At 39.5% G+C, this 133,004-nt stretch overlaps 6 protein-coding genes across 15 annotated transcripts; 4 read left to right on the plus strand and 2 right to left on the minus strand.

Moving 5' to 3' along the window:
• Nucleotides 1-13,038: 13,038 nt before the first annotated feature.
• Nucleotides 13,039-40,741, plus strand: LOC101166380 (L-rhamnose-binding lectin SML-like). Of its 6 annotated transcripts, XM_023956410.2 has the most exons (13): nt 13,039-13,072; nt 13,156-13,257; nt 13,353-13,384; nt 14,246-14,335; nt 14,578-14,610; nt 14,700-14,762; nt 16,877-17,012; nt 19,726-19,835; nt 19,925-19,969; nt 20,057-20,189; nt 20,653-20,756; nt 37,412-37,504; nt 37,754-37,786. In XM_023956410.2, the coding sequence occupies exons 4-12, from the start codon at nt 14,305-14,307 to the stop codon at nt 37,417-37,419; spliced, it is 663 nt and encodes a 220-aa protein (XP_023812178.1). In that variant the 5' UTR covers nt 13,039-13,072; nt 13,156-13,257; nt 13,353-13,384; nt 14,246-14,304; the 3' UTR covers nt 37,420-37,504; nt 37,754-37,786. The 6 variants fall into 6 exon arrangements, with proteins under 6 accessions (XP_023812178.1, XP_023812179.1, XP_078806050.1 ...); XM_023956411.2 differs by lacking the exons at nt 37,412-37,504; nt 37,754-37,786 and adding an exon at nt 22,110-22,450; XM_078949924.1 differs by lacking the exons at nt 37,412-37,504; nt 37,754-37,786 and having other exon boundaries at nt 20,653-22,450.
• A 3,530-nt stretch (nt 40,742-44,271) lies between these two features.
• Nucleotides 44,272-59,373, plus strand: LOC101165884 (rhamnose-binding lectin-like). The gene is made up of 17 exons (XM_078949990.1): nt 44,272-44,356; nt 44,465-44,500; nt 44,584-44,646; nt 44,813-44,948; nt 46,184-46,293; nt 46,376-46,420; nt 46,503-46,635; nt 47,404-47,507; nt 48,493-48,509; nt 56,557-56,620; nt 56,756-56,788; nt 56,861-56,923; nt 57,878-58,013; nt 58,161-58,270; nt 58,356-58,400; nt 58,480-58,609; nt 59,262-59,373. The coding sequence occupies exons 1-17, from the start codon at nt 44,326-44,328 to the stop codon at nt 59,371-59,373; spliced, it is 1,368 nt and encodes a 455-aa protein (XP_078806116.1). The 5' UTR covers nt 44,272-44,325.
• A 7,809-nt stretch (nt 59,374-67,182) lies between these two features.
• Nucleotides 67,183-72,988, minus strand: lrrc47 (leucine rich repeat containing 47). Its single transcript, XM_004070315.5, has 7 exons — nt 72,355-72,988; nt 69,994-70,455; nt 69,806-69,922; nt 69,609-69,724; nt 68,357-68,459; nt 68,093-68,182; nt 67,183-67,790 (listed from the first exon to the last, which is right to left on the minus strand). The coding sequence occupies exons 1-7, from the start codon at nt 72,922-72,924 to the stop codon at nt 67,569-67,571; spliced, it is 1,680 nt and encodes a 559-aa protein (XP_004070363.3). The 5' UTR covers nt 72,925-72,988; the 3' UTR covers nt 67,183-67,568.
• Nucleotides 72,989-73,936: 948 nt separating this feature from the next.
• Nucleotides 73,937-82,645, minus strand: LOC101157129 (solute carrier family 35 member H1). 4 transcript variants are annotated; one of them, XM_020704467.3, is made up of 11 exons: nt 82,439-82,620; nt 81,639-81,688; nt 81,488-81,519; nt 81,252-81,402; nt 80,527-80,590; nt 80,349-80,421; nt 78,002-78,170; nt 77,822-77,905; nt 77,458-77,633; nt 75,839-75,968; nt 73,937-74,838 (listed from the first exon to the last, which is right to left on the minus strand). In XM_020704467.3, exons 3-11 carry the CDS (start codon nt 81,491-81,493, stop codon nt 74,708-74,710), a joined length of 984 nt encoding a protein of 327 aa, XP_020560126.1. In that variant the 5' UTR covers nt 81,494-81,519; nt 81,639-81,688; nt 82,439-82,620; the 3' UTR covers nt 73,937-74,707. The 4 variants fall into 4 exon arrangements, with proteins under 4 accessions (XP_020560126.1, XP_004070362.1, XP_020560125.1 ...); XM_004070314.5 differs by having other exon boundaries at nt 81,488-81,688; nt 82,439-82,645; XM_020704466.3 differs by having other exon boundaries at nt 81,488-81,688; nt 82,557-82,608.
• A 1,326-nt stretch (nt 82,646-83,971) lies between these two features.
• LOC101156891 (transcription initiation factor TFIID subunit 13) lies at nt 83,972-85,067 on the plus strand. Its single transcript, XM_011476816.4, has 2 exons — nt 83,972-84,125; nt 84,201-85,067. Exon 2 carries the CDS (start codon nt 84,232-84,234, stop codon nt 84,604-84,606), a length of 375 nt encoding a protein of 124 aa, XP_011475118.1. The 5' UTR covers nt 83,972-84,125; nt 84,201-84,231; the 3' UTR covers nt 84,607-85,067.
• A 16,397-nt stretch (nt 85,068-101,464) lies between these two features.
• Nucleotides 101,465-125,073, plus strand: wu:fa11c10 (protein FAM110A). 2 transcript variants are annotated; one of them, XM_023956409.2, is made up of 3 exons: nt 101,465-101,622; nt 122,394-122,711; nt 122,926-125,073. In XM_023956409.2, the coding sequence occupies exon 3, from the start codon at nt 122,935-122,937 to the stop codon at nt 124,309-124,311; it is 1,377 nt and encodes a 458-aa protein (XP_023812177.1). In that variant the 5' UTR covers nt 101,465-101,622; nt 122,394-122,711; nt 122,926-122,934; the 3' UTR covers nt 124,312-125,073. The 2 variants fall into 2 exon arrangements, with proteins under 2 accessions (XP_023812177.1, XP_023812176.1); XM_023956408.2 differs by lacking the exon at nt 101,465-101,622 and adding an exon at nt 115,001-115,177.
• The last annotated feature ends 7,931 nt before the right edge of the window (nt 125,074-133,004 follow it).

The raw sequence follows: 133,004 nt of genomic DNA on the forward strand, positions 1-133,004 counted from the left end.
TAGTAATTCTTGTAATAGTTTAGCATGTGTAACAGGTTTACCCGCACAGTTTACCTTCCCCCTTTTATGCCAGTACTGGGCAAAAATGTGTACCGTTGCAAGGCATTCAGTGTGTCATGGCTACAGAACACTTGTCGACCCAGACGCTGGAACCCGGAAGAAACACAGAGGAGGACGAGCGTGGCAGGTAAGAGGTTTTAATAGAGAACAGACAGAAAGCCGTGGGCAGGATCTAGGGTTCCCAGAGAGTGAAGATCGAACTCGAGTGGCGTCACTGTTGGATCTTTCTGCAGACAGTCGGAAGGAGTTGACGTCGGAGGGGGTCCGAGAGATGGCAGAAGACGGCAGAGGCTCGAGGTGGGACCAGCGGGAGCGAACGGAGGGAAGGTTCCAGACAGAAGTTGACGCAGGCGACCACTTGTGACAAAGGATTCCTGGAGATGAGCAGAGACAGAAATTAGCCAAGGGCTTAACGAGACAGAACACCATGAACGAGACGAGAGGACCAACTATGCACCATCAGGGGCAACGGACTGGCGAAGACTGGTGATCCAGAGGCTCCTTATGAAGGCAGAAGAGGTGATGAAGTAAGTGGCAGCAGCTGGGATGGAGAAGCAGCCAAGTGGAGGGGAGAGGGGGAGGAGTCTGACAGCGGCACCATATCACAGTGGCTGTCAATATAAATAATGATGTAAACAATAACATCTTTATGTTCATCAGCTTACAGCATCTTTCAGTGTCACTAATTCAGCAGCCTGTGCTGAAAAATGAGAGAGAAGTGCTTGCGCTTTAATTGCTGTATTTTATTTTGTGTAACTACAGCATATTCAGTGAGAGTTCTTTCTCATTTCATCTTTATGTGATGAAACATCTCCAAAAAGCACTTTTGCTCTTTATAAGGCTTGATCTTTTAAGTTTCTTCTGCTTTTAGCCATTTGTTCTGCTAGTTCCTGGCTGTCGTGTTGAACACCATCGTCAGGAAGTGGCAAAAGAGTAGCAGGATTTAATGTTGTACATCGTTTGATTTTTAAATGTGGCTGTGACAGTGTTGCCATACATGAGGGGTGTAGCGCACAACAAAGCTGAAATGTCATGTGGCACTTTAAGTGTTAAAAGATGAAATAACACTATAGCTGCACTAGCCTCTACAGCTATTGATGCTGCAATGACGGCTCTCACATTGTGAGGTAATGCACATGCTACATTATCTAACTTTGACAAAAGATAAGCCACTTTTTGCATTTTGGCTCCATGATGCTGAACTAAAACTGAGGTCATGAAATGACCTTTGCAGTCCTCTAAGTTGTACAAACACCATGCTATACTCTGGCAGTGCCAAAGCCATGCTTGCTTGTGAAAATTATGTAATTTTTACAAAAAGCGGTGTCTGCTTCTTCCATCTATTGTTAGGGAGAACTCTTTCTCTTTCTAAAGAGGTGCAGTTATTTTAACATAATTTGGCACCCAACTACGACAATAATTTGTCAATCTGGGAAATGACATCATTTGCCTTTTTGCTATGGGTTTTGGGGACTGCTGAATCGCTGTTTTTCTGTCCTCAAGAATAGTGCATCCTCCAGCACTAAGACTGTGTCCTATATATTTTGACCTGCTTTTTACATAGCTGCAGCTTGCTTTTACTCACTTTGTGGTCCTCTGCAGCTAAGTGTTTAAGGAAGGCTAATGAGTTTTATTTTGGTGTCCCTTTCATCTGGAACAAGAGCCAAATTTCATTTTAATATTCCATCACGTCCCAGCAGATTTATTGGGCAGTCTGAGTATTGCAACACTGACAACTGGCAACTGTGGCCTTCATGATCCACAATCCATACAGGTTCTGTTTCTGCCACATGAATTCTCTCTCCATCTGCTGAACACACTGTTACTGATTTTGGTTTTACTGTACAACTGGAAATATGTTCTCTCAACGTGGTTCTACAAGCTCCTGTATTCCACAAAAAAGTTATTTCCTTTCCATTTACCAGTAATGTAATCATTGGTCTAACAACTCTGAGGCTAAGCAAATCCTGATAGTTCAACACTAATTCAGTAGAATCACAAGCTTACTTACACCACTGGTCGGTCATGCCTGGTTGCTCCTCCCATAATAGCCATCAGGTTTCAGGACAGTCCCTGGCCATGTGACCTTTGCCCTTGCCTTTTTCCTGCTCACAATTAAAACATTTCTCCTGTCCTGTGGAATGCTGTAACTGTGGGTATTTAACCCCCCTTTGTTTTTCTTTGGTTACTTTCTCAGTGTGGAGGGCATAATTTATATAGCCTTCCAAAGTTCCTGTAGGTAATGTAATATTTCTACACACTTTCCAATCACATCTCTTTGTCATCTACAACATGACTGGCTACCATCACAATCCTCTTTTTTGTGAAAACTCAACTGCTTTTCCTTTTCTAGTCTTTTAATTCTTAATTCACTTTTCCCTATTTAAACAACACAAGTCACACTCTAAACCACAACAGGTTTGTTTAAACACAGACAATCAAGACGCAGACAAAACCTTTTAACAGTTTTCTCAAAACCAAAACAAAAAAAAAACATAACACAACAAATTTGGCACCTTACACATAAACAAAATAAGCCATTTCATTGAAATGAATCTTTTATAACTAGTATTAACATTCATGTTTCCCTGTTTTCCTCCTATTCACATTACCTTCTTTGCTTTGTCCTTTTCCCATGTTCAGTTATTTCTGATAACAATTTTTAAATACTCTTGATTATGATTCAATCAAACAACACCGCCAGTCATTCGCTTCTCATTCACACATTCACAGCGGTGCACTTCATTCACACCAATCTGCCAGTCGCACAACACTTGCGCTTGTCTGAAGATAAAAATAAAAATAAAATGAAGGTCTTTTAGTAATTAATTTAACCAGTCAGGAAACGTATCTGACATTTTGCCAATCACTTTTACCAGTCAGGAAACACCTCTGACAACTGCATATTAATCCTTAGGTTGCGAAGTATAATTCTGCCAGGAAACACATCTGACAGTCAGGACTCCCATCTGACAATCTTCCAATCCAATCAGAAAAATACCACAGTACCTGATAGAGTCTAGAATTCTCAGGGTTCATTCTAATAAACTGTCCAAGCCAATAAATACAGGTTTTAATGGACCCCGCCGTCCAGGCCAATAAATTTAGGACACACGTTTCTACTCACAGTTCAGCAGGACCTTAACTGCTCAATCTGCGCACCACAACGTCACAACGTCCTTCCTCCCAATTTAAGGAATATCGTCAACCGTTGAGCCCCAGGGGACCGGAGAAAAACCAGCCCAGAAATGGGATCTGACTGTGGCCACAGTTTTTGCAATCCCTGGAGTTTCACCGATCCACAGGGACGTCTCAGGTATCTTGATATCCGGCTCTCGAAGGACCAATTAAATGTTAGATCCAAACCTTATCCAACATTTCTCAATTATATGTATGCCGAAAGAAAGGACGCAGACTCGAGGAATTCCTTTCACGTGGAGAGCAAAGTAAAGCTTGTACTCAGACAACACATTAGTTTGCTCTGAGTTTTGCAAAGCTCTGCTCCCACCTTTATTAGAATCTGGGTGTTTCCTAACATAAATAAATGTGACATTTATGTCTAAAGGGTAAGGGATAAAAAACATACACACACACATATGGTTTACAGAAGTTAGGAAACCAATCTGAACATTTTTTGACTTCGTCAGGAAGTTAATCAAAACATCCCTTGTGATCGTTTGTTCACCGCTGTAGATTAGGCCAATTTTTTGCACATTTAAGGTGAACAGCTGCTGCCGGGTCAATACAAAATAATTTACTGCATTCCCAGGATCACGTTCCTCGCAGAAAAGCAATGAACACATTTTATTATATATGATAACACAACAGTATAGAAGTTCTGAGTAAATATGGGAAAATGTATGTACAAATTTATTCTAACAGTACTCCAAACTGCTGTTCGGCCAATAAGCCAAAACCACAGTTAGAGACCTGACCCCCACCCGGAGGCGGAGGGAAATGACCCTCTCGTCCACCGGGGTGAACTCCAACACTTGGCGGCTGAGATGGGGGCTCATGAGTTAGCCCCACCAGCCTGCCGCCTCTCACCTTGAGCAACTCCAGAGTGGTAGAGAGTCCAACCCCTCTCTAAGGACTGAGATTCAGAGCCCAGACTTTGTGTGGAGGTGAGCCCGACTATATCTAGACGGTATCTCTTAACCTCTCGCACCAGCTCAGGCTCCTACCTTCCCAGAGAGGTGACGTTCCATGTCCCAAAAGGCAAGTTCCATGACCGGGGTTTGGGTCGCCGAGGCATCTGCCCTCGACTGCCACCCAAACCACAATGCACATGCCCCTTCAAAATAAACTGCCCCTAGAAATTTCCCAGAAGTCTCTCGAAAAACCATTGTGCATCAGTGCTAGTCTACTAGTCTGGTAAATATAGACCACAATTACTTTGTGTTTTAACAGATTTTGTGAAGACCTGTATTTTAATGGATTTGTTTTAATAAAAAATCCAACCTTTCATCATCAAAAACCAGTGGATTCATAAATATTCATTGTAAAATGTTTGTATTTATCAAGTTTTTACTTTGCGAAATCAGCGACGCCATATTTTTGCTATTTAAAAAATCAAAACGTAGTGAGGATGGTGTTTCTAAAATCCCGGGGCACTACATTTTCACGCACTATATTGTTTTTTAGTCATTTGGAAGTAGGGAGGGAATTCCGACAGCCTGAGAAACTTGAACAGTTGGAGATGTTCAGGGGGAGATCTGGTATGGGGCTTGATGCAAGAGAGACAATGGTCTGATTTGAAGATCCAGTTCCAGGAGAGGAGAAAAAAATCCAATAGAAGGAATCTATGGGCTGGTCCCCAGTCTCATTCCAGATGGCCTTAAATTTGATGCAGAGGTTTAGAAAGGTTGTGACTGTTTAGTGGAAGAAACTAAAAAGACAAGGACTTCAGTGAAACACAGGTTTGTTTGTTGTTCATAAAGTTTTATTCAAGCTTTGTCTTTTACCTGATGCCATGAACAGGCAAATAGCTTCAAGCACTGAAAATAAAAACAAGGATCATCAACCAACTTTAGTTGCTTTGTGTGTTTTAGCCTGGTAGAGAAAGAAATAAAGACCGTAAATGTACAATTATTTTAGGTTTTGAATTGCAGGTTGTTGTTGTGTAAAGATTCCAGATGTAGTTGATACTTGAAAAAAACCCAGATCTTGACAATGATACACTGTTTTACCTAAAACAAGGAAAGCGATAATGAAAAATCTAAAAGAAACAGGAACTGTCAAAACCTGAACTTGTTCCTCGTGCTTTTCATGCACTCCAACAGGAATCTTTAACAAGTCTTAATGCATTGGTTTTAAACTTCGCTGAAAATCTCACTGTGCCAGCAACCTGACTAATGTGCAGAAAACAAAACTTTTTCTAGAAAGGTCTGCCTTTTTCTACAAATTGTATTTAGTAAGCTGAATGAAACAAAGAAAACTGGGAGAAGAACACATTACTTTATTATTAATGTCAGAGTTGTTTATATCCAGGTAGGTCCATTGAGAAGAATTTCTCATTTTCATTGATGAACTGAGTTTGCAGCAACAATGCGGTGTATTTCATACTGATCAGTTTATGAATGTTTGCAGACAAAAGTGTTTCTTTTCAAAATAAACTGCCCCTAGAAATTTCCCAGAAGTCTCTGCTAAAAAACCATTGTGCATCAGTGCTCACTAGTCTGGTGAATATAGACCACAATTACTTTGTGTTTTAACAGATTTTGTGAAGACCTGAATTTTAATGGATTTGTTTTAATAAAAAAATCCAACCTTTCATCATCAAAAACCAGTGGATTCATAAATATTCATTGTCAAATGTTTGTATTTATCAAGTTTTTACTTTGCGAAATCAGTGACACCATATTCGCTGTTTAAAAAAACAAAACGTAGTGAGGATGGTGTTTTTAAAATCCAGGAACTACATTTTCACGCACTATATTGTTTTTTAGTCATTTGGAAGTAGGGAGGGAATTCCGACAGCCTGAGAAACTTGAACAGTCGGAGATGTTCAGGGGAAGATCTGGTATGGGGCTTGATGCAAGAGAGACAATGGTCTGATTTGAAGATCCAGTTCCAGGAGAGGAGAAAAGAAATCCAATAGAAGGAATCTATGGGCTGGTCCCCAGTCTCATTCCAGATGGCCTTAAATTTGATGCAGAGGTTTAGAAAGGTTGTGACTGTTTAGTGGAAGAAACTAAAAAGACAAGGACTTCAGTGAATCACAGGTTTGTTTGTTGTTCATAAAGATTTTGTGAAGAATATTTAGAAACTGCCCTTAACTTTTATTACACTAATGGTTTAAACTTAATTCACTGAGCATGTATTATCATCTCAAAATTATATTGCATCCTAAGACAGCACAAACAAGCTATTGTCCTCACAGTTTCTCCTCATCCTCCCTTTTTACTTTTTGTGTGTTCTGGTATTTGTGCTCTGGCAAATGTCTGTGGGAACATCAGAGAGATCTGACACTTGAAGCTTTATGACCTTCAAGTATCCAGCCTGCAACAGCCTGTGGGCGTGATTTTCACACAAGGTCCATCGGAAGATCTTCTGAATATGCAAATGTAGGGTTTTTATACCAAAGCCCATCCCTGAGCTCGTTGGTTCGGACTTTGAATGTACCATGTTCATCAGTCTGTCCCCTTCGTGTTTGGACGAAGTAAAACCTCCACAAAAGCTAAGTATCTGTCTCTGAGTCGTTATTCATTTAATTCTGTGTGCTGGAAACTGAAAAGGGATCGAACCAACGTAATACTATATTTAATACAGTCCTTTCTAGAAAATCCAGTTTCCTCACAGATTTATTCAAGCTTTGTCTTTTACCTGATGCCATGAACAGGCAAATGGCTTCAAGCACGGAAAATAAAAACAAGGATCATCAACCAACTTTAGTTGCTTTGTGTGTTTTAGCCTGGTAGAGAAAGACTTAAAGACCGTAAATGTACAATTATATTAGGTTTTGAATTGCACGTTGTTGTTGTGTAAAGATTCCAGATGAAGTTGATACTTGAAAAAACCCCAGATCTTAACAATGATACACTGTTTTACCTAAAACAAGGAAAGCGATAATGAAAAATCTAAAAGAAACAGGAACTGTCAAAACCTGAACTTGTTCCTCGTGCTTTTCATGCACCCCAACAGGAATCTTTAACAAGTCTTAATGCATTGGTTTTAAACTTCGCTGAAAATCTCACTGTGCCAGCAACCTGACTAATGTGCAGAAAACAAAACTTTTTCTAGAAAGGTCTGCCTTTTTCTACAAATTGTATTTAGTAAGCTGAATGAAACAAAGAAAACTGGGAGAAGAACACATTACTTTATTATTAATGTCAGAGTTGTTTATATCCAGGTAGGTCCATTGAGAAGAATTTCTCATTTTCATTGATGAACTGAGTTTGCAGCAACAATGCAGTGTATTTCATACTGATCAGTTTATGAATGTTTGCAGACAAAAGTGTTTCTTTTCAAAATAAACTGCCCTAGAAATTTCCCAGAAGTCTCTGCTAAAAAACCATTGTGCATCAGTGCTCACTAGTCTGGTGAATATAGACCACAATTACTTTGTGTTTTAACAGATTTTGTGAAGACCTGTATTTTAATGGATTTGTTTTAATAAAAAATCCAACCTTTCATCATCAAAAACCAGTGGATTCATAAATATTCATTGTAAAATGTTTGTATTTATCAAGTTTTTACTTTGCGAAATCAGTGACACCATATTCGCTGTTTAAAAAAACAAAACGTAGTGAGGATGGTGTTTTTAAAATCCAGGGCACTACATTTTCACGCACTATATTGTTTTTTAGTCATTTGGAAGTAGGGAGGGAATTCCGACAGCCTGAGAAACTTGAACAGTTGGAGATGTTCAGGGGGAGATCTGGTATGGGGCTTGATGCAAGAGAGACAATGGTCTGATTTGAAGATCCAGTTCCAGGAGAGGAGAAAAAAATCCAATAGAATGAATCTATGGGCTGGTCCCCAGTCTCATTCCAGATGGCCTTAAATTTGATGCAGAGGTTTAGAAAGGTTGTGACTGTTTAGTGGAAGAAACTAAGAAGACAAGGACTTCAGTGAAACACAGGTTTGTTTGTTGTTCATAAAGTTTTATTCAAGCTTTGTCTTTTACCTGATGCCATGAACAGGCAAATAGCTTCAAGCACTGAAAATAAAAACAAGGATCATCAACCAACTTTAGTTGCTTTGTGTGTTTTAGCCTGGTAGAGAAAGAAATCTTCTTCTTCCTCTTTTGGCTTCTCCCATCAGGGCTCACCACAGCGATCAAGTTGCACGGTAAACTTGGCAATGGTTACGCTGGATGCCCTTCCTGATGCAACCTTCTCAAGCTGGGCTTGGAACTGGGACCGAGGTAGAGAAGGGAACAGGGAGCAGCCTGGAGTTGAACCCTGGTTTCACGGATGGAAGGTGCCGCAAACCAGCACGAGCTAAACCAGCTCCCCTGGTAGAGAAAGAAATAAAGACCATAAATGTACAATTATTTTAGGTTTTGAATTGCAGGTTGTTGTTGTGTAAAGATTCCAGATGAAGTTGATACTTGAAAAAAACCCAGATCTTAACAATGATACACTGTTTTACCTAAAACAAGGAAAGCGATAATGAAAAATCTAAAAGAAACAGGAACTGTCAAAACCTGAACTTGTTCCTCTTGCTTTTCATGCACCCCAACAGGAATCTTTAACAAGTCTTAATGCATTGGTTTTAAACTTCGCTGAAAATCTCACTGTGCCAGCAACCTGACAAATGTGCAGAAAACGAAACTTTTTCTAGAAAGGTCTGCCTTTTTCTACAAATTGTATTTAGTAAGCTGAATGAAACAAAGAAAACTGGGAGAAGAACACATTACTTTATTATTAATGTCAGAGTTGTTTATATCCAGGTAGGTCCATTGAGAAGAATTTCTCATTTTCATTGATGAACTGAGTTTGCAGCAACAATGCAGTGTATTTCATACTGATCAGTTTATGAATGTTTGCAGACAAAAGTGTTTCTTTTCAAAATAAACTGCCCCTAGAAATTTCCCAGAAGTCTCTGCGAAAAACCATTGTGCATCAGTGCTCACTAGTCTGGTGAATATAGACCACAATTACTTTGTGTTTTAACAGATTTTGTGAAGACCTGAATTTTAATGGATTTGTTTTAATAAAAAAATCCAACCTTTCATCATCAAAAACCAGTGGATTCATAAATATTCATTGTAAAATGTTTGTATTTATCAAGTTTTTACTTTGCGAAATCAGTGACACCATATTCGCTGTTTAAAAAAACAAAACGTAGTGAGGATGGTGTTTTTAAAATCCAGGGCACTACATTTTCACGCACTATATTGTTTTTTAGTCATTTGGAAGTAGGGAGGGAATTCCGACAGCCTGAGAAACTTGAACAGTTGGAGATGTTCAGGGGAAGATCTGGTATGGGGCTTGATGCAAGAGAGACAATGGTCTGATTTGAAGATCCAGTTCCAGGAGAGGAGAAAAGAAATCCAATAGAAGGAATCTATGGGCTGGTCCCCAGTCTCATTCCAGATGGCCTTAAATTTGATGCAGAGGTTTAGAAAGGTTGTGACTGTTTAGTGGAAGAAACTAAAAAGACAAGGACTTCAGTGAAGCACAGGTTTGTTTGTTGTTCATAAAGATTTGTTCAAGCTTTGTCTTTTACCTGATGCCATGAACAGGCAAATAGCTTCAAGCACTGAAAATAAAAACAAGGATCATCAACCAACTTTAGTTGCTTTGTGTGTTTTAGCCTGGTAGAGAAAGAAATCTTCTTCTTCTGGCTTCTCCCATCAGGGCTCACCACAGCGATCAAGTCGCATGGTAAACTTGGCAATGTTTTATGCTGGATGCCCTTCCTGACGCAACCTTCTCAAGCTGGGCTTGGAACTGGGACCGAGGTAGAGAGGGGAACAGGGAGCAGCCCGGAGTCGAGCCCTGGTTTCACGGACGGAAGGTGCCGCAAACCAGCACGAGCTAAACCAGCTCCCCTGGTAGAGAAAGAAATAAAGACCATAAATGTACAATTATATTAGGTTTTGAATTGCAGGTTGTTGTTGTGTAAAGATTCCAGATGAAGTTGATACTTGAAAAAAAACCAGATCTTGACAATGATACACTGTTTTACCTAAAACAAGGAAAGCGATAATGAAAAATCTAAAAGAAACAGGAACTGTCAAAACCTGAACTTGTTCCTCGTGCTTTTCATGCACTCCAACAGGAATCTTTAACAAGTCTTAATGCATTGGTTTTAAACTTCGCTGAAAATCTCACTGTGCCAGCAACCTGACTAATGTGCAGAAAACGAAACTTTTTCTAGAAAGGTCTGCCTTTTTCTACAAATTGTATTTAGTAAGCTGAATGAAACAAAGAAAAATGGGAGAAGAACACATTACTTTATTTTTAATGTCAGAGTTGTTTATATCCAGGTAGGTCCATTGAGAAGAATTTCTCATTTTCATTGATGAACTGAGTTTGCAGCAACAATGCGGTGTATTTCATACTGATCAGTTTATGAATGTTTGCAGACAAAAGTGTTTCTTTTCAAAATAAACTGCCCCTAGAAATTTCCCAGAAGTCTCTGCGAAAAAACATTGTGCATCAGTGCTCACTAGTCTGGTGAATATAGACCACAATTACTTTGTGTTTTAACAGATTTTGTGAAGACCTGAATTTTAATGGATTTGTTTTAATAAAAAAATCCAACCTTTCATCATCAAAAACCAGTGGATTCATAAATATTCATTGTAAAATGTTTGTATTTATCAAGTTTTTACTTTGCGAAATCAGTGACGCCATATTCGCTGTTTAAAAAAACAAAACGTAGTGAGGATGGTGTTTTTAAAATCCAGGAACTACATTTTCACGCACTATATTGTTTCTTAGTCATTTGGAAGTAGGGAGGGAATTCCGACAGCCTGAGTAACTTGAACAGTCGGAGATGTTCAGGGGAAGATCTGGTATGGGGCTTGATGCAAGAGAGACAATGGTCTGATTTGAAGATCCAGTTCCAGGAGAGGAGAAAAGAAATCCAATAGAAGGAATCTATGGGCTGGTCCCCAGTCTCATTCCAGATGGCCTTAAATTTGATGCAGAGGTTTAGAAAGGTTGTGACTGTTTAGTGGAAGAAACTAAAAAGACAAGGACTTCAGTGAAGCACAGGTTTGTTTGTTGTTCATAAAGATTTGTTCAAGCTTTGTCTTTTACCTGATGCCATGAACAGGCAAATAGCTTCAAGCACTGAAAATAAAAACAAGGATCATCAACCAACTTTAGTTGCTTTGTGTGTTTTAGCCTGGTAGAGAAAGAAATCTTCTTCTTCCGGCTTCTCCCATCAGGGCTCACCACAGTGATCAAGTCGCATGGTAAACTTGGCAATGTTTTATGCTGGATGCCCTTCCTGACGCAACCTTCTCAAGCTGGGCTTGGAACTGGGACCGAGGTAGAGAAGGGAACAGGGAGCAGCCCGGAGTCGAGCCCTGGTTTCACGGACGGAAGGTGCCGCAAACCAGCACGAGCTAAACCAGCTCCCCTGGTAGAGAAAGAAATAAAGACCATAAATGTACAATTATATTAGGTTTTGAATTGCAGGTTGTTGTTGTGTAAAGATTCCAGATGAAGTTGATACTTGAAAAAAAACCAGATCTTGACAATGATACACTGTTTTACCTAAAACAAGGAAAGCGATAATGAAAAATCTAAAAGAAACAGGAACTGTCAAAACCTGAACTTGTTCCTCGTGCTTTTCATGCACTCCAACAGGAATCTTTAACAAGTCTTAATGCATTGGTTTTAAACTTCGCTGAAAATCTCACTGTGCCAGCAACCTGACTAATGTGCAGAAAACGAAACTTTTTCTAGAAAGGTCTGCCTTTTTCTACAAATTGTATTTAGTAAGCTGAATGAAACAAAGAAAAATGGGAGAAGAACACATTACTTTATTTTTAATGTCAGAGTTGTTTATATCCAGGTAGGTCCATTGAGAAGAATTTCTCATTTTCATTGATGAACTGAGTTTGCAGCAACAATGCAGTGTATTTCATACTGATCAGTTTATGAATGTTTGCAGACAAAAGTGTTTCTTTTCAAAATAAACTGCCCTAGAAATTTCCCAGAAGTCTCTGCTAAAAAAACCACTGTGCATCAGTGCTCACTAGTCTGGTGAATATAGACCACAATTACTTTGTGTTTTAACAGATTTTGTGAAGACCTGTATTTTAATGGATTTGTTTTAATAAAAAAATCCAACCTTTCTGTCACGGGGCCCCCGGCTGACTCCTCCTCATCAACTACACCTGATGACTCCAGCTGCACCTCCTCATCCTCGTCTGGCCGCATGTTCTTAAGGAGACCACGGACCTGCAATCAACGCTAGTTTGTTGTATTCCACGGTGCATCTCCTGGCCTTGTACTATTCTCGTTCATGTTTGCCACGTTCTCGACTAACCTAGCCTGTCTTTACCTCGTCTCAGGATTACATCTCCGTTTGGACCCCTTCTGGTGGCTGCTTACCTCTCGCTGGTCACCTCCCGACGCTCCTCTGGCTTTCCTCCTTGAATACAACGGTTGTCGCCCCAAACCCTCCAACCACCTCTGATCTGTTTTTTTTTCACGTATCAACTACATCTAGAATCTTTACACAGCAGTATAAATACAGAAACACTCCTGGCATCAGCATCATCGGTCTGGATCTTCAGAAGCCATGCTGCTTTCAGACTCAGCACAACAATGTTTAAGTCTAGGAATGAGTTTTGAGTGGAACTCCAATATTGTTTGTCTTCAGTGCTCCATCTTAAGTTCAGTTTTATTTGAATTTGATGTTTAAATTCACAAAGACTAATATTTTAGGTCAAATCTGAAATATTGAACATTTTACAATGTTCAATTATTTCTTCACAAAAGGATAAACTAAATTGCAACAAGAAGTCATTTATGATTTTGTTTGTTGAATTATTCTTGTCTTTCTTTAGTGTTTGCAGCAGTTTGCCTGTTCGTGGTATCAGGTAAATCTCAAGGGACAAAGGTTGAATGAAACTTTATGAAACTTAAACAAACTTTTGCTCCGCTAAAAAAATTTTCATTTCAGGGGTTTCCACAGAAACAGTCACAACCTGTGTTGACGGCAACATTCCCCATCATCTGGAATCTTTACACAACAACAACGTGCAATTCAAAACCTAATATAATTGTACATTTTACAGTCTTTAAGTCGTTCTTTACCAGACTTTAACATACAAAGAAACTAAAGTTGGTTGATGATCCTTGTTTTTTTTTTTTTTCCAGGCTTGAATCTATTTGCCTGTTCATGGCATCAGGTAAAAGACAAAGCTTGAATAAAACTTTATGACTAAGAAACAATATAGTGCGTGAAAATGTAGTTCCTGGATTTTAAAAACACCATCCTCACTACGTTTTGTTTTTTTAAACAGCGAATATGGTGTCACTGATTTCGCAAAGTAAAAAGCTGATAAATGCAAACATTTTACAATGAATATTTATGAATCCACTGGTTTTTGATGATGAAAGGTTGGATTTTTTATTAAAACAAATCAATTAAAATACAGGTTTTCACAAAATCTGTTCAAACATAAAGTAATTGTGGTCTATATTTACCAGTCTAGTGAGCACTGATGCACAATGGTTTTTCACAAAGACTTCTTGAAAATTTCAGGGGCAGTTTATTTTGAAAAGAAACACTTTAGTCTGCAAGCATTCATAAACTGATAATTAACAGCATCGCATCCAGCAATTGCATCCATAAAAACTCAGTCCATCTTTGAAAATGAGAAATTCTTCTCTATTGACCTACCTGGATATCAACAACTCTGACATTACTAATAAAGTAATGTGTTCTCCCAGTTTTCTTTGTTTCATTCAATATACCAAATACAATTTGTAGAAAAAGGCAGACCTTTCTATAAAAAATTGTTTTCTGCACATTAGTCAGGTTGCTGGCACAGTGAGATTTTCAAGGAAGTTTAAAACCAATGCATTAAGACTTGTTAAAGATTCCTGTTGGGGTGCATGAAAAGCAAGAGGAACAAGTTCAGGTTTTGACAGTTCCTGTTTCTTTTAGATTTTTCATTATCGCTTTCCTTGTTTTAGGTAAAACAGTGTATCATTGTTAAGATCTGGGGGTTTTTCAAGTATCAATTTCATCTGGAATGTCTACACAGCAGTATAAATACAGAAACACTCCTGGCATCAGCATCATCGGTCTGGATCTTCAGAAGCCATGCTGCTCTTCAGACTCAGCACAACAATGTGTAAGTCTAGGAATGAGTTTTGAGTGGAACTCCTATATTGTTTGTCTTCAGAGCTCAGTCTTAAGTTCAGTTTTAGTTGAATTTGATGTTTAAATGCACAAAGACTAATATTTTAGGTCAAATCTGAAATATTGTACATTTTACAATGTTCAATTATTTCTTTACAAAAGGATAAACTAAATTGCAACAAGAAGTCATTTATGATTTTGTTTGATTGTTGAATTATTCTTGTCTTGCTTTAGTGCTTGCAGCAGTTTGCCTGTTCGTGGTATCAGGTAAATCTCATGGGACAAAGGTTGAATGAAACTTTATGAAACGCAAACAAACTTTTAAACTTTTAAACTTAAAATCCTTTTCATTTCAGGGGTTTCCACAGACACAGTCACAACCTGTGTTGACAGCAACATTCCCCATCGTCTAGAATGTGGTAAGACGGACATGCTCCTGAAACTTTATACACAATAGGACATTAACTGGAGAAAGCTGCATGTAGATCTCAAATAATGTTTTTTACTCACGTCCAATTTTGAAAAGTGTATTTACAGTGGGGAGCCGGTTTAGCTCGTGCTGGTTTGCGGTGCCTTCCATTCGTGAAACCCAGGTTCAACTCCTGGCTGCTCCCTGTTCCCCTCTCTACTTATATGCCGGTCCCAAGCCCTGTTGCTTTGAGAGGGTTGCGTCAGGAAGGGCATCCGGGGTAAAACATTGCCAAGTTTACCATGCGACTTGTTCGCTGTGGCGACCCCGGATGGGAAAAGCCGAAAGAGAAACAAACATTTACAGTGGGGTAAAAAGTATTTAATCAAGTTCTCCCATTTCAAAATATAAGAGGCCTGGACTTTTCATCAAAGGTATTTAATGGTAGAAAATAAGTATTTGGTCAAAAACAAAAGTTCAACTCAATACTTTGTTGTATACATTTAACTCTTCACAAGATTTTTACAAACCTTTGCTGGTATTTTGGCCCATTCCTCCATGCAAAACTCCTCTAGAGCAATTATGTCACTGGGCAACACAGACTTTCAACTCTCTCTAAAGATTTATGGGATTGAGATCTGAAGACAGGCTATGCCACTTCAGCACTTTGAAATCCTTCTTATGAAGCCACTCCTTCGTTAACCGGGCATCGTTGTCAGGCTGCAAGACCCAGCCGCATTTCATCTTCAATGCCCTTGCTGATGGAAGGAGTTTTTCACTCAGTATCTGACCATACATTTCCTTTACATGGAGTAGGCGTCCTGGTCCTTTTGCTGAAAAACAGCCCCAAAGCATGATGTTTCCACTCCCATGCTTTACAGAAGGTAAGGTCTTTAGATGCATCTTAGCATTCTTTCTCATCCAAACATGACCAAAAGACTTCTTACCCAAAGGTACTATTTTGGTTTTATCTAACCATAGGAAGTCTCAATCCTCTTCTGGATCTTCCACTCTAGCAAACTTTAGACAGGCCTGCACACATACTAGCTTTAGCAGGGGGGCACGTCTTGTACTGCAGGATTTGAGTCCCTGACGGCATAGTGTGTTACTGATGGTAGCCTTTGTTACTTTGGTCCCAGCTCTCTACAGGTCATTCCCTAGGTCCCCCCATGTGGTTCTGGGGTTTTTGCTCACCATTATTGTGATCATTTTGACCCCATAGGGTGAAATCTTGCAGGGAATCCCAGATAGAGTAAGATTATCAGTGGCCTTGTTTGTCTTCCATTTCCTAATAATTGCTCCCTCTGTTGATTTCTTCACACCAAGCTGCTTTCCTTTTGCAAATTCAGTCTTCTCAGCCTGTTGCAGGTCAACAATTTTGGTTCTGGTGTCCTTAGACAGCTCTTTGGTCTTGGCCACAGTGGAGTTTGGAGTGTGACTGTTTGAGGTTGTGGTCTGGTGCATTTTATTTAGATAACAAGTTCAAACAGGTGCCTTAATACAGGTGACAAGTGGAGGACAAATGCTCCTCTTACAGATATAGTCAAAGATCTGTAAGAGACAGAAATATTGCTTGTTTGTAGATGACCATATACTATAGTATTTTCTACCATAATTTGCAAATAAATTGTGCCAATAAAAATCAGATAAATGTAATTTTTAGGATTTTTTTTATTTTTATTTTGATGAGGTATACCTAGAATAAAAAAACATGGGCTTCTCTCACCTATTTACATGGGAGAACTTGCTCAATTAGTGGCTGACTAAATTTTTTAATCTATTAATTTGTTTGAACTAAATTTGTAGTACACTGTACACATTGTAATATTTGAAATACATATTGGATTTACCAAATGGTAATTTACCAACAACAAAACACATTTCGTACCATATTATGTGCACAAATTATAAAAAGTAATTATGTCTAGCAAACTAATATTGTGGATACATAAATTCACAAATACATAATTTATGTAACATTACAGACACACTAACATTGTTGATGTACTTTATTCAAACTTTATGAAACAATAGAGGACACAATTATCTAATCCTTTGCAGATAACAAATTAGATGTACAAAAACAGCCTTAATTTAATTTTTTGTGGTTCTTCTGTGAAACAGAGAATGGAGTGATCAGGGTGCAGTCTGCCCTGTATGGACGTAAAAACAACAAAACCTGCAGTGAAGGCAGGCCTCCAAGGGAATTCAGCAACACAGGATGCTCTCAAAATGGAACTGGGGATTTTGTCAAAAACAGGTAGGAAGAAAGAGTTTGCTAATTGAGTCAGTGAAAAGACTCTGTCTCGAATGTGAGACGTACAAAGATTACTCAAGAAGAATCTCTGTTTCCATACGTTAGAAGACTGAAACCTTGATTTTCACACTCGTCCTACTTGTACAGACACTAAAATGGACGTAATGTTTTGTTTTGTATTATTAAATAAAAAATCAACTGAAAGGACTAAAGTAACTGCAGTTTGTTAATCAAGATTTTCAAATATGACAAATCTAGAATAAAAGACCGCAAAATTATTGCCACTACATATTTATTTTCAAAATAATATTTATCTCCATTGTGAAATGTTTACTAGAAAGTTAAAAGGACACAAAATAGCCACAAATTACTGCCACAATTTTATTTACCAACTCGGATCTGTCGTGTTCTTTTCTTTTTTACGTGCATTAAGGCCTGTTCACACCGGGACGAATTTCGCCGGCGATTTACGCCGACGTTTAACGCCTCGTGACTAAACAAAGGGCACCAATGAGAGTGTGCACACCGACGCGAAAAAACGCCACGCGACAAAGCGTCAAAAAAAAAAAACGCCTCGGGTTCGTTTTTTTTTTTCGACGCGTCGCGTCGAAATCTATTCGACCAATGAGAATGGCGCTTTTGCACACGTGTCTGGAGCTTCTGAAGTTACAGTAAAACACAACTTGGGGGCGCTCAAACACAAAACTGCTCAGCAAGGCAGTTTTGTGTTTGAGCGCCCCCAAGTTGTGTTTTACATACCAGCGAAGAAGATAGACGCCAAGTAGCGTCAACACTGCCGCAAAGAAATAATGACGGACATTCTTAAATATCCCCTTACCAAGTACCAGTTGGAGCTACTGGTGCTTGAAATATTCATGTTTTCTTTGTATTATTCTGACAAGCGCGTAAATACTTGCTATCTTCTTCTGAGTGAAAAGCGACTTTAAGAAGCGTAAAGTTGCGCAGCGCCACCTTGTGTACAGGAGTATTTCTGTTTACATTAAGCGCCATCTAATGTCAGGGGATGAAATTGCATGTTCGCTCGGCTCACCGTCAGCGAAAATCGCCTGGGTGTGAACACAAAAAACGTGGCGAAAAACGCTGGCGAATAACGCCTGGCGAATATTCGTCCCGGTGTGTACGGGCCCTTAAACACAATAGATCTGCATTACTAATTTCCCAACAACTTATCATTCGCACATTAAAAAACTAAAAGATATCATGTTCCCACAGATTAAAATTTTGTTCCCACAAGATAATATTCCGTTCCCTATAAATACTTTTTCGTTGTCTCGAAATAATTAAAGACAAGTCCTCCTGAATATTATTATTCGACCCTAAACCATAATATCAGCTGGCTGTCTGTCTACCGGCCAGCCAGCTGCCCGAATGCCGGCATTACAAGCAAAAGAGCTCCGCGGCGGAGCTATGTCCGGTGAATCGTATGGAGAAGCAGCCTAGGTATAATAAATCTTTTGATATTATTCTTATATTCATTGATGCAATAATAAATTGATCATTCTTGTTCTTTTTCCTTTTTTGAACAAATGCGGGTCACAGAGACACGGAAGTTACCGCTGAAAGCTGCTTTTGCGAACGAACGGAGAAAAAATATCCGTGTATGAATGACTTATGATGTGAATAATTATTCATTTTCCTCGACTCAGTTATTCCAGTTGCTCAAATTAATTATTTCGAGAGAATGAAATAGTATTGCAAGGGAACGGAATATTATCTTGGGGGAACAAGATATTAATCTGTGGGAACGAGATATAGTTTAGATTTTTAACGTCAGGACACTTGCTCCATATTTTACAGACCAAACACAAACATTTTACAGGTTTTGTTGGGTTACATTTGTATTTATGACAGTTTAGGGTGAATAGTCTGAACTCCACATAAATTGTATTTATTTATTCAATTAATTCTTACTTACTTATATTAGGGAAATGTACTTTAACTATAGTTAATACATATTTCAGAAATAGTACAATAGCTAAACATCAGTTTTTTTTAAATATTTGCTGTCAGCTGCGCGGTGGTGCAGCGGTTAGCACTCTTGCGTCAAAACATGAAGCCCATGGTTTAAGTCCCAGCTGAAACAGAACATCAATGCAGAACCTTCCTGTGTGGAGTTTGCATGTTCTCCCCGTGCATGCGTGGGTTTTTTCCGGGGACTGCGGTTTCTTCCCATCGTCCATAGAATAATTGGTCACTTTAAATTGCCCCTAGGGTGCAATTTCTAGTGTGCATGGGTGTGGGATAGACTGGCGACCTGTACATGGTGTTTCCAGCCTTCGTCCACAAGTGACTTGGATAAGCTCCAGCAGCCCTGAACGAGAAGAAACAGCTTTGAAAGAAAGAAATGTGCAGACATTGGGCACATTGAGCTATACGCAGACGTGACCACAAAACTCAAACATTTACAGTACATAAAAAAAATAACAAGCACTCCAAAAACTCCCTGATACTGCCCTCATAGGTCATTCTAAAATAGTCTAGTTTGTTAAATTACCTACCTTAAAACTTTTTCAAATTCTATTTTGTATGTCTTTCTGTGTGCTGCTACAATGCTGTAGCTTGCCGTAGTCTTTGACTCTTTGTGTTGATCAAAAAAAAGACAAAATGAAAGGAAGACAGAGAAATCTCTTTCCAACTGTTCCAACCGTTTTGTAATTACATTTTTATTGGGTTATTTTGTTTTGTTTTTTCTCAGGTGCAACGGAAAGAAGGTGTGTGAGATCAGCACAAACGATGTGATCTCTCCTGATCCCTGCTATGGAACTTACAAATATCTACAGACTAACTTCACCTGTGTGCCTGCAAGTATGTTTGCAAAATATAGAAATTAAGAGGCTCATGAACTTAAGTAAAGTTTACATAAAAAGATGATGACTTTCCTATTTTCTTAATAGTTCACCTCATTGCATGCTACCAGTCTTATGCAAATCTGAATTGCGGTAAGAAAACATCTACTTTGTAATCACAATGGATGTTTATTTGTATGTAGCTTCTTTTATATTAATCACATTATTTTTTTCTTTCAGATAAAGGACGGGTCATATCTGTCCTTGGTGCCTACTTTGGACGTGATAACAAGGCTGTCTGCTATGCCAGCCGACCTCCCTCCCAGGTTGAAAATGTCTACTGCTCCAACTCCACCCAGATAGTCGCCCAAAGGTGAGGGTAAGGTGGGGGTTTTGCATAAAAACCTCTACTTAACCTTATTCTTTTATTTTTGTCGTCACATAGAAAAACGTATTAAGGGTGTAAAGAATAAAAAAATAAACAGAAACACAACACAACAGTCTATTGAGCATTAACAATACAGAAGAATAATGATTTCAAATGTAAGAACAGTAAATACATATTAAAGACTAAAATAATATATTGTGGAAATCAAATTGTGAAATCAAATATGATCATAAATAAATAAAAATGAATAAACTGAACTCATTCAGCACCAAACCTCAGAAATTAATTTTTAATTATCGATTTTAAGGTAGTTTTTAAATCATGGTAAATGAATGGCAATATTTTTTCTCTAGTTTTTAAAGGCCAGACACCACACTCTGATAAAATGCTGTACAAAAGTGTAAAAAGGACCACATCTGTCTCACTTTTACCCCTTTTAAATCCACAGTTGTAATGGGAGAAACAGCTGCACCATCAAAGCAAGCGGCTCTGTGTTTGGAGATCCCTGTTTTGGAACATTTAAGTACCTGGAGTTGTCTTATGTTTGTAAATGTAAGTAACACCATAAACGTATCAATTCATTTGAACAAATCCTTAATTTTTTGTGATTCACAGAAGTTTTTGCTGCAACAAAAAAAGAAGTACTTCTTGTGGGGGTAAAAAGTATTTAGTAAGACAACAAATGTCTGGACTAATGAAGGTGGCATACGGGGTTGAGTAAGAGCCCCCGGTGTAGCACATTAGTGCGCCTCCTTAAAGCTTCATAGCAGACTGCTACCGATGACCAAATCAGACAACAAGATTTTCTGGATTGTTTTTTTTTCATTTGATCTCCTTCTAATATACCAGGGGTCGGGAACCTTTTTGGCCAAGAGAGCCATAAACGCCACATATTTTTAAATGTATTTTCGAAAGAGCCATACAATAATGTAGTGTCCCTTTCCCACATCGAGACAAGGAGACTTAACCTCTTTTAGGGTTCTTTATTCTGGTTTCTGTAGACCGCAACAAACGCCGTACAATTAATTCAGCAACTCCTGAATCTCTCCCGCCGAGACGAGAGCGCTTCTCCCAACTTTATATTCGCTCACTGCCGCGTCAGCCCTCCCATTTCCCTTATTCGGCCCATAGCTGAATCCCATTGGTCCAAACTCCCTAACAACAGGCTGAGCGACAGAACTGAGAGCCAATCAGATCTCTGCTTGATCGATGCGTTCAATGAACTCCAGAACTTTTAACGCGGCCCAATAGCCACCGAGTCCAACTCAGACCGCAACAGTATGTTTAAAACTAAATATACAAGTGAATGTGTGCATTTGATGTAATTTCAACATTTTTAAAGTACAATAAGTTTGTGGATTCTTTTTAATAACATTGTTATGCTGTTGCTAATAAATGATGAGCATTTCTCGTGGTGGTTTTGCTGATGGTCTAGTCTGGTTGATACGTGGTCAGAGACGGGAGCGCGCAGTTTTAGGCACGGCAATTCACAGGTTTCCGGCTGGTACAAACTCTGTGAAATAATAGATAATAGTAAACTGATAGTTTTCTCTCCAAGCACCGCTACTACTGCACGCCTCTGGCATCGCATCGCCCCCGAGCAGGACTGGTCTACTGAAAAAAAAAAAAAGTATAATTAAGGATTTGTGTGCGAGCCACATGTGACCATCAAAAGAGCCATATATGGCTCGCGAGCCATAGGTTCCCGACCCCTGTGATATACCAATGATACCAATTATAAGCCTCTCATCTTGGTATTGTGGGAGATCTTTCACAATTGGGGGCTGACATGTTTTTCCTACACCATAAAAATGATTTCTGTGACTTTTACTCTTCAAAAATTCCTTAGTACTTATATTATTGTCATGCAATGATAATGTTTTTTTTTTCTTTTTGTTTTCACAGAACCTTTAATTCGGTGATGTTGGTCCTATTCTATCTTATTTACAACCTTTGATTTAGTGGAACATTTCTTTCTTTTTACTAGACAAGTGAAATATCTAGTTATAAAACGAAGTATAAAACACCCCCACACACACACACACACACACACACACACACACACACACACACACACACACAAAGAAATATTTTTTCTTTTAAGAATACTGTCTTTTCTGTAAAATGTAAAAATTCTTTCACAACTGGACTTTACTTTATCAGCAACACCAACCAAAAGTGTAGTATATGTGATTGATTGTTGCATTTTTCATTACAAAATTAAATGCTTTTACTCTTAAAAACAATGTTCTTCAGTTCTATTATTTGGTGGTGGTGGTAGTGGTGCGGGGGCTTAAACACAGGATCCTAATTCACTAATTGTACAATTTAGTTTTTAAAAGCATCTCAAAAAGTCCTCAGCAGCTTTACTGCTAGTAAAAGAAAAGTCAACAAGAAAAATTGACAATTAAACCACTCAGGCCAGAGATTTGGGAGCCCGTGTAATGTCTTAACTTCTCCAGCTATCAGAGGGACGATAAACATGGCTAAAAACAAAACTAGAGGAACAACTAAACCCTCAGCTTAGCGTCCAGACCTACAGATTTTAGCCTTCCCTGACAAGTTCCCTGCAGAGAATCATGGGGAAGCACACATGGAGGGTGATGGTTCACCCAACATTTCCAGGGGTCAGCACACTCAACCAAATCAGGAATCTGAATCTTGTCTCCTCCCATAACTGCAGCCACTTACTAATAGGCTTTATTAAAAAGAAAAGTTGTGGTGTCCCACAAGGATCAATTCTGGGCCCGCTGCTATTCAATATTTACATAAATGATATATTCAATGTTTCAAAGCTTATGAAACTCATTATTTGCTGATGACACAAATATATTCTATTCTACAGACAATTAAAGGGAACTTATCAAGGTGGTGAACACAGAGTTAAACAAAATAAAACTATGGATGGATTACAACAAATTATCTTTGAACCCAGATAAAACAGTGATGTTTTTGGAAACTACAACGCAAATAAAGAGCTCTCAATTGAGATAAATTTCTTAATCGAACGTGTTACAGAAATAAAATTCTTAGGGGTTTTTATCGATGAAAAACTAAGTTGGAAGCCACACATCAGACACATATAAAAAACTAAAGTCTCAAAGTATTTCAATCGTAAATAAATCTAAACATATAATAGGATACAACAGATATTTATTGTACTGTTCTTTAATATTACCATATTTCACCTACTGTATAGAAATTTGGGGGAATAATTACAAGAGCTCACTACATCCTCTCTTTCTACTTCAAAAACGAGCCGTCAGGGTTGTACATAAAGCCGGATATCTTGATCATACAAACAATCTATTTTATCAATCAAGACTTTTAAAACTGTATGACCTTGTGGTTTTTTACACTGCGCAACTTTTATACAGAGCCAGTTGGAAATCGTTACCATTCAATATCCAAAAACAATTCTTAGAAAATGAAGGAGGCTACAGACTGAGGGGATGTAGTAACTTCAAGATCAAACTGATAAGAACCACAAAGAAAAGTTTGTGTGTCGGTGTGTGGCACTAAACTTTGAAACGGTTTAAGTAATGAGCTTAAGAAATGTTCAAATATTCAAGAAAATGTATAAAGAAACTCTTATTTCAGGATATGAAGATAAGAGGATTTAAGGATCAACAGGTGTTTGAATAATTCCAAATACATGTGTGAACTTGATAGTGATGAAATAATCAAAGCTCTTTTAATTGCAACCACTGAGTGTTGCATTGTAATGTGCAATAATGATTACTGAAATGTTTAATTACAATCGATAAGCTGTTGATTTTATTTACTTGATCTGCAATGTGTAGCAATAATTTCTGGTTTAATGTTATCATGTGTTCTAATGATAATCAATCATTATTACATATCGGTACCGTTACTGTTTACTGAAATCATGAATGAATGTTTTCTGAATATCATCAATCATTACTAGGCACTGGATTTTGTTACTTGAAGAGAATCTATCTGATCAGAACTGGATTTAAAACTCTGTAAAACTATCAAATGAATGAACTCCGTAGAGGTGGGATTATATAAGCTTGCTTATTCCCACTCCTTTTCAAGCAATAAATCAAACTCTACTTATACTTCAGTTAATGATCACTGTATTTTATTAAGCAAATGTAATTTAAGTGACCTTTTTGTTTTGTTTTCTGTCTTTTTAATCTATGCATTTCATCATTTCTGTAATGAGTTTGATAAATATGTGTAAATTCTTTATTGCTTTGACAATGCTTGAAATAAATCAATAAATCAAAAAAAAATCAAAATTATTTTAAAGCTAAAAGCTGAACATATGCTAATTATTTAAAAATGATTCTCACTAACCTCAAACTCCTACTGTCTGATATTGAACGGTTAAAAATAATTATTTTGCTACTTTTGAAACTGTGATCTTTAAAATTGAAAGAAATATTTAAAATGTGTAAACATTTAATTAAATCCAATGTCTTTCTTGATCAATTAGAGATTTAACTTTTTGGTCATTTCTTGTGGTTCACTATTTCAGAAACAATATTATTATTATTCTAATTAATAATATAAGCAATTTTGATTGCTTATATTTTTTCTATATATCGGTCTTGTTTTTTTTTTTCCAAATAAGACCAATACTTGAACACATCAGTTTACTGAGATGTTTAAGCACTGAGACGTACGAGGCTTAATGTGATTCAGATTCATTGGAATAATTGTTTTTCTTAAAGCACACATAAACGCAATGCCACTTATAAAGTTATCACATATTTTATACAAGTGGCTTTTGATTGTCAAAAAAACAGCATTTCATTAGAACCTTTAAGTAGAAACGGTAGTTGGATCTGCCAAAAAGAGAGAAAATACTTTTTTTTTTTTGTAGATGCAGATGTTGATAACATTGCCATAGATTATGAATGAATATTGATGTGTGCAGCTTAGAAAAATTGAGTTCAGGAAAACAAAAAAATAAAAACTAAATGTAGGGAGAAATTTTAGTATACTAATAAATTCAAGTTATTTGTTAAAATCAATTACCTTCGAGTACAAATTACAAATTACAAAGTACAAATTAGCCAGCTCCAGATACTTGTAAGTGCTATAACAGGGGTCTCCAAACACTGCATTGCTTGCTGAGATGCTGCAGCTCTCTAATTCATTACAGCTGTCGATGTAACGGGACAAAAGTCAGACAGATGTTGTCTAAATTTATTTTCTTCACATAGCTTTTTTTGCCTAACAAATCTGGCTTTAGATAGTCAAAAACAGCCACTCCTTAATGAACTAAAAAGAAAAGAATGAACATTTGGTGTCAGCAAAACTGCTCTTAATAAATCCCTTTAACTGGTCAGGTCTCTATGAAGTACATAAACAGGATCACAGGTAGACACCCAACCAGGTGAAGCTGCTTTTAGCAACTATTTTGATCACATGAAACCAGTTTCTTAACCCTTGTGCTATCCTAGGCACTTTAACATTGGGAGTTGGGTCACCTAGACCCACTAGACAGTGCGCTGAACCTTTTTTCTTCAACGATTTGTGATTTTCACTGGTGTCCATGGATTACATGAAATCTTTCTACCTTTATCCACCCTTGTCCTGTTAGGGATAACACGTCAATGTAAGGGTGGGGTCATCGGATAGCACAAGGGTTAATGAGCCCGAACTCTATTCATGCTTCAGTCCAAACTTAACTTTTCTCTTCTATCTGTGCTTTTGTACTGCACAGGGCCACTTACATGTTCTGGTTACTTTATGGCCGTGTCACACAGCCACTGCGTACTTTTTGCGCATATTACATAGAAAATTGGTCATACGTGAATACACGTGGAAAAGAGAGAAAAGTTGTAGTCTGGACGTGAAAACATCACACATGTATCACGAACGAACCACATTAAAAGCAAAATCAACATAAAAGCCAAAAGTCAATCATGATTGGTGCATCAGTTACATAATTTTAATTTGATATGTGCACTGTACACAAAACAATATACTTCAGTGGTACATACATGAAAAGTTTATTAGACTTACATGAACATGCATGGACTGGTCGGGGAAAGCCACAAATGTGAGATTTATGTAATAATTGTGTATAAACTACTTAAAATAGTGGTGAACCGTGTAATGCTCAACCAACAAAAAGACAGCTCAAAACCGGAGACCGATGAATGGAGGAAAAATCATTTGTGAATCCAGCACGTTTTGCGCAAGATTGAAGTTTCACACGAGGAAAATGTGCTAAATCTACGTATGGCTGTGTGACCTTTAATGTGGCCTTTAATGTTTTCTTGTGGCTATTTTTTATTTTACTGGTTTTTTTTAATTTTGTCAAAGCTTTTTGCCTCCTTCAAATATATTTAAGTAAAGGAAATGTGCTCTCCAAAACAGTCTACCTGAAGTTGTCTGAAATGCTACGACCATTTGTTACTTAATTTGTGGAAAAACATTCATCTTTTCTTTAGTCTAGTCTAAGTTTCATGACACAATTGTTGATATAAATCTGTTAAACAAGCAAATCAGTCTAAACATTTAAAAATAAGACAGCACACATATTCAGTTCTCACCTTTGAGCGACTAAGTTGGTTGGATTTGAGCAATGTATGTTTTCAACCACAGACGGCAGTTGACCTTCAGAGCAGATGGTCTGATCACGGCGTCCGTAGTTAGCACCATAGACATAAATAACGCACCCTGGACCTAAAACAGAAACACTTTTTTTTAATTAAAAAGTCATGTCAGAGCTCATATGGACACTGCAGAGACGGATATTTATTCTTACTGCAGATCAATTGGGCTTAGTTGTTTTTACATGTAATGAGGTGAACTGTCAAAAAATGTTAACCAATCTTTTATTAGATTACACTGAGAATGCTGTGCAGCTTAGTCTGATTTTTCAAACATGAGACTTACCTGCTTGCAAACAGGTAAAGGTAGTCTGTAAGTATTTGTAGGTTCCCTGGCAAGGATCAGTAATCAGAGTTCTTAGTTGTAATAAGAAATCTGATGTGTAAAGAGTGAAGAAGAAAGAAGAGAAAACAGTTTCTTGTAGAGCACTAGCACTGCTGATGACACACGTGTTCCCAACTTAACAAACTGAGGTCTGTCACTATTCTAAGTAGTCTTTGATCCAGGATAATGAGATGAAGAATAACAGCCATGGTGGTCATCTTTTTCTGAAGCAGATGGGGTTGAATTGTGTTAAAGAGTAACAGCCCCACAGCACACCTCCCTTTGTCAACATGGGAGATTGCCTAGTGGAGAAGGTATAACAGACGATCTTCACTCCCACCATCCTGCTATATAACTGGAGAGGGTCCATCAAACTTTGCACCAGTGACTGAACAAGCTGCTGGACCAGGTACTCCAAGGTTTGTCATTGGCATCACTTGCCTGACTCTTTTTTTGGAGCAGGGTGTTTTCCAGAGTGACAAATGTTGTAGACCTGTTGCTCCACGCTGATGGGTGGGGTTTGGGAGGGTTTAACCATGTTGGAAACAATGGCAGGGCTCCAGACTAACTTTTTTCACTAGGAGCACTGTGGCCCCCAACTGAAAATTCAGGGGTGCATACCGTAAATCAACATGCAAACCAAATCTACTAATTTCCACTGTATTACTGATAAATACTTTAATAATAGATGCAGAAATTACAATGTGCTGTTTCAAATTCAGTGTCACATTTTATTCTGCACTTTTGAAGATGCAACAAGGTAAACTGACAGAGGAAGGTAAACTGTAAAAGAACGGGTGATGTTCACTGGAGATCAGAACAATCGACATGGATACCTGAGATCAGAGAAAGGCTCCAAAAACTGATGGAAATTTATGTTGGTGACACCAAATAAGTGCAGCCAAGACGCACAATAAGCATGTTTGAGATCACCCAGGTGAACTCAACGCTGCGCAGATCACCTGGTGTGAGACGTATATTTTTGTTTTTGCTCCAACATCACCTGTCAATCATCACAAAAATATCAGGAGAAAGGGGCGGGAGCAAGGCACCAACCTACCGAACGCTGCTGGAAATTTAGCACTGCTCTGACTGAAAGCTAATATACACGCATTGTGGTCCATATATTTTTCGCAGTGACTTTTCGGAAATATCTAGGGTACTTGATTTTGCAATTGCAAGTTCGGATAACACAACAAAATGGTCAACGCACTATTTGTTATGAGTACTGAGTAGTGAATACGACTTCATACCACTTCTTCAGTTTCTCAAATCCCCATTCATGTGATAATCTGAAAAGTGAGCCCCAATTCACAATTTTCTTCTACAAGATCCACTGCATAAATTGTAAATGGTGCATACTTATATAGCGCTTTTCTACCTTCCTTGAAGGCCCAAAGGGCTTTACAGTCACAGTCCCATTCACCCAGTCACACACACATTCGCACACTAGTGGCGGCTACCCTGCCGAACACTGGTGCCAACCTTCCACCAGAAGCAAGGTGGGGTTCAGAGCCTTGCCCAAGGACACTTCGACACATGGGCAAGCGGGAATCGAACCTGTAATCTTCATAAACAATTGTCCGCTACCATGTAGTTTAAGTTCCTCTGATGACAGAGATGTAACATTAAAGCTTTTTGATCCCATGGAATGAAACACTTGTCTGCAAACATTTATAACCTGATCATTATGAAATATACTGTATTGTTGCTGCAAAAGGTCATCATTGTAAATGAGAAATTATTCTCAATTGACCTAGCTGGATAAATAAAGGTTCCATAACTCAGACATTACTAATAAATTTATGTTTTCATCTCCCAGTTTTCTTTGTTTTACTCAGTTTACTAAATACAATGTGTAGATGAATGCAAACCTCTCTATAAAAAGTTTTGTTTTTCTGCACATTAGTCAGATTGCTGGTGTATTGAGATTTTCAAGGAAGTTCAAAACCAATGCAATAAGACTGTCATGGTGCCTCTTGGCAGTCTTCTCCTCCCCCCTCCCTTCTCTGCTCTACCTTCCAGATTGGACCCAGCTGTTGGCACTCATCTCATCACCTGCCTGCTCTTTTTAAGAAGATCCATCTCCAGCATTTGTCTCCAGTTTGTTGCCCCTCTATGGTGCATTATCTGGTCTCTAGTTTTGCCTGTTGCTCTCGCTTCTCATGCTTTACGTTAACTGCAACTTTCCACCTCGTCTACTAGTGATGGGACGATGATACCTCAAGGAGTGTATTGACACACTAAACAAACTGTCGGCACTGTATTGATACTGTGTTGGTCACCCAATAGTGACCCCTGCAGTAGTTATAAAATCATTGCAGGTAAAGAAATTCCTTGTTCATGTAAATGCTAAAACATAGTTGTTATGTAAAATATAGCAAATTAGAGTAAAAATCAGAGTTACAATTTTTTAACTTATGTGCACATCTGTCAACTTAACTGTTAAATCATATGAAATAAAAGACAAAAAAGTGATTAGTTCATGAATTTTTATTGAGAAACAAAAGTTTTTGGAGTGTCTTTACTCCAAGGCGATTTCTCCTCTTACACACCAGCTCCCCAGCCTTGGAAAATACTCTTTCACATGGTACAGGCGAGGATGGTGAGCAGAGTTTTTAAGTGCAAGTTGATGAAGATGTGGGTATATTTCCTGGTTCCATTTCCAATATTGCAAAGAATCTTGGTTTCTAGGTGTGTTTGTTTCTGCCAGGTAGCGTTGGACTTCAATAATGAAGTCAGATGTTGCGTTCCTCGTATTCTGGGTCTCTGCAACCTCCATATCTAAAGTTTTCCAGGGATTGTGCCCTAAAAAAATAGTTAATCATTACTTTATTATCACATGATATATCACATCACAAAGTTCCAAAGAAATGTATTTTCATACCTGAACTGGGTTCTGACCCATGTGAAGAGCTAGGTTCTTCTTCTCTTGGGTCAGGCTCTTGGCTCCTCATTTCTTCTGCACATTCTGACTGCAGTCTCTTCGCCGCTTCACTTGCCTTTTGCTGACTAGCAAATCCATTCTTTTTAAATCTGGGATCTAACAGAGTTGCCAGAGTCATCACACTGAGAGATTCCATGCCGCAAATAGTGTCAGTTAGCCGCTTCCTCAGGTTTTCAGCCAGTTGCTGAGCAGCTGTTTTTGTCACTGTTGTGGCCTGACGTTGAAGCTCAATGTGGAGCATTCTCATCATGGAAATGACCGTCGACCCAGAGACCCTTTATTCCCTCAGACAGTTGTCTTGTAGCTTGGTCAAAAGGAGCAAGAACCCTGAGAATCTCTTCAAAGATGCAAGAAGGAACGCTACCGCAGGTCCTTCATCCCAGCTGCCATCAGGCTGTTCAACACCAGCCTAAGTAAATAGTTTTATAGTTTTTCATTTTTATTCCACTGTACCAAAACTGTATATACAGATGACTTCTATATTCCTGCACATCTCTTTCCCTGTTTATTTTTCAGAACACTCTTATTTTCGTATATATTCTTTCAAAATGTGTATTTGTCATTACTGTCTGTACATACTTGTGCCAAACTCCATGCTACTGTGACAAGGAAATTTCCCATTCGTGGGATTAATAAATAAATCTAATCTAATCTAATGATCTGACATTCTTCTGGAGTCAGTGGAGTGATGTCAGGTTTTAATGAGGCCAGTGACACCCAGACTGCCTCCTTCTGCTCAGTCATTCTTTCAAACATTTGGTAGGTACTGTTCCATCATTATGGCACCTCGTTTTTATTCATTTATGGCCCGGTGTTCCCAGCTGTTGCTGTATTTGAGTGAGCTTCTCTTTAGCAGTCTCGCTCGATCAAAAGTATGTCACAATGTGTCGTGTTTTGTTGCGTATTTCAGTTATTGTTGGGATTTGATTACATGATTTTCTCACAATTAAATTCAGAGAATGGACTATACAATTGGTATGCCGTATTTGCAGCATTCGAGCACATGCAGTCATGTTTGCTGCTGCATCAGTGACAAGACACCTGACCTTTTATGCTATTCCCCACTCCTCCATGAGGCTCCTTTTAACCGTGGCAATGTTTTCTGCAGTGTGTTTCTGAGGAAAATGCTGCACTGCCAAGAATGATGAATGGAGTTCATGACTTTCTTTGTCCACATAGTGGCCAGTAACAGCTAGATATGCCTCCATATTCATAGACGTCCACATATCAGCTGTTAAAGTAACAGCAACGGCACTCTGGAGGTCCTTTTTGGTTTTTTCTCCTTTTCCTCCTCATATCTCTGGCTGAAAATAACCATACAAATACTGTTACACCAATAAAATATAGTTATATAGTTAGTACAAACATATAATAAAAATTCTTAAACATACCTTCCTGCTTGGTAGAGCATACAGGGGTACAATAAGCTTAAGGAGCTCCCTGAATCCCTCATTTTCAACAAAGCTGAGTGGCTGACAGTCTTTGATGATCATATTGACCACTGCCTCATCCACTGCTTGCTTGTTAGGAACTGCAAGCCAAAAGGAACTATTTTGTCAAAAGCTTAATAAAAGGACTGTAATTTTTACAAACAATATCAAATAGACATTAGACGACATGGTGGTGTAGTGGTTAGCACTGTTGCCTCACAGCAAGAGGGTTGAAGGTTTGATACCAGGCCTGGAGCCTTTCTGTTTGCATGCATGTTTTTTTTAGTACAATTTTTAGTGAGAATTTCAACATACCTGGGGTACTCTCACGAGTATCTGCCAATTCTTCATTGCCATGCTGAGCTCTATAATGCCTCAGCATTGATGAAATGCTCTTATTGATATAAGATAGCTCTGTGAAGCAGAGCTGACACTTCACCTACAATAACATAAAACGTTAATTTATCTGAAAACAATTCAAACCTCTTACAAGAACATTGCATTCACTTGTTAAAAAAATAGACACCCTATCTCATGATTACGAGATCAGGATCTCATAATTACATGATCACATGAATAAAGCAACTGTAAGGCTCTTTAACCGACTATCATATGTATCAGAGGTCATCAACTTGATAAACTGATAAAGTGAGTGCAATGCGCCACCGTAAAAAATAGTATATAAAGGAGAAAAAGATTTACCTTGTTTAGTGTCACGAGATCAGAATTATTCCTCACCGGGGAACACCTCCTAGGACGATCCATGATTAAGCAAATCTCCATCCAAAAAAACCACGACAGTTTGTTTCCTGATAAACACACTTTGGCGCGGCACATCCAAACGATACAGTTCCTGTAACGGTCACGTGATTCTTTCTTAAAGCAATACACGCACCCATACGAGGTTTCCCTCTTGAGCTCTCGGCACAGTGCTGATGCACCAGTGTCACTCGTCCCAACACTATCGTCTACAGCAGGGGTGGGCAATTCCAGGCCTCGAGGGCCGGTGTGTCTGCATGATTTCCAGATAGTCTTGCCCTACTCATGGCTGATTACCTGGTTCAGGTGTGTCCAGCCAATAATCTTGCCCTACTCATGGCTGATTACCTGCTTCAGGTGTGTCCAGCCAATTAGAACATGCCAGAGCAGGGTATGCTGGAAAACATGCAGGAATGCGGCCCTCAGTGCCCACGTCTGGTCTACAGGATAAAGTACCACGAGTGTCAACCTGGGTCCGATCTCCTCACGAGCAGACTGATCCTTATCTGTTTTGGGTAAGAGTGTATGAAGGTAAAAATGCTCTAAAAAGAACGCATTTGTAGATTTGTTTTGAGAACTTATAATATAAAATGTGAATACTTGTGAATACTTATAATATAATATGTGATCTTCACATACGAAACTGTGAAGATCTTTCTAACTTTACCAAGTCCTCTAAGTGCTGCACTCTGATTGGATGACTCCGCCTTCTCCAACCCTCCCTCCCCCCCCAGTCCCATTATCGGACACAGATCAGTTTAGACACTAGTTGATCGCAAGGAATGTGTCAGAATTCAGAGTGTAGTTGTAGCGTACCTGTGATTTGCGCCAGCAGATTCGAGCACACGCAGAAGCACATTTGAGCAGTTGTAATCACAGATTTGAAGTTGTAACTCTAAAGGAACACATTCAGATGGAAATTTGTCAGTTCATAGCAGAAGATTTTTACACACAGATGCAAATAACATAAAATGAGTTACATGCACATGTGACAAAGTAGCATCACAGGTTGCAGGACTGCACCTGAACACCAGCCTAAATTGTCTGTTTTGTCTCTTTTTCTCCCAGCCCAGTAGCAGTTTAGTTACACCGAACACATGCACACACCCAGACAGACAAATTGCTCACATTTCATATTGGGTTTAACTCCAAGGGCCCACACTTGGTTTTAAACAGAATCTTACTCATCATGTAAATTTCCCTCCACAAACAGCCGAACCAGAGCATTGTACACATCAGCATACATATCCACAGGAAACAGGAAGTGACTTCACATGTCAGATTCTTTTTTGCTTTGTTCCCCTTTCTGTCTAATTGATTTTGTTTCAAACCTATTTATGTATTTCGATCGTTACTATGTTTTTTCCTGCTAAATATCTGTAATTTTGGAGTCGTGTTTAAGAATCCTACAGGAACTTGTTTTAAGGAAGTGTTTAGTTAATTGGCCTGTGGGAGGGGCTAAGCCTTCATAATGGGTGAACTTTTCCCAATTGAGAGAGAAGTCTTGGTTGGAGTGGTGGCAACAGGCTCTCCCAGAAACTTTATTCTTTCTTTGATTATTGTTTTGGGATCAATAAAATCCTATTTTGAAATGTGGAGTCTGCTGGCTTGGTCATCTTATTTTATAGTGATTTATCCCTTGTGCTATCTTAGATGACCCCACCCTTACATTGACTTGTTCTCCCTACCATAACAAAGGTGGATAAAGGTGGAAAGATTTCATGTAATCCATGGACACCAGTGAGGTTCACCAATCAATGAAGAAAAAAGGTTCAGAGCACTGTCTAGTGGGTCTAGATGACCCAACTCCCAATGGTAAAGCACATAGACATTTGTTTTGTTTTTTTCTTGATTCAATGTAAGGGAGGTTTCACTTAATTCATGATTGTCCAAACCTTTTGGAAAGAGGGCCAGATTTGTCTCAGGACAAATGTTCTTTCATCATGCAGTTTTAAATGAATTCCACTTCTGTAAAAGGTTGGCAGTGCTTTGCAATCAGCTATCTTGTAGCTCGCTTTTGTGGCGCTCTCATTTTTTTGTTTTCCTTACTGTAAAACAAAAACAACCCGTAAAACAGTTTCCAGTTACTTCAATTTTTTTGCACCGTTCCGTCCAGTTTGCCAAAGTTAGCATGTCTCCTCTGGTAATGATTCTTGATATTAAACTGCCAAAAAGCTACCAATATGATTTTCTCGGTAAGAAGGGTTTAATATTCCAAATACAGAGATAAAAAAAATAAAAACAAAGCATTTAAATTAAGGGTGAACCAAGGCCAAATTAATAAACAGAACTAATTCAAATGTCAAATGCTCTATTTGACCTCCACAAACAAAGAGAAAAAAGGACAGAGTCTGACATGTCTCCCTGAAGCTAAAAATATTAGTCATAAAGAACAAAAAGGCAGTTCAAATCCCCTCTGTGGCAGTGAAGATGCCATGTATTTAAAATCTCATCCTCCAATCCTAAAAAGCTGCCACTCTTTCTTACTCCGATCCTGAGCTGCCACAAGTCTTTGTTCCTCTGTTCTAGAGAACCTAAAACAAAACAAAAAGAACCCAAAAAACACAAAAAAGACCTCTCATTCCATTCACAACCCTCAATACACAAGAAACAAAGAAAAACCATACCGGTACACAAATGCGACAACGCTTTATGACTTATTCTCATGTCAATTAAAGTAGTGCTTAGATAAAGTATAAAAAAATATTACATCTGAGCCTGGGGGTGTCTGTGTCCCTGGGGTGCCTCTGAGCAATTTTATTATTTCTTTTCAAAATAAAATAAATCTATCAATTTCAGAAAATACAATTTGGATTGAAACACAGTTGGTTTATTTCACTTTAACATTAAAAACTACCAAGTGAATCACAGCAGACAACACATACGTGATGCAGCAAAAACCTATCAGTCAATCATTCCAGTCCGATGTGTGGAAACACATTGAATTCAGCAAAGACGTACAGAATGTTCTAATTATGTTACCTTTGAATCATTTTGATGAGGAAAAACAACAGTGGGTAGAACTTCATGAAACAAAATGTGAATGGATTTAACAGTAATTCTTGTTTACTTCTGTTTTTGCACACATATTTAATTTACACTTAATTATTTTGTAAGAAATCCATGGAATCTGGAAAACTTTACCTGCACTGTTAAGTAGCAAGTTTTTTTTCTCTGAGTCACATTGGTTGAAGTTTTGGATAAAGATGTCTATGATCGATTTTAGGTCAGTGAATCGGGTCGTTCAAAATGAACTAAAATTGACAATGAATTGTGTTGTAGTCCACAAATTATGATGTGAATCGAAGAGTGAAAAAAAATATTTTTCCCCCAATAAAGTGTAGAAATTCTGCCAGAGCTGGGCTTTACTTTGATCAACAAGGTCAACCAAGATTGTTGTATTATTGATTTTTGATTTATTTTGAAAAAATGAAGGTCTTCCTGAAACACATGGTTCTTTGGTAATAGGAATTGTCGTGTTGGTAAACAGAGAATCTGAACATCACTAAGTAAATGAAATAATAATAATAAAAATCAAAACAACTGCAATTTAACTGTTAATAGTTTAAAATTGTGGATGTTTAATATTCCTTTATTTAAACCTGTCATGATGAGATTTTGTTTTTCTCTCTACATTAGCATCAATTTTGATGTCCTGGAACTGCAGTTTCAAAATTGTATATTTTCTTACTTCTTACCATCACTTTCCTGGTTAGCAGGGAGGCAAATTGTGGTCTAAATGCATGTTGTACCCCTCAGGATGCAACAAATTTTGTGATGCTTCACATCACAAAACATAAATTTGCATCCTCTAATCCAGTGTTTTTCAACCAGTGTGCGCACACTTGCCATGGGAGATGGTCAAGTGTGCCGTGGGAAATTGCCCTCATTAACTGATCTAAAAACATTTCCCATCTCCAGGATTTCAGCTCTGTGTTCATCCAAACAGGCCCTGATAAAACACTGAGGAGTTAGGAATATAAAAGATCGTAAAATACTTTTTCTTTGTGTTTATTTTATTTTATTAAAGACATTTTGATAAGAATGACGTTACCACGATTCAGCTGCAGCTTCGGCTGTATTTTGGAAAAGTCCCGTCCTTTTAACTGTCTCCACCAATCATTCTTGGGGGGCTTGATCACATGTCATCAATCTGACCAATCAGAAGTGGTTAAAGTCTTCACTTCCTTGTTCTTAATTCTGCTGATAAAGTCGCTCAGTTCTAACAAAAATACCACCTAAAGCTCGTCTTTAGCGGTGTAGCTTTCCACAGAGTCCGGTATCAGACCGTGGAACAAGTGAACAAAACAATGAAGCTCTGAAAAGCGATATCCGGCTGTTTCATGCACTACATCTCCCATGATGCATTGGGTTGTGAGAGTGACAGCGCACAAGGAGATCTGTTGTTAAACGTCTGGAAACCAACGAACACACTTCAAACTGTTTTTAAATCTTCTAACTTAACTTTTATTGCATCTTTTAGAAAAAAACAGCTGCAGCTTCCAGCTTTTCTGACACAATTATCTCAAAAATGCACGTGAGATTGTGGAGGGGCTGTAGATCAATACAGACTATGAGTTTCTCCTTTTTTTTTTTTTTTGGATGCTGGTGTGCCACAGGATTTTTTTTTAAGGTTAAAGTTGCGTGGCTCAGAAAAGGTTGAAAAACACTGCTCTAATCAGAACCTCCTTTTGCTCCCTAAAACATTTTTTGTGACCTCTTTTTAAAAGCTGCAGTCCTGAAAAACCCTAAATCTGTCCCCGAATGTGTAACTCTACCTCACAAAGCAGTTCCACACACTTTGAATCGAACTGGCTTTTTTTCTTCTTTCTTTTGGTGTTTCATGCATAATGTAATTGTTAAATCTTCACCCACTGAATATCAACATAAACAAATCATTTTCTGTAATGTTGCATCTTTTCATTCTTTGTGGTGCACTAAACTGCTGAGACACACAGAAGATTAAAAAAAAGAACAGCTTTACTCATCCGATTTACAACCTGAGCAACTTTGGAAGAAGTGGACAGTACAAACCTTCCCAGAAGAACAGATGATCTCAGAAAAGATTTGTCAACAGAGCAGATTTCAATAAAAAAAAAACATGTCATCATAAAATGACATTTCTTTTTGTCTTCTCTGTCTTCATAACCCAGCTATATAATGAATAGAAGAGCTTCTCTGATTTCAGCATCATCCGTCAGGATCTTCAGAAACCATGCAGCACTTCAGACACAGCACCGCAATGTGTGAGTGGATCAAAGATTTATGACTATAACAAATGTATGGATTCATGTAGGCTCTTCACCTGCCACAGTTTCAGGTGAATTTAATCAGAAATGCTCTTAAGCTCATTTATTTTAGTAATAACATGTGACATGTTTGTAGTGTTTACAAAAATTAAGTTTTAGCAAATACTTTACATTTTTAAAAATACTATTTTTTTAGTTACTTTTGTTGGCTAAGAAAACTAAGAGAACCTGTTTCTATTTTCTCAGTGTTTGCAGCTCTCTGCTTGTTTATGGCATCAGGTAAATATCAGATGCTGGTTGAATGAAACTTTACATCCAACAAGCAAACTTCTTTTTCACTTTTACTATTTGTCAATTTTCAGCTGTTTCTGCAGAAACAGTAACAACCTGTGAGAACGACAGTGTCCAGGTCCTTCAATGTGGTGAGACTGATATGACTGGCAATAATTTATTTGATCTAATTTTAACTGTGATAGGTGAAATTAAACTTTCCTTAACAGATTTGCTTTGTGCTGCTCTTGTCGCTCTAATTTGCTAAAAGTAAGTAAAACATTTGCTGGAAACCTGATTCTGATGATTATCCTCTTGTTTCTCTTTTGTGAAACAGCAAACGGAGTGATCAACATACAGTCAGCCCTCTATGGGCGTGCAGACATGCAGACCTGCAATGAAAGCAGACCTGCATCGCAGCTCAATGACACAATGTGCTCTCTACGTGGGGTTGAAGATTTCATTAGAAGCAGGTACAACTTCTTGTAAAAATCTTTTATTTTCCAAGCCTCAGACTTGTTGGTAAACAGCAGGTAACTCGATTGTTGGTATAATATGGTACATGCTCCATGAACTTTCATGCTTTTACTATCCTCTCAGCTGTGACTTGAAGACCAGCTGTGAGATCAACATGAACGATATTCGCACTTCTGATCCCTGCCCGGGAACCTACAAATACTTACAGACTACCTTTACCTGTTTGCAAGCAGGTAAGTCTCATGTTTGAAAAAATCAGACTGAGCTGCACAGCATCCTGGGGGAAATCTAATAAAGGATTGGTTGTTAAATTTTTTTGACAGTTCACCTCATTACATGTGAAAACGACGAAGCCCAATTGATCTGCAGTAAGAATAAATAACCGTCTCTGCAAAGTCCATATGAGCTCCGTCATGACTTTTTATTCAAAAAAGTGTTTCTGTTTTAGGTCCAGGGTGCGTTATTTATGTCTATGGTGCTAACTACGGACGCCGTGATCAGACCATCTGCTCTGAAGGTCAACTGCCGTCTGTGGTTGAAAACAGACATTGCTCAAATCCAACCAACTTAGTCGCTCAAAGGTAAGAACTGGATAGGTGTGCTATGTTGATTTGAAATGTTAAGGACTGATTTGTTTGTCAAACAGGTTTAAACAGACAAATTTTTATTGAAACTCAGACTACAGCAAAAAAAAAAGATGAATAATAAACAGAAATTAAGTAATAAAGGGTTGTAGCATTTCAAATGAGTTCAGGTAGACTGATTTTGCAGAGCACCTTTTCTATACTTAAATACATTTGAAGGATGCAAAAGGCTTAAAACAAACCAGTAAAAAAAAGCCACAAGAAGACATTAATGGCCACATTAAAGGTCACACAGCCACTATGTACATTTTGCACACTTTCCTGTGTCATCTTTACTGATATATGCATGATGTACCTACTTCATGAGAGTTTCGTGGAGATGCGCAGATGTCCGCCGATGGGGTTTTAGTTGAATTCGGTTTTGAGTCGTTCAAAATTTTTGTTGGTTGAGCGTTGCACAGTTTATGAGCATTCTATGTAGTTTATACATAATTATTAAGTAAATCTCACATTTGTGGTTTTCCACGACCAGTCTACGCATGTTCATGTATGTCTAACGAACCTTTCATGCATGTACCACTGATGTATAATGTTTTTATCGCGTGTATGGTGAAATATCACATTAAGATTATGTGACTGATGCACCAGTCACTACTGAATTTTGGTATTTATATCGATTTTGCGTGGTTTATTCATACTTTTTCCGTGATTTTAACATTGTTCATCCCTGATACATCTGTGATATTTTCACGTACAGACTACAACAATAAAGAGAAAAGTTAACATCTGTCTGACTTTTGTGCCTTTACATCCACAGCTGTAATGAATTGGAGAGCTGCACCATCCCAGCAACCAATGCAATTTTTGGAGACCCATGTTATGGTACTTACAAGTATCTGGAGCTGGCTTATATTTGTACTTGTAAGTAACTGATTTTACCAAAACAACTCAAATTTATTAGTATACTAAAATTTGTCCCTACATCTAGTTTTTCATTTTGTTTTCCCAACCTCTTTTTTTCTAAGCTGCACATATCAAATGTCATTCACTTCATTCAAAATTTCATTCAGTTTTACCCCTCGTTATCTATGGCAATGTTATTGACATGTATCTGCAAAAAAACTAAAAAGTCTTTTCTCACTTTTTTTGGCAGATCCATCTACCGCTGCTTCTTAAAGATTCTAATGAAATGCTGCCATTTTGACAATCAAAAGCCACTCATAAAAGATTTGATCAAAACTGTAGGAAAGTGGCATTGCTTTATGTGTGCTTTAAGAAAAATAACTATTTCAATGAATCTGAATCACATTAAGCCTCGTACATCTCAGTAAACTGATGTGTTCAAGTATTGGTCTTATTTGGAAAAAACAAGACCGATATATAAAAAGAATATAAAGCAATCAATAATTTCCTTTTAAATCCTTTTAAAAAACATTTGTTTCACTTTTTTTAAATAATGAACAACTATAAATTGCAAAAACGTTAAATCTCTAATTGATCAAGAAATACAATAGATTTATTTAAATGTTCACATATTTAACATTTCTTTCAGTTTTAAGGATTACAGATTTTTTTTAATCTGCTAATATCAGACAATGTGAGTTTGAAGATAATGAGAATCATTTTAAATCATTAGCATTTGTTCAGCTTTTACCTTCAAGGGTGAAAGGATTGTTTGTGCCACTCTGCCTTCCTTATTGAGTGTTGTAGTTGGATCTGATCTTCTGTCTCCTGCCCCTTTGTCTGACTCTATTTGCCTGCCGCCTGCCCCGACTCTCACCTGGATCCTGACCACCCCGTCTCTCCTCTACTGATTTCATGCCTGTTATTGACCTCTGCCCTACCTGAACCTAATTTAACTTTGTGGACTTTTAACTGAGCTAATAAACCTGCTGCATTTTGATCCAGTTGTCTGCCTGTTCTTGAGAGTTAGTTTGAGGAAATAAGAATTGGAACAATCCTAAAAAAACTCAATTAAACAAGCCAAATCACAAATTCCCTTAAAAAATGTGTTGCTCAAAAACACAACAATGAAGCTTGGAGCTTTATTTAAGGTACAACTTGGAAACTCAGGAGAAAGTTACTGAAATAAAATTTTGAACGGAATACCCTGATGTAAACAACAAACAAACCTAAAGGCTATGTTTCTTCAAAGATTCTTCAAAGTAGCCACCTTTTGATTTGATCACTGCTTTGTACACTTTTGGCATTCTCTTGATGAGCTTCAAGAGGTGTGTCCAAACCTTTGGTCTGTACTGTATATATACCGGTATCTACAGTATATATTTTCCTATTTCCTTTAAATTTACTTGTCATATTCAAATAATATAAAGGGGGAAGAAAAACAAGTTTTCTTCAATCTGTTCCCGTTCATTTCTCTTTGTAAAACAATTTGTGCAAAATGTTTTGTTTTTGTTGTTGAAATGAGGAGAAATAAAGAAATTGAAAGCTGAAAACACATAACCAGTACATCCTGTCCATTACTGCGTCTGTTGTTGTCAGAAACTGTCCTTTCTGGAAATGTAGGATTTAGATAGCCAGAGCTGGACTTGACCCACTAATCAGGCTGTCCCGACTCCGGACAGATCGCCAGTCTGTCACAGGACAAATAATTACTCACACACACACACCTATAGGGACAATTTAGAGTAACCTATGAAGCAGGTTTATGGACTGTGAGAGGAAGCCGGAATGCCCGGAGTAAACCACTTTATCTATTATTTACATGTAAAACAATCCTAAACCCTTTGCTTCTCATGGCCTGTTCTCTACTGCCACCCTGAGGGGAAAACAGGATTCCAAATCTCTGCAAAGTTATACATCCTTGGATTTGGCATAAAAAAGCAGCTTTTAGCTGAGAGGGTCATGACATATTTGCAGGTCTGCAAGCAAGCTGCACATTTGTCTTTTTTACTGAGAACAAATATTTATATGTGTCAGATAAATGCATCTAGACGGTAAAGAAAAACACAATCAGAAACAACAGACCACAACAAGAATCAAGTTTCTCATGCACAGGGGAGAAGAAGCCAGTGTCACAGAAGACAACCACCACGCTTCCCTTCTCAAAGGTCTGCCTCTCCCAGTACGCCTTTTATTAAGAACACAAGTAGGAGGATACAATTTCAAGACAAAGAGAAAAGTTCATTAGGGGGTGTCGTATAATGACCCCTTTTGGTGGATTTTAACTTCAAACAGTATTCCTTGTCAACTCAGGACAGTGTGTCGTAAATCCCCCTCATCCTTGCCGGGGATGAGAAGCCGATGAACACACACACAAAGCTGTCTAAAAAGGTAAAAAGGTCAATCTGAGTTAACATTTAAACACACATTTAAACAAATACATTTAAACAATGATAATAATAAAACTATTTCCTTCACAATATGTCTTTTTGATAGAGGAAATTAGATGACATCTCCATTTGCATCCACAAGGAAGGATCACTGATAGAACTTTGATCAACTTTGAAATACTAAGTTGTCTTTAGTTTAAAAAAAACACATTTGAATTCAGAAAACTGTGTAAGCTTTATGGGCAGAGATTTATCAGTAAATGAATAATGACTTATTGCTGGGCAAAAGAAATCCGGGTCAAACGATACGTAACTTTGATAGAAAGGCATCGATATGAGATTGTTTTGTCCAGAAACGACTCGTGTTAACTGTTATCACAGTAAAAATGACATCTCTTCCTTTGGAGTCACTTACATTGTAATTCTGTCAGATTTAACTTTTTGAAACCTGAACCCAGTGCATTTCAGGAAGAAGAGACAGTTCTGAACCTAATCTGTTGTCTGGTATGGGTCATCTCTACAATCTTATGTCCCAGATATACAAAGCAGAGGAGGGAGATAGGAAATAAAGAAGGTTAAAGACAAACAGATTAATTCCTGAATTCTTTTCTTCTGACCAGAAAAAGCTGCTTAAAATTTTATATTTTTTAGAGCGGTTTTGACTATTTACAAGACATCTAAGCCTGCAGGAATAGCCATTCCCTAGTGCCAATATAGATGAATATAACTCAGAAAACATGCATACTTGTGTTTTTTATTTTATTTTATTTTTATTGTGCTTCTTGGGAAATAATCTAACAAAGTATGTCTGGTTGTTATTTCTATGTGGTGCTGCACTGGCTCCCTGTGCACTTCAGCCTCGCCTGCCAGAGTGCCTCAGCCCACAGGGACTTTTCATGTTTTAAAGAAAGACCTACGTTTTTATCTGACTTTTAGTTGAAATTTAGGATCATATTGATTTGATATTTACTTTATTTTATGTATTCATACTGTTTTTACTTGTTTGATTTGATCTTTTTATTAATATTTTTCCATTACTCTTAATGATTTATGTCCATCTATTAAGAATTAATTATCTGGTCATGTATTAAATTCCTTTTACATTTTGTTTTAACTCAGGTCCCCAAAATGTTGTTTCCCCACCTCAATGTCAAGTCTGATTTGTACATTCTGTATTATGCTGCATTATGTTGTGCGCAGTCAAAGTTGTAGAATGATCAGTGATCCTTCATTCCTTCATTCATCTTCCAATTCGTTTTGTCTCTTTCGGGGTCACGGGGCTGCCGGAGCCTATCCCGGTCACTTGCGCGTGAAGGCAGGGGACGTCCTGGACAAGTGGCCAGTCTGTCGCTGGGCCACAATCACACACCCAGTGAACCTGTTGAGCCAAAATCTTCATGGGAATTTTTATCTACTGCATCCATCCAACGACAGATTGTAAAGCAAACATGTAACCCTTGTGCTTTCCTAGGCACTTTACCATTGGAGTTGGGTCATCTGGACCCACTAGACAGTGCGCTGAACCTTTTTTCTTCAATGATTTGTGATCTTCACTGTTGTCCATGGATTACATAAAATCTTTCCACCTTTATCCACCTTTGTCATGGTAGGGAGAACATTTCAATGTAAGGGTGGGGTCATAGGATAGTGCAAGGGTTAAAAAATATGATAGGGACAAGTAGGAGGGAAGTTGGTGAGACACAGGTGTGTCAAACAGAATTTTCATTTTTTACCCCCCAAATCCTGCACAATGAGCAAGTAGCCTGATGGTTCTGTTTGCGATTTTGTGGGGTCCTTGCTCAAACGGTGCTGAAACACATGACCAAGAATTTCTTGTAGCCCTATTTTACCCCATTTCACATTGACTGGAAAGTTTTAAAGGACGGGAAGTCAGTAAACTGACTCAAATAAAAAGCTCTAAAATGGAGTGGACAAAGTGGTCAAAAGTAAATGTTGAAAAAAACAACAAAAGAAAGCTAAAAAAAGCAAATGTAAAATTTGAACACAAGCAGAAAATGACCTTTACTTTTCTAATCTGTTAAACTAGGCTATCAGTTTCAACTAGATATTTTCTTTTGTTTCCTCGAAAGTTCCATTTATCAAAGATGTTTTTTTTTTTTTAAATCTTGACCCAGCAGTATAAATACTAGAGCTTCTCTGGCTTCAGCATCATCGGTCTGGATCTTCAGAAACCATGCTGCACCCCAGACTCAACACCCCAGTGTGTAAGTGGATGAAGGATTTTTGACTTGAACATGTGAACAGATGCATACCGGTGGTGGTTTGCTGGAATGTAATATTGTGGCTAAAAGAAACTGTTTTGTATTTTTTAGTGTTTTCAGCAGTCTGCTGCTTGTTCATGGCATCAGGTGGGTATTAGAAAAGCTTTAGCTATAAACTCTATGAACAACTAACTCACCTTTGCTTACCTGATATATTTGTGTCTTTTCAGGTGTTTTCACAGAAACTGCGGTCACCTGTGAAAATGGCAGTGTCCACCAATTGGGATGCAGAAGTGAGACAAAATTTTCTGTTATGAACTCCACATTTTTTGTAAAGCGTCTCAAAAAGCGGATTTAACTGAGACATAAAAAACAGTACTGTGTGTCTTTGGCTACTAACATTCGCTAAGCGTAGATTCACAGCGGATTTCTTCTTGTTCTGACATTTCTGTGGAACAGATAATGAAGTGATCAGCGTGCAGTCAGCGCTGTATGGGCGTGCAGACTCGGTCACCTGCAGTGAAGGCAGACCTGCTAATCAGCTCAGCAACACCATGTGCTCCCAAAACGGCATTCTGGATTTGGTCAGAAGAAGGTACAATTTCTTATATAAAAATGCAGTTTTTTCTTTAATCAAGCTTGTAAATAACCCTAACAATGAATGGATCAAGCCTTACTTTTGTAACTTTCTTTAACTTTTGGAACTGAGAACTTTCTCTAATAGCACAAATGTGTTGGTTGACATTTTTTGATCAGTTCAAATTTACTGCAAAAAAAAATCCTTTCTGCAGTTTTTAAGGTCTTAATTCACTAAAATTTTGAAACATTTCGTGAATTTTCTACCTAAGATGGAGCAGAAGATTTATATCAAAACAAGAAATACTGATATCGTCCATACAATACGATGACTCTACTTGATGAAGGTAAATCTTCATCTTCATCAGTGTGAGTTAGAACAAAATGTGGTGCTTTTGTTGCTGCAGAAACAAAATACAATTTTTTTCGGCTGCTCCAGATTTCTCTGCACCGCAATTCAAACAATTACAAAGCAATAATAAGATAAAAACATTAAGACCTGGTTTCCCAATAATTGGGGCAACAACCTCTAACGGATGACGGCTTTTAACTCATACACATTTCCTATGTGAAAGCTGAAACCAACATTTATATATTTTACTTTCCAAAATAAACATTTATTGAGCCAAAAACTGTTGAAAAAAAACATTTGATTTTAATTCATTTATTGTATTTGCTCATATAGTGTAGATCCACCTTTAGAGCTGCTAACTCGCCGTGAAGCAGTCTGTTCCATCAGTATCTTACTCCCATACTTTTGGTTTGTGGAAGGTTTTAACAAACCTCAAAACATCTGGCACAAATATTTGTTTTTGTAAACTTTGGCATGTAGCTTCATCCAAGGATCCAAGGACTCGACATGAGCCCAGACCATTACTCTTCCTCTGCTGTTTGAATCATGTATGAGACTTCTACAAAAGAAGCAAAGTTTGGTTGCAGCAAACACACGCACAGAAAAACAGTAAATCAATTCAAAATGGAGATGATTTATCATCTTAAGATGGCGTCTTCCAAAATATGACACTTCATTTTTGTGCTAGATGTTAAACTTGTTAATCATTACAATACTTTGAGATAGGTTTCAGTCCAGAAAAATTTAGCTGCTGGCTTCATTGCATCATATTTATATATTGTGTATGTCGATCTAAAAATACAGACTTTAGCTTTTCTACTGATTTGAGTCAATTTTTTGTACTGTTAAATGTTCTATATAATGTTTGCATAATATAATGGTGTTTATTGTTATCTCCACAGCTGTGAGCTGAGGCAAAGATGCCGTATCGACATGAGAGATGTCCGCACCTCTGATCCCTGCGTGGGGACCTACAAATATCTACAGACCAACTTCATCTGTTTACCTGCAAGTAAGTTGCGTGTTTTAAAGAAGTCAACTTTACTAGAGATCCAATGAAAATTTTTGATCTGACATTTATACTGTTTTGACAGTTCAAGAGGTCACATGCGAGGGCTCCACTGCTCAATTGCGCTGTGGTAAGCATACACGATCAACACCAGAAAAATCCTAGTTGTGACTTTTTATTCAAGCTAATGCCACCATCTTGGCTCTTGTCAGGTAGAGGACGAGTTATATTTGTCTATGGTGCCTACTATGGACGCCGTGATAGGAGAACCTGCTCTGACGGGCGCCCCCAATCCCAGGTTGAAAACGTGAACTGCATAAACCCCGCCCAGGAAGTTCCTCAAAGGTGAGAGATGTGTGGAAGACGTCAAAGGTTAAATGTATTTGTATCGTGCACAAGGACCAATTCTAATATAAACCAATAATAAAAGAAGCTAAAGAGAAATGCATCTCTCAGCTGGCCTGGGATTGCTCAGAGTCCTTCCAGAGGAGCTGGAGGATGGGAGAGAGGGGAGTCTGGAGGGACTTGCTTAGAGAGCAGCCCTCGCAACCAGGTTGCGAGGAAAAAAAACGGATGGATGGATGGATGGATGGATGGATGGATTATTAATAAGGTTAATAAGAACGTTACACACATGGGATGGCCAGCACTGGAAACCTGTAGATTTACTCGTTAGTTTATGTTATTCACAAAAGTATTTTGCCCCCATACATGTGTGAACACATCAAACCAAGAGTGACTGGACAGTACTATTTAGTTTGTCAATTGCTTTCATTGACTGGACCAAGTGTTCACACAGAACCTGGTAACCCTTCAGTATCTTGCCTCCACACACCTGGGAAAATATACCAAAAGATCAGACGTTAAAAATTCTGATCCAAATAGACGAGTTTAACGTTTGTTGAAAGGCTCAGAAATGAGATCTGTAACTGGAAAATGTTTTTTAAATGTTCATGAAATTGTACAGTTGTTTTTCTAATTCTTTGTATTGATCTGTCATGCTGTCTGGAACAGGACTCCCTAGAAAAGCGATAATCTCATTGGAACGTTTCCTGAATAACTGAAAGTTAAAAACAACAACTAAGTATTAAGCAATAACATTTAATTTAACAGATGTAACGGGAGACACTTCTGTTCCATTGAGGCAAGCAACTCAGTGTTTGGGGACCCCTGCTATGGCACATACAAGTATCTGGAGGTTGCCTATGTTTGTATATGTAAGTTTTTCCATGTTTCTATTAAGTCAAATTTGAAATATCAGAACGTTTATAACTTTTAATTCTTTGCTGTTTTTAAAGCGTCATCAACAATTTCTCTCATTCTTTTATCATTAAATCTGTGTAACGTTTGCTCCTTAGAAACCTTAATTCCACTGAGTGCACACATGACTGCGATGTGGAGGTAAAAAAGAAAAATATTTTCAAATTAAAAGCTTCCATTCATAGAATGATAACAACTTTTATTCTCTTTTGCAGATTCTGTTGATGCTCCAGAAAAAACATGTGCAGAAACCAATTGTATTTCCTTCAAACAAAATGCATTTGAATTAAAATAAAGCTTTAAAAAAAGGAAATTGTTGAAATAATTCAGAACTGTCTTTGTCACAAAATATTTCATTCATTCATTCATTCATCTTCTTAACTGTTTATTCCCTTTCGGGGTCACGGGGTTGCCGGAGCCACTTGGGCGTAGGCAAGGGATACCCTGGACTGGTCGCCAGTCTGTCGCAGGGTGGAATATCCTCAATCACACATCCATTCACTCTCACACTCACACCTAGGGACAATTTAGAGTCACCAATTAACCTATGAAGCAGGTTTTTTTTTTTGGACGATGGGAGGAAGCCAGAGATCCCGGAGAAAACCCACGCATGCACGGGGAGAACATGCAAACTCCACACAGAAAGGTCCCCCATTGATGTTGTGTTTTTCATGTCCCCCAGCCGGGACTTGAACCGGGGGCCTTCTTGCTGTGAGGCAAGAGTGCTAACCACTGCGCCACCGTGCAGCCAAGTAACTGTAAGGGTAACAAGTAACCAAGCTACTTTGGTCTCCACCTTTTAGGCTGCTTGAAAAACAGAAATAATTTTCATTAAGCTTGTCATGTTTATAAATATATTTACTACAATCTTTTTTGCTAGTATCAAAGCTGATCCTTAGCTCAGTCTCACCTCCACTGTGATCTCCTCTGTCACACTAACAGCACACCTGATCGTTTTCGTAACCCTTGTGCTATCCTAGGCACTTTAACATTGGGAGTTGGGTCATCTAGACCCACCAGACAGTGCGCTGAACCTTTGAACCTTTTTTCTTTAATGATTTGTGAACCTCACTGGTGTCCATGGATTACATGAAATCTTTCCACCTTTATCCACCTTTGTCATGGTAGGGAGAACATGTCAATGTAAGGGTGGGATCATCTAAGATAGCACAAGGGTTTTAAGCTGCGTTTACACCGAACATGATTCGTGCGTCAGGAGTGGCCAGTTTCATTGTTAAGCCAATGGCAAAGTCAGGAATTAAGGTCCTGATCTGAGCGACTGGCACGGCATTACATTGTGAGTGAGACATACACAGACCCAGCTGCATGTAATGATCAGGCCAAAATCATTGTAAACATGATGCAACAACAAAAGAATATTCTTTGCATTTAAATCGATTTGAAAAATAACATTTTCCTTAAGATTAGTTTATCTAAAACTATCCAACGTTAAACACTCTATTTTCCATCTATGAGGCAGACATACAGTTTTCATAAAAGCTGCCGACATCTGTAAGTATGCTGAGAATGTGTCTGCAGCAACTGTTTACAATAAAGAGACGGTCATTAGTTCCTGGTCTAGTCCTAATCCTTCTTTTTCCTAAAAATGACCGACTTTTTCAAAAGTTCCAGTCTGATCATCTTTTGATCCATTCTAAAAACATTCCTAGTGGTATTTTAATTATGATAACATCGTTTTTAGGCTAAATCAAAAACCTGTGTTGTTGTTGTTGAGTGACAGTACGTGTTCAGTGGATTGTTCCAGATACATTTTAGTCTGCTGAGGAGTGTGTTTTGTCAAGATGATTAGGAGTTCTTTCAGCAACCGCTTCCACTGCTGAGTTCCACCGAGAGATACATGAGGTCCTTTTTACTTAGTGCAATTAGACTGGAAATTGAGACCATGGCAAAGAAGACACTGTATACCACGTGTGGGAAGGTTCGACATTAATCTATTTGTCTGCAAGTGGATGCATCAGAATGGAGCGGAGCAGGGAGTTTGTTTGAAGTATGTACACAACAACTATAAGCTTTTTTCATCTGCTCAAGATTCACCACAATTTAAATGAAGAAATACTAAAGGGCAGTTTTAATCTTAATTTTCTATATAAAGGTCCTCCATCATGAGAAAAATACTATTAAACATGCTAAAAACACCAAAAACAACATCCTTATTGGAGTGGATTTTTTAAATAGTTAAACCGACTCTATCATTTATAGCACATTCTCTTCTGTCAAATATCTGACATGATTTAACTGCTCTTGTGTGTTTACACACAATTCCCTGGGAATGAGTATTTTGAAAGCTTGTAACCCTTGTGCTATCTTAGATGACCCCCCCCCCCCCCCCCTGCATTGACGTGTTCTCCCTACCATGACAAAGATGGATAAAGGTAGAAAGATTTCATGTAATCCATGGACACCAGTGGAGATCACAAATCATTGAAGAAAAAAGGTTCAGCGCACTGTCTAGTGGGTCTAGATGACCCACCATCCAATGTTAAAGTGCCTAGGATAGCACAAGGGTTAAATGCTCTAATTTGATTTATACATGTAATGCAGCCACGAGAGGGCTAAAGTGTCTCATTGGGCCAGTCTCAGGAAAGCCTCTGACGTAAAATCTTTGCCAAACTAAATTTGCAAATCAGACCTGAAGCTGTTTCTCTTTGCTGTTGCAACCAAAAGGAAAAGAAAATTTGATTTATGTGTCTTTTAATTTCAAATAAAAATTTTAATTGAAACTATTGTGTCAGTTTTTCTGCAAATCCTGTGGGAAGTGATTTATACAACTGAGACTTTTACTAGCATGACACAAGTGAATCCTATAGAGTCCTGTTGCTTTCAGAATAATTTTGAACAAAAAGCACTGTGTCCTCCTGTCAGTACTTATTACAATGATAGTGAAAACTGATGTTCACTCATTTGGTTCAGATTTATCCCGTTAGCATTCATTTGTTGTTTTTTTTCTAAATCTGAAGTTGGCAAATATCAGTAAAATGGAAACAGTTCTGAACATTCTCTGGTGAGGTGCATGGTGGTAAGTGTTTTATCTGATGTCCATGGTACATGAAACAGATGAAAGAGATAGAAGCCTTTATTTTTAGTTAAGATAAGATCCCATGACCTAAAAATGCCTGTCCTCAAGCAGTTCAGAAGAGCAATTTCTGTCACATGCCGATTAAAGCCTCCTGGACCACAAACCTTCACACTTTCCCTTACTTCTTGGAAACCAAAAAATATTGTAAAAATATCATTTGTTGTTGAAACTAAAAATAACAGCATAGTAACTTATAAAGGTTTTTTCCCAGAAAATGAACCTTCTGACTGTGTTAAAAAATCTTATGTCCCATTAATTACAATATTTTCTGCTTTATCTGCTCTGCCTGTCCTTTTAAATAATTACATTTTGAAAAAAATGAAGAATTTTGCATCAATGTATGGAACAAAGGATTTGCCAACATTTTTGTGGGCCACAGTTTTGCTAATCCCACCTTTACACTCTTTACAAATGTGAGGTAAAAGGATTTTTAACACAGCAAATCAATAAATAATCTTCAAACAATTAAGGTCATTAACCCTAAACAATTTTTTTGTTCTGTCTGGTGTTCAGGGGTCACATTTTTAGCAAAGCTTCTCCAGATGATGTGAAATCTTCCTTCAGCATTAGCCTGAATTTTTGAATTTATTTGTCCTGACTCACAGAAGGTGTGTCTATTTCTGTTTAGCTTGATGTTTTTTATCACCTTCATTTAAAAGGCCTTGTTTGCAAATCTTCACTCCTTACCCGACTTTGTGAAAAGCAAAAGATGTTCAGTGCGTGTTCTTCCAGATATCTTAATCTGCTGCGCAGAAGAGTGTCAAGATGATTAGAGGAGTTCTGTCAGCACACTGAGTTCCACCGAGAGATACAGGAAGTCATTCTTCGTGATACAAGAGTCGAAATTTGAGACAATGGCAAAGACGACACTTAATGCAACGTGTCTGACAGTTCAACATTTTCAGTCGCTGAAAATAGACTGATGTTTTGGCCTGGGCTGTACTCTGAAAGGTCCCTACACAAGTCACCTATTGAAAAACATGTAGCAGATCTCCAATGGTGCCAAAGCTACAAACAGATACAAAGCGACAAAGCACACTTCAGGCCAACTTAGTCAGAAAAGTGTGATTTTTGTGGGGGTCCTTTAACTCTCTCATTAAGCAATTACTTTTGTAAGATTTGTGTTGCAGGCCAGGGATGTTTTCTTTCTTCCCCATTGTTTGGTTTTGGTATTCAATTCAATTCAATTTTATTTGTATAGCCCAGAATCACAACAACAGTCGTCTCGATTGGCTCGAAGAAAAACATGAACTCAAAAGGATCATGAATACAAAGCTTTCAATAGGAAAATACTAAAATGAACTAACAAACTGACTAAGCTATACTGGCATCCCTGCCCTTAGACCCCCCTTCGCGGTAAGGAAAAACTCCTAAAAAACCGGATTCCGGAAAAAAAACGAAGAAACCTCAGGGGTGCGCACATGAAGGAGGGATCCTCCGCCAAGACGGACAGGCGATTTACTAGAACTCTTAGAGAAGAATTAACTTATCTAAATCTACAACTACATATATAAAAGTCCAGCAGACGAGCTTCATCCAGCCATGGTTGGGGGGACAGTCAGGGGCGCGAGTCGAGCCTGAGACAGGAACCACAGCCAGGTGTAGGAGCAGGAGCAGAGATGAGGTACTCGGTCAGGTACAGTGCAGAGATGAGCCAGAGGCAGGAACCACAGCCAGGTGTAGGAGCGGGAGCAAAGGCGAGGTAAACGGTCAGGAACAGGAGCACGGATGAGCCAACTGGAGTCTGGAAGCACTCCCACTCCCCAGGAGGGGAGAGGGAAAGAGTGACAATACATGAATCGCACTGCACCAAACAGAGGCATGGAGAACTAAATGATAAATGATGATCAAAAATAGAGGAGAGGAATGGTAGAAGTAGATGAGAAAAGAGGACAGAACCCCAGTGTGCCATAGTTACCCCAGCTTCAACTTCTTGCAGCCTTTTAAAAGAAAAAGTTATTGATATTAAGTTTAATTTAAACACATTAACATTAAGTTAAATAATCTCTGAATACTAAGTAGTCTGACAATAAGCCTATCCAAAGAGGATGTCAGGCTCGACGCGTGGATGCAAAAGCAGGAACACAGAGGTACGTTGAATCAAGGTTTCTCTATCTTTCCTTTAATCTCGAAGTACAAAGAATGCAAAACGATCCCGTGACAGACACTGGGTGGAGGAACTTAAATACACAGCAATGATGAACAACAGGTGTGCGAACAGGTGCAATTCATAAACAGAAGTAAAGGTGGAGGCAACACAAACGGGAGAAACCGGAAGTAACCAAAATAAAGGCCCAAAGAACCTGGAAACCCCACAACCAATCTAGAAAGCGAAACAAACTAACCCACCCTGGCCCCTGAACCTCACAGAGGAATGTTTTCAGTCTAACTTTGAATGTACAAACTGAATCGGCCTCTCTTACATGAGCTGGGAGCTTATTCCATAAAACAGGGGCTTGGTGGTTAAACGCTCTACCTCCAACTGAACTTTTACTAATTCTAGGTACCACAAGCAGTCCTGCATTTGGCGAGCGAAGTGTTCTTATCGGATGGTAAGGGACTATGAGGTCCTTAATATAGGACGGGGTCATGCCATGTAAGGCCTTATAGGTTAACAGGAGGAACTTGAACTTGATTCTAGAATCAACTTGGAGCCAGTGAAGTGAAACTAACACAGGAGTGATGTGATCTATTCTGCTAGTTCCTGCTAACAATCTAGCTGCTAGCTTCTGAACAAGCTGGAGACTTCTTAAGGAACTCTTGGGACACGCTGCTAACAAAGAGTTACAGTAATCCAGTCTAGATGTAACAAACGCATGGATGAGTTTTTCAGCATCACTCTTAGAAAGTATATTTCTGATCTTAGCAATATTCCGCAGGTGAAAAAAGGCAGTTCTACACGCCTGAGATATGTGAGCCTTAAATGATAAGTCCTGGTCAAATAAAACCCCAAGGTTTCTAACTGTGGAATTAGGGGCTATACTTATGCCATCCAGGGAGACTATCTGAGCAGACAGAGCATCTCTGAGGTTTTTAGGACCTAGTATAATGACCTCAGTTTTTTCTGGGTTCAAGAGGAGGTAATTAATTGTCATCCAGGTCTTGATGTCACTGATGCAGGCGTTCAGTTTCTCTATCTGGTCATTCTGGTCAGGCTTCATGGATAAATACAACTGCGTATCGTCGGCATAACAATGAAAATTAATGCTGTGTTTCCTGATTATGTTTCCTAGGGGTAGCATATAAAGCGTAAACAGGATGGGTCCTAAGACTGAGCCCTGTGGGACTCCATAGTTAACTTGAGTGCACTGAGAGGAATGTCCATTTACATTAACGAACTGATACCTATCGGACAGATAGGATTTAAACCACTGCAGAGCAGATCCTCTGATCCCTATGTCCTGCTCTAATCTGTGGAGTAAAATACTGTGGTCGATAGTGTCAACGGCTGCACTGAGGTCTGACAGGACCAGAATAGAAAGTAGTCCCTTTTCTGAGGCCAATAACAAGTCATTAGAGACTCTAACTAGTGCAGTTTCCGTACTGTGATGAGGTCTGAACCCCGACTGAAAGTCTTCAAAGTGGCTGTTGTCCTGTAGGTGGCAGTAAAGCTGCTTAACTACAACTTGTTCTAGGATTTTAGAAATAAAGGGGAGGTTTGACATTGGTCTATAGTTGGCCAAGATGCTAGGATCCAAACTGGGCTTTTTCAGAAGAGGTTTAACAACTGCATATTTAAAAGACTGTGGCACGTAACCCGTTTCCAGAGAGGTATTTATCATTGTTAATATGAATCATTAATTAGGGGAAAAGTTTCTTTAAAAAGTCTAGTGGGAATTGGGTCTAACAGACACGTTTAGGATTTGGAGGACGTAATAATTGATGTTATTTCCACTTGATCCACAGCAGTGAAGCAGTCTAATGTTACAGAGGTTTCTATGTATGCCTCCACTTCTACCGCTTCAGCCTGCTCTGGGCTGATAGTAGGAATAACTTAATTTAACTTATGTCTAATATTTGAGATTTTACTATCGAAAAATGTAAGAAAATCATCAGAGCTGAGAGAAACAGGAACATGTGGTTCTACTGAGCTCTGACTGCGAGTTCATTTGGCAATAGTGCTAAAAAGAAATCTTGGATTATTTCCATTCTCTGATATTAAGATTGAATAGTAATGGCTTCTAGCTCTACGCAGAGCTTTTTTTTATAATTTAATAGGCTATGTTTCCAGATATCCAGAGACTGCTCTGAACCGGAGCGGCGCCATTCCCTTTCCAACTTACGGTTTTCTTGTTTAAGAGAACGTGTTTCAGCGTTAAACCACGGTGCTACTCGGTTTTGTCTAACGAACTTAGGTTTCAGGGGGGCAACAACATCAAGTGTTCTCCTGAGGGCTTGTAAGGCATCATTAACAAACTGGTCATTTATACTAGGACTGATGCTATGGGAGCTGGTCTCAGAGTATTTTCTCAGAATATTAATAAGTACTGGCTGAACTGTGTGTTTAAACTCAGACACAGAACGGTCAGTTAAGGTTCTTCTAGGCTGTTTCTTACTCACTGGGGCAGTGAGTAAGAAATTAGTATTATTACGTATTACGTATCCTGAGCGAAGGAAACATGCACACGGTTAATAATTTTATTTTTGCAGCTCTAAACTTAACAGCTTTGTTAACCCTTGTGCTATCCTAGGCACTTTAACCATGGACATTGGGTCATCTAGACCCACTAGACAGTGCACTGAACCTTTTTTCTTCAATGATTTGTGATCTTCACTGGTGTCCATGGATTACATGAAATCTTTCCACCTTTATCCACCTTTGTCATGGTAGGAATAAGTAGTTAATGTAAGGGTGGGGTCATCTAAGATAGCACAAGGGTAATGAGAAAGAATTGTTTACTCTCTGTTGGTTATATGGATGTTCCCCTTTTTGTTTTTTTACTGTTCTAAAAAGCCATTTGCATGTTAAACTAGTTTGTTTTAAGTTGGTTGTTGACCTTTAAGTTTAAATGTAAGAGTTTTGTTTAGTAGACTATTGTTTAGTAGGCTGGTTTACATGTCAGTTTTGCTTTGATTTAATTTTTCTTTTCCTGTTTTTCCTCTGCAATGGGGTGTAATTTATTTTAATGTACAGTTTGCCCTTCATTGTAAAACAAAACATAACATTTCAACATAAAAACCTGAGTTAAAGGGCTGCTTAAAGATTTTAAGTCAAGATAACAAACTTGATGTGTTAACATAACCTACTGTTGTATTAAATTAAAATATTTTGTTCAACCAAAGTACTGGTGTTTTATTCTGATATAGAATTGTAAGTCAATTAAACTTATTTTGGTTTTGCTATATATATAACTTAAATAATTTTTCTCAACTCATTTAAAAACCTAAATAGTGTTAAGCTAGAGTTTTCAATCAAATGAAGTTGCAAATATCATCTAAAACAACTCACATATTTATTTGACAAGACCTGACGAAGATTGTAAAAGAATTAAAAATTATAATTATAACAATTGTAGTGCTATTTAAAAAATATCAGTATAATGGTTGAACACCAAGATTCCTCCCTTTTCTGATACATCCTTTTTAGGGCTGCCTGAGGCTAACCTGGCCAATATTGGATGAAGATAGGGTCCACCCTGGACAGGTAACAAGTTTTTTACAGGGACACTTGTGAGAAATGCACCCAAAAAACTGAGAAAAACTGTAAACATTCATTAAATAAAATGGACATGACAAACATTTCTCAAAAAGCAAATTAGTCACAGAGCATATGCAGAAAAACGACCACGTGTAGGCAATTCTGCTAAAGCTATCAGTTTTAACAAGATGTTTCTCTCTGTATCTGTGAAAGTTCACATCATCAAAAAGATTTGGGTTTTTTTATGTCGACCCAGCAGTATAAATACTAGAGCTTCTCTGGCTTCAACATGTCTGGATCTACAGAAACCATGCTGAACTTTAGCACCACAATATGTAAGTGGATGAATTATTTATGACTTGGAAATGTCAACAGATTCACACCCGCGGATTTTGTCTGAATGTAATATTGTTTGTCTCCTTTTTAGCTAAAACAAACTGACAGATAACTGTTCTTTTTGTAACTTTCAGTGCTGGCAGCCGTCTGCTTGTTCATGGCATCAGGTGAGATGACGCTTGAACTAAACTCTACAACCAACACACCTTTGCTTACCTGATATATGTGTCACTTTTCAGGTGTTTCTGCAAAAACTAAGGTCACCTGTGAAAATGAAAATATCCAAACAATAGAATGTAACGGTAAGTATGCACTTAGAAAAGTTTAACAGTTTTCATAAAAGCAGTCGTGCGATTTTTGTTTAGTTTTTTGCAATTTTTAGTTAATCATGACCTTTAATTAATTAATCTAATTAATTGATTTTTACCCAATAATTGATGAGAAAACCCTTATTTTGAGGTATTTTCATTTAAATTTGTAACATTGTGGTACAGTAAAAGTTCAAAATACAACTAAAAAGTGTCTTTATGAAGTTTATTATCATAACAGAACTTATACCGTAGTTCACATGTTTGAACACATGTTCAATCTAAAAAAAAAATAAAATAATGAAATACGCATCAGGTCCAATGTGTTCTAATTACAAATAGTTCTAAAAAAATTACTTGGGGCACTTTTCTGAGCAAACCAAAAATATTGATCATGAACGTCTTGTTCATCATAATACATATAGCCTATTGACATAGGGCCTACTTTATTTTCACGGTTTATCACAACAGCAAGACAGAAGAGACTCGTGTGATTTTATAGCATCTTTTCATCTGTTTGGTGAATTTAATTATTTTAAAGACTGAGATGCAGCAGAAGACAAATAGGGAAGATAAGGAGGAAATGAGACACAAGGATGTGACACCGGGAGAATTGAACTTTTTAGACTTTGTTTCTTTGAAACAAACTTTTGCTTCATTGTCTGGACAGAAACGGGCGGGAAAAGGGGAACTTTCCCTCTGAAATGATGCTTTGTAGAGCAGAGCGGGGTCACAGTAAGCAAGCAAGGTGGCAGTGAGAGATTAAAAAAGATATCTGTAACGTGTCTGTAAATAATTAATTGCGATTAACGCAATAATTTTGTTTCCCTTAGATTTGCTGTAATTTGCTGTAATTCAGAATGAACTTACATTTTACTTCTCAAACCAAAACTTGCTGTAAATGTGTTCTGACATTTTTCTCCTGGTTGTCACTTATCTCTGAAACAGAAAATGAAGTGATCAGCGTGGATTCAGCCCTGTATGGGCGTGCAGACAGAAACACCTGCAGTCAAGGCCGTCCTTTTTGGCAGCTCTTCAACACAGGCTGCTCTCAAAGCGGCATTCTTAATTTTATCAAGGAAAGGTACAACCTCTACCAAAAATCTTTTTTTTTTTTTGGGTCAGTAACATGCGAAAAAGTAAAAATTGTGCACAGTCTTTATTCGGGACAAACTAAACGAGGAAAGAAAGAGCAACAGAAGAAAGAAGTAACCTCCTTTTCTTTCCATAGATGTGAGTTGAAGCAGAAGTGTGAGGTTCGAATGAGTGATGTTCGCAACCCAGATCCCTGCTGGGGGACCTTCAAATACCTCCAGACCGACTTCACCTGTTTAGCAGCAGGTAAGTGACATGATTGCAAAGCAGTGAAGCAGCACATCAACTTCAGGGAAATCTAATGACAGATCTGTTTCTGTTCATTTGACAGAGGTAGATATTACTTGTGAAAATGATAAGGCCAAGCTGCACTGTGGTAAGAACACTGATCAACATCTCTGCATTGACTGAGTAATGGCTTTGTATTCATGCCAGAATCTCCTCACCTTTATCAGGCAATTGGCAAGTTATCAGTGTCTTAAGTGCTTTCTATGGACGCCGCGAGAGGAATGTCTGCAATGACTGCCCCTTGGCCATGTCTCAAAATGTGAACTGTGAAAACCCCACTGATGTAGTTGCTGAAGAGTAAGTGATAAATACTGGTGCATTTGTGCAGCACACAAGATTGCAGTAAACTATGATAACCATTTAGAGTTGGCATCAAAATAATTTTTTACATACTACATAAAAAGCTAAGTGTCCAGATAGTATGAACATTTTATAATTAATTAATTAATCTTGATTGGAACATTAAAGTCCACATGAACATGTGAACAATGCCGTTATAATTCTTCTTGATCATAAATACACATACAGGTACTTTTACATATAAAACATTACACAATAAATCCAATGAATGTGAAGTTTTTAGATAAAAGTAAACTACTTAGATTCAAGTGGGAGGAAGCTATTTTATATATTCCAACCTCTATCATGCTTTTCTTTACTATTTTATTTTATTTATATGAATCTCATATTTCAGTCGGTCAAGCCTAATTAAAGACATTCCACTATTCCAAAAATCATTACATCACAGGTTAAGTATTAATAATTGTCTTCAGATTATAATTTAACAAATAACCCAGAAGTTGTCAAACTCATAAGACAGTAGGTTTATGTTTCCAAAGAGTTGCTGTTTTTTGGAGGGTACATGAAGATAAACTCCATGCACAAACAAACAAGAAGGTAAAGAAGAAAAAGAAGATCAGTCTCACCCTTTTCACTTTTGATTTCACAGATGTAACGGAAAAAAACACTGCAACATTAAAGCAGCTAACTCTATGTTTGGGGACCCTTGTAAGGGAACACGCAAGTATCTGGAGGTCACTTACGTTTGCATTTGTAAGTAACTTCTTTCATTTAGCAGTTTCCCTGTTTTTAATTTCCTTTTGTTTTTTAAACCACATTGACCAATCTACAGACTCTTAAATCAATGAACTTCTCTCATTTTTTTCTTTTCAGAAACTCCAATTTAATTAAAAGCAAACACGACATTAAAAAAGGGGTAAAAAAAACAAAAACAAACAAAAAACCGAACATGCAAAAGTCTTTTCATAAAATGCTTCCACAGAGTAACCACACATTGTTTTCTCTTTTGCAGATCTTGTTGTTGCTCCAGGAAAAAAATGAAGACAATCATTATCTTTTAAATCAAAATAGTTTATTAAGTATAATTTAAAGTCAAATAAAATCTACAAATAATTGTTCCAGGCACTAAATGATCCCTAATAAATCTGACACGCATATCTGATCTTGTACTTTTTATTCTTCTAACGAGTCTTTGCAGATTTCTCAAGTTTCCTTTCTAATTATTCATTAAAGAATATTTCTACAAAGCTGAAAAAAGAAATTTAAGACATTTATCTCATTTAGATGAGAACCATTGTTTTGTTCCAAACCATGGAAATTGAGGATATTTTTCATGTTAATATTTTTTTTCCAGAAGTAAAAGCACAACTTACCATGATTGCCTTAACCCTTGTATGGCGTCCAGGTCTATGAACCCATTTTCAGTTTTCAATCAAAAGACAAATGATTAATCTGAAATTCATGGCCATTGGCTCATTTTCTGTAAAGAACATATTTCAAAAGGCATTTTCAATGACTTCATACTGTCATATTTGTCAATTCAGAATTGACAAAGCCTCTTAGATAAGATAAGATTAGAGGTGAAACGTCTTCTAACTTTAAAACCAAGTCCAGATGACATCCCCTAAACCTACTACAATGGAACCAACCTGGATGAATGAGAGTCTTCATAGACATATAACAAAAAAGTGTGAAACAACTGAAAATATGTCATATTCTAGGTTCTTCATAGTAGCCACCTTTTGCTTTGATCACTGCTTTGCACGATCTTGGCATTCTCTTGATGGGTAATCAAATCAAAAGGTGCCTACTTTGAAAAACCTAGAATATGACATATTTTCAGTTGTTTCACACTTTTTTGTTATGTATAGAATTCCACATGTGTTTGCCTTCAGTGTGAATCTACAATTTTCATAGTCATGAAATAAAGAAAACTCTTTTAATAAGTAGGTGTGTCTGTATGTATGTATATATATACATATATATCAAGAAGTCCTACCAATGGCTAGAAAGGGCTGGCCTACAGGACAGTACTGAAGCGCTCATCCTGGCAGCCCAGGAACAAGCCCTGAGCAACAGAGGCTCAGATCTACCACACCAGACAAGACCCAAGGTGTAGGGTGTGCAAAGAAGCGCCTGAAACAATCCAGCACATAACTGCAGGGTGTAAGATGCTGGCAGGGAAACCATACATGGAGCGCCACAATCAAGTGGCTGGAATAATATATAGGAACATGTGTGCAGAATATGGACTGGAAACCCCAAGGTCAAAATGGGAAACACCTCCGAAGGTGGTAGAGAATGAGAGGGCAAAGATCCTGTGGGACTTCCAGATCCAGACTGATAGGATGGTAATGGCGAACCAACCAGACATTGTAGTGGTGGATAAAGAACAGAGGAAAGCCGTTGTGGTGGATGTGGCAGTGCCAAGCGATGGGAACATCAGGAAGAAGGAACATGAGGAACTGGAGAAAAACCAGGGACTCAGAGAAGAACTGGAGAAAGCCTGGAAAGTGAAGGTGACAGTGGTGCCTGTGGTAATTGGAGCACTCGGGGCAGTAACCCCCAAGCTGGAGGAGTGGCTACAACAGATACCTGGAAAGACCTCAGACCTCTCAGTCCAGAAAAGCACAGTGCTAGGAACAGCTAAGATACTGCGCAGGACTCTCAAGCTGCCAGGCCTCTGATAGAGGACCCGAGCTTGGAGGAGAAACCACCCGTGGAGGGTGAGAGGGGCGTTTTTTTTTATATATGGATAAAGGTGAAGAGGATTTCATGTAATCCATGGACACCAGTGAAGTTCACAAATCATTGAAGAAAAAATGGTCGGCGCACTGTCTTGTGGGGTCTAAATGACCCAACTCCCAATGTTAAAGTGCCTTGGATAGCCCAAGGGTTACATGAATTACTTCAATTGGTAACAAGTAATTGAGTTACGTTTATTCATCATAATGTCTTATGTCTATCCAACTCAATAATTGTTTATACAACTCAAATTTACTCACATTTATATAAGTAAATGTCATACTACTCCAATTCAATTGAATGTTTTTCCATCTTCATTTGTTGTACTTCATCAGCTCTCATATGTCAAAGTTTGAGCCTGCAGATATTCTCATTTTTGTAACATTCAAATGAACGACACTTTGTGTATTTGCAATATGTAGCATGAACAGTTATCATGACTCTGACTTTAACTTCAGTACTTGCTACACTAAGCGGCACTAGGGGTGCTAAATAAGCTCATCATCTTGTCACTCATGGTGCAGAAAGAATTAAACATAAGAGGATAAAATGTCTGAATGTGTTTAGTCGTCTAGCTGTTTAACTCTGTTTTGCCTAGTTGTTTCATCCTGTTATGTTTAATTCTTTCTGCCCCATGTGTGAAAGGGAGGGAGAGGATGATCACATTTATTTAGCACCCCTTGTGCTAAGTGAAACCACAAGAGCTGAAGTTAAAGTCAGAGTCATGATAACTGAATACAAAGTGCATATTGCAAATCCCCACTATATCATCTATTTTAATGTTGTAAAAATAAGAACATTTGTGGGCTGAAACTTAGACTTAAGAGAGTTCAAAAAAGTTCTACTCGGATCATGTTTGTAAAAACATTTCCGGTAGTCTATTTGTTTTGATTGTGCCATTTTTAGGTAAAATCCATAAACCTGCATTGTTTCCCAGGGCATATTTCTGCAGAGTGGCAGCAAGTTATCAGAAATTCACCTCTGAGTTGTGGACAGAATTTGTGGCGTGGATCAAGTCCAGTCACTCCGTCCCATCATTTATTTAATTACAGGCTCTCCTGCTATCTTGTGTCTATAATTATATTCTAGAATGTACTTAAATTTATGTTAAGTATATGCTGTGCAACCATATATTTTAACTGAGTTGATAATGTCAGGCAACATAAACATTGATAAAAAGGAGAGTTTTCTATTGAATCACTTTTTTTCCCATGTTAGATAATGTTAACTGTCAGTCACATACACAACAAGTTTTATCCTTTTTGTCATGTCTCGTCAGTCTTATATTTTATCCTGAGTTGTTCGGTCAATGTCTGTCACCTTTGTTGTCTCATGTTGCACTTCCGGTTTTATTTTTGAAAAACCAACTGTCCTTTTGTTTCAGGCCTTGCTACTTCCTGCCCTGGTGTGTTTCCTCACAGGTGTGACTGTCTGATTCTACCTGCTTGTATTTACCAGTGATTCCCTCCCTCGTGGCTTAAATAGCCTGGGTCTCTTTTTGTCCCGTGCCAGTGTGTTTGGTCTTATCCCTTGCCACAGCAAAATTCTTTACCTGAGAATAAAATCTCTAAACTCTGCATCTGAGTCTAGCCCTGAGTTCTGTCTTGGCACTTTTCTGTTTCTTGCAACTTCCAATTAAGGTAGTACTAGTGGTAAGCTGTGCTGTTACCTTTTGAAAATTGTTATTAAAAAAAAATATACTCAATTTCTGAAGTTTATAACAAAAATGTTTGTCATTTGAATTAGATAAAACCTGGCAAAGCTGCAAAAACTCATTAAAGAAATGAAAATTACTAGATCTGTGTATATATTCATTAGGATCCTTCAATATCAGGAACAAATTTTTGTTAATATTATTTCACTTCATGAAATCTCTGGAGTAGCAATGGGATCTGCAAAAGAGAAAAAAACATGTTTTTATTCTGTGAATGCAAGCTTTTAATTGTAAAAGACTGTTTTGTTTTTACCTCCACGTCACCGTTACGTTTGCTCCTGTTGAGGTGAACAGGGGTTCCATATGATTTTCTATGACCTTTTCATTATGCATTACAGGGGTTCTATTGTATTGTCTATGTTTTTGTTATTATGCATTTAATGGATTCTATACATGCATGTATATTGTACTGCAGAAATATGCTTGGTTCCTGCCCTCAGTAACAGATAATATGTGCCGAGGTCACCAGTAGGTAGACTAGACAAAAACACACCATTTTAATGACGTATCTAGTATGTTTACATCTTCCCTTACTGAATAATAAAAAAAGCCTTTTTGCCTTGAGGCCAGAGAGAGCGGACAGCCACAGAGCCTAACAGGTCGTGTTTTTCCACCTCTCCCCTTTTGCAAAAGGTTTGAAAATTCATGCAAACTCTTGTGTGTCTTTTCGTTTCCCAACTGCACATTTCATTTTTGGACGTCCTGAATCACCCGAATCTGCGAAGGCCGGACGGGAGGCCAACACTCCCTAAGTAGAATTAGTTTCTGAAAAGCAAAAGAGGCAGGAATGCAATGAATGAAGAACTCGCCACTGTGGCATCAAAAACAAGAGGTTTAAAAATGACATGATAGATAATTGTACTGATATTTTCCTCAATGAACAGAAGTCACTTACAGATGCAAATAAATGCCACCTCCAGATACTTGTGTGTGCCCTCGCAGGGGTCCCCAAACACGGAGTTGTTTGCTCTGATGTTGTAGCGGCGTTTTCCGTTACATCTGATAAATCCAAAGGGAGAGAAGTGAGAGAGATCTTTCTTTTTACCTTCTTCTACAGAGGTCTTTTTCTCTGCATTGCTTCTATCCTCATGTACTCTTCCTGTCTTATGAGTTTAACATGCTCTCTGTGGGTATGTTGTTCAACACATTGGATCTTGACTTCTTCAGGATTCATCCCTTACTTTTCAGCAACTACTCCAGTTGGGTTTGAGCAATCCACATTTTGCGTCTGGGGGTAGGGGTGAGGGCAGACAGTCCTCTTACGACGTCCATATAAAGCACTCAAGACACGGATCCCTTTTCCTCTACCTGCAAAAATGTGGAGATTAGCATGAATACAAAGCCATTACTCAGTCCATGCAGAGATGTTGATCACTGTTCTTACCACAGCGCAGCTTGGCCTTAACATTTTCACATGTAATATCTACGTAATATCATGTAATATCTTCGTATTTCAAAAGTAATTTTTTATTGCAAAATTGCAGATTTCTAGGTGTCACAGTTTTTGCTGAAGCTTTAACACTCATTGAAAAAATGGATGTGACAAACTTTTCTCAAAGCACAGATAAGTCATTGAACATGTGCAGAAAAATTCAAGTCTGCTAAAACTATGCTATCAGTTTTAACAAAATACATCTCTTTGTTTTACGTTTAAGTTCACTTTATCAACGATGTTTGGGTTTTTTATCTTGACCCAGCAGTATAGATACTACAGCTTCTCTGACTTCAGCATCATCGGTCTGGATCTTCAGGAACCATGCTGCCCTACAGACTCAGCACCACAATGTGTAAGTGGATGAACGATTTATGACTTCAACCTGTGAACGGATTCATTCCTGAGGAAGATTGTCTGAATGTAATATTGTGCGTCTCATTTTAGATAAAAAAAAATAACAGGAAAACTGTTTTTTGTAAGTCTTAGTGCTGGCAGCCGTCTGCTTGTTCATGGCATCAGGTGAGATTGAACTAAACTTTATGTACAACTAACAGACCTTTGCTTTAGTGACATATTTGTCCCCTTTCAGGTGTTTCTACTGAAACTGTTGTCACCTGTGAAAACGACAGAATCCACAAGTTGAAGTGCAAAAGTAAGCATAGTTTTATGAAATATGAACTATAATTTTAATATAGACTTCCATAATTTTACTGCTTTTACTGTTAAAAATAGTAAATGTTTTTCTTATTGTAACAGAATTAACATTCATTTCTCTTATCAAACTAAAACCTTTTAAATGTGTTCTGACAGCTTTCTCCTGATCATAACTTATCTCTGAAACAGGAAATGAAGTGATCAGCGCGGATTCAGCCCTGTATGGGCGTGCAGACAGAAACACCTGCAGCCAAAACAGGCCTTCAGGGCAGCTTGCCGACACATCCTGCTCCCAAAGTGGTACTCTTGGTTTTATCAAAGACAGGTACAACTTTCACAAACAATTGAGTTTTTTTTTATAGTTTCTTTATTTAAGTCAGTGAAAAAAAATCCAATTATCTGAAATAGTCTGTATCTGAGTTTAGGAGAATGTCAAAATAGGAGAAGAAAAAGCAACATCGTCAGTTCTTAAAAGATCTTGAGCATGTTTTCTCTCTTTAGATGTGAGATGAAGCAGAAGTGTGAGGTTCGAATGAGTGATGTTCGCAACCCAGATCCCTGCAGGGGGACCTTCAAATACCTCCAGACCGACTTCACTTGTTTAGCAGCAGGTAAGTGACATGTTTGCAAAGCAGTGAAGCAGCAAAACAACTTCAGGGAAATCTAATGACAGATCTGTTTCTGTTCATTTGACAGAAGTAGATATTACATGTGAAAATGATAAGGCCAAGCTGCACTGTGGTAAGAACACTGATCAACATCTCTGCATGGACTGAGTAATGGCTTTGTATTCATGCTAATGCCGCCATCTCCACATTTTTGCATGTAGAGGAAAAGGGATCCACCATTATTACCTTAATTGGAAGCAACAAGTCTACAGCAACAGAAAAAGACCAAATTTGTTGTGTATGTGACTGACAGTTAACATTATTTAACATGGGACCAACAGTGATTCAATAGAAAACTCTCATTTTGATCCATGTTTATGTTGCCTGACTTTATCAACTCAACCATATATTTTAACAACATAAAGATTCTTAACAATATTAGAAAATTAATGATTTCAACTCATTTATCTTTCACGCCTTCCAAAGTGGTATTAAAATTGATTGATTTTGTTCAAGTCCCATCCGGATCATCTTTTGATCTATTGTAAAAACCTCATTTAATTATGATTGTCATTTTTAGGCAAAATCCAAAAACTTGTGTCCTTTTACTGGACATAATTTCTGCAGAGCGGCAATAGTTAATCAGAAATTATCCACCAGGTTTTAAAAATAAAAAAAATGGACGTGACAAACTTTTTTCAAAGAACAGATGAGTCATTGAGTACCGCTACATGTAACAAAATTCAAGTCTGCTAAAACTATGCTATCAGTTTCAACAAGTTAATATATAAAAGAATTCTATGGGGTAAGATAACTGTCAATCAGAAACGTATGCATTAAAGCAAAATAAAAAATATATGAATACATCATTTAGTTTTTCGTTTGACATGTCTGTTTAACATACAACTCTTGCTTGTCATATTTGGGGGGGTTCGGGACCAGAGACACTTGCAAATATGCGAATATGGAGATGGGTTCTTGATAAACTGGAGGAGGCCTACGACTGATCGGTGAAACCGCGAATAAGCGGGTGAGCACTGTGTACACTTTGTTGGCAATGACAGCAGTCAAACGTTTTCTCTAAGTCTTCAGAAGGTCTTTACAAACTGTTGCTGGTATTTTTGGCCCATTACTCCATGCAGATCTCCTCTAGAGCAGTTATCTTTTGGGGGGCAACACAGACTTTCAACTCCCTCCAAAGATTGAGATCTGGAGACAGGCTAGGCAAAATAATCTTTAAAAAAAAAAAATCAAACAATGAGGTTTTCTGGATTTTTTTATTTTGTCTCTCATAGTTGAGGTGTCCGTATGATGAAAATTCTTCCTCTCATCTTTTTAAGTTGGAGAACACAATTGGTGGTTGACTAAATACTTTTTGGTCCCTCTGTATCTTTTAAAACATTTCCACAAAGAGTAGCCATCATTGTTTATTTTCTGTTGCACACAATTCCAAGAAAATCGGATGCATGTCACACAGCTCAACAATCTCAATGAATCTGCTTTGTTTCCGTAAATGTACAACTTTATATTCATGAAATTACAACTTTACTTTTGAAAAAGCATAACTTTATCAATGTAAAATTTTTATATAACAAATTTACAACTTTATTTTTGTAAAATGTTGACTTTCTTATAATTTCATGACTTTCTTCTTGTAGAATTTGGACGGATCTCATAATTTTCTGATTTTTCTCTCAGAATTTCACAACTTTATCCCCATTTATTTATTTGCTTTTATTGTGGCTCTTCGATGTAATTACATTTGAAATTATTCCAGAACAAAAAACAACAACTTTAGAACTACCAGATGACAGTCAAGTTGCTGATGTGGTCAGAGAGGTCGGTCTTGGATGGATAGGTCACCTTGAGGTTCCCGTCCTGGTCAACAGTGCGGAGCTGCTGGACCACCAGCTGACTGGAGGTTTCTGAACTGGGGGAGGGATTTGGTGCAGCGTCGACTTCCCCGTCTGACCCCACCTCCTCCTGGTGCTCTGCGGTGAACTTGTTCAACTCTGCCATTTTCTGGGCAGACAGACGTTGTACATTAAGGAAGGTGAAAGGAAAATGCAGCATCTTTAGTAAAAATGATAAACTGGGTGCATCAAAATGCAGCAGGTTTGTTTATATTTACAAAATAAAATACACAGCAAGCCTCTTCTAAATTATCTTTTTTTTAAACATAATAATCAGGCAAATTAAACTTTTATATTTTATAATGTTGTTAATATTTTCTCAAAAAACTTTAGTAATAAAAGATGCTATTAACATGCAAATAACAAATGAAACTCCCCTAGCATGTATGCAACATAAAAATAGTGTCTTACCACAATAAGAGCATCCATAATATCCTTGCAGGTCTGCAGGCTGGTTGCACTCGTTACTTCTAAGAACAGCTCCTTAGTCGTCTTCTTGATCTGTAAAGAAAACGAATATGTGTTGATATTTTATCTTCATCCTAAATAAGACAACAATATAGAATTTAAAAGAAACAACGTAAAAAAAAAGAAGATTGGCACTTTAATTTCTTACAATATCAGTGTGGACAAAACATCCACCAGAATAAAAGCAGCGCTTTCTAATGATCACACCTTGGTCTTCTCACTGTTGGTGATGGGTGGGAAGGAGATCACATCTCCCTCTGCATCAACCAGGCAGGGATACTGAGGTTTTCCCTGCAGAAGCTGCAGGTATCTGTCAAGAAAACAAATGAACTTACAAAGACAAAAAAAAATAAAATATAAGGTTTCCTTTATTATAGGTTATCTAGCAATGCAGAGGCTGCACGAGGTCCTCAGGGTTTTCTTTAAAAGATAAACCCTTGGTGGAGCAGCGCCACTGATGTTCACTGGTGTTGCACCTGACACTCTTTTAGACATTTTTTCTGTGGTTTTATAAAACTCTTGGGGATTCAATAAATAAAATCATTATAAATCTCATCCATTTCAGCCACAGTAATCTTCATTACCAGTCCTTTTTGGAGGTACTGGTATGGACGCTTTTGCATGCCCTTTAATTCCCAATCATCTTCTGATCTATTGTAAAACAGTCCCCAGTGGTCTCTTAATTATGATTGTGCCGCTTTTACGCAAAATAAAAACAAACTGTGGCATTTTTTGTAGGACATAGTATCTGCAGAGCGGCAGGAGTTCATCAGAAACTCGCCACTGAGTTGTGGGTGGGACTGTTGGCACAGCCTCCCCTGAGATTCTCATCATCCCTTTGTTAGCATACTCTCCTGCTAGCTTACAGCCCCCCCCCATCCCAAACCTAACAACAACAGCAGCGATTTCCGGAGGAAAACAAAGATGTACGTGAAAAACTGCATTTTTTCATCTGCTCCTAGTTTACAACGATTTGGATAAAGACAAACTCAGAAATGCACTTTTAAGCTTAATTTTCTTTATATATATGCATCTATCATAAGTAAAATGTTACGAGAACATGTTAAAAACACCAGAAACATGATTTTCATCAGAGTGGGTCATTAAAGCAATTGATTCACTGGTTGAGAGAACGACACTTGGTGTTTTAGCAAGTGGGAAAACTGTGATTCACTGATATTTTCTTTGTCTTCTGTTTGTTCTGGTGTTGACATTTGGACCCTGAGACCGTAACAACAAATTCTATCCTATTTCACTGATTCAATAGAAAAAAGGCAGAAATGCTGCCTCCTACGTTTTGTTTGAAACAGCAAATTTCTGGGTTTCTTTGTGTGTTCAGACAAACGCAGCAAAAAGCCACAGACACACTGATGTGACAGAACATTTTTTCCACATCTTTTATACAAAAAAATCCAGTTTGGAGAGAATCCTTCCTGGGTCATATCCAGGAGGTACTGACTTGTGAAGGCCTGTGACGTTCTGCCGTTTCTTCTGCTTCCTCAGCTCGTCCGCCTCTAACTGAAGCAGTCTGATCAGCTCCACTGCTGTCATCTCCTTCCGACCCAGCGGCACAACCTGCTCAGGAGCAACAAACACACAACTGCAGGTGAGGGGCGGCGGCACACGCTGCCATCCAGTCTCCGTGCAGCAGCGTACCTTCAGCTGGGTGGGGGTCTTGACGGCGTACACGAGCGGCCCTTTGAGAAGCTCCGCGTCATGAGTAGCGATGGTTGCAATGGTTCTTTTGCCGCACAAGTCATCGTGGAGTTTCATCTGGAAGCACAGGTTACCTTTTCACTCAAGCCTTTGATTTCAGACACTTGTGGGAGGTTTTTTTTTTTTACCTGAGCCACCAGAAAGCGTTTCAGGGAATTCCCAGGCTTCAGGTTCATGCCTCTAACCAAACAGCACACCAGGTACGGCCGAACATCTTTCACCTCAGCGCTCACTTGGACTGTGAGAGCTGTGGGGGCGTCTGAGACATGCAGGACCCTCACCACCATCTTCCTCACTTCCTCCACCTCCTCCGGGTCCTCTTCCACCTTCTCCTTCATCTTCCTCTGCTGCTGTTTTTTCTTCTTGTCGGCCCGGCGTCCTCCGTCTGCGTCACCTCCCTCCTCAGCCTGTCGTTCTCTCCCCTTCCCTCTCAGGTACTCCAGGATGGACTTGGTTTGGCAGCCGTTGACCATCTTCTCCAGACGTTTGTCACTCAGCTTGTTGCCTCTGAAGTTGATTTCCTTTAATTTGGGGCAGTCGCTCAGATTCCAGGGGATCTCATTTAGCTTGTTGTTGGCGAGGTCCAGAACCTTCAGAGAGAACAAAAGCAGCTCAGCGGATTGTGACGATAAAAAGGGGTTCTTAGTTTGATATTTAAAAACCACTCCGATCATCTTTTGATTTTTTTTTAAATGTTTGCAGTGATCTTTTCATTATGATTTATGCTGTTTTATTGATTTTTTTTTTGCCAAAATCATAAAACCAGTGGATTTCTAGGATATAGTTTCTGCAGGACGGCAGCACATTAGAAACCAGCCACTAAGTTGTTGGCGCAGAGCAACCCCCACCCAATGATGTGGCCTCTGAGGCATTTTTTCAGAAGTTCTTCAAATAAAAAGTGCCTACAAAAATATTAGCTTTGATCACCTCAAAACAGTTCTTTGACCCCTGCAGAATAAATGTTCTGAACAAACCATTGGGCACTAGATCTGAGACGTATGACCAACCAACGCTAAAAAAGAAAGAAAGATCAATAATCCATTCAATGATGGTATTTATAGCCACAAATAAACAACCCCAAAAGATATGGGTTGTCTGGAGAAGCTATGAGATGTCTGGAGAAGACGTCAGGTGTCTGGAAAAGACATGAGGTGTCTGACATAAAGGTCAAGTGTCTGGAGAAGACTTGAGGTATATGACGAAGATGTCAGGTGTCTGCAAAAGACGTCAGACATCTGGAGAAGACTCCAGATGTGTGGATAAGACGTCAGGTGTCTGGAGAAGAGGCCAGATGTCTGGAGAAGACGCCAGATGTCTGGATAAGACCCCAGGTGTCTGGAGAAGACATGAGGTGTCTGACGAAAAGGTCAGGTGTCTGGAGAAAACGCCAGATGTCTGGAGAAGACATGAGGTGTCTGGAGAAGACGTCAGGTGTCTGGAGAAGACGTCAGGTGTCTGGAGAAGACGTCAGGTGTCTGGAGAAGACTTGAGGTGTCTGGAGAAGACGTCAGGTGTCTGGAGAAGACGTCAGGTGTCTGGAGAAGACTTGAGGTGTATGACGAAGACGCCAGATGTCTGGAGAAGAGGCCAGATGTCTGGATAAGACGTCAGGTGTCTGGAGAAGACCCCAGATGTCTGGAGAAGACTTGAGGTGTCTGGAGAAGACGTCAGGTGTCTGGAGAAGACGTCAGGTGTCTGTAGAAGACTTGAGGTGTATGACGAAGACGCCAGATGTCTGGAGAAGAGGCCAGATGTCTGGAGAAGACGCCAGATGTCTGGAGAAGACTCCAGATGTCTGGATAAGACGTCAGGTGTCTGAAGAAGAGGCCAGATGTCTGGAGAAGACTCTAGATGTCTGGAGAAGACGCTAGGTGTCTGGAGAAGACTTGAGGTGTCTGACGAAGATGTCAGGTGTCTGGGGAAGACGCCAGATATCTGGAGAAGACGCCAGATGTCTGGAGAAGACGCTAGGTGTCTGGAGAAGACTTGAGGTGTCTGACGAAGATGTCAGGTGTCTGGGGAAGACGCCAGATGTCTGGAGAAGACTTGAGGTGTCTGGAGAAGACCCCAGATGTCTGGAGAAGACGCCAGATGTCTGAAGAAGACTTGAGGTGTCTGACGAAGACGTCAGGTGTCTGACGAAGATGTCAGGTGTCTGCAAAAGACGTCAGATGTCTGGAGAACACTCCAGATGTCTGGAGAAGACGCCAGATGTCTGGAGAAGACGCCAGATGTCTGGATAAGACGTCAGGTGTCTGAAGAAGACTTGAGGTGTCTGACGAAGACGTCAGGTGTCTGCAAAAGACGTCAGATGTCTGGAGAACACTCCAGATGTCTGGATAAGACCCCAGATGTCTGGAGAAGACTTGAGGTGTCTGACAAAGACGTCAGGTGTCTGGAGAAGACGCCAGATGTCTGGAGAAGACGCCAGCCGTCTGGAGAACACGGAGAAGATGTCAGGTGAGAAGCTGAGCAGAAGCTGAGCAGACCTTCAGAGCAGCGAGCTGATGAATGTCTCCACTGAGCTCCTGGATGCAGTTATCAGAAGCCACCAAGGAGCTGAGCAGTTCCAGGTCCCTGGAGAAGAGGTCCGGGGGGAAGGCTGTGAGGCGGTTCTTGGAGACGTTGATGGTGGAGAGTTTAGAGCATCGGCTGAGTCCATCCGGCAGAAGCTCCAGGCTGTTGCAGCTGGCGTTCAGAGTCCTCAGCTCCGGCAGCTGGGTGATCTCCTCCGGTACCGCCGTGAGGTTGTTGACCGAAACGTCCAGGACCTTCAGAGCCTTGAGGCGGCCGATGACGTGCGGGATGGAGGCGAGCTTGTTTCTGCACAGGATGAGGCTCTGGAGGTTCGTCAGGAGTTGGATGTCCGCGTGGATCTCCGTCAAGCTCGGACACTGGCTAACCTCCAGGTAATTGAGCAGCTTTAAGGAGTAGATGGAGGCGTCGAGTCCCTGGTTGGAGGAGACCCTCTCGTCTATGGCGGGGCCGTGAAGAACCAGTTCACGCCTCTTCTCTGTCGCTGCTTTTTCTATTTCTGGCCAAACGTCTGTGTCATCCATCCTGCTGCTCAAGCTAGAACGGATGAAGCACGCGCGGCAGACCAACAGGACGGCTTCCGGTTCATTTCCGGTTATTTCAAAATAACACAACAGTGCTTGACGACACACGTCTGTGAAGAAGAGGCATCACATTTACATGTACTAATGCAGTAAAACGCTGAAATATATATTTTTTCCAAATGTAATATTTATTTTTTCTTTACTTTCTTTTAGTTTTATTATAAATAAAAGGCCCCGCTTTTATATTGAAGTGGACAAGTTAAAGGAATTTTGAGCAGTGCGCCCTCATGTGGCGCATATCGGTACTGTTGTTTCAAAGGCACTGCAGGAGTTTCTGGGGATTTCAAGCATAAATCCACACGCAGCCCCTTCAGCCGACTCTTACTGAAATACTTTTAATACTAACAAACTTTTATTGTTGTTAGGAACAGCATTAATATCAGGTTGGGTAAGGACACCATAATTGATGTAGTTAGCAGGTTATTTTGATGCCAATACAAAAAAAAACTTTACAAAATAATATAATTTTGTGTTTTTAAGGGTTTGTAAATTCCTGTTTCAATTACCCAATTCGACCTGTGTCTGGCTTTTAGGCACCATGGCTGTCCGGTTAAAAAGAAAAAAAAATTCTGTCAAAAACATGGGATTTTTATCTCAATCTCTCATTTTAAATTCATCAGTATTTATTCAATCAGTTGCCATAGTAACTCAGTCTGTGAACCTGATATGTTGAGCCTTGATGCATTCTCTCCTCCCACATGAACCTGCAGAGGTTTTCAGGATCAACAACATCTTAGTTCCACATTCTCTGACTGAACGACTGCTCAGATTATTTATTTCAACTGTTTATTTTTTTTCTCCAAAAGAAGCAATTTTACCTTTTGGGATGGTTCACTTTTACAATGTCAGAATAGTCCTCAGGAAAGTCTAGCATCTAGGGAAGAATGTAACACCTTAATGGATTTAATCTGCTTTTAAATTAGAGTTTGTGTGGAGAAAGAAGTCAGGACACTTCAGCTTTTCATCTCTTTATTTCTCATACTCCTTAAAAAAAAAAAAAAAAAAACGAAATCACGATTGAATATTAAATTATACCAGCTTAGTGATTAACTTTAGAAAACCTTTCATGTCCTCTGAACAGTATTTAGAAATGGTTTTGATAGCAGCAAATAAGGCACTTGAAGGTCTTTAAATGAAAATGTTTAAGGTCTTTCAGTTACACGCAGTAAAGGAATGTTTCTGCTTTACTCTGACACAAAGCTAACAAACATTTCACACATCACCAGATCGTCTGTTAACATGTAAGTTTGGAGATAAGTCTTCAAACTGAGTCCCGTTGATTCAGGAAGTCCTTTACCAAAGTTTGTCATATTTCCAGATTTACTGATGGTGTTGCAGATCAACCACTCTGTTTTACAAATTTAAATATCAATAATTATCAAACCTAAAAAAGGATTGCAAATCCGGCTGCAAAACTAAAAAAACGAATCCAAATGTATTTCATGTATAACTTTTTCTCTAATGTCTTAGAGCTGGGTCTTTCCCCATCCTGGGACAGTTTTCAGATTAAACTAAATCAAAGAGTTTTAGATATTCTAACTGTCAAACACGCGTCATTCGTACCAAAAGGCCCCCCCTTTGTAAACCACAGTGGATGCTGTGTTGAGAAGGGGGGGTCCCTGAGAGGCAGGTCGATGAAGGAAACAGTTTCCTGACGTCATCTGACGGAATGTTCTGGTGTTCAGACCTGCAGGTAAAAACTGAAGGATTCCGTGTTGGGACGTCAGTTTAGCACCATTTCCTGCTCTTTACCCTCGTCTTCGTCGGTGGTGGAGTCTTGATCGCTTTCCTGCCGTAACAGCGGCAGCGCCAGCTTGGAGCTCCTGTTGTGCTGCTGCAGAGACGGCAGTTTATCTGCGGAAAACAACGCTTACATTACTTCAAACACACACAGTAACAGAAGCAAAACGATTTCTTTAAATAAAATAGCAAGAAAAGAAAAAAATGGAAAAATACTTTGATCTGTTACATTTTATTTATTTAAAAAAAAGATATAAAATCGTTCGATGAAGTCAAAGGATAGAATCCCAGAGGATGTGGGTTGTGACCAGATGGACTGATTCGAAAGTAATACAGTATGAATATAGAGGAAAATGACAGCCCATGCAGAGACGAATGAACAGAGAAACGTGGAAATAAAAAATATTTAAATTACATTCATTAAGTACAAATGTAAAGAATATAAAAAGCACAAGTACATAAAACATTTTTAACTCTTATTTTTTATTAAAGCCATTTTGGTCATAGAAAATAATACAACACAATTTTTCTGTACTGCACTTGTTTCATCTGTCCACTAGGGGGCACTGCAGATCACCAAAATATTTGTTGAAGGCCATATTTTCCACATTAAGCAAAAATGAAATTAAGACAACTTTTTGGTATTTTTGTAACTCTGTCGGAGAATTATTGAGCTTTCCGTGTTTTATTGGTTAAAAAAATGAAATGACATTATTTACTTTTAAGTACATAAAGTTGAGTGTTTTTGTTCAAGACAAAAAGGTACTATTCCTATACAATAATATGATAATTATAAATATGTACTTTATACATGATCTTGTTTTATTTTATTTTTTTGTTAAAATTGAAAGTAAAAATGCCCTAAGATGGATCTGACTTCAGTCTATTTAGATTGATTCTCTCTTACTTTTCCTATGATTTATTTCTTGTTTTAAATCTTTGTATATCAAAACTTCTGCAGCTTAGACCTTAAAGACTTGTAAAGAGTTCATTTGCCATGTTTGTGTATAAAAAAAAGCTTCCCTCCACACATTCTGTCATTCGTCTGCTTTTTGAGAGGTGCTGAAGGATTGATTTTTAATTTAAAAAAAACATTAAAAAAAGCAGCTCTTACTTTTGGAGTAATACGTTTTTAGTCCCACATGTAATGAGATGCCGCAAAGACACACAGCGAATCCCAGCCAGTTGAGCATGCTCAGTTCGTCTCCCATCAGGGATGCAGCCAAAAGCAGCGTGCACACCTCCTGCACGTGGACAGCAGAACAAACAAACAAGCTGAATGTCGGGTAAATCTGAAGCCTGACATACAAACAGTAACTACAGTCCTACAGTCCAGAAAGCAGTTTACCTTGAAGTGAAGGGTGGGGCTGTGAAGGGTGGTGAAGGGTGGGACTTTCCAGATCTTTTACATTCATAGGTATTTGGGTCAAATCAGAGTCAGTTTAAAGGGACCGAAAATTTCTGATTAGATTAAAAACACAAAACGGGACATTTGAAAACAGTTGTAAACTCGAAAGGGACACATTGTAAACCTGAAGGAAATATTGAAAAACCAAATCAACCAAATCATCACTACTGTTCACAGTTTTGGGGGAAACGGATTACAAAGTAATGAATTACTGTAATTTAATTACTTTTGACAGTAAAGCAGGAACGTAACGAACTACAGATCAAATTTCGGAGATTAATTACAATTACTGGACTACAGAAACCCCTGATACTTCATTACTTACGGTAGGTTTTGCTGACTGACATTTTCTCTCAGTTAAATGAAACAAAGTGGAGGTTAATTTCAAAAAAGGAAAAAGGCGTAACTGCGCAAAGACACACATTCGGACGCCCAGATTTGGGGAATTGGTCAAAGTACAGACATGCCCTCATTGCTGCCGTCACATAGCCTTCCTTGATTTAGGTTTATAGTTTTTTTAGTTTTTGAAGTTTCAAATTTCCTTTTTTCTTCTCAAACAATTTCTTCAAGTTTACATTGTGCGTTTTTGAGTCCAAAAGCTGTTTACATTTTTTTTTCTTTTCAAATATTGAATCTGGCTTTTCCATCACTTTAAGGCGACTCTGATTTGGGCCCAGAGAACCACCTACCGGTACTTTACAGCATAACGCACACTTTAGCGCACAACATGCAGAGATCCAGTTGTTTGTCCGGATTTTAGAGACTCACTCCTGTTTAAACTTCTGAAACTGTTCCTTTAGAACTTGTGATGTCAAATGCTTTTATTGTGAAATGTCAGAGCTGAGGCTCCCTAACAAAGACTTCCTTCTGCAGATAAATGCAGGCAGGGAAAGGAAGCACACTCTGGTGTTTCTAGAGTGAGTAAATTGTGAGTGATTTTCTTTCAGCTGCACATTTAGGTGGAAGCCATGCTTTATATCTATACTGCAGGAGTGGGAACAGAGCGCTGCACTCCTGCTTGTTCTCCAGCAAATCCCTGTTCTTATAGATTGGGCACACCTGATCTAAGAAATCAGTCGTGAGAATTGCAATGATACCTGGAAAATACGCAGACACACCAGCCTTTGTGGCCCTGAATTGCTCACCCCCTGCTTTTCACTCAAATCTACACCCAGTTTTCTAAAGGAGACCCCTGGAAAGGAGCTAAAGAAAACCAGAATTACCAGGAAAGTAGGGAATCCAAAATAAATGGCCAAAAAGAGAGACCACTGTTAACACAAAAAACCCCAAAACAAGCAGAACTTACACGATCATTTCAGAAATACCTTAAAGATTCCTGATATGGACAAAGTGAGGCTGGAGGTTTTGGAGACCAGCAGGAACTCTGAGAATCCCAGACCAAAGGCCAGCAGGCCACCGACGGTCAGCGTGAAGAGGGAATACAGGAGAGGACGGAGCTCAGTCACCCGGAACAGCTTCTCCGACATGCTGAGGTTCAGAGCTGCAGAGAGAACACCATGAAGAGCGCTCAGATCTGTCCGTTCCCCCGTTCACGTCACCTGAATACCATAAATGCTGGGAGCAGAGCTTGTGAGCCCAGAACGGAGCAGAACCGCTGTGCTTACAAACTCGCTCCTCCTCACTCACAGCTGGAGCGCCTCAGTGAAGACGTTTGGAAGCTGGACTCACCTTCATTGTACAGAAAGAGAGGGAAAAGACCCAGAAACATCAGAGGCTGTAAGTGGTACATGGCATCGATTGGGTTCTGAAGGCCTGAAAGAGACAAAGAAAGAAGAAGAGCCGTCATGAGGGATAACTCCTCCCGTTTCAGGTTAAAAGCAACTGTTTTTATAGAGCCACCAGACTGACCCAGCTCAGCTTTCTGCATGAGGAGCTGTGTGAGGGTCCAGCGGATTCCTCCGATGAAGGCTGCCAGCAGCACCATGACGAAGCCCTCCATGTTGAACTGGGTTGAGTGGAACGTAAACATAAAGAGCCCGGTGGAGATGAGCAGGACCACCAGGATCAGGAAGGGGTTCTGGATGAACAAAGCCAAGGATCAAACAGTGTGATTGATGGGAGCTGATGTATTGTTAAAGTGTTTTTTTGTTTTGTTTCTTATGATTGTGCCGTTTTTAGCCAAAATAAAATAAAAAAACTGTCATTTTCTGGAGACATCCGGCCTGCCTCATCCTCGCTGTTGCTTAGAGCTCTGAGAAAGGAGCTTGTGACCCGTCCAGAGTATTTTCTATGTCACAAAAAAAACTTTTTTGGGTCTGCTCCTGATTCACAATGTTTTAAATAAAGAAAAGCTCAGAAATGGAATTTTTAGCCAACTTTTCTCGTCCATAAAATGCCACAAGACCATGTAGAAAAAATAAAAAACACTGTTTTCATCAGAGTGAGTCTTTAAAGATAAAGTCCCAGGATTTGTCACATTGGTTTGACCTCACGACCGTCTAGCCTCAGGCCAGACACTCTACCACAGGTCCACTGAGCGGGTCTGAGCTTTCATATGTGTGTGTCCTGAAGGTTTATTTTAAAAGAAACATGAGTTTTACTGATGAACAAAAGACTTTGATGTATTTATTGGCGTAAAAACTGAGCAATGTGACTGAATGGAATTAGACTTCAGAAAGCTGCATCACACAGGAAGTGCAGGGCTCGACATAGCCATTTGTCCGCTGGCCCGGTCCTGTTTTTCGAGCAGTACGGACCACAAGACTTTACTTTTTACTTGTCCGCTTGGGCCACTAAAATATCTAACAATTAATACATTTTTCACCTTTTACAATGAAGTATATTTTGCGAAAACGTGTAGATTTACCTCGTCTCTATAATTCACTTTTTCTGCTAGTCCTGTGTTCAGACTTCAAGGGTTTCTATGGGAAACCTTTTATCATTCTTCTCCTCCTCTCCCGCCTGCGCGCGGCTGTCACTGCCGAGCACCACGCGGCACGCGCTCACTCAATTTTTTTTCAAACTTTATTGAATGTAACAATTCAATACTAAACAATGTTAAACAGCAACAACGAAGGAACAAGCCAGTGGGTTATTATTACATTTTAGGCAGATATATTTAAACTGACACACATATCAGCGCGCCCCCTGGTGGTTTTTCACCGCGATGATCATAAATCCAACACCGTCACTGAAGAGAGACTGAAGCATGTCAGAGATGTGGAAGACATGGCAGGAATAGATAGGAATATGTTAGTAGTTATTAATTAGTAGTATGGACAGCAAGATATTTAATGAATGCATTGAAGATGAAACTGTATGCACTAAGCTTTAAGCTGAATGTCAAAGAATCAAAGGCAACTCAAAATACCTGAATCTCAGACTCAAATGGAGTATAAGGTCAAACTACTTAATTTTGTTTTTCTTTACAACACTGTAAGCAGTAAGTATTTCTAGTTAGCTGAATGATCTCAGTAATTTAATTGTATTTAATTTTTCAATTATTTTATTTAATTAGTTAACTAAAGTAACTAAAAAGTAAATGTAACTTTGCAACAGTAACAAAAAGCAGAATCTTAAGGCAGTCAGGGCAAAAAAGTCAATAAAACTTCTTAACTATTGATTAGGAACAAATGTGAAATAGCAGTGATTAGAAGCAGCATGAAAACTTCTTAACTAGTGTTAACTACTACACTGCAGCGCTCTCTTCAAAACATCTGAAACAGACTAGAGCAGATTTAAGTTTGATATGCTCTATTTTCAGTCATTGAAAAGTGTATAAATAAGTGCTAGATGTCACCAGAATGCACCAAATTGCACCATATTAAAATTTTCCGGGGGGGCATGCCCCCGGACCCCCCCTAAAGTTGCAAGCACCTGCGGAGCGGCGGGTCTCGCTGTGCGCGGTGTCGGGCCAGTAACTTTCAAAAACTACTGGCCCTGTGGGCCAGTGCAAATTTCTGGGCTATGTCAACCCCTGAAGTGGAAAGGCTCTTGGACATTTCCAATGTCATCACCAGACAATTCAAAAGGAGGATTTAGGTCTGATCACAGGCTTTACTGTTCATTGTAATTGTTTCTGTATTTGATTCTATAAATTTAGATTTAACCTGTCATCCATGAGTAAAGTTCTTTCACAAAAATACAGAAACCGTTTGTTAAATGACTGCAGAATAATCAAAGCTACAAAAAACTTCACACTTTTAATTTGATTAAACATCTTATTTCCTGCTGTTAGTTTGTTAGGGTCACTCACCGGCTCCTCAAGTTTAAAGATGAGGGAGAAGAAGAGGATGAAGAGCACCGCAGAAGACTTGGTCATGGTGTATCTTTGAAGGACAGAGAAGAAGCTCAGGAACGTGACGGACGGTGAACTCCGTTCCGATAAACCGTCCCTGCCGGAACGGATCCTTTTTTCAAAGCTGCCAACTTACAAGCTGATGGTGATGAAGAGGAAGCTCCAGTTGGAAAGTCCGATATCCAGCGCTGTTGCCATGGCTGCAGATGAAAACAACTCAAAAGAGGACTTTTGGAAAACAGAAACATGCTGAGCAAAAATCAACAAGTGCGCTTGCTGGTTGAAAGGCTCAAACTGCAGCAGGTCTGTGCCATGACAGCAGTTTGCTTCCATACATGTAAAGCCCAGAAAAGGATTTCATCTGCATCCTGAATCCAGCAGTCAGTCAGGAAAAAAAGGTCTAACGAGGGCAGTTTTGTGCTGAGAGTAGACAGCACTCTAATGGACGTGCATTTCCTGCAGGAATCCATCCTGGATAACAAATGTCTGTTCAGAGGGGTGAGGAGGAGATCTGGCTGTGACCTGGACCTTGTTTAAGAAGAAATGATATCAAGCTGCGACTGGATATTGCCATTCACGACGGAGTGGATTCTGGACACTAACAGTCGCTGATGAGCATTTAGGAACCGAAAACCAAACAGACTGAAATGGTTATCAGCAGATTATCTTCCTTTTTTTGTTTATCTTCAACAGAGATGGTGTTTTTCCTGTAAAAATGATGTACAATCTGCTTGCAACGTGTATTTTCAAGTATTCATTGAGGTCAATGTATTATCCCTAGTCTGGACTTTGGTCGTGCTTTATTGACATGATAAGGGGCTTTTATTGATCCTCTTCATCCTCTGTAGCAGAGTTTCTCACCTGTGGGAGCCACTTTTCTGAAGTAAACCGCCCATTTCAGAACAACGCGGGGTTTCCCAGTCCACAGCTGCAAGATGGACCGCGTCAGAGCCGACAGGCCGAAGATGACGGCTAAATGGACCAGCGTCATGAAGATCGGAAAATGGAAACCCTGAGTGAGAAGAAGCAAAGGAGCAGATGAAACTTCTGTTGGTTATCATCCACGGCGTCTGACATGCTGCTGCGCTCCATCTCACCTTCATCAGCCATTTGTTGTAGAAGGTGATGCCTATAGAGAAGACATAGTAAAAGAGGACCAGCCCAACGGTGCGGGTCGTCCGGCAGACAAACTGAAGCGGGCACGCCATTCAGGACAACCTGGCTCAGCTGCCCAGGACAAAAACTTACAGTCCAGAGGTCACAGCTCTGCATCCTCTGCTACATCCCATAATGCCACGCTGGGGAGTATAAAAAAAAAAACAACAACAACAAACAGATTTGATGTTAGGATTACGGTAAACTGTAAACTAATCCAAGTTCTGCTTTGGGACGAGGAAGAAAATAAGAACTGAAGCAGAACTATGAAGCCACGAGGAATGTCTGGATTCATCAGGGACAGAAAAACTAAACCATCCTTTGTTTAAGAAAGAAAATACACCTTTTTCATCCGAACAGTCTTTGTTTCCTTTAAAATGTCAGCTTTTCCAGCTAATTAAAGTCAGGGATACGTTTTTTTGGGGCCAAAACAGGTTAAACTGTTTATTTACAATTTAAAGAACTACTGTTCAGTTAAGACTTTTTTAAACATGCATTTCTTGAAATAAGATTTAAATCTCAGATTGAGGAAATAGAAGCTCAATGTTGACGAGGGTTACTGATTTCCTCGCCAATCTCTAGCAAAACCAGACAAAAGAGGAACCACGTTGCGAAATGTTGACACTAAACATAAACTTTTCAAGCAGAAGCTGCTCCGAAGTTGATTAAGTTAAAGATCTATCGGCGCGTTTTTAAGTTTTCAACACAGCGGTTTAGCAGCTGCTCTTATAAACCTTTTTAACAGTTCGTCTGGCTTTGAAAGAGATTAACTGTTTTTCGACTGACACTCCTAAAGCCAATACAGACTGTCATATAGTGTCTATTTTTGACGTAAAAGCTAACTCAGAATCCAGTAAAACCTATTTTATTACACGTGAAAAAAAGGAACTCACTCGGAAATCTGTGTGACATCAGTGTTCTTTAAATAAAGCACCCAAATAAGAAAAAACAGGAAAAACTAACGAACAAAGGCTACAAAATGAAGATCTTTCAAGGTTTTTTTTTTTTTACAGTCAGCTGTGTCGCCTACATTGCCGATACTGAGGATTCAGCTGTCTTCTTCTTTGGTAGAACTTTGGTAGAACAGAAACATTGTATCTGTTCTACTGCCACCAGGAGGTTAGGGTGTGTAAATGCAGCTATTTTTTCATTTTTTTTTAAATAAAACTTTATTTGTTTAGTCATGCTGGAATAAACATTTACCGGTAATCAGGAATATGGAATAACAACAATGGCTGAAGGAGAAAAAGTCAAAAATTGAGAGATGCAATGCAAGAGATAACTTAAAATAAAAAAAATTGGCAATATTTCAACAAATTGTTGTTTTTTGTTTGTTAAAGAGACTTAAAATAAGTTTTACAAAAAAGTAATTTAAAAAGAAGTTCAACAAAGGAGATGTATGTATATATATACATACATCAGAAACTTCTAAATCCAAATTGTCCACGAATAAGTGAACATCAGCTAAACAAAAAGAGGGAATATATTGCGTGTTTTTACAAATATAAAAGACGTGTTGTAATGTTTCTGTTTGAGATGAGCAAATACAGATTGAAATTTAAGTATTTTATGTTAAACAGTTCGACTGGCTCTGGTATTTTAACAAATAAGATGGGAAACGAAACCGGTTTTGGCACTTAAAGTACTTTTAATATATATATGCAGAGAACAATAAAAAAAATAGTACAAAATAACAAAAAGCCTGAAAGTGTGCTACTGCATGAGTGTTATTATTGGAATTTTCAGTAAATGTACAGTTCATTTCTTTAAAGTTACTGCTCTGCAGAAGTTACCTCTCTGGTCCCTTAAAGTTTTATTAAGTATGCTTAGGTATAAATATGAGTATAGTGAGTCTACTATAGACCATGTTTGTCGGTGCAGTCTAGTATACTTACTTAATACATCTTCAGAATAAATTGTAACATTTTACTGACAGTATGTAAAAAGTAAACTTCAAGTACACAACCTCAATTTTATAGAGACTATTCACACGCACTTAATTGAAATGTAGCCAGCGCTGATTTTTTTTCTGGGCCGCTCAAACCCAGAGGAAGGGTTAATTTTAGGATTACTGGTCAAGGTAAATACTTATTTTCATCGACGCAATAGAAAAAGGTCACTTGTTTTCATTCCTGTTTTTTTTTTTTTTTTTTTTACCCTAGTGCGGGACAGCAAGCCTTTACACTCGGTCGGACGGAAAGAGAGCGAGAAAATAAATGCGGGGAACCCATTTGTTACTTTAATTTTAAATACGTGCGGCCAGCAATAAAAATCCAGCCTTGAATGCACTGAAAATACGTGCGGGAAATGCAGCAATGTGCCATATTCTCTTCTCCACCACCTGGGCTTGTTTACACAGGACGGGGCAGATCAGGGAGCTTGAGCAATATTTTTTACTTTCTTTATAATATAATACATTTTTGGAATGCCACTTTTTTCAAATTTATGTTGTCGTTTCTGGAAGTTCTTTTATATATGATGTACTCCCTCTGTCCAGCAGGCGGCAGTGTAGTTTTTCTTTCCATATTTCCATGTGTGTTTGTGATCAGCTCTAAACCACCGAAGAAGTGAAGAGGGGAGGTTTGTTGTTGCGCCAACGTGCTGTTTCCGGTAGAATTTTGTCTTCTTTGGCTCACCAAATTATTTTGAATGCAGATTTTCTCGTGAACGCGTCTTCTCGGGTGGAATGGCGGACGAGGAGGATGAGGCCGGCTTTGAGGAGGAGCTGGAGGACGGCTACGGCGGCGTGGATGTGGGTCACGGGCGGAGGAAGCGGCTTTTCTCCAAAGAGCTCCGCTGCATGATGTACGGCTTCGGGGACGACCAGAACCCCTACACGGAGTCCGTGGACATCCTGGAGGACCTGGTGATCGAGTTCATCACGGAGATGACCCACAAAGCCATGTCTTTTGGGCGGCAGGGCCGCGTCCAGGTGGAGGACATCGTTTTCCTGATCCGCAAAGACCCCCGGAAGTTCGCCCGAGTCAAAGACCTGCTGACCATGAACGAGGAGCTGAAGAGAGCCCGCAAAGCCTTCGATGAGGCCAACTATGGATCCTGAGGACCGCAGAGGAGAACTGAACTCTGACTGACCCTTTTCTCTTCAGCAAAAATGGAAACACCGTTTTTCGTGTGTGACAGTTTATTATTATTTTTTTAAACTTAATGAATCGTATCATACAAATCTACTAATGTAATTTTAAGTTCTTACATTATAACTTACATTTGCCTTGGTCTTTATAATAAATTAAAACTTTATCTAGATGAGAAATTTCAGAATTAAAGTCAAAAATAGAAGAACTGACACTAAAATGTTTTTCTTTTTTCCTTTTTAACTAATTAACAACTTCCAGCCAAATAATCAATTTATCTCATTTATTGAGGTGACTGCTTAAATTTAGGTCATGGCATCTGGACTTATAATCCTCCAATAAGAAAGACTTCCTGTTTCCTGTATTTTTGCTTATTTTTATTTTTTTAGAATAGAAGACTTGTATAAAGGGAAATGAGCTTAAAATTGCATTTATGAGTATTTCATAATTTAAATCCTTGTGAATCAAGAACAGGTGAAAAAATGCTGTTTGAAAAAGCTAATAGTTCTGATATGGAAGCTACTACTGCTCTGCTCCACATACGTCTTTGTTTTCCTCTTCTGGACCAAAACTGTAGAGCTCGATTGCTCCATTATTGCTTGCCATTTTTGTTGTTTCAGTAATGTTAAGCTGGGGTATGAGGGGCTGTAAACTAGGGATTGTGTAATCAAGGAGATAATGGGAGCTGAGGGCAGGCTCACTTCCACCAACGGTGGAATGAACTCCTACCACTCTGCAGAAACTATGTGATGCAGGCTACACTAACGATACAGGTTTTTTGATTAGCCTAAAAACTACATACCTTTAACCATAATTAAAAGACTACTAGGAATGCTTTTACAAAAGATGATTGGAATGGGGTTTCATAAACACTTTTCAGTTTAAAACCCACAATTGACACAGAATGTTCTAAAAGTGGAGCCACATTTTACACAAATAGAGAGACTTAATTACAGACAAGATTTAGGTAAACTGATTCAGGCTTTATCTTCTGCAGGATTGACTGTTGCATCAGTCTTCTGTTTACTCTCTCTAATATACAGTTCATTCAGAAATGTCTGTACAGTAGTACAAACAAGTCCCACTAGAGGGCAGCAAACCCTTTAAAATCCCTGCAGATGCTGGATGAATCAAACGTTTTTTTTTCAAAGCCAACCTTTCCGATTGCAGCACTATCAAAACTTTTTCCAGCGTTTTAAAGCTTTTATAAACCCTCCATTATTTATTTATGCTATTTGTTTTTACTAACTTTAACTTCAGCCATTGTTTTCTGGTATGACATGGTTTATGTGGATGATAGTTAACGTAAAAAAGACATTTAAATCAGAAATACATGAAAAAAAACAAAGCTTTACTGTGAGCTCTTCTTAAAAATGGTTTAAAGTTGAAGAAAAATACATTTTTGTATTTCTCTGACTGTATTTTCTAACTAAGACCATACCTAACAATCACATCCGGAACACATAGCATTTAAATATCAATTATAAACAAGTATCTCAGGTAGCAACAGTGTGGGATGATGCTTTTTCAAATTCAGGCCCTGGAATCCCCTTATGACTAAATGATTTCCTTGGAGCTTATTGTATGTCAAATTCTTCTGGACTTGAGCCTGCAGCTTTTTCAGCTGCTTTCTCCTGAAACAGAAGCCCAAACAAGCAGAGCATCACAGACTTTTTAAACTTCTCAGTCTGTGACGTTTGACAGAGTCGCTGCATCTGCCTGGCAGGACGACAGCTGCTGGTTCAAACCCAGACACAGTAGGGCACACGCCGCTCATTCATGTATGGAAATCAGATGAGGACCGTGACGGCGCAGTTACCTCCAGACCCTCCCAGTTCCCCCCTTCTCCACCCACCACACACTTTGTGCTCCATGTCCTGTGGGGATTCACCCCTCGTTGAACCCCCAGACACCCTCCTCCCCATCAGAACTGGAGGTGTGTCTCCATTTCTCTGGAGAATACTTTCACCATCCATCATTTCTTCTCCTTCCCTTTGTTCGGCTCTCACCCCTTTTTTTTCTTTATTACGGCTAATGCAGCAGAAATGAAGATTGAAGGCAGGAAACCGGCTTGAAATCAATATGGGACGTTAACCAAACTAACGGCAGTGGCGCCCTGACAGAAGGCAGATGCAGCCACCCTGAGCTGACAGCAGGGCGGCATGCGCGGCGGTCCCACAGCTTACTCAGCTCAGGAGGAACTGGGGGGGCAGACAGAGTCACGACTCTGCAACAAACCCCACACACTGCAGAAGTAGGTCACAGAGAGCAAAATCCTGCTCTGATGGTGTGTGGCCTCACAATCCTCTGTCACTGGTTTGATCCCTCTTCCCTCCTGCAGAACCGTAAGGCCTTGCACAGAACTGGGTCACATCATCCCCCAAATTATCCTGTCGTCATTTTCCTTTCATGTTCTGCACTGCTTGGTGGTATACTGGAGGGCCCGGCGCTTTCAGCTCCCTGTTGGCTCCCATGGAAGGATGACTAAGAATGAAATGAATGCAGCTTAAATGAGATTTTGGAGCATTCAGTAGCACAATACTGATCCCCAAATGTGCTTCCATTCTCCATTTTAGTCTTGGTTTTATTTAGAACATTTTTCAGGTCATCCCTGAAGATCCAAGACTGTCATCCAAGAATCCTTCCCTAACTCAACCTTTTGAAAAGAAAGGAAAATGTCTTTATTTTTTCAGAGTCTTTTTCTGCATAAAAGAGGCAGGGAGGAAATAAAATCTTGTTTTTTGAACATGTTCTGTTAAAAAATAAAAGACAAGATTTTGACATAACAGACCAGCAAATCACAATAAGTCCAACAGAAAGTCTGATCCCTCTGACTGTGCCGGAAAACCTTTGCTCTCCTGTTTCTGTATCACACTTTTAACAAAGCACAAGTCACTTTTTCAAATTGTATTCCTCTGTATCCCTGTACATTTATTTTTCCAAATTTTTGCATGGTTTACATCAGAAAACACAGTTTGACATGATCTGCAAAAAATAAAGCGATCATCAAACCCATTTCTGCACTCATTCAGTCGATGAGAGAATGCCAGTCTTTTTTCTTTTTTTGCATGATGACCTACATAAAATGCTTTATCAGCACCGAGCTTCTTCTCTTTGTTTTCCTTCGTCACGCTCCTCCTCAGTTCTTTCTCTGACAGAATGAAGCAGAGGTCTTCAGAGCACGAAAGCGCTGTCTGGTTCTGGGGATTTGGCTTCTTATTTCAGTTTTTTTACCCTGGTTTCCATACAGTGTGCTGTTATAATACAAGCAAAGTTTGCTTTAGCAAGACTGAAATGTTCTGGGGGTTTTTTGTACTTTGTACGAAATCAAACAGATAAAGATGAGGTTACGGAGAGGTGATAAATGAATAAATCACAACACATTCTGACAAAATTAAACTTTTAAAACAAAAACCTTAAGATGGAAAGCAGTGTCAGTCTTAAAGGGTCACAAAGATATTTCAGCATCTTTGGGACGACACAGAAGCACAAGGAAAGCCATCATGGAAAAAACATCAAACAGAAATGTTGGAAACTACCCAAAAAAACAACAACACAAGAATACAACAAGATCTCAATTCAATGGGCTGTGTGAAGCAGAGCATGGAAAGAAATGTTTAATTCAGAGTTCATAATTCAACAGTCAGCAAGAATCCAGACCAAAAAAACTGATTTCACATTTCACAGGAACATGTGGATCATTCCCAGGAAGTTTGGAAAAGTATTTTGAAGACTGAGACAAAAAGGAACTTTCTGGAAGATCTGTTTCCTGTTGCATCCAGAGTAAAACTATCATTCAAACATGGTGGTAGTGGTTTGATGGTGTGGAATGAATGTCTTTCATCGATTAATGAAACCAAGAAAACGTAGCTATTGCTCTGGAACAATAATCCAAACAACAGCAGGTTCACCTCTGAATGGATCCAAATGAAAGTTCTGGATCTGGATTTTTATCTGAATAAAGTTCTGTTTTGATAGCCTTAGATATTCAAATCTGAAAATGGAAACAATTCTGCTCGGCATTGCCAGACATGGAAAACATTTTTTGACTTTTAGATTTTGATAATGTACTTTTTCATGTTGGAACAGATGATTTTAGGAAAAATGTTTTCCCCGAACAAAAGTTAAGATTTAAAATCTGTATTTGTTGTAATGACCCATTTTGTGTCATAATAAAATTAGCCTGCTGGTCTGTGGGAAAAATATGCAAAAGGAAAAAAATGAAACAAGCCTTTTTAGAGAATTGTATGTTTATTTTAATATGCACCTGCATGAACATATAAACCCAGATTTTTTGTATTTTATTTTGCAGTGTCATTTCCTTTTATTACTTTATTTAAGATTGAAACTTGTAGGTATTTTTTTCCAATACAAAATACATGTATAAATGATTGAATTCATTCTATAATTTTAATATGAAGTTTCATATCAACAAAAAGGCCTTAGTTTTATACTTTTGCACACTTTTGTGTAATTTTTGAAGCCTGTTGAGACAACTGTGTTGTAATATTGGTCTATAAAAAAGACAATTGAATTGAATTAGCTTTTTTCCCTAATGCATCCGCAAAACAAAAAACAAAAAAACAAAAACGTTTTTAAGTCATTCTTTACTGCCTGCAAAGCAAAACGTTAAATTTTCTTTTTCCTATAAGCAATATTGTGAGGTTGATTCTAATGAGCTTAGTTACCATGGAAACAAGTTGTTGCCCTGAGATCTGTGACCTTTAACTTTGTGTCAGGAAACCTTTCGTTTCATGATAGATCACATGTGGACACAATAGCGGCCCTGAACAGATTAGATTTCCATAAATGTTGTAATTAACTTAGAGAACATTAATCTCTGCTGGCGTGAAAGGCTGTCTAAACTTTTACAGCTTTGACCGGTGCTTCCTAGTAATGTGGCAGAACTCATTTAGACTCTATGTATCTGGTGATAATTGTTGTTTTTGTTCATTCAAAAAAACTGAAGAAAAAGAGAAAGACTAACAAGCCATTAGCATGCCTGTCTTTGACTCTAATAGCGCCAGCTATTAGCTGACCAAAATGTGTTTCAAAATAAAAAAAATGTGCTGTTCAAAGCATCTTACAAACAATAAATGTCCACAAAATGACATTTAGAAATAAAGAGGAAAAAAAAAATCATGAATCAGGATCGAAGGAAATACATCATAGTAGTAGGTTTAGGGGCTGCCATCTGGACTTTATAGTTAGAAGATGTTTCACCTCTTCTCCAAAAGGCTTTGTCAATTCGGCCTTTTGGAGAAGAGGTGAAACGTCTTCCAACTTTAAAAACTAAGTCTAGATGAAGACCCCTAAACCTACTACTATGATGGGATCAACCTGGATGAATGAGAGTCTTCATCGACTTAACGAAATGCAGTAAAGAAACACAATTCTTTACTTCCTAGTTTTGAAGAAAAGCCCTTTGACACATTTAGTGATCATACCAGATTCATACTGCACATATTCTAATATATATATAATGCTCAGATCATCTTTTGATCTATTGTAAAATGGTCCCAGCGGCCTTTGAATTATTATCATGCAGTTTTTAGCCCAGATCAAAAAACCTGTGTTGTTTTTTATTCGACAGTAGTTACCGGTATTATAAATTTGCCCCTGAGTTTTTGAAGGTACCACTGGTGCGTTACAAGCCCAGTGTAACTGGGTGTAACAGTGTAACTCCCACTTCAATTTCGGTTGCTGAGAGCTCTCTGTTTACAGGCTTTCAGGCTAGTTTGCAGCCCCTCACGTCCCCAACCTGACATTACAGGTGCAACTGAAATGGGGATCAGTATTGGAACTTTTCAGCCGTACTGTTTTGAGCCAGATTCCAGCTCGGATGAGGAAAACGAAAATGCACACGGATCTAGTCGTTTACAAGTGGATGCATGAGAATGGAGTGGAGCAGGAAGCTAGTGGCCCCCCCAGCGTATTTTCTACATAACAAATACGATCTTTTTAAACTGCAATTTTTCGTCTGCTCCAGATTCACAACAATCTGAATAAAGAAAAACTCAGAAATGCAATTTTAATATTAATTCTGTCTTCATATTTGTCCTCTATCATAAGAAAAACTGCCACAAGAACATGTTAAAAACACCAAATTTATGAATTTCATCAGCGTATTTTCATTTGAGCATTGCTAACTGTTGCTCGGTGCTAAATACTACAAGTCTGAATGATCTTGAGTTTTTTCCTCTTTGGTTTAACTTCTTAGGCAGAGCTCATGTGTGCAAAGTGAGAGTTCTAAGTTCTGACCCATATCACTGAGCAGCAGGAACCTGTCCAAAACAGTTACTTCAGCAGCATAAACCCTGACATCATGACAGGACAGTGTTTCTGGATTAAATCCAACTGAACTGTGAACATTGGATCAAACAAAGCGATTTGAAACCCTTTGATTTCTTTGCTGAACATTATTTATGTATTTGGACAAACCTTCAAACATGAAGTCTAATCTCTTGTTTCTAACTCCTGGTTACTCAGCTCTATGCACCAGCGCTGGGTCATTATCATTCTTTCATTATTCATTTTCATGCAATCCATAATTCATGCTTTGCTCAAATGCTTCTATATGCATACAGCTGAGTCTCTGCAGGGTTTCAATGCGGCTGCAGTAACGCACGTGCCACACTCCATGTCCTAGATTATGAGGAACCCAAAGGGGGTGTGGGGTTAACATGGAAGAAAGGGGCTGGAGGCTGAGGAATGACTGATGAGGGAGCTAATCTTGTTGTGCTAAAACGGGCAAGATCCGAGTTAGATGCAGTTTATGTTGCTAAATTGTTAAATTTTAATTTCATTTATTTTCAATATTGTTGCAAAAAAACAAAAACAAAACAAAAATAAAAACTGAACCACAAATTAAAATAAAAAACAGAGACCTCTGCTGGACAAAATAAAAATGACACAAAGCATCTTGAATAAAGATTTCTGCTCCTTGTCCTTGCATTTCAGTTTTCTAGCTGTTTTGAATCCAACATTGTGTGGGTTCATCCTCTTTAGTGCTCCATTAAAGCAATAAATATCAGATTTTAGACATTTTTTTCCTTTTACCTGAACATTAAGAAAAAAGAAAAAGCTCTTCTTAAATTCTCCGATAGCTAAAAACAAAAAGTGAAGCTTCAGCATGAATGCAGAGCAACTAATCTGCAGGCAGGTATCTTCAGGCACATTAGTCCTCGCATTTTCACTCATTGGGATGGGATTATTAGTGAAACAACTGCTCTTTTAGTAGGACAGCATGAAACAATATTGTTTGAACTTGAACAAAAATAAATCCCTTTGGTAATTTTACATCCAATATCAAAAGTGCAACATCAGACCTGCTGATGTGACCAAAAGAAATCCTGTTAGTCGGAAACAGAAACAAAAGTTATAAAAGTGTATTATCTTTGTCATTTACAAAAGTTTAGGGTATGCTCATGCATATAGCAGCTGTTTTAATAAAGAACCTGATAAATTAATTGAATATTTTAAATTGTATCAAGGAGAAGATGCTGCAGCTTCCAAAGAGTATAGATGATCCTCCTTCAGAAGACTTTTCAGTTTGTTAAAGACTCACTCCAATCCTCTTTTGTTCTATTTTAAAAGTGTTCACAGTGGTCATTTAATTAGGATTGTGCTGTTTTTAGCCCAAAAGAACAACAACAACAAAATGGTGTGGTTACTAGGACGTAGTTTCTGCAGAGCGGTGTTAGGAACAGAGCAACCCCGCTGCCCCTAACCGTCCCTGTTGCTGAGAGCTCAGAGCAGAGAGCTTGTGGCCCGCCCATAATATGTTCTGTTTTTCAAACAGCATTTTTTTTTTGGTCTGCTCTTGATTCACAATAATTGGAATAAAGAAATTCTCAAGAATACAATTTTAAGCTTAAATTTCTATATATTTGTACTCAATACTCAGAAAAACACCTCAAGAACAAGTTAAAAACACCAAAACGTGTTAAATGTAATAATGAAAGCATCAAGACTGATGTGAAAACGCTGCCAAACAGATGAAAGAGAAGGTAGTCCAAGATATAAATGAATGAAATAGAACGCTGATGTTTGCTATGACATGTTTTCCTGCTGAGCATTGCAATAATGATTTCATGATGTATGTGGTCATTTTCTTTATTATGTTTTATAAAAAGAAAAACAAAAACAAAAACAAGAAAACACAAGAGAAAGCAAAAAAGGAAATCATCTTGGTGCTTGACTTGAAAAACTAACTGCTACAGTTCTCTGAATGTTTCATTCCTCTTTGTCAAATGCAAATAGTGCCTAATTTTGCAGCCATTTATCAGTGCGCCTTAGTTCCCTTGAGCAGAACCTCTTTTAGCCTCCTTTTTCATCTCTGCAAACCCAATAAAAAGCATTTTCACGGCACCATGATGTTTTTTTAAGCAGCAGTTTCGGTCGTTTCTCCCAGAGGTGTAGGTTTAGTGCAGTGATGTGGAAGTTTCTGCTAAGTGTGCCAAGAACATTACATCTTCAGCATTTGCTAATGGCAGTGAAAGTTTTGTGACCTGCTTTCTCTAGTTCCATCCAAAATAGATGAAGCAGCACTTTCACAAGACAAACAGTAACAAAAACACATTTAAATGAATGTTTGAATTAAAGTGAGGGAAACTAAAGCATTATGTGGGCATGTTGTAGTGAAAAATTTGTTGATTTTTTTCTGGATTTGACCCCAAATTTGCATTCAAAGTACCCATTACTCAGAATTTTTTTCAGAACAGGAAAAGACCAGAAATCAGAGAGTATCAAACCACAATTTGACCAAAAACAAAACATTTTACCACAAAGAAGGTCAGATTAGAGAGAAAAGGATAATTCTTCAGAAAATTCATTGTGCTTCTGAAAATTTCAGTTCTGTTGAAATATTATCAGATGAATTCAGACTTACCAAAACAATTTTTAACGTGACACATGTTGCTTCTCTATGTTTTCCCAACAATCTATACGTCATAAAAACTTATTATTATACTACGCTGTCCTCCTGCCAGTAGCCGTCTTGCAGCATGCCTCCACTGGACCAAAAAAAGCGAGTAAAAAGTGTTGAGCCTGACATTGATGTTCAAAACCTGTGAGCGAAAAATAACGTTTGAAATTATAAAGTTATAATTTCTGCCTCTGCTTTGCTTTGCCCCGCCCTCGTAATTCCTGATCAATGAGTAAAGAGATCTTTGGTCACATGGTTTTGTTTACAAGCTTTAGTCCGGAACAGGATAGTCCCCTTAATGGCAGCCTGAATACAGACCAAACACGCTTGTCAGGACTTGATCTAGACTGAATAAAGCAGACTGGGTTAGGACCAAATGGTTTTCCCAGTCTGAATACACCCTCAGATGATGTTCTGAAGAACTGACACTAAGAGAACCTTTATTCTTACACTCTTTCTGTAATCTAATGTGACATCTTTATTGTGAAACCTGTTAAACTAAAACAGACTGAATTGTTGCAAAGTTACTTTCCCTCAAACTTAGGCAGGTCATTTTTAAGTAGCAATCTCAAAGTTAAAGCTAATTATGAAGAAGCTAAACTCTGGTTAACTGTAAGTAGAGTGGTGGTGTTGGGGTCTGTAGACCTCACAGCGACATACTGGAGTGGTAATGACATTGGTAGTTGTGATGTAGAGAGAATCAGCACAGAAGATTCAGGCACATGCAGCCCTGACCTGTGACCCACAGCGTCTAGCTGCACCCATCCGCTCTCTCCATCCTGCAAGCCCTTCCTCCTCCTCCCTTCATCCTCCATCCAACCATTTCCCCTTGAGGGATTTTTGCTTGTCCGTATGGAAGTGAGGATCAGCAGCTGGCTGTCTGAAAAAGGCAAAAGCGGAGGTGATGGAGGCTAATGAGTCGAAGGAGATGGAAGCATGGAAAATAGAAAATTGATTGTCTTTGTTAGTCAATCTTAACCTTTGCCCCAAATTTGCATAATTTTTAATTTGCTTTCATTTTTTGGAGTTGATTTGGTAGCAAAATGATTCACTCATCACAGATTTTAGTCTATAACTGTACCTACTACAACACAGATGAGACATTAATTAAAAAAATTCCCATCTGAGCTAAATTTAAATCTTAAACTCAAACTTCTCCCCTGTTTCTTCCAGTTTCTAAAAATTTACACAGGAAAAAGATTAAGCATCTGTGTCTGTTTGCCATGTTAAGAAAATCTTTCTGAAAATAAACTAAAGCTAGAGGAAACACAGCCGTGTTTGCAGAGTTTTGTGCATCTGCTGCCGGAGCTGTCCCAAAGGGAACCTGCTGCTAAACGGTTAAATCCCCATCTGTCTCAACAACACGATCACCTGACCTGAAACTGCTGCCTTGACCTTTACCCCACCACGTGCCTCTGAACCATTACCTTGCACAGTCAGTGGCATGTCAAACACACATCGTTGCATTGATTGGACACAAACTGTGAGACAACAGAACCCACAGAACCCAGACAGCAACCCAGGAACCCAGTCACATTCAAAGCCTAAACCATTTTTTAAAATGCAACAATGTCTCCCATGTGAACTACTACATTTATCAGGTTTTTGATTATTAATTGGTGGCATGTTTCAGTAAGAATACTGAGACATTTGTTACCTGCTGCAAGTTCAGCCCTCAGAGCACACATTCTCAGTGTTCTTATTTGAAACTGGTATTGCAAAACCAATGTTACAAGTCAAGACCATTAATTTTATATGAGAACTGGACCAAGTGACCTCACCCCTCTCGCGTTCCTAACAGGAAGTACCCATAGACCTCTTCTGTGAAATAAACAGCTGTCACTCAGTGTGATGGCTGCCTACGCTGCCACACCATCAGGGCAGTAACCTCCTGCACCACACCCTACATATATCTGTTCACTTTATTTGTTTGCACATACATTTAGATTTCTTTTTCAAAAATAACACATTTGATCATAAAGTTTATCAACATGTTTCAGTTTACTTTATTATAATTTGCTTTATTAATTTGATGTTATGCTTTGAGTTACCAGTGCTAAAGGGAACCATTGCTACTGCTGCTGCCATCTGCTGCTGGAACAATCAAGTCAGGCCTGACACAAGAATGCATGCCAGTCAGCAGAGGCCTTATATTCAGCAGGCAGCTAATTGGACTGAACCATCACCCAGTGGACAAGGAACTCTTTTTGTGTTTCTTTACTTTAGTTTCCATTTTGATGGTCCTTAGTTTCATTCATTGTGTATATTAATTTATCACATGCGGACATTAGTTTAGTTTGTTCTCTGTATTTTGTCTTAGTCTTTTTAAGTTCCCCCTTGTGTGTCTAGTTGGTTTGATCAGCCACTATATATGTTCCCTTGTGTTTGCAATTAGGAAGGTCAGTTTAATTATGTTGGTTTGTCTGTTCAGTTGTCCTCTGTTACATTTAAAAGCTTGAGTTAACTTTATTGCTTTGACCTCTTTTAAGGGCCCATTTTTGCCCATTTACACATTTTTGAAAAATAAATTTAAATATTTTTGATTGAAATGTTTGCTGTCCTTGCCTTCTACTGCTCGGTCCACCACACTCAGAATAACCATTCTTGCTCTGATACCTTTTTTATTCTCATGTTCTTGCAAATCCTAATTTTATATTATGTAGTGCAAGTTATTAAAGCTATAAACCGGCCAATAGGATGTCTCAATAACGGTGGAGGGGGGAGATGCTTGTTAGTCCTGAGCTCCAATAGTTGAAACATTTCATTGACAGATTTTGTGTAGCCTGCTTTTAAGTGGTAGGGGTATGGACTTTCAACAAGCTCAATCCTGATTGGTGAGAGCAGTTGCCATAGAAACTGTGACTCAGCCCGACTTGGACCACACACGGTTTACTGACATCGTCTGGGTCCTACATGACGGGGTCCAAAAAAATGGACTTTATTTGGCTGGAGCCGGAAGTAAACCATTTTCCATGGGTGATGTCACGCTTACTTGGTCCAGTTCAATAAAACAGTCTAAAGTAAAAATCAATATCCAATTTTAGTCATAACTACACATCTAGTTGTTTTAATGTAAAATTTGTTTTATAGTATTACAATTTAAATGCTATTTGGTCCTTTGTAGGGATGTAAAAGACACATACCTATCAAATAATCTACTCATGAGAGTGACAGCAGTTTAGTTGAAAAACACAGATATAAACAAGATTATTTTGGTAACAAGGTATAAAATTGATCATAAAGTTAATAATTGGTTTCTGTCAAACTTTGTTAGTTTCTCTTCCTGTTGTGTTTCTACTGTCTTTGTCTTTTTATGTTGAGGTCATGCAAACAAAATGACGTCCAATCACAAACTTACTTCTACCAATTACAATTAGCAGAAGGTGAACCGCAGTGGGGGACGTGTCATGTGTATACTAAACATATGATAAAGCATTGCTTTCCACAGCACAGCGTACCTGAATAAATCAAACTTCCTTCTTTAACTACAAAGAACAAAACAGCCAAAATGCTATGTTTTAATATTTAAACAGCATTTTTATTTGTAGTTTTAAATGCCAAATAAATAAACTATATTGTGTCCATTTAGGTAAGGTATTGGACTCATATAATTTCGCCACAAAGTTAGTTGAATCTTTTATGCATCGATTTCTGGACCACATATCAAGAAATGTATTGCATTATGTAAGAGGGGAAAGATACACAGCTCTAGTCCCTTGATCACTGAGTCAATATGTATTTGCACAAAAGACTGTTGTTTTGCCTCAAACTTAAATTATGAATGTGCAAATAAACTGTGTCAGACATACATTTTTAGTTTCAGAGGAATAAAAACCCAATTTTTGCAAATCTATCTCTACAAAGGTCTTCTTTTTTGGAATTAATTCACCAAAAAGGTAAAATACATTTTCATTACATAACATGTACCTCAGTTTGAAATTCTATTTGTTTTCAGGAATGATTGAGTATCTGAAAATGTCTCTATGGAGCAGGAATTTGTTGACTTTGTCGTGAGCACACAGTGTTTCTTTCTGGATGCAGTGATATGACTTGTTTTGAAGTGAATACTTGTGTCAGTTTTTCCATTTTTTCACATTCCAGTGAGTGAAGGTAACACAACTGTACGCCGCCATTATAAAAGCCCAGAGGAACGCTGTGGTCGACTCCACTGGAAGCCGCCGCTGCTGTCTGGGCAATTGCTTTTTTCCACAACTCACATTTTAACCGGCGCGCCAAGACCAGGCAGACGATTCAGCTGCTCAAACCTTTAATCGAGTTGGTTTTTCCAAATGTTTCTTAGTGACATTTTCAACTTTTAGGGCTCACTGCTGCACTTGGCATCAAATCACATGGGCTTTCAAGGCACCAGATATACATTCTGATTTTTTTTTTTAAAACAAAACAGATTAAAGGTTAAAGGATTTTGGTTCCAAAAGTTTAACAATACAAATTTTTTTTAATTACCTGCTTCCAAAGAAGCTCCATAAATAACTTCTAGGAAGCCACAGAGAGTTGATGAAGAGTGAAACAGCAGACCTGATGGGTCTGACTGGAGATTTTAAAGTGGAAAGCTGTCAGCTGTGATGGACTGCTCTATCCTTGCCAGCCTTTTCTCAAATAGCAACCATGCTGCCTCTGAATAGCAGGAAACCACCGCATAAACAGCTCTGTGGGCTTAACCTCTGATGTAGAAAGCTGATAAAAACAACACAAATCAACATTTATAGTCAACGCGAGAGGGAAGCTCCATGTATTGTCAGAAAAGAAGCTGAGTAGTCATAATATAAAAATGCAAGGACAAAAGAAACGTTGTGTGAGATGGATTAACTGGAAACATTTCTCTTCATTTTTACAGAGCAAGTCTGAATAAAAAACTAAAATCTCTACAAACAAAAAAGAAGTAAAGAATTTTTTCATAAAAATAAAAAAAACACTGAAAATTCATCTCACTTAACTTTTAAGCTTAAGACACACCAAGCATTCTTGAGCATATAGCCCATGGTGTTCACACTGGACAAGCAGGGAGGGGTTTCTTTTTTTTTTTTTCTTTTTCTACTGTTTACTAGTGCATGTCCACCACCTACAGTTGGAAGAGGCTTGGTACGAAATGTTGAAGCGGTACAAAAAAATCTAAAATCTTGCTCCAGGCATTTTCTTTCTCAAGACATGTCATATAATTCCGGGCAGACGAAAATCGCATTATTTCTCCTCCATTATCAATTTTCAAACGGTTGACACTTCCACGAATAAATGGGACACCATCCATAAATACATCACTACCAAACCTGAGTCCCTGACTAGTCAAAGTTCAACTTGGTTAAACTTTCATTATGAGTTCATTGGAAACTTGCATAGAAACGTGCGTGGCAACTTGTGACTGTGAGATTTTTGAGGGCAGAAGCATCACATGCATATTTATATGCAAGTTAAAGGACTTCTGAATAAAAGGATTTATTAAAAATGTTACAGTCATCAATGATGTAAAATATCAACCTGAAATTGCTTCCAAACTGGCGTGTTGCTGCGTTCTCAAGGAGGACTTGTAATAAACTCAGTAGAGGGCAGATTACACAACTTCAGAAATAGTACTCAATTTTGTTATCTTTTTTAATAAAACAGTTACATAACATCATCACTGTTGTTGCTGTAGTCATGGTGGGCTTGAGTTGAAATAATATTTACAGCCATCTATTTATAGATCATTATTGTTCCTGGTGAGAGCAGACCCTTTAGCTCTTATCCTCCAAGGAAATACACTCATGTAAGGTATCCTCCATTTGAGATTACAATGTAAGATAAGCGGTAAAATAATCTTTACAAGAGTTTCCCATAATGTGTGATGAAACAGTGTATTCGCCGTCCATTATGTCACATGTTTCGGGACTCTTGAAGAATTTCCTCGCATTTTAAGTCTAGCTATTTGACCTAAAGTCAGAGTCTGAGGACTTCCCAGCAGCCTCCTGCCTGAATGACGTGACTGAAAGAGTCATCCACCTGTGCTGCTAAAACTGTTGTCATTCTGCAGGAAACTGGCAATTGGGACAATTTTTCGGGCCAGATTTTTGGCCAACTTGTTCATAGGAGAGCATTGCTGAAAGTTTAGCATCATTGTATTTTTAGAGTATTTTTTTATTTAATTTCTCAAGAGATTACTTGAGTTACGTTTTAAGGGAAACAGCTCCAACAGTCAATAAAGAGCTGTGTGTTTTTTCCTCAATTATTTACTTCCAAATGTAGTATTTTTTTTACTTCCTCTATTGACATATTCATTAGGTCATCACAAGTATGGTTGTGCCAACCTCATTTCATCTTATCCTGGGTGCAAAGCAGGGTTGGGTCTGATTAGGCCTTGGATGGGAGACTGTCTGGGACTTCCAGGTGCTGAAAGTTATTGCAACCACATGGGGGAAATTTCCAATGTTTCCATGTGTTGGTGCTTCCTCCAGGTAAATGTAGAGTGTTGCATCAGGAAGAGCCCTGCTGTAAAGAAGCCAAGTAATGTATGAACATTGTAGGGTTGTTTGCTGTGATGACCCCAAAGTAGGAACCAGTACAAGCAGAAGTTTTCAATATTTCAGATATACCTTTTAAACACATCCAATATGAGAGGAATGTTACCTGCAGGAACAGTAGCATTTTCCAATTTGTATCTAAAACTCTTATTATATGGTTCCAGTGGCTTTTCATCTGTCTTAAATGGACAGATAAAAGACCCTGACAATCTTAGAATACATAAGCACATCTATGAGTTTGACAGCCATATTATGCTAGTGTCCTGAGATTTTGAAAGTAAATTAACATCAAGTGTCCTTCCAAATATAAACACTTTTTTTAAACCAATGACAAAATCAGAAAAAAATCGAGTCTTTGATGAGAAATTGTATTCAACTTGGCCTCCTACAGTGTACCACATCAAATAAAGGATCAACATATTTATAGAGGTTCATCATTGCCTGAATTTAATTAAAAAGAAATCAAAAGTGATTAATCTATTTTGGAGTTGTAAGAATAAGACAGAAATAGGAACGGAAGAGACTCAAATTACATAGTTTAACTGGAACAACAGATTAAAAGGGTATAGGTTTCTACTCAATAATGTGCCCCTTGCATGATTTCTCTGTAGGTTTAATATTGGATTCCATATTCAGGAGTGGTAGTTTCATTTGATATGAGCCCATAAATACATGGTAAATACCCGTCTGCTGTAACATGGATTCATGCTGTAACATGCTTCAAGCAAAGCTCTTCTCTTTGATAGAGCAAGAATATTCAACGAATTGGTTTCATCCTTATCAACACTCACCCATGCATTTGGCTTATCCCTTTTTAGAAAGAGAGAGTGCTTGGAGCAAAAACATTTTTTTAGCAGCAGAAGAAGACAACAGTTGTCCTGAAGAAAAGGTTTCATCTCTGCATGCACAGGAGGAAAAAAAAAAAAAAAAAATATATATATATATATATATATATATATATATATATATATATATATATATATATATATGAATATAAATTATTATTTCAATTATTATAAATTATATAAATTAAATAAAAAGGAAAAAGCAGAGATAGTCATACAGCTTTATAGTCAATACATCTAAAAGTCTGTCAACTTTTGGCTTTTGGGCTTCTCTCCAAGTCTCGCGATAGCAAATGGTCTCCAAGGCACCGTTCGGGCAGCATCTTCCAAAATTGAAAATCGAGCGTACCAAAGTCGGGGTGCTTTTAGGGGTGCAATGCATCGTACACCTTAAAACTAAACAATTAACGAAAACATTTAAAATAGTATTCCTAAAGATAAAAATAAAGCAAATTCATATTAAGAATCTAATAAATTATATTTCTTCTACGGTACTTGCCTTTTGTGACACATTACCGCTGTGAATTAGTTTGATTTAAGATCGTTAATGGTACAGCCCTAGCTAACATGGAAAGTTTTTTCAAAAGTGAGATCCAAAGAAATGCCGTTACAGCGGCGTCCATACACCCCGTGACCTGCTTTCTATAAAACTGAGCACATTTATTTCTATTTAATTATGCTGTTTAGCGGCTGTTCGTCTTGGTAAGTTTTTTTTGTTTTTTTTGCGTGTTCAAGCATAAATGCTCATAAATGCAACTAAGCTGGCGATATTCAAGCTAGTTTGGTAAATGTCGAATTTAGTAACAATGAGGTTACTTACTAGTACATTTTGTTAAGCCTCTTGTTGAGCTAATAAAACCCATGTTTTGGTTATTTATTTGTTATGTTTTCCTTAAATCATTATGTGTTGGTCTTTCAAGCTGTTTTTTTTTTCATAGTGTTTCAACACAGTCTCTGATACCACAACGTCTTGACATAATTGAGTCATTGCTTGCGAAGACAACTATGGGTGCCTGTTGCAGAACAAATTGAGAAGTGCTGCTTTATGCAACAACCCCGGAGGCCTGTTTGTACGTGCACACATGGATTTTGCAGCAGGAGACAGCAGCTGTTCCTCTTACTGTGTCAGAGAAGGAAACTGAAGCCTGAAATGCACTGCTGGCCCTTCCTGTATTAGCCTGTGCTGTGTTATCCTAAAATAATGACTATCAAGCTGATGACCACAGAGCAGGAAGTCTGTGTGCATGTTATTGTTGTTTCATGAGAAGTTTCAGGCCTTGGAGGCTGCGCTCAGATGCTTGGTCGTCCCGTCACAGAGCCTTTAAATTACACAAGTTGCCCCCTTTAGGCAACAACAACAACAACAAACCTTGTAATTCCCATCTTAAAATCATTCCCAGGCCAGGCGTATGGGTCTTTTTTTACGGGCCCCTCAGAGAGCAAATTGTTTTCTGATGTGCCCCCCCCCCCCTACATTTAAATAGAGTGGGGGTAGGTAAGTTGTGGTGGAAATTTTCCCTAGTACTACTACTAATACTAACACTGGACCTTAAGATAATTTGCAGAGGCTGTTTCTTCCATTTAAACTAGAAGAAGCATTTAATGGTTTTAAAAGTATGGGTTGGTGTTGTCTGGAAAGAAGCTTATGGGGGCTTTTAGCTCAACACAGGGGCCCACCACAGCCCGCTAGTGTCCTGTTCAGGGAGTCTACTTCCAGTGGTACCGAAGGAGGAAATGGGATCTTTCTCTCAACATACACACAGGCAATGTTGACAAATTGTGTCTTACTGGCAGCACAGCCCTTTGTTTAATACTTTGTAAGTATACTGTTTATTTTTAGACAGGAATTGCTTCACACATGCAGCAGATTACTTTTCCTAGAAACACTTGACTGGATTTATGTCGTTCCCATTGAGGATCACATCATATTTTGATTTTTGTCACCCGTTTTAATTTTCATTGTTGCTCAAAATGATTTAAAAAATTTGAATTATATCAAATTGACATTTTTTCCTCCTTAAATCAAAATTTTTCATGAAAACAATTCAGAATTATGCACTCAATACGGTAGTTTCCTTTATAGTCACACTTTTTTTTATTTTTTTTATTCCCAATGAATGGAAAGTAGAAGGGCTTGTGAGTGTGTGTTTGGAAGCATCTTGTCTTTATAAATGTATTTTAAATTTGACATAATGCTTTGTCATTTAGACCAAAGTGTTTTTTGTAGTGTAGTTTGCCTAAAGAATACTACAGAGCCCATGTGAACAATTGTAGGGGAGCACTGGTTGTACATATTAATCCATTTCTTCCAATATTTACTTTGTCATTTTCTCTGGTACAAAGAAATGTAAAAAGTCCTCTTTGGTCAGTGCTTCATTCATTCATTAAAAATAGGAATTTACCACAAATAAAATCAGTCAGTCATTAAAAACAAAGACATTACAACAAATTCATCAACATCTAATGAAAGGTGTATCATTTAGTTATTTTATAGCAAGAAATTATAACTATTTCATCGATAAATAACAAGTGCATTAGTCGTTCAAGACAAAAATAACAGTGTACAATTAAAAGTGTAAACTTGTTCAAAACCAAAATAAATTAAATTAAAGGTACCCTTAAAAATGTGCACCTGTTTGACGTTTGGGTAGATGCAGAGAGCTGGGTCTGGAGGGAATCTAAACTAAAACCAATGCTAAACCATCTGTGCAAATTGCAAACATAAAAAAGATCATCAAATTGGCACTTTTTCTACAAATCAAGTTTCCATATTTTCTGTGTCATCTGACCGGAACACAATTGCAGCTTTATGACTAGAAAATTGTTTAAGCATATTACGATTATTTTGCAAATGAATCTAATTTTTGAGTTTTTTGATGACACATTGGAAAGTTTGTCATTCTTATCCAAAAAGTTTTGAAATTTAATTTATGCTTCCTACATTTCTTGCATGAGTTGCAACATCCCTTTACAGTGCTGCTAGAAATGCGAACACTTTTAAGAACGTTCTATAAAAAATAGAAATGCTATTTTAAAATGGGGCAGAACCATAATAGAACTTCATAATGGATCCATTCATCTATTTCCAAACCTGCTTATACCATGGTCCGGGTCAATACTCTATTCTGATTGGCTGCTGGGTGTGCGTTTGAAAAGTGATAAACCACAGGATAACTCCACGGTGAAAAAAAAGGTTCCGGTCACCTAGCTTAAATGTTTTGTATCACTGCGCCGGCTTCTTTAAAACAACCTTTTGCTTAACCCTTTGGATAAAAACAAGTGGTAAGAGATGAAGTTTCTCTCTGAACTGATGCTTTATTCAACCCATCGGAAAGAGCAGCATATATATATATATATCGCTTTATATCGGCGAATCTTGACTGCAGCGGTGGTGCGGCGCAACGTGGACTATTTGTGTGTCGCCGCACTATGTAACAAATAGTCCACTTTTTGTGAGAAAAGCGATCCAAATCGAAAAAACAAAACAAAAATTAAGGACTAAAAACTGGTTAATATTTATTTCTTTTGTAAGCGACCGTGGTATAACTTTTTAACGCACTTCAGGCGTCCACGGCGCGCGTTAAAAAGTGATAATGCACACTTCGTCGGCCATTAACCCTTACTTGATCTCTTTTTGGGCCCACAGGGTTGCTGGAGCCTATCCCAGACACTTTTGGGCAAAAACAGGGTACACCCTAGACGGGTTGAGGGTCCATCGCAGGCCTCCTAAAAGATCTGTGTAGGTTCAATGCATTGGTGAACCCTAACAATTTTAGCTCAGAAGGTTTATAAAACATTGCAGTACCAATTCAATGTGATGGTAGGTGTTTAAGGACATTTTGATGTTCTGTGTTTTCTTTCCATCACCTAAACGTAAGAATTTTGTGCTTTTCCATTCAAACCCTGTCCAGCATGTTGTCCCTGCACAACTTACGTACTCCATGTTCTGCCTTTTCTTGTCTGAGGTTTGGTTTATGAGGTTCTTTCTTTTTTGGGTGCTTCTGTTTACCTTGTGGTGGTGCCGTGTTCCAAACTACTCTAAGGGGATCCTGTCTCGTTGTTGGCTGTGGTAAATGACAGAGTTGGGGTAAAACCGTGACAGAGCTGAAACATCGCTGTTAATTTTGTGTTGTGCTTCTTACAGCTCACCTGTTTGTTTATTTGACAACAAACTGTGTTTACCTGGAAGACACCTACTTCATTGTAAAACCTGCATACCATCACATCACAATGAGTAGCTAGCAAATAACAGGGTGGTTTGGCCTATGTCATGCTACACTGGCTGCAGGCAATATAGTACAGAAAAAAGTAAACCCTCATCTCCCAGAAGATTATATACAAGAGCTATTCCTGTGAATTGTATTTCTCAAAGCAGAAATGTAGGAGAGCTTTTAGGGCTCCTTTAATGCAGTTGTCAGTAATACTCATTAGGTGACAGGAATCATCTGAGTGGCTTTGTTCCAAACTCGTCATCTTGTCTTTCTCTCCTAATGGTCTGGTTGTTTCGCTGTTCTGCTTGTTTAAGTTTTTAATTAGGTGCTTGCAGTTTTTCTGCAGCGAGACCTCATGATGCTGAGCTCTTGTTGTGTTCACATTGTTCTTCAGAGCGGAGGAAGTTAGCTGGCCTATTTGGCGAAAAAGGCACAGTCGCAAAGATGTAGTTGGATTTTTTTGTTATGCAACACTGTTTTTATGTTCTAAAATAGATTTGTGTCATGTCAGCTATAAAAATAGTTTTTATTTTGATGCTTTTTTTAGAAGTGGTCAATCTATCCAGGAGGTTTGATATCTTTTTGAATGGAATAAGCTAAAATTCTTAACTTTTAAATAGTGCAGGTCTGTGTGTTTTTCAGTTAAACTGCAGAAACAAAGGCATTTATTCCATGGATATATACTTTTTTATGAACAGTTAGATTAAGCTCTCCATTGTTTTACATTTTTGAGGCAGAAAGAGTCACGGGAAGTCACCGTTTAGTGAGTGGCCTTTGGGTGCTTGCAGTCTGGATGAGTCCCCCCCCCCCCCCCCCCCCCCCCGAAGAATGAGGTCAGTGGGACTCCAGGCAAGCTGTGTCTCTGCTTGTAGTGTACCATGGAGATCAGCAGCTCGCCTCTCACATGAAAGGAAGCTGCCGATCTTGTGACTGTGTGGCGCTTTGGGTCCTGCCAAATCGCCATGCTCCCTTTTGTTTTGGTTTGATTTCCATCAGTGGAGAACGCTTTTGTGGACTCAGTTTCATTTTATTTTATTTCTTTGTTTTTAATCATTGCTCTAATCTGTTGACATGTTGCTCACCATGTCCAGCAGGTGAAATAGTAAACGTGAGTCTCTTTTCCAACACGTGTTTGCGGGCAACCCACACGCAGATTAAGCAACTAATCAAAATTAGGTCAGAGGCTGAGATCCCAGCATTTAAAGCTTAATGTGCAGCGACAACACAGATTAGGTGTGTACATTTTAATACTCGTGTGGCCAAAAGTTCAGCTTCATAAATCCCCATACATTCATCATGTAGGATTTGGTGTTTTGCATGTAGGTGTGTTTGCTTGTGTATTTTTTCTTTTAGAGGATTTCCCATCTTGTCAAGGTGCTCCACCCTTGTCAGACTAATGACATCAGTTTAAACAGCATTTTCATAACGCATTCAGTTTTTGTCATAGCCAGGCTTTCAGAATGAGGGTGAAAGGCTGAAGTGCTGCCGCTTGAATTATTTTTTAAAATTTTTTTTAACCCTAATATGTTGAAAATTTGAAAACACAAATTTGGACATATAGCTGACAGGAATGGCACATTTCTTTTAAGTTTAAGTTTTGGGAAATTAGATAAATAATCCTCCTCTCCATAAGCATATGACACAGAGTAAACTTCAGGTTTGTGGAAATCAATCAATCATATATTGAAAAAAAGTATGATTTGAACCTTTACAAACTTTTCCAGGGAATTGCACCAACAGCCTTGTTTACTTGTCAAGTTAATCTTTTATTTTTCCCCAACATGTTTTTCTGTTGCAGGCTTGTAGAGATGGTGTTGAAAGTGCAGCAAAATAAGCTCAGCTCAACTCAATTTTAGTTGAATTTGTTTATAAAGTGCCAATTTACAATCAGGTCTCAAATGCGCGAATAAAGAAAACCAATATTTAAAAAAACAAAGGCTACTGATTATGATCCAAGTTATTCCAAACATTCTGAACTTTTTGCACATCCTTTATAAATCAAGCATCTAGGTGTAAAGAAAAAAATAAATGAATAATATTATACAACTGTTAAATATCTCTAATTATAGACACTATGCTTACATACAGAAAAAGGCAAGTCTACGACCAGAAAAGCAGCAGTGCACTGTCAGCAATAAATAAAATAAAAAGGACACAAAACCAATTAAATACAAAATAAAATGACATAACACTTGATAGGCTCCCTACCTGAACATGTCAAATTTCATTAATAGCTTTTTTTAACACTATTTTAAAATTGATTTAGAGTTAAAGAAACCAAATTACGGTAACTGCATGTTTATCAAGCTATAAGAATACATTTACTATGGACCCGTCACTAGTCACCTTCATTGAAGTTGCCAATTACGTCAAACTGACTTTTGAAGCCATTCCTGTATTTTGTATGAATAAAATTTGCAATGTCTTCTGCATTTTGAGACTAATAAGTGCTTTCAACAAGCAGTGGGGACATCAAAATCTTGTTAACAGTGCATGCTGCTCTGCCTTATGCATTTTTTTTTAAATCTATCAATAAGCACGTATATTTTTTCTTTTTTTTGTCTTTACTCTGGGATTGTCTGCTCAACCAAATGGTTTAGCACTTTAAAAAAAATCATGCAAGAGGCAAAGTAGAAACAAAATATATAATATTTTCTGTGGGGTAGAGGGTCAAAAGTTAACATGCACATGCGGTATATGGGAGAAACTCTGTCTTTTTGCTGTTGTCGTCTCCGCCTTCGGCTGTTTTGGCATTATTTAGAGACATCCCCCTGGTTAATCATTATTTCCCCACCCCCTCCACCGTGGACCCACTGACCCATTAACCGGAGAGCTCAAAGAGGCTGCATTATACGCAGCTGTGTTATAGATCCATGCGTCTGTACTATGTTGACATCACCTTCACAATACGGTCTTTGTGCTGCACCAGATAGTCAGAGAAGGTGCCCTAAAGCTGAAAAAACCTGTTGCGATGAAGAGGATTTGATGAATGGAGTGTTGGAATAAAGCAACGGGTTTTGTGTGTTAACTCAGCGTAGGAATCTTAAAATGCAGTCTCTGGGGTTCCAGTAAGAAATATTTTTGGAAAGCATTTATAATAGGCTTTTTTTTAAATATCACATCATAAAGGGTTTATGCATAATGGAAAAAAAAAAACTTTAATTGTCCATAAAACTTGTAACAGTTGAATTATTGTAGAAGCAACTTTAGTTTCCTTCTCCTGGGAGCTGTTTTTCATTTCTGTTTCATAATTTCTTCTACTTTTACAGTGTAAGCATAACTCTTGACTTTAAAGACCAGCTTAGATTAAAATTGTGTTTTTAACCAGTCCATGTGGCATTTTACTGATGGTTGATGCACTTCTAAATATTTCTTTTTTTTAAGCGTTGTGAATCCGAAGCAGACGAAAAAAGCCCTTTGAAGAATATTGTATTTGTTATATAGAAAATAAGAAACAAATTCATTAGCTTGTGATGCATCCTCTTATAGACGACTAGATCCATGTGCGTCATAATTTTCCTCGTCTGAGCTGCTATTTGGCTCAAAACTGTACGAGGGGGCAGCTCCAATATTGCTCGCCGTTTGTGGTACGGTAATGTTAGGTTGGTGGTTTGAGGGGCTGTAAGCTAGCAGGAAAGTGCATTAACAGAGAGCAACGGGAAGAGAAAGGAGGGTGGGTTTGCTCTGCACCAATTCTGCCACCCACAACTTGGAGGCAAATTTCAAATGAACTCCTGCCACTCTGCAAAATCCAAGCTCTAGAAAATGACAGTTTTATTTTATTTTGTTTTTATTTATTTGTTTTTTATTGGCTTAAAACAGAATAATCGTAATGTGGAAAAAAAAGAAAAAAGCATGTCACAGATATGTTTACACCGGAAATGTTTACATTGGAAAATACATATGTTTACACTGGAAGTGCTTTAAAAATGGTTTTAAAGATGACTGCAGTGGGACTTAAAATGAACACACGACCCTAAGAGACTGCAGTGGAAATTACCAGTTAGCTATCAGTATTGACAAGGCTTTCACAGCAGCATAAAGGGAGTGTTGAGATTCGAAAGTGAGAGAATAAACTCTGAAGTACCCCTTAATGGTAAATAATCCAATATCCCATAATGTTTGCTTTGACTGTTTGAAAATGTGAAAATCCACACAATGCTGAATGTTGCCACTGGAGTCTGGACTTGGGCTGCCATCCAACATCATTCCTGGAATAATTAAGGGATAAAGTCAGTGTGAGTGTTTGAACCACAACCCCATAAACAACTCCAGCTTCTGTGTCATGACAGAGGTGGTTTTCCACTTTTCTTTTGGGGAAAGACACTTCTCAGTCAGATTGGGATCTGCGTCAAAGCAGTGCAGGGGGGGGGCAGATGTAGGGCTTGCCTGGACTTGCTGCTGTGATGTAAGCAGGCAGGGTTCACATATGTAACACCAGCTCAAGATTATGAAGTAAAAAGGGAAGATCTGCAGTGACTTATTACTTCTCACTATCCTTTGGTGGCCTCTGAAGAAACTAACTGATGAATCAGAAATGGGAACTGAGAACAGAGCTATCTGTGTTTTGTAAACTTCCACTGCAGTGTCAACATTGACTCATTGCTGTGTGGTTAAGTGAGCGTGCCGTGAGTGTCTGTGTGTCCTGAATCTTGGGGTGTTTGGTGAAATGACAAGGCGGCACACACACACTAAAACTTTTGATCCACCTGCCTCCTCCGTATCTGAGCGGAGGTGTGCGCATTCTCATAGAATCTCATTACCGCCCAATGATCACGCAGTGACAAAACGCAGAGGATGGGAGGGATGTTGGAGAGGACGAAGGGAAGGGAAGTGAGGCGTACAGCGGTGGTGGGAGTGTCTGAATATGTTGATCCAGCCAAAAAGATTGTTGACGAACTCCTTTCAAGACGTAAAAGTGGAAGTCCTCTCCAGTGGCTGACCACTGCAGAAATGCATGTTTGACTTCAAATTGCGGAAAGGAGAGCTTGAGTATGTGTTTCAGTGTGTGTTTGGGTGGGGAACCCCACCCTGCTGACTCCTTGAAATAAGCATGTGGAACGTATGTTTGAACTTTAAGGAGAATAAGGCACTCAGGAAACGGCCGGTTGGCAGGACAACAGCTGGCTTTAAGGCTCTAAAGCAGGAGTGGCCATACTGCGGCCCGTTAAACAGTTTAACGACCTGCTAAACTATTTAATCCGGCCCGCCAAACTGGAATAAATTCTAATGATAATCCTTAATAATGTTATATTTTCCCTGTAATTCTGGTGTTTCCTCATAGATGATGTACGAAAAACAAATTGACCTTTTTGAGGTGCAGAATCTTATTTTGCATTCATGTCATGTGTTGTTGAAGGATTTGTTGTTTTTGTGACGTTCATGTGAGTTTTCTGAGTCAGACAGTCACGTTTCATTCCAACACCACATGAACACGGCATTTCTCTAAGTTTGTGTTTTTCCCCGAGGGACATCAAGCCAAAATGAGAACAAAAGTCACAGTTTTGAAATAAAAACTCAAAATGTTCTCTTTTAAAATGTATATTTCAATCAAAATTAATGCATGTTTTCATCCAGATTCCATGTTATTCCTTTCTTTACCAAAGCTCTCCACATTTCTACTCCTGGTCAAGTGAAAAAAGTATGCCCGCCAAAGCGTAGTTGTATAAAACATTAGAATGATCATTTCTGATGTCACCTATTGGATCTGCACTGTGAAAATGAAGCCCAAAGGGGGAAGGGAACACTGGCAAGAATTCTATCCACCAAATTTAGCATTCTGAAAATGGAGATAGGCAGGAAAAAGTAAAGTTTTAAGCTCTGTACGGTTCAATAGAACACTGAATCTGATATTGATCAAATTTTAGCTTTTAGAAAATCAAAACTGCTGATTTAAGAAAAAAACAGGAAGTACCCGTGAGCTTCAACAAGCCAAAATCTCATAGCCTTGTATAGAGAAATGAACATCTATTACTCAGTCATATTTGTCCGCATAACCATTCGTGCTCTACCTTTTTTAACATGTTCTTGCTTATCCTCATTTTTTTCATATTTTTCTGTAGTGCAACTTATTCAAGTTATAATCTGGCCAGTCAGTTGCTTCAAGTATGTGGTCTCACTTCAACTGTTTGAAATGTTTGATTAGTAAAATCTTCCAAGCTTGAGATACCTGGAAGATTTTTAATCTGGTATGCTTTTTTTCCCCCCTAAACCATGTTGTCTGATACTGATTTGCCCAATGTTTATAATTTACGGTAAACCTTAGTATTTGTCTTTTATTAAAGATAGAACAGAAGTTTCTTCTAATTTAGAGTCAATAATGAATTACCGTAATAGAAGAAAATGTTATTTTACTGAGCAACATGTCAATGCTTCTTCAGAATCATCATCAACTGCAAGTTTTGTAATCTCTAAGATTACAAAACACCTTCTGATGGGAGACGTGTTGAAGTTTGTTGTGGATGTGCTGACATGTCCACACCCATGGTGACTGTATAGGCAAACCACAGCTATGGTGGTGAGAAAAATTGGCATAGATCTTTACATCCCCCAGTTCACAGAATTACATTTTTATGCGACATGCACTAAAATATTGTTTCGATTGGATCAAAATGTTAGCCACAAGGACACATCGACTGTTTAAGTCAGGATTTGAAACATCGACTGATTAAGCGTCTTCTTCAAAAAGAATAGATTAGAATGAAGGATAATAAATAATGGTAGAAAATGGTATCTTTTAAGTTAAGTTTTGTGATAAACTAGTTAACCTGTGCATGCTAAACTCTGACTTAATAGATCGCTAAGAGGCTCCAGGTCGAGGCAGGTATGGATTATAGATATTGAAGAATCTGTTATTTCTTTAGTGCACACATGCCATTGGGATACTTTATGTGAATTTTCAATATGTAGCAATAAACACCTGTTATTATCAGAACTGGGGGACAGTGGGAGATAGATGTTGTGTCCATTAACACAGTGACAGTAAAGCCTGGCAAATGAAGCCCCTTAACTAACCCTATGAGCAACCAGCTTTGTTGATTGTTTGCTTACACGAGCTTGAACATGCACACTCTTGTTATCTGTGTTTTACTCGTTATAAACAAACAATTGTGCAACACTGAAAAGTCAGGAGGCTTTAGAACTCCTATTCACTTACAAAAATACACACAGTAACACAAACTTTAACAAAAAATGAACATTGCCAAACAAAAAAATACTGAAACGGCCTATATGACAGAGTAAACTACATCCAATTTTTTATGAAATATTTTATTTTCGCACATCACTTTTCTACCCGGAATTAAGATGACTAGATCTCTGAGGCATCGGTTTTCTGTCTGTGTGGGTGCCACCCATTTAATGACATCAGCCTAGAGTCGGCCTCTGCGGCCTCTGGAGCAAAAAACAAACAACATTCGAACTTTTGCAATTTCATTTCAGGGTGCAGACACTTTGGAACAGCGAAAAAGTTGTAACTTTTAACCCCAGAAAAGGACTAAAAAAAGAAAAAAAAATCTTTAATTAAAGATTAAGATTAAAGATTTATTATTTGTTTTGTGAGAAAACTGGCTGCGGACAAAATCATTGGCCAGAAGCGGAAAATATGACTTACCCTAACCCTGACCATAGCCCCAAAGTATTCAGAACTGAACATAAACTTTTGTTAAAGCTTATCTCAGGGAAAAAAATATAACTGTTCGGGTCGCCAGTGAAATAAAGTGGAGGTTTTTCTGAGCGATGGGGGCACTTCTGGTTCTGGTCAAGGACTTCCAGTTCTGGATGTTGATGTCTGGAGCCAGGTCCTCTTGGTTGTTTTAGTCATACTTTCTTATCTCCTCTAATCGGTCACAATCTGACTTAGTAACAAATCACCACTGTCATACACTAAAATATTTGCCCCCTAATCTAAAACCACAAAAAAGTGTGTATAAAAAAGTCACCCAAAAAGTATTTTTGTTTTTTTTAAGCCTCTTAGAACAACTGCTTTGTGGACTTTTAATGACAGGATATCCCAGCCCAGACCGCACCTCTTATATGTTGAAATCTGTCATTCACTGGAAATGTTTTCTAGGAATAAAGAGATTACTTTCAGAGCTTAAAAAAGAGAAACTATCTCCAATACTCCATCAAAGAAAAGGCAAACTGGCAGGATAGCTTTTGTACAGTTTTGCAGACAAACTGAGGCATTATTTTCACAAAATAACTGGAATAATTTCGAACTTTTCCCTTAACTTTGCTTAAATTAATAGAGTAAAAAGATTCATGGTGCTGCATGAGTTTGACTGTTAAGACTGATGTTTTTCTTCTTCAAATAAGGAAGTACTGAATACAGTTTATGCAGACTGTTTAGCAAACTTCAAATCAACTTCTTTTAGGTTAGGTGACGAGATGCTTTGAAGACGGTGCAAAGCCACCATTTGTATGTTAATCAGAAGCCTAAGGAAACACATTGTTGTTTGTATGCAATTACATTGGATTCTCCTGCCTGAAGGGCTGTCACCCAAAAATGTCCCCTTGTGTTTTGGCTTTTTGCTTTAGGTTAAAATAAGAAAAAAAAACACGTAAAAATCAAGTTTCTGTCTTGTTACAGCCTGCTTATCCACAGCAGCCATCCAGCAGAAAACACACAAGCAGTAAGGATGCATTTGTATATTTTCAGTCACAGTTGCTTAGAAGAGCAGCCATCCATTTGGAATAAACAGAAACAAACGTTCTCGTGAGAAACAGCACCGTGTTGAAAACTCATGCAAATGGATAAACAAACCTGAAGTGATGCTCTGAAAGAAACATAATTTGCCATAGACATTATGTATGTGCTAAGCGACAATGTAAATGTTATTTAAGTACAAAATAATAAACAGGAAAAGGTAGGTGTAAAGGAACATTGTTCATTTGTTCACCTTTTCAACCAGAAGTTTTTTGGCATAGCAATATCTTCAGAGAAAAGGGAAAGACATTTCTGATAAACTCCTGCTGCTCTGCAGAAACTATGGCCAAAAAAAGCACAGTTTTCTGTATTTCTTTTTAGTTTGGCTGAAAACTCACATAATGATCATTAAAAGACCACTGGGACCACTTTGGAAACAGCTCAAAAGATGATCGGAGTGGGGCTTTAATAATTAACGTTGCATCTGCTCCTCCTTGGACTACAAATATTTTGTCCCAACTCGTTGCAGCTCTCCCGGACTTTCCTTAAACTGCTCAACTCAGATAATGTCAAGTATTTGTAACTTTGTGTCTCCCACCAGTTCTGAGCTGTTGCTGCTGATGTAATGGTAAACTTCAGCAAACGGGAAATCTAGTATTTAAGGTAAAGATTTTGTCTGTCTCCTTAACCTGAATGTTTAAGACTGTGCTGTAGGAAAAATCAGGAAGCCTCCAGTCTAACAGAGAGGAGTTTTTTTATGGAAAATATACCCCTAAGAGGTAGTTTAAAGGATGAACTGAGCTTATATTTCAAAGTTTCCCATCAGAACTCTTTGCTGCAGCTTTTTTGAAAAGTTGGTTGGCTTTTAGGAGAAGTTTTGGAATTAAACCAAAACAAATATGTTGCTATAAAGTTGTGAAATATTTAAGGAGATAAGAGATGGAAATGGCCCAACAACAAGCTCCTCATTCTCCAAGAGGAAATACCAAGTATTCCAGCAGGAACCTTTTGTTGCTGGTGTTTTGTGGCAGGTTTTTAAAGAGACAGCCTGTAGGAAAGGTTGCCGAGAAAGACAGGATGATGTGAAAGTGTTGGGAAGGCCACGTGACTTTCCTGCAAATCTCTCATTTCCTGCTCTCCAGACTGTTTTCCTGCTTAAGCCAGAAAGGGGCGGAGTCTTCCTGCACTGTGGGAGGAGAGGAGCATTTTAGTCCAAGGAGTAGAGTCGATCCAGGTTACTTCTGGTTTCAGCTCTTGTTGCCCACACGCGCCAGCACATCAGTGCTCGCAGCAGCTTGAAAGCCTCGCTCAGACGTCGGGCTCTGTCAGTGAAACTCAGCTGCTGGGAAGCCACCGTTTAGTTTTTTACCGACCCACTTCTGACTCGTGTTCCTATCATGTAAGTAAACTTTTACCTTCTGTTCAGTTTGAGCGGATCAGGGTTCTTGCATGATGTTGACATGTGCTCATGTTTGTGTGCTCAGAGAGAAATGAGGAAGACTTTTCCTCAGACAGGAATTTACATGCTTTAATAAAGATGTCAGTATTCTCACTGATTTACGGTCTCTTAAAAAATGTTTATATTAATGGAAACCTCTTTTTATTTGAAACATTTGCTTTGCTTTCTACCGGGATCCCTTCCTGCACCCTCTTGTCCTCTAGACCGAATACCAAATCTATAAATATCAGTCTTAATCATAGCATTTGTCATTTTGGCCCAGCACTGCTTTCATTGGAGGTGGACAACTGAGCTGCATGCTGACCAGACTAGATAAAAACCTTTTTATTACTATTATTATCTGTGTTTTTTAGGAAAATATTTGTATCATTCCAGCTGATCGTTTGACTCCGCTTATTCAGGTGACAGAGAAGTTATTGGTGTTTTTCCTCATTGCTGTATAATCTTTACCTTGTGTGGCTCCATTCCTTTAAACAGTTTGTTATTGGAGTGAGGCAGCTCTAGACCGAAAGCAAATTTTTCCTGTTTTTTCCCTTCACCTTCAGACTTTTCAGCACGCTAAAGGGCGCTCAGGTGTTTGATGCAGCTGCCTTTAGTGTGTAATTGCAACGGTTTGTGTTTGCACATTAGTGCTGCATGCCCCCCGGGTGTAGGGCTGTGTGTAAACGATCCCAGATAAGCTGTAGTTGAGTGAAGCAAAAGACGTTCCCTCAGGACTTGATCTGATTCACTCCCCAAACTGATCGCGATGTACAGTTTTCAGCTGTTTTAGTCATCAGCAGAAAGGATTTGATGGATTCCTGTTATTTCCCCTTCAGTGGGACTGTGAATGCAGGAATCTCCTAGGATCGTCTGACAAAGAGAAAAAGAAAATGCTCATTTCGTAGGTAGAATAAAAACAAGTTGGCTTAATATTTTCCTCCGGTCAAACCCTTTAGGAGTAAAAGAAAGTGTAAAAATGTGACCCACCCACACACACACACACACACAAAATAGTTAACTCAAGTTTAAGTCGCTTCATTTAAATGACAAAAAAAAGGCATTTTATTATTTTTTATCTTGTATTATGAATTAGCATCCGATACTCATTTAGATGATGCAGGCTGGGATTTGTTCGTGCTTGTTTGGGTCTACTCACACCAGGGTAAAGCTCGATTGTGCGACGTTGCAGATTTGTTAATAATGATCTGGGCCCTAATGTGTATTTTCTTTTTTTTCTTTTCTCTCATGAAGGTGTGCCTTGTGGAGCAAAGCCTTATTAGCAGTTGTGGTAATTATTAGCAGTTTTGAGTAATTATTGAGGACCACAAGTTAACATGTAATTCAGTGGTCCCCATCTCCCAGGTTGTAGACTGGTGCCAGTTTGTGAGACAGTTGGTACTGTGCTGCAGAGAGAGAGAAAAACATGACCTACGTTTTTCTCATTTTTAGATTGAATCTGAATCTAAAGGAAGTTTTATTTTGGAAAACTTTGGGGACATCTGTTTGATTCTTGATGCATGTCAAGTTGCTTGGTCACATGATGGAAATCCGTCCGCTTCTTTCCTACCGCGGCTGCGCCAACCGCTTAAATGAAACCTCCAAGCTAGCAAAGTTAACAAAAACCAGGAGTCTTTATTCCAAATATGGATTTATTGTGACAGTTGTTCCCACAGACAATAAGGATGATGCATAATATTCAGCAACCAGCTGCCTAAAGTTAACAGGATGCTGCTAATAAAGTTACTCAAATGGTCGATTCATTCTTTTATTTAGAAAATACCAGATTTACTGACTTCTTTTCTTTTATTTGTCTTTTATTTGTTTTTATTTATCTGTAGTGCCTGAATAGTTGAAGATCAAGATCACGTCTGATCATTTTAGCTTCCACTCTGACAGTTATTTCAGATATTTTACAGAGGGTACGTTTTTAAATGCGAGCATTTTTAAATGCGAGCAAAACTTGCTGGTGTTTAGCGAGTTTATTCTTTTTAAAGACCAGCTGCTTTTCAAATCTCTCATTATGTTTAGTAAAACAAAATGTTTTACTTTACTCCTTCCTCACTGTTGTGTTAAAGCGGAGGTCTGTGGTTCCACCTGCTCTTCCAACAGCAGAGACTGACCCTCTTTGCACCCATCTGACCTCAGGATGGGTTTTTCCTGAGGCCACAAAGGCAGACAGTATTGGGCCGAGCTGGAGGTCCACACAAAGAAGAAGCTGCATGCTGTAATAACTAGCTTATGGTCCAGCGGTTGCTTTTGCAGTTGATGTGATAGTTGCGTAACACGGTACTCCAGACGTTTTTGTGGGATAATGAACTGTCTGGATGGAGCTGGTTTGCAGTTCAATGTTTTGCTGCTTCTTTAACTCTCTAACAAGCTCCCTGTATTACCCTTTTAGGAGGTGTGACTGATGACCCTTTGAACTGCTGAGGTTTCACCTAAGTCCAAAAGGACTTTACCACATTCCCAACACGATCCTCTCCAGACCAACTTGTTCATCAAAGACAGTCTGGCAGTTTTTTAAAGAGAGGAGTTAGCATTTTCCACTTCAAGACATTTGGGTTCTCCCAACTTCCAACAGATCTCTGAAACCTGACTGCAGACGAAGATTTTTAAAGCTTAACAACAAGCATGTACTCTATTCCCTTGTTTATTGCAGGAGTTACATTCTAAAGATAACCTGCAACAGGTGAAAAGTGGTCATCTTTATTTTTTTCCAATTAATATAGATGTTTTAAGGCTGTAAAATGCAACACTGAACATTTTCACACTTTTCACACACACTGACTTCAAACAAAAGAATGTGCTGTTAAAAAAATGCAACGCCAAGTAGTTTAGGGAGGGATCACCTTATACAAAGTGCAGGGGAATCTTAGTCCAGGTATTGCTGAAGGTTTAGTGAAATATAAATTCAGAGTAATTCCAAGTGAAATGTTCACAAATTTATGTATTTTTCTACAGTTGTGTATCTTAACAGCCTGTTGCGAGCTGCCAGTGAGACTTTTCCATTAGTGTCCCCAAGCTTTACCTGCTGAAACTAATACCTGCTAAATTATTCACTCAACGTGTCCATTCAAATCAACTGATTAACCGACAGTCAACTCACCTTAAGGAAAAAAAACAACACACTTTTCTATTTTTGAGTTCAAAACTCACACAATCATTGGGCGTGTGGCTTTTCTGAAGAAAAACCCGATCATTTTCTTGTGTTTTTTTTATTTTTCTTCCTCCTCAGCCTCTATTTGAACATTGTTGTCTTTCTGTTGAACTGCTACTTTGCTTCACTGCCCAAAAATAGTCCGTAAAACAGGGTCAACTTGCTGGATCCACAAACACAAGCCCAATTGTTTTGACCTCTTGGTATTTCTCTTGTAAAAAAAAAAAAAAAAACACTAGTGCTTCCTGCTCTTCTTTTAATCGAAGAACAAAACCCTTCTTCATTGAACTTTAATCAGTTATCCGTTCTATGATTTCTGTGAAACCTTTCTTTGAAAATAAATTGCAAATGTATAATTTCCTAATAGTTTAAAAAATAACTTTGACTCATAAATGTATTCTAAGTTTGATGTTAGATTGGAAGACATTTTTGGTGCTGTTTTAAGTGCCGTTCCTTCGTTTTCTGGTGTGTGCTGGTTCAAGGCTGTGCACTGATATAACCGTCCAGCTGGCGTCACGTAAACGCTCCTCGTCGCTGTGCTTCAGCCTTTGAATGCTGCGTTTTACTGCCTTTTTGGCCCTTCTACATGTTTGTGTGTGTGTATTCACTCAATACATCAGCAGTAGAGATCACTGGCATGATGGGAAATTGGTTCCTGACTCTGGATTCTTAGTAATTATACTGAACAGGCCAGTTTGACATGTCAGTTGTGGAAAAAGGCTCGTTTCATCTGTTCCTATCAGCTCCTCTGTACCATTATCACCCGCCGCAGTCAGTCTGTCTCTAATACTGTCAAACACGACGGCCCTCTCATGCACGCCGCATCGTTCAACCAATCCTGTGGTTGGAAAACTAAATTGAAAAACACTCTGAGGCACGACAACAACCCTAATCAATTCAAGCAACTTTTCCATTGTGGGTCCGACTCTGGCCTGCCTAAATGGCCTGATGGTTACGAAAAATACATTATGTTTACCATGAAGGTAAACCTGCTTCATTGTTCTCATGTCACCCTTTTCAGGGCAGGTATTAGCGACGGACCTGCAGTTTTCATCTGAAACGATGTTCAGCCTGACGGTATTTGCATGTGGATAACTTCCCTCATCAGCAGACCTTGAGTGATAAAAGCTCTGACATTTACATCCCTACATCCTTACTTTACATCCAACCTCCATGCAGTGCAAAGCTTTTGAACAGTTTGAATTGAACTGCTGCCATCTCTGCATCTCTTTGTCCAGCAGCACTCGTTAAAAAAAGGACAATGGAATGAAAACTGGTTCATGTTGTCACTTATGTAAACGGGGAACTCGGTCTAAGTCTGTTTGTGTTTGATGGGATTGGCTGCATGCAGTAATCACACCAAATCTAAAGGCTCATCCTCAGTTAAGTTTTATTGTTCTGTTGCTCTTTTTCCAGATCAAAGCATGAAAGTGGATCTTTCTGACTCATTTACTGCAATTTTATGATAAAATTAAAGACTTAGTGATTAATTCTGAAAGTATCCAATTTACAAAATTATGCATTTTTTGTTAAAATGAAAAACAATTTGCTAAAATTCAGTGTTCAAAATTTTGTCAGTTGTTACCTATTGTCACCTTAAACTCTCTTAACTTTTTTATCAAACATAAACCGTTTTAGAAGAAAAACAGAGATTTTTGCTGTTTTACCCCAGAAAACGAATGGGGTCAAATTTGGCCGCTTTTTTTTTTCTTTTTCCAACTGTTACTTGCTGCTTCCCAAATTTAACAAACAATTGTCAAATCAACTTTAAACACCCATTTAAACATACATTTTAAAAAAAACAATTGTTCTTGGGTTAGCTTTGAGGTGGATGTTTTTGCAGATCAGCTGAACTGAAAGACGAAAACAAAAAAACTAGGGATGGCCCGATATAAAATTTTCCGGCCGATAACCCATATTTCCCCTGCAGCTGTGGCCGATAGCCGATATTTGCACATACGGACACTTAGGTGTCTACAGTAACACAAAGTTTAGATTTCCTTTTTGTTTCTTTATTACAAATGCACAACTTTTCTTTTGCTGGACAATCACATTGTACTAGACCTTTTTAACATACAGCAAAGGATCTCATATGAGCAAGAATCACTTTAAAATAGGGCTGCACGATATGAGGTAAACTTGCAATGTTAGTGATCAATATTGCAATAACGATATAATTAGCGGTAAATAAACAAATAGAAAAATAACCCATGAAATTCCCATTTCATTGCAACAGTTTAAAAATTATACTTTAAATGACCCTCATCGACATGGGTGACAAACATCTAACATAATAGGCCTCCATCTGATTGGTCAACAATGGGAAGGCGTCCATCTGAATAGTCAAAGCATAGAGGGATTTATTTGATTCGTTAAATGCTTCAAGTTGCTAGAAAATTATTTTAACACATTTTGGGTTTACGACTTATTGCGATATTCGCCGTCTTTTGCGATATACATATTGCAATATGCAATATCCAGTTCGGATATTGCGATAACGATAAATTTGTGGTATATTGTGCAGGCCTACTTTAAAACCTTCATGTAAATATATCTGAAAGCATTCAGACCATTTATTGAATATTGGACACAACTGTAAACCATAAGCTCCCCATTGCCAGGGATCTATTAGGAAAACATGTAACCCCATCAAAAATATGATTTACAGAAAACAGTCATTTACTGACAATGACTGTAAACACAAGCTTCCCAATCTATAAGGAACAAGTATACATTTAAAAGATAAAATGTTTCCGAAAACAGTCAGAAGAATATCGGCAGATTTTTTAACGGATAAACTGAAATTATGCAAATATCGGTCGTTTCTGATCCTGGCACCGATATATCATCCACTCCTAAAAAAAAACATAAAACTATCAAAATCTGGATCGATCGTTGCTTTTATTTTTCGGCTTTGTGGAGACTTAAAGGTTAGATGTTGAATAATTGGACAGAAAAGTTGAGTGAATTACCTGTAATTAGCAAAAATAGGAGTAAAACAGTATCTTACTGATGTCAAACGGCAGTTTGGTTCATGAGTTTGTGATTTTTGTGCGTAAATAAAAAAGGATTTTTAATCCAGCGGTTTTATGACAAACTGATAGTTTTTGGGGACCGTGACCCATGATGTGGTTGAGTGTTAGGAGGTCCAAGAAAACATAACGTACAGAGGGACAGCAGAAGATCTCCATAAAAGAGGCTCATTTATTGATTGTAAGGAGTGAAAGCAGGTGATGCAACTTCAGAGCGTAAAGCTGTAAGTGTTAAGAAGCTTGGAGCAATGAATAATTCTTGAATAATGACATGTTTGAGGGAAAGTTGTTTTTGGAGAATTTGGAGCATCTTAAGATTGAAAAAGTATGTTGAACGGTGGACAAGAAATGAGTTTTCTGTAGGTTTCCTGAGAGGCATTGGGGGCATTTAAACAAACGCTGGTTTGAACAGAAGAAGACCTCCATTGTTGAAAGCTGCTGGTGACGAAGACAAAGGGCTTCAGCGGAGAAACCGGGGCGCACTCTCCCTTTCAGTGTTGTCACAGCGCCCCACCGAGCTTGATGCAAGTGGATGTAAAAAATTGCATCTGTCCCGTCCGTTGTTCCCCCCCCCCCCCCCCCCCCCCCCCCCCTTCAAAGGAGATTCATTTGAATGAAAGCCCTGCCCCTGTTTTGTTGTGCCATGAGGGGGGAGGGGGATCCCATTGGACAAAATCGCTTTTGAGCTCAACCAATTGGGGGCTTTCCCCCACCTCCCGCCCATCTTCGCAACCCCCAAGGTTCCCGTCCTGCAGCGTGATTGGTGCTGGTGGGAGGAGCCAGACGTGGTATTAAAGCCTGACCCGTCTGCTCGACTTGAGCGTTGAAGAGTCAGTCTGTCAGCTGTGAGCCGCATGAGCGTGCGTGATTGTGTGTGTGTGTGTTTGTGTGAGAGAAAGTGAGAGTCTCTCTTTGTGCGTTTGTCTCCGTGGGACAGAACCAGCCCGGAGTCTCATGTGGAATTTTTCTCCTGAACTGTGTTTAGGACGGCAGCACCGGGCTGCGCTGCTGACCACCTCTGAGAACAGCTGGACGGACAGTCGGGAGCTTAAACCCGGCATCAAAGGGGATCATAAAGGCTTCTGTGTGGTGGGTGTCATCGCTGGCTGACCTGGACTGTGGCTGTCTGACCCCCACGAGGAGGACTCGGCGGATCCAGCAGAAGTGGACCAGCGGGTCCTGATGTGGAGTTTGTTCCCCTCTGACCCTTGAACCACTAGCAGCCTTTCACTGAGGAAGAGAAGAGCAAAAAAAGAGAAAGAGAGGAGACAGAAAAGAGGAAGAGGAGTGAAGACGGCAACCGGTAAGAAAGTTGAAAGGGTCTGTGGGAGTAGAGGTTCAAGGGAGGGAGGGGGAGGGACAGACAAAAAGAGAGGAACACAAAAGAGCCATTTTCTTCTGCCTAAAGAGGCCGGCTGTTTAAAGCTCTTCATCACTGTTTTCCTGTCAGCTTGAAGGAGCTCTAAGTTGTTCTTATTTTGGATTCTTTTGGTAAAACTCGTCTTTTTCCTTCTCAGCCCTTCAGGATGCCGGTGGAGACGCTGCGACCCTCAGATGGCCGTCTGTCTGGAGTCCCCTTCACCTCAGCCATGCCCTTTAGGATCCTCAACAAAGGTCCGGACTACTTCCGGCGTCAGGCGGAGCCGGGAGCGCGTAAACTGAGCGCTGTGGAGCGTCTGGAGGCGGACAAGGCCAAGTATGTGAAGAGCCAGCAGGTGGCCCTCACTCGCCAGGCCCCCATCAAACCCCCAATCATCCGCAAGCCCCTCGTTCCACAGAGCATGATGCTCCAGGGCCACATCAGCACTCCCCCGGCCCGGAAAGTGCCTCGCTGTCCGGTCAACTTGGAGAACATTGGGGCCAGGATGGGGCCCGGAGAGAGGAGACCCACCCTTAACTTGGATATTCTAAATAACCTAATCAGTGACGTTTGTGATGCACCCCAGCCCTGTTCCCAGTCCTCGTCCTCCACCTCCCCCTCGTCATCGTCTCCTTCATCAGGAGCTCAGAGCATCAGCAGCAGTCTGTCTGCAGAACAGAGACTCCTTAATACCCTCAAACCGCTAAATCACAATTCCTCATCCACCTCCTCATGCACCTCCTCCCCCCTCGGTAACGACCTGCACCAGCAAGCGGCTGAGCTGACCCGGCGCCCACCCCCGGTCCCAGCGCGGACCTACCCCCGTGTTCTGGTGCCCTACATCTCCTCCAACTCGGTGACGGTGCGCAGAGTGGACGTTCGGCCGCTTGCCGAGATGAAGAAGCCCCCGAGGGTCCATCTGCACTCCAGACTTCGGCCCAGACAGACCCCCCAGGGCCAAGTGCCACGTCCTCTGTTCCAACCCCCGCCTCCTCCATCGCAAAATCAACCTCATCCTCAGGTCAGCACTGCCTCCCAGGCCCTTCCTTCCCCCCCAGCTTACCTGCCTCCTAGTCCCATGCTGGTTCGAGCAGTCATGGCCCCCCCAGCCTCACCTGCTTTCACCCGCACATCAAACGCCAGCTCCCGAGCCTCGTCCCGCAAGCACCCCTCGCTGCACCGCTCCAAGTCAGACCTGAGTGATCGTTACTCTCGCGCCACGGCCGACCTGGAGCGCTTCTTCAACTACTGCGGGCTGGCCCCCGAGGAGGTGGAGGACATGGGCGGGGTGGAGCGCTTCACCAGGGCCAACTCGGACATCGTGTCCGTCTCCAAGCTCCGCAGCGTCAGCACGCCCAGCTCCGAATGCGGGGAAGACGCAGAGCGCATGAGGGAAGAGGAAGATGAGGAGGACGGGCCCCCCAGGGCCTCTGAGCGAGTCCCGTACGGGATTTCCATCATCGAGAGGAACGCTCGCGTCATCAAGTGGTTGTATGGAATCCGGCAAGCCAGAGACGCCAACAACGCCGTCTCAGATGTGTAGACTATCAAGAACTCAATGAACCATGAATGGGGAGGGGGTCTGCCTTACAGCACGGATAATCTCTTTCTGTTTCTGATGTCCTGAAACAAGAACATTTAAAGCAATAATAAACGTGTGTAAAGTATGCAAGGAGATGCATTAAGGTACCGCGTGTGTATGTGTGACTGTGCCAGTGTGAAGCAGGACAAGAGCCACCGTAAAAACTGTGAACCTTTTTCATCCAAAAGGCAAAGAAGGAAAAGAAAAAAAAACTTTTTTGCCGTTGAATTTTGTAAATCCAGAGTGTTTGTGGGCTTGCTCCTGCAGCGTTTCCCCTTTAGGACCACGCAGATCACAAGCACAAGACGTGGAGTCATGTCTGCGTCTGCAACCCAAACACTCTGAGTTTACAACGAAAAAGCAGGTCACAAATGAAGAAAGAAAAAAAGGTTGTTGCTCTGAAAGCGTCTCAGGAAAGATCGAGTTCCAAACAGACCAGTATTTATAAAAAAAACAGAAGAAAAGTTATTGTATTTTGATATCGATGTACAGAATCTAGTTTGTAAACACTCGCACGGACAGAAGAACGGAACGTAAGAGGCGTTTTTACTCAACTGAAGTCTGCAGGAGCGTCACGTTCTCCTCATCTTCTCATGAGTCGCACCAGAGGGTTGAGAACTCCTCAGTGCCGTTCAATCAGGCGCTGCATGTCCAAAGAGTCTACAGATGAGAGATGCTTCACCACCGTGTATCCTAAAACATGAATAAAAATGTTTGACTATGTCCTTGTAATCTGTTTTTTTTGTTTGTTTAATCCTAGTGCTTAAAGTGCTCATGGTCAGAGAGAAAAACAGCAGAAAGCTGCTGTAGGAGTTGAAGATGAGTGGCTGGAGTGTGCAGACAATGCTGCACATGTTTGGTTTGTTAGGACTGCCAAGATCAGGCATGTTTTGTCTAAAAATATCACAACGGCTATGTTTCACAGGACCAGAGCACTCCTCTTGGTTTCGCTTTTTTTCTTCTTTATCATCTGAGGTCAAGATAAAGTACCAACAGTTGGTGATAATCACTTTTGAAATCCAGGCCCATTTTCAGAGCAAAAACACTTGATACCTGCTGTCAAGCACGGTGGTGGGAGAGTAATGGTTTGGGGGGGCTCTGCAGCCACAAGTTCAAAACCACATTTTTTTGGGGGGTTAAATGTGAAAAATACCACCATGTAGGGCATTTCAAGGAGATGTATTTAAAAAGAAAACACATTTTAAGTTTTCAAAGCGGAAGCAAAGCATAGTTTAAAAAAAACTATAAAGGAGGACAGGATGGAACGTGGGACATCTCTCATCAGACATCAGCTTTCATTCAAAGTTGACACATACATCTCGCTTCTTTTCTTGCATAACAGTCTGCCGTTGAGGCTTGACAGTCAAATCCTTACATAACAGTGAGTTTCCACCTCTGAGGGGTTTGTTTTTTTTTAGGAGAGGCTGGAGCTTGAAGAGGGTCTGCCGCTGGCCCCTCCATGGTTGGATGAGGAGTCGTCTCCATGTCTGAACAGGCTGACCATATGTCCATATTTACTGAGAGATCAGCTGGGCTTTGGCATGCGGTCAGATCACAAGCACACTTTGCTGTCAGCTGTGCGCTCTGCTCCGTGTGGCACTCATGTCAGCCTATGGCGTTTACATGCAGAACGTCCTTTGCTCCTCTTGGAGGGTTCTGTCTTTTCATGCAGGAAGACGAGCTCTGTTTTTGCGAGTGACGGAGAGTGTTGGTCCTGCATGAGTCTGCATGTTGGGGGGGAGCTTTAGCTGTTCTCCAGAAGTATGCCAGAGCTTGATATAGCGACCGTGAATGGAGGCGGTGCAGGGGATGATAAGCTGATTAAAGCGCTCGGGCAGATGGGATGGCAGTTTTGGACTGGACGTGTGTGATTCCTACTGTCTGACCCGTGGGAAAACCAAACTGGGATGTCAGTGTTAGTTTAACATGTCGACACAGAGCCCCACATTGCTGCCCTTATCGCGCCCGACTCATCTCCACATCTTCCTTTTTCCCGATGCTATCTGTTCATCTGAATCTACAGCTTTTTTCAGCGGAGCCACTGTCCTAAAAAACACAACAAACAGGCTGTGCTGCTCTGCTGTTCTCTTTTCTGCTCCTCAAACTCAGTCAAACATTTAAAAGTTTCTCTCCAAAGTGTTTGAGCTGAGCCCAAGCAATTCTGCTGCCGAAAGACCCACTAAGAGGAAAACGGTGTTTAAATGAAACATGTCCTGGTGGTATTATTCAAATGATGGAGGACTTCTGTAAAAAAAATTAAGCTCAAAAAGCTGCATTTCTGAGTATTTCTTTATTTTTATTTTTGTGAGTCAGGAGCAGATGAAAAGATTCTGTTGGAAGAAAGAGCTTATTTGTGTTGTAGAAAATACACTGGGTGGATCTCAGGCTCCCTGCTCCACTCCATTCTGATCTCTTCCTTTTTTTGTTTGGGTTTAGAGGTTTTGTGCCATAAAAATGTGCCTCATTGTGATTTTTTCAAAGCTATTCCTCCTTCAACCTCTGCTTTAGATTAGAAAAGCTTTGAAAATAACTAAGAAGAAGGACTTTTTTCTTTGAGAAACTTTTAAAACCTTCAACTATTAATGATTCCAAATTTTTTATGGTCTTTACAGTTTACAACAGTTTTTTTTATATCATTATTTTCCAATTTTACAACTGATGCCCAAAATGACTCGATTTCTTTTTTTATTTTTTATTTTTAATGTCTGACAGGATCCTCTCTACAAATCGCATGTTGAATTTACGAGTTGCAAATGACATCAGAGGGCAAGCAAAAGTGTTTGGTTTGAACCCCCTGTTTATTTCCTCAAACAACCGTTCTGCGTGCAATGACCTTTCACTTGAGCAACACTGTTCAAGTGTTCAGGGGTTCAGGGAAGTTGAAATAAAAAAAAGCTTCTGTACTGCATGTTTGACTGTTCTTTATAACCGGATGTCCGTAGCATGCCCATATAAAAAAAATGTTTGTGAACTTTGTATTAAGGGTTCAGCGGGTTGTATACAATTACACAATTCCATGCTGGCCACCTTAGTTCCACTCTGTGTTTGCATCAGACTTGCCAATTTTTCACCTGCAGAAAGCCTGGGTTTACCCATAAGGGGATATGTGACTATGGCTTAACCTGCTGTCATCAGGGAGCAACAACCAAAAGCTTGTTGATTTATTTCTCTCTAAGTGGATGCATCAGAAAGGAGCAGAGCAAGGAGCAACTACAAGCTTTTCCAAACAGAAGCGCTTTTGATTTGCCACTGTTTGAATCAAGAAATACTCAGAAACTGAATTTTAACTTTGCTTTTTTTAATAGATGTCCTCCACCATGAAAAGAATACTACAAGAGGGTGATTCCATGAAAATGTGCCCATTTGCACATGAAAATTGTCATTTTTTACCAAAATGTTTCTGTCACGGTGCCTGGCGGTCTCCTCCCCCCTCCAGCTCTGCCCTAATGTTCCTGATTGCCACCAGCTGCCATCACTCTCCTGATCATCTTCTGTGGATTCAAAAGGAGATCAACGCCACTACTCGACGCCAGTTTGTTACCCCTTATGGTGACTGCTCTGGTTCTAGCCTCGTTACAGCTTTGTTCCAAGTCTCTGGCTCTAACTAATTCTTTGCTCCCTGTCTCAGGATCCTACCGCTCACGAGTGACGGCAGCACGGACCTTCCATTCTACGCCTCAGGAGCACGGAAACTCTCGGCAGCCGCTAACCGCTTCAAGACCCTCCAGCCACGCCACAGCCACGTCTAACCTGGACACTCCTCAAACCAGCCATCTTCACATCTGGAGCAAACAATAAATCCATTCTCATCCTCCACTTACCTGTCTTCCTTCTGGGTTGCAGCATCTGGGTTCCTCATCCTTGAGAAATCATGACAGAACAAACTGGCCAACTTCCGGACCCAGCTGATCCAGAGGGACTTCGTTTTGCCGTCAGCCAGCAAGGCATCGCCCTGGGCCGCCAAGCCGACGCTCTGTCGCAAGTATCCTCTGCCCAACAGGAACTTTTTCGGCGCCTGGATGGTCTAACGCAAACTTTGATGAATTTAACTGTCCAGGGGGCTACCCCCGCACCATCACCTCCCGCTTCCAGCATCGCCGCAGTTTCCGCTTCCGGTCCGTCACCTGAAAACTACCGACTGCAGCCGGAACCATTCTTCGGCGACGTCGAAGCTTGTGGAGGGTTCCTGCTGCAATGTAGTCTCCTGTTCCAGCAAGCCCCGAGGTATTATGACTCCGACCTCAGCAAGATTACCCTGATCATAAACTCACTCCGCAATAAAGCGCTGCAGTGGGCTCAGGCTTTCCTGGCCGCCAATCCTGTCACCCACCTATCGTACGAGCACTTCATTAATGAATTCAGGCTGGTTTTTGACCAACCCCGTAAGCGGGAGGAAGCCTCACGAAAGCTTCTGGCTCTTAAGCAGCGAAGTCGCTCAGTGAGCGACCACGTCATAGACTTCAGAATCCTGGCGGTGGAAGCCGGCTGGACGGATCCAGCATTGAGAGGGGTCTTCTATCAGTCTTTAAATGAAGTCATTAAGGACCACCTGTGTTCGCAACCAGAAACCCACTCTTTTGAGGAGCTCGTCACGGCGGCTCTCCGTTCGGACACCCGCTTACGTGAACGACAGCATGAAAGACCTCAGCCTCCACGCAGAAGTCCTGCTAATCCACCACAAGGTACGGCGGCACACATTTCTCCTATAACCCAGTCTGAAACCTCTCACAGTCAGACCGACGAGCCCATGCAGATTGGACACTCCAAGCTTTCCGCAGAGGAGAGGCAGCGACGCCGGATCGAAGGGGCATGCTTTTACTGCGGGAAACCAGGACACCAGGTACACCAATGTAGCCTGCGTTTAAACTCCAAAACCCCCCGCTAGAGGACAGGCCGCGGGCGGGTCAAGTCTTATCATCTTCTAAAGATTTTCTCCGCATTCCTGTCAAGTTAAGTCATGTTTCTGAAACTCTGGATCTCCACGCTTTGATTGACTCCGGCGCTGAACAGAATCTTATAGATCACAGCCTAGTTACTCGCCTGTCCCTGCCTACAGAGTCCCTTCCTTCCCCTATTAGAGCCGCTGGGTTGGGGGGTCAACACCTTTCGGTGATTACTCACCGGTGTTATTAATTACTTCTGGTAATCATAGAGAACTCGCCCGGTTCTTCGTAACTCAAACCCCCCAGAACCCCATTATTCTGGGGTACTCTTGGCTTCGTCACCACAACCCGCAATTTGATTGGGTCCATCGTCGTATTATTGGTTGGAGCGAGTTCTGCCTCGCTAACTGTTTGCAATCCGCTGTTCCACCCGCTAATTCTGCCTCCGTTAAATCTCCTGAGGAGATCGATCTGTCTAACGTGCCTAGTTGCTACCACGATCTTCACACCGTTTTCAGCAAAGTTAAGGCTGGTGCCTTACCTCCCCACCGGCCTTACGACTGTTCAATCACTTTATTGGACGGCGCTCCTCTCCCTAAAAGTAGGCTGTTCAATCTCTCTGGCCCCGAGAAAGCCACTATGGAGGTTTACATTCAAGAGGCACTTTCCTCGGGGCACATTCGTCCTTCTTCCTCCCCTGTCGGTGCAGGGTTTTTTTTTGTCGAGAAGAAGGACAAAACCCTCCGACCGTGCGTAGATTATCGAGAACTAAATCAGATCACGGTAAAAGACAAGTATTCCCTTCCGCTCATCAGCTCTGTCTTTGACTCGATTCAGGAGGCCCGTATCTTTTCCAAGCTTGACCTACGAAATGCTTATCATCTCGTACGGGTCAAGGAGGGTGATGAATGGAAAACCGCTTTCAAAACTCCTCTCGGTCATTATGAGTATCTCGTCATGCCATTCGGGTTAACAAACGCTCCTGCCGTGTTCCAGCGCCTCATAAACGACGTTCTACGGGACTTTATCGACCGCTTCGTTTTTGTCTACCTTGACGACATACTGATCTACTCTAAACATCCTGATCAGCACAGAAACCACGTTCGTCAGGTACTCCAACGATTGTCTGAAAATCAGCTTTTTGTCAAAGCCGAAAAATGTCTGTTTCATTCCACCGTCGTCCCCTTCTTAGGGTACATCTTCGAGGCAGGTAGCATTCGACCCGACCCCGCTAAAATCGAGGCTGTCTCTAAGTGGGAACCCCCTACCACGCGTAAGAAACTTCAGCAATTTTTAGGGTTCGCTAATTTCTATAGGCGGTTTATTAGAAATTACAGCTCCATCGCGGCTCCCCTCACGCGACTCACTTCCACTGTTCGGGCCTACCAATGGAACTCGGATGCCCAAGAAGCTTTTGACACTCTCAAGAACCTCTTCGTTACAGCCCCCATACTAATACAACCCGACCCAGCTAGACAATTCGTGGTCGAGGTTGACGCCTCCGACTCAGGCGTCGGGGCAGTATTATCTCAGCGGGAAGAGTCCTCCAACAAATTGAAGCCCTGCGCTTTCTTTTCTAAGAAACTGACCCCTGCTGAGCGCAACTATGATGTGGGCAACCGTGAACTTCTCGCTATTAAATTAGCATTGGAAGAATGGCGACACTGGCTGGAGGGTGCGGTTCATCCATTTATTGTCTGGACTGATCACAGGAACCTTTCATATCTTCGCTCCGCCAAGAGACTGAATTCCCGTCAAGCCCGCTGGTGCCTGTTCTTTGACCGTTTCAATTTCACCATAACCTACAGACCAGGAAGCCGCAATATTAAGCCCGACACCCTCTCACGGAAGTACTGCTCCTCTGATGACCAGGACGGCACCACGAACCCCATCATTCCCTCCACCTGCATCGTTGGAAACGTTACCTGGGACATTGAGAATAAAGTGATGCAAGCTCAAGGTGAGGAACCCAATCACCCAGAACCTCCTGACGGAACACTTTATGTACCCCGATCTCTCAGGTCCGACGTCATCACGTGGGCCCACGCCTCACGTCTTGCCTGTCACGGCGGGGTCACCAGGACTCTCTGCCTCCTCCGTCGGCGTTTTTTCTGGCCCTCCATGACTAAGGACGTTAAGGAGTATGTGGCTGCCTGTACCACCTGCGCCCGCTCCAAGACCTCCAACTCACCACCGTCTGGTCTCCTCCATCCGCTGTCCACTCCCGGGCGTCCTTGGTCCCACATTGCCCTGGACTTTGTAACCGGTCTCCCTCCTTCTCAGGGAAACACGGTCGTCCTCACCGTCATAGACCGCTTCTCTAAATTTGTCCTTTTCATCCCGCTCCCACAGTTGCCCACGGCCACCGAAACCACGGAGATCCTGGTCCAGCATGTATTCCGTCACCATGGTATTCCTGTGGACATTGTCTCGGATCGGGGCCCCCAGTTTGTCTCCCAGGTTTGGAAGGCTTTCTGTGGGGCCTTGGGGGCCACAGTCAGCCTGTCCTCAGGCTATCATCCCCAATCTAACGGCCAAGCTGAAAGGGCTAACCAGGAGCTCGAAACATCACTGCGTTGTCTCGCCGACCGGAACTCCTCTGACTGGTCCAGGTATCTGGTTTGGGCCGAATATGCACACAACACTCACCCCTCTTCTGCCACAGGCCTGTCCCCGTTCGAGGCTGCTCTGGGGTTCCCGCCTCCGCTGTTTCCTTCCCACGAGTTAGACCTCGCTGTCCCCTCTGTTCAGGACCATCTCCGCCGATGCCAGAGCATCTGGCATCAGACCAAGGCTGCTCTGCTCCAGACTAAGGAGACCAATCGCCGTACGGCCAACCGTCATCGTGTGGTGGGTCCTACATATCACCCTGGTCAGAAAGTCTGGTTGTCATCCCGTAATATTCCTCTTCAGGCCACCTCCCGCAAGCTCGCCCCCCGCTTCATCGGTCCCTATACTGTGGAGAAGGTCATCAATCCCACCTGTGTCCGCCTCCGCCTCCCAGCGGCTCTCAAAGTCCATCCCACCTTTCATGTCTCTCAGGTCAAGCCTGTCGTTGACAGCGCGCTTTGCCCGCCATCCGCCTCCCCTCCACCCGCCCGGCTCATCGATGGTGCCCCGGCTTATACGGTCAGTCGGATTTTGGATGTCCGCCGCCGGGGTCGCGGCCACCAGTTCCTCGTGGATTGGGAGGGTTACGGTCCGGAGGAACGCTCTTGGGTCTCCCGTTCCCTGATCCTGGACTGTGCCCTCCTTGCTGACTTTTTCCGTGCCCACCCGGATCGGCGTCCCGGACCGCCTGGAGGCGGTCGTTGAGGGGGGGGTACTGTCACGGTGCCTGGCGGTCTCCTCCCCCCTCCAGCTCTGCCCTAATGTTCCTGATTGCCACCAGCTGCCATCACTCTCCTGATCATCTTCTGTGGATTCAAAAGGAGATCAACGCCACTACTCGACGCCAGTTTGTTACCCCTTATGGTGACTGCTCTGGTTCTAGCCTCGTTACAGCTTTGTTCCAAGTCTCTGGCTCTAACTAATTCTTTGCTCCCTGTCTCAGGATCCTACCGCTCACGAGTGACGGCAGCACGGACCTTCCATTCTACGCCTCAGGAGCACGGAAACTCTCGGCAGCCGCTAACCGCTTCAAGACCCTCCAGCCACGCCACAGCCACGTCTAACCTGGACACTCCTCAAACCAGCCATCTTCACATCTGGAGCAAACAATAAATCCATTCTCATCCTCCACTTACCTGTCTTCCTTCTGGGTTGCAGCAT

This window comes from Oryzias latipes, chromosome 7, assembly GCF_053564925.1.
Source record: "Oryzias latipes strain Hd-rR chromosome 7, Olatipes_Hd-rR_3.1".
Taxonomy (NCBI): Eukaryota; Metazoa; Chordata; class Actinopteri; order Beloniformes; family Adrianichthyidae; genus Oryzias; species Oryzias latipes.

Excerpts from the sequence above, each read along its gene's own strand:
- LOC101166380 (XM_020704470.2), top strand. The coding sequence starts at position 37,474 with ATGCAGCACTTCAGACACAGCACCGCAATGT. Across the intron at positions 38,488-38,577 it reads CTTTACCTGTTTGCAAGCAG|TTCACCTCATTACATGTGAA; the intron begins GTAAGTCTCATG and ends TTTTTTTGACAG. Across the intron at positions 38,623-38,702 it reads CGAAGCCCAATTGATCTGCA|GTCCAGGGTGCGTTATTTAT; the intron begins GTAAGAATAAAT and ends TTTCTGTTTTAG.
- LOC101165884 (XM_078949990.1), top strand. The coding sequence starts at position 44,326 with ATGCTGCACCCCAGACTCAACACCCCAGTGT. Across the intron at positions 44,501-44,583 it reads CTGCTTGTTCATGGCATCAG|GTGTTTTCACAGAAACTGCG; the intron begins GTGGGTATTAGA and ends GTGTCTTTTCAG. Across the intron at positions 56,789-56,860 it reads CTGCTTGTTCATGGCATCAG|GTGTTTCTGCAAAAACTAAG; the intron begins GTGAGATGACGC and ends GTCACTTTTCAG.
- lrrc47 (XM_004070315.5), bottom strand. The coding sequence starts at position 72,924 with ATGGATGACACAGACGTTTGGCCAGAAATAGAAAAAGCAGCGACAGAG. Across the intron at positions 68,460-69,608 it reads AACGTCACAGGCCTTCACAA|ATACCTGCAGCTTCTGCAGG; the intron begins GTCAGTACCTCC and ends TTTTCTTGACAG. Across the intron at positions 68,183-68,356 it reads CCAACAGTGAGAAGACCAAG|ATCAAGAAGACGACTAAGGA; the intron begins GTGTGATCATTA and ends TTTTCTTTACAG.
- LOC101157129 (XM_004070314.5), bottom strand. The coding sequence starts at position 81,598 with ATGGCGTGCCCGCTTCAGTTTGTCTGCCGGACGACCCGCACCGTTGGG. Across the intron at positions 77,906-78,001 it reads CATGCAGAAAGCTGAGCTGG|GCCTTCAGAACCCAATCGAT; the intron begins GTCAGTCTGGTG and ends TGTCTCTTTCAG. Across the intron at positions 75,969-77,457 it reads CCATATCAGGAATCTTTAAG|GAGGTGTGCACGCTGCTTTT; the intron begins GTATTTCTGAAA and ends GTCCACGTGCAG.
- LOC101156891 (XM_011476816.4), top strand. The coding sequence starts at position 84,232 with ATGGCGGACGAGGAGGATGAGGCCGGCTTTGAGGAGGAGCTGGAGGAC.
- wu:fa11c10 (XM_023956409.2), top strand. The coding sequence starts at position 122,935 with ATGCCGGTGGAGACGCTGCGACCCTCAGATGGCCGTCTGTCTGGAGTC.